At 43.0% G+C, this 117,547-nt stretch overlaps 1 protein-coding gene across 1 annotated transcript; it reads right to left on the bottom strand.

Moving 5' to 3' along the window:
- Nucleotides 1-12,547: 12,547 nt before the first annotated feature.
- On the bottom strand, nt 12,548-96,803 carry si:ch211-236l14.4 (SITS-binding protein). The gene is made up of 10 exons (XM_029668859.2): nt 95,773-96,803; nt 82,172-82,343; nt 36,732-36,939; nt 36,430-36,580; nt 29,284-29,490; nt 28,521-28,765; nt 28,294-28,430; nt 26,490-26,611; nt 16,028-16,207; nt 12,548-15,083 (listed from the first exon to the last, which is right to left on the bottom strand). The coding sequence occupies exons 1-10, from the start codon at nt 96,241-96,243 to the stop codon at nt 14,907-14,909; spliced, it is 2,070 nt and encodes a 689-aa protein (XP_029524719.1). The 5' UTR covers nt 96,244-96,803; the 3' UTR covers nt 12,548-14,906.
- Nucleotides 96,804-117,547: the final 20,744 nt, after the last annotated feature.

Genomic DNA, 117,547 nt, shown 5'->3' with positions numbered 1-117,547 from the left:
ATTTGACTGAGAAAAAAATATATATTATGCTCATCAAATGAACATCTAGCCTATATCATGAGCGACCCCTTCATTTGATTTACAAATTCAAATACATAAAGTGTGAATACACTCAATCTTTGAATAAACTCAGCTTTCCTGTTTATCCAACACAGGGTAAAACTTAATGAAGAAATTCACACACTCTATAATAAAACATTTTTTGGGAGCATCCACAAAACTTTTGCTACTTTCTGCTTTATTTATTTTTTACAAAGGTTACGATTCCGTTAGTCAGCACCTCTTCCAAAATGTTTGGGTGTCAGCTCATTGTAGTGATGATTGTATCACCTAGAGGGAGCTAAAAGATAGAGTATGATGTATGGTATGACGACTCCCCGTTTGAAGAATGTGCCATGACTGGGCCTTGACATTCTATACTATTTAATAAATGCCATTTAGAAGACACATTTATACAAAGCAACTTACAGTAGTGCATGCATTAATTTTTGTATGGGTGGCCCCAGCAGGAATTGAACCCATGACACTGACATTGCAAGTGCCATGCTCGACCAACTGAACAAAACTGAACCACATCAGGGTTGCAGAACTCATACATCCGGGGTGCAGAACACTTTTATTCAATTCTTTAAATGTTTCATCACTTTGTCAATCAACATTTTCTGAACAAATCAAAGTCATTGTTTAGTGTTTCGGTATCAATACGGACTTTGAAAATGTTCAAGTTCTTTGTGGTCATTTTGACCCCAGACAAAAACACCTACAGTAATTCCGCCTATAGTAATTTGATAGATAGGACCTTTAATTGAATCTATTTTTATCTGGAAACATAATAATGAGTTAATCATCCCACTAGAGGGTGGAGGGGACCACTATGTATCAGTGATTTTGACCAGATAGACAACTGGTTATAACTGGGTAATCACCTTAGATATTATGCTTGAGGATGTCGGATCTTAACTTAATCATTCTTTTGTTGTGGAGAATTTTCGCTTTCACTCTCTCAAACGCTAGTCCTAGGTCCTATTACTGCAACATTTAAATGAACAAAAATGTATCTAAAATGCAGCAAATACACATCAACAACTGTCATTTTATGTAGATGAATAACACAAGGTAGTGCAAAGCACCCCCACAACATGATGATGCCACCCTTGTGCTTCAGGGTTGGGATGGTGTTCTTCAGCTTGCAAGCCTCCCCCTTTTTCCTCCAAACATAAGGATGGTCATTATGGCCAAACAGTTCTATTTTTGTTTCATCAGAGCAGAGGACATTTCTCCCAAAAGTACGATCTTTGTCCCCATGTAAAGTTGAACACCGTAGTCTGGCTTTTTTGTGGCAGTTTTGGAGCAGTGGCTACTTCCTTGCTGAGCGGCATTTCAGGTTATGTCGATATAGGACCCGTTTTACTGTGGATATAGATACTTTTGTACCTGTTTCCTCCAGCATTTTCACAAGGTCCTTTACTGTTGTTCTGGAATTGATTTGCACTTTTTGCACAAAAGTACATGAATCTCTAGGAGAACGCGTCTCCTTCCTGAGTGGTATGACGGCTGCGTGGTCCCATGGTGTTTATACTTGCATACTTTTGTTTGTGCAGATGAATGTTGTACCGCCAGGCATTTGGAAATTGCTCCCAAGGATGAACCAGTCCTGTGGAGATGTACAATTTTTTCTGAGGTCTTGGCTGATTTCTTTTGATTTTCCCATGATGTCAAGCAAAGATGGACTGAGTTTGAAGGTAGGCCTTGAAGTACATCCACCGGTACACCCCCAACTGACTCAAATTATGTCAATTAGCCTATCATAAGCTTCTAAAGCCGTGACATAATTTTCTGGAATTTTCCAAGCTGTTTAAAGGCACAGTCAACTTTAGTGTATGTAAACATCTGACCCACTGGAATTGTGATAGTGAATTATAAGTAAAATTATATGTCTGAGAACAATTGTTGGTAAATTTACTTGTGTCATGCACACAGTAGATATCCTAACCGACTTGACAAAACTATAGTTTGTTAACAATAAATCTTTGGAGTGGTTGAAAAACAAGTTTTAATGACTCCAACCTAAGTGTATGTAAACTTCAGACTTCACTCATAACAGTGTATCATGGTTCCCTGCATACATTTCCCCAATGGTGGAACAAACTCCCTCACGACGCCAGGACAGCGGAGTCAATCACCACCTTCCGGAGACACCTGAAACCCCACCTCTTTCAGGAATACCTAGGATAGGATAAAGTAATCCTTCTCACCCCCCCTTAAAAGATTTAGATGCACTATTGTAAAGTGGCTGTTCCACTGGATGTCTTAAGGTGAACGCACCAATTTGTAAGTCGCTCTGGATAAGAGCGTCTGCTAAATGACTTAAATGTAAATGTAATGGTATCCATATATCCCTGATCTTTGAAATGTTTCAGTCTTTCTCGACTGTCATGTGATTTGTGGATTTAAATAACGTTTAAAAAAAAAATGTTTTATGTTTGTGTGTGTGAGAGAGAGAGAGAAAGGTAGTGAGAGTTAAACGGTGTCTGAAGCTACTTCTAAAACAAACAGGAGAGTACGTGGTCCTTAGCCTTGAACATTGTCTTGGTTGGTGTTCATCCAGACCCAAGCAAAACATAGTTGACACAACAACACCTAGACACCATTTGGTTAAGTCAGTTATTAATATATATAATATTATACAGACAAAAACCATCAAAGAATGGAGCTACCAGCTAGCATGCGTAACTAGGCCCTACATCCTTCACTTCTTCTTAGAGAACATTGAAAATCACTTGAAATGAAGACTGTAGGAAAATGGAATCCTTCCTGCTGCAAGGCAATGCAGATTTACCTTGAGGGAGCCGTCCCCTTGCAGCAGCCCACCACACAGCCAGGTGGTCGGGCTCAAATGGACCGCACAGAGGAGGCAGATCCACCTGCCGTGGTATTAATAAAACTGTCAAAGACCAGCGTTTGAGCGTTATTCCTCGGGAGCCCAAATTAAAAGGAAAACTTTTAAAGGCGCCACGAGCCGCGGGATGTCCGAGGGACATGCAGTCCCGACAGAGATCATTGCGGTGCGGTCTGCATTTATCATGCTGCGGTTGGGAGCAGGTGGTCACACAGACAACTTTGGGATGAAAACATTTGTTGTTGTCCCGCAAATAGTTTGGATACGGTAATCTTTCTGCGTTGTATTCATCAGTTAAGTAGCCTACCTCTTCGGTCCGAGTTGAGTGTGCCTGCTACCTGTATGTGTGGTCTCAATGAAAAAGGGTAGGCTACCTATGCATTGGCGGAGATATCAGCTATCTCTCCAAGGAAATGACATTAAATATGATTAGACTATAGTTTACCTCAGTGTCTGTAAATAAATATCGATCATGTAAAGAAGTGGAGGTGCAATCAAAAATTGTGATCTTCATTGAAAAGGAAAAGGCGCAACACGTGCACAGGTTTGGCTACCATGGTGAGCGAGCATTGCAACTTTATATATTGATTACCCATTTATTTGTCTTTGCCTGCAAATCTTCTTCCTAAAAGTTAGCCTATATTCCATATGCAAAACATAGCTCAAGAGAAAGTGCAAGTGTCTGCTCTCATCATTCGCTGCTTCAAGTTTAGTGGCCATATGTGCTAGATCAGGAGCACGTGTGGTCTCACTTAAATAGAGTAGGCTTGGCTATAGCCTATGCATGGGTGGAGAACAACGGGGCAGATATCTTTCCAAGGAAATGTACTTCCTAAATATGATTAGGCTATAGTTCACTACAAGGACCGCCTGGAACCAAAAATCAGCCCTGGCATTTCCTTTATGCCCCCACACCGGACAATATTTAACCTTTGAGGCCCCTACACTAGCCCACACTGGCCCATATTTTTCCTCAAGGCCCCCACACAAGCCCATTTTTTTCTTTATGGCCTCCAATATTAGCCAGATAATAGTAATTTAAAACAAAAAACCCAAGTTAGACAGGCCCACTGGGCTAAAAATAAACCAGCCCATCTGGCATTTTGGGCAAAGTCCGCCTCTGGTTTACTACATTGCCTAGAAGGGATGAATAAATCAGTCCTGCACAGACCTCTATCACGAGGTGACAGATTTCCAAGCAGGGCAGGAACAGGAAATGATTAGATGGGACACCCCCCCCCACCCTTTAAATCCCACACCTCCAGAATGGTACGCCCGCCCCTATGTCACCCAGCCCTGGGCTTCCGCTGGTGGGCTAATGTTTCAAGGCCGCATTCCTGAGGTCTACTTGCCCCTCGTCAACTCTGGGAACCTGCAGCTTGGCTGCTTGGGGGAAAAGGATCACTTTCAAAGGCAGGGCCTTTGTAAATCAACATTTCAAAACACTTTCTTTGAATACATATCTCTAAGAGATTGAGTCTGTTGCATTCATTACATCTGCTGTTACACAATATACCTTATTCTATCTGCTGAGAATGAATAACAGACTACAAGCCAGACGGGACACAGACTCATACTCCACACCAAACCACAACTCACATGCAGATACACAAATATACACACACATGCGCACAAAAATGCAAAGACACACACACATACTGACACTAGCCTTGCACTGCACAAGAGGCTCCCAACCAACTGGCCCGTGGACAAGAGGCTTTTAAATTGTATGTCTAATTGGCAAGCTGGAAAACCCATTCACTCTGGGGCAGACACTGAAACCTAAAACTTGACTTGCACTTTCTAAAAGTAGACTGAGCGAGAGGTCTCAGGCCTCTGCTTGTCACCAGTTTAATTCATCTGCCTGTCTCCCCAGTACACAACACCCTAAAAAAATAGACTGTATTGTCTGCTGTGTGTGCTGGCTGGCCAATCGTCATGTGCTTTGATCCATTAATACAGGCCAGGGGTGTCCACATTCTAAACCAAAGTGACCATTCATTCATAGTCTTTGCCGTTATGAAATGGGCAAAGAAAGAGTGAAGGACATTGTCGGTTCATGTCAGTTATGTAGATTGGATATCAAAGTTGTTCATTCGTGGCATTCTTGATTCGGGTTTGGCTGTACAATTTGTTTTTCATGCCGGGCTGGCAAGGTTGTGTTAAGCTCAAAGCTAATTGAGTAGACAGCAAATTCTCCAGTGTTATATCAACACCGAGTGTTAAATTGAACACCTGTCCAGTGTCTTTACAGGTCCACACTTTTCAGTGTTAAATTAACACACTGCTTAGTGAAAAGTTTTATTGACATATTTCCCAGAATGCCTTGCCATTCAAGTAAAATTTTGAGTTACCACCCATGACTGTATCTGTTAGTGACAGAGACATGGTTGTTGCATACATGCATTTTCAGTCCTGTGACCTTCAAGTGAGATTCTAGGCAAACATATTATAGTTCCAATAAAATTATTTAACACAATACAATGCATATTTCATAAGGTGTTATTTTCAGGGCCTAGTTTTACCCTAACACTCATCAGGCCTGTAAGACACATTATGCAGGTTTGCAAAGTGACGTGTAATTCCTATCGGAATCCAAAAAGAGTTGGGACAGCCAACATTCTGAAATTTCATTCACCTGCAACTTGCATTCAGAATGACTAAGATATGAGACTATCTAAACTGTATGTCACATCTGCTCCTGCAATGCGCTCTGGTGTTCATCCGGTGTCTTCTTGACCTGCAGTTACTCCCCCTGTACACTCTCTCCCTCTCCCTCTCTGTGTGGTTGGAGACAGGTGTGCTGAGTCAGAGCAGATCCCTACCAGCTGCAACTCGTTCCATAATCAAGACCTCTACAAATACTCAGTCCTGCCACTTCCATTTTGCCAGATTGTAATCTCTGCTCAGTCAGTTCATGATTCTAGCCATTTATGATTATTCAAGATCCTGTTACTCTGTGTGCCTGTTTCCCTGCCTGACACCGTGTATTGCAGTTACCGCTCTGGCTCCTGTCTCCTGTTCCACATCTCACCACCCAACTACCTTGCTCTGGATTTTACTCACCACCACTACCTTGGATTCCCCTCAGGACCTGTTTACCCTGTTCTACTCAGCCAACTCCAACCTCAGTCTCCACATCAGGTTTTTCTGATACTCATCCGAGCTTCCCCGGATCTGCACTCCATATCTCTCTGTGTAACAAATAGTTTGGTTCATTCATCCCTGTTTCCTCATCTGAGACTGCTCTTGGGTTCCCCTGTGTCGCTCCGCTTAACACTGTAACAACCAATTATTGGAATTTTGCCCTTCAATGCCGTCTGGGTTGTGTTCAATAGGGCACACAACAGAAAACACTTTAAAATGTTTTGCGATGGAAACGAAAATGAGCGTCTTTCCACGTCTCACTCTGTTTTCGACCATTTGGTGCCTAATGAACATGACCCAGGTCGCTCTCCAAAAATACCTCCAGAGACCTGGCTGGTATTTCACATGGCAGAATTAACCTTAACCTTACCAGTTAAAAGCTGGCAAGCTAACTCATTGATCCTGCTTTAAGAAATACCTAGTATAAAAGGGATTACATAAATCCTAAATAGGGCTGAGTAGGGTGATTTGGTGAAGGTAAGATGTCGGTGGCCTGCTGTAGCCGTCGGTCTGAAGTAAAGGAGTAGAGAGGGAAGGAGAGAGAAGCGAGAAAGGGGCCCCTGGGTGGATCCTGGCCAGGCAGGGAGCTGAAAGGTAGGTCGGGGGGGCTGCATGGGGAATGTGATTCCCCAGAGAATCTCAGCCACCACCGCATGCTCAACGCCACTATAAATAACTTTTATTAGCTTTAAGAGGAATTCGTGGAGATGTTAGTAGTCAGCATGGACGCAGATATACAGTGACAGACTGGCTGACACGGAGGGAGGAAGAGTGAGTGACGTCCATATGTAGACTGCACACACACCAATGCACAAGCAAGATAATACACACTCACAAAGCCAAGCACATGACCATGAGCATACTCTCAAGCAAGTGAGCACACGTACAACCAAGTAAAAACACATTCACAAAACTAGCCAAGCGCACACTCACAAAACCAAGATAGCACACACTTGAAAAACGAAGCACACAATCATGAATATGAGCACACAGAAATACACACGCAAGCAGGAAAAACACACACACACACGTTTGTTTTGCTATCCTTGTGGGCACCAAACAATTGATTCCCATTGAAAATGATATTTTAACCCTAACCTTAATTCTAACCCTAATTTTAACCCTAACCCCTAAGCCTAAAACAGCCTTTGTCCTTGTGGTAATCGGCAAAAATGTCCCCACTTGTCTGAATTTTCCATGTGTTATTATCCTTGTGAGGACTTCTGGTCCCCACAAGGATAGTAAAACCACACACACACACACACATGCACAAAAATATAAGGATGACTGCATCGGCACACACATACACTGACAAATAAGAAAACAAGCATGCTCAAAACACAACACACACAGCCAAGCATACAGAAACAAGGAACCACACATTATTTTCTGTCCAAAGGCATAGATGATAATACTATAATCATGCAATAACTACAGACAAGAGCTCTAACAAAGACACACATTGACCATGTACATAGTAACACAATCTTGAGATATCATGATCTGTCTTGTCATCATTTAACAAAGTCAAAAACAGCTTCTGTAAGAAAATGTAAACTTTATTGCAGTTTTGTCGATTCTATTTCTCTAATTTACAGAAGAGAAAAATAAAACATGTAATTGCACAGTCTTTGAAATATGTACATTGCTGATGTGGTTATAGTAATACCCGGTCCGTCCTCCTACTGTATAAGAGAGGGCTGACAACAAGGTACATATCATCACGTTTGCTCAGCGTGTGGTGGGAAAAGTGTCTCCAAGCTTTTCTTAGCAACTTACATCTACAGTACCATAAAACAGCATACACTGAAAAACATAAGCAGGAAAAAAAGAAAAGCTTGTCACATAAACAGTTAGTTCTACTACATTTGGGCCATAACGGTTAAGTACATGAATCTCTAATAGGGTTTAAGACGTTTAAGACACATGCCCACAATGTGCTGTGGCACTAAGACATTGTGTGATTTGATTAGCTACTAAACAGTAGACCTGAGTGTTCTTTCTGTATGAAGTAAACAAGTCAAATTAAAGTCAATCAATTCAGTTGTCAAAATGAAAGGTGTAATTAAATGACGCAGTTCAGGTCCCAGGATGACAAAACAAAACAGAGAGAATCCGTACCGAGGTTTGATTTGTTAAGCAACGGCTGTTTTTTGGTTTCTTACGAAGGAAACGTTTTGCTGAAAATTGCTGAAAACCTTTTCTTATCTTTCTGACTACAAAACTTAGAAATGCACCGTTTTCACATACACTGGTATGATGCTGGATATAATGAGGTGAAAAATCTGTCTGTGAACTGAGGGTATAGTTACAAGTAAATCAAATAATGAATTCGCTAACCAAATCACTTAGCAGGTCTGTAATGTGTGGAGAACAATTGCTCTATGTTTGGACAGCCTCTATAAAAAATCACATGCTTTCTAAACCAGATTGGCTGTCTATCTAACTGTATAGCAGGTAACTCTGACAACTCAGTCAAATGTTCATTCAAAATCTTTACAGTAGATCCGTCTTTCAATTGCTGTGTAGCCTTCAAAATATATTTGAGAATTTTTTTCATAAAACTCTACTACTGCAGTAAATTAATTAGATGCTTTGAGGAGAGGATGTAGCTAATAATTCATAGAGATCAACTCAATATTATCTTGATAAGGGCACTGATGCCAATTCATGGATCCAATGAATGGTTCCCACCAGCCCTTTATGTTAGACAAATATGCTATCATATTACGAAAGAATAATACAGAAGCATTGAATTTCTACTCTAAGCAATCAAGATGTAGCTGTGTGAACTATCACTTTAAAGGGATAGTTCTGTGAAATTACATATTTAGATATTTAGAAATTCTGACTTTGAATGACTGCAATCCACAATTTGGTTTTGTTCATATTAGCATTTTGGGACCAAATAGTATCCCCATTTCAAATGTTCTGCCAAAATCATCTGAACCATTGAGCAACACAATCCATTTAAGAGATGATTTGGATTGCAGTGTGGATTGCAGTCACTCATTGTACCTAGACTGCTTTCAAGGAAACATATCTGAATATGTAATTTCCCTGAACTAGGGTTACTGGAAAGAGAGAGAGCGCACACATTTATTTGAGACTGAATTGTTTGTAGAAGAAAGTTAAGTTTAACAGGCTGGAGTCTATTTCGTTTAATATTTTTTTGTTGTATTTGGTGCATTTACCGGGTCTATTTACCGCCTGTATAGGTCCGGAAAATCAGTTATTGTCTATTTTATTACTCTGCCTGAAATCACTATCTCTTTAGTTCCTATGTCTCTTTCCATGGATGCTTTCCCGTTCAGGGAAAAAGCGAGCATTTCTTGTGCTGCAGGAGCTGTATTTACTATGCTCTCTTCCGGGACAATGTGGACTGACCGGAGTTTCGATGCAACAATTGTTTACTTGCAGAAGACTATAGGAAAGAAGTGACTACTCTTAGTAAACAGATTAAAAACTTGCACAATCTACTGGGGAAAGTACCCACGTCTACCTTCTCCACACCACAGGCTGGACGTCGTTTCAATGTGTTGAGAGTATCACCACCATCTCAACACTCCTTAACTGAATGGCCAATGCCTTCCAGGGACCCCTCCCCAAAGAAGCCTCCCACTCCCCTGGGAAATGGAGCTGGACCGTTGCTTATGGTGGATTTCGAGGATAATACTCTCACCAATTCTGCTGCCCAACCATGGAAGTACGTCACCCGCCATAGGCCAAATGGAGGGAAGTGGCCTGTGGCAAGTGGGGTTTCTTTGGTGCTGGGAAGCCCGACCCAAATCCAGTTGTCAAACAGCTTTACCATCTTGGCTTCCCGAGACTCCAGCGCCATTGCCCCCTATCCAGACTCTTTCCGAGGGGGATTCTGCCTCGGATTCTCTAAGTTCCCAAGGGTGTACTGTCCCAGATTCCGATCCGCTACACTCCTCTTCTCACCGGACGTCGAGGGTGTCTTGACGCACCGGCTCCTAAGTCAGCCATAATGGGTTTTATGGCTGGAGGGAGGCACAAAAACCTCCGGACCTCCACTGCCATCTCACCAGCCTTTATCATCGCCAGCTTTATGGTGTGAAACATCTCCGTTCCCGGGACAAAAAACCTTGTGCTATCCTGGGGCTCGGCTTCAGGACATTACTGGGCTACATTCTACTCTTTTACGCCAGAAAACGGGGGTTGTCGCTGTAGTAGTCCATGTGGGTTCTAATGACATTAGGAAGGCAAGCTCAGAACTGCTGAAACGGAATTTCAAAGAACGGATTATTTCAGGCCCAGTGCCATCATGGAGTCATGGCAGCGAAAGATTCAGTAGGTTGCTGGCATTGTACGACTGGCTATGAGTCTATTGTAGCTCTGATAGGCGGAAACATATCTGCATTGAGCTAAATCTAACTCAGTTGATAACTGAACAAACCCACCCCATCTTTGAACACCCTGAAAAATCTACTCTTTTAGATATTATTTTGAGAAATGACCCTCATAAGTATACAGCCAATTTTATTTTTGCTAATGAGTTCAGTGACCATTGTTCCGTTGTCTGCATAAGAGATGCACAGCTACCTACACCTCGCCCTCACATTATTTCAAGATAAATTATAGGCATTTCGCATCGTTTTACTTCTTTGCTCTATTGCAGATAAGCATGCTCCATTCAAGAAACTAAGGGTAAGGGATAAAGCTAATCCCTGGTTCACGAATGAACTATCAGAAATACTTCTGGAGATAAATGTAGCTTGGGCTAAGGCTAGGATGACTGAATTTAAGTCTGACTGGCAGTCCTTCAGACGCTTGAGAAATATGTCTATGCCTGGTTAAAAAGGCAAAATCGACATACTTCTTGAACTGGTGAGAATCCAGCTGCCTTCTGGAAGGGAGTCAAATCTCTGAAACAAAACTCCATCCCCTCATTACTCCAGCATGTTATGACAGGCTCTGTTCCCATAACAGATAAGATGGACATTTGTGATGGACATTTTTAATAACCACTTTGCCCTTGATTTTATAGCTTCTGAAAACTCTGATTCCACCTCGAGCCAGGTTGCAGAGAACAATACATTCCCAGATACACATTCCTCATTTCAACCATTGGATGTCTACAGTATGTACTAGGTTCCTTATTGAAGATCGATGTAAAAAAAAAAGAAGAAAAAAAATTGCCAATTGTTTCTGGAGTTATCTGGAAAACGGCATAAGTCCTCCTCCTACACAGTCCTCCTGACTTGGATAACTACCATCCAATTTCCAAGCTATCTTGCCTTGCCAAAGTTTTAGAGTCCCTGGCCAACTCTCAGCTTGAAACTTTCTTTACTTCTCATTCTATTCTTAATGACCATAAGTCTGGTTTTAGACCCAAACATAGCCCTGTTTCAGTGGTTACACTTGTCTTAGATGATGTGCTATATTGTTTAGAACATAAAAATATGTGTACTGACCTATTTTTTGACCTATCGAAAACATTTGATATGGTTGACCATGTTTTTACTTGTTCAAAGTTTGTCTGAAATAGACCGTGATCAGGCATCTTGCAATTGGTTCAAGAACTATCTAACGGACAGGACACAATGCGTGCTTACTGACGGTATCAAATCTAGTTTTCTCAATATTACGAAGGTATGCCCCAGAGGGCGATTTTGGGCCCTGTTGTCAACTATTTATGTAAATAATATTGGTCTATCTGTTAAGACCTGTAACATTCATCTCTACGTGGATTATAATTATTTACTTCTGTGTACCTTCATTACAGCAGGCCATTCATGACATTCATTCTGGTTTTGACTCAATTCAAAAATCACTTAGTGATCTTAAATTAATGCTAAATGCTAATAAAAACAAATGTATGTTGTTCTCTAGGTCTCTTAATATTGACCCCGAGGACTTGCATATTTGCTCATTGAATGGAGCCCAAAGTTCCCCATGTAAAAATACTTGGGGATTTTTCTTTTAAAGCACACGTTGAAAAACAATGTAGATTGCTTTCTCTTATAGAAATAAATCCTTCCTCACTTTGGAAAGTAGAAGGAAGATTGTTCAAGCCACGCTTCTCCCAGTACTTGATAATGGCGATATAATCTACATGCAGCCTTTGCTTTAAACCCTTTCGAATCAGTCTGTCATTTAGCACTGCGCTTTATCAATGTTTTTTACACACCACTGCATTATCTACAGCTCTGTTGACTGGGAGCCTCTGACTACCAGAAGGGCCCAGCGGTGGCTACATGTTTTTGTATATAAAGCGGTTCTTCTAACTCAGCTCCCGTATTAACTGGAGATCCAGCCATTTTCAGACGCACTCTCTGGACTGGCTGGTTCTAGAGGTCCCGCGGGTCTCCACTGACCTGGGTAAAAATGCCTTTCGTTTGTATGTTTCTATGCCCCCAGGTCATGGAATAACCTTCAGGCCACCTTGAAATGAGACTCGCTTGTCTGAATTGGACAGTTTAGATTGAGTTTAAGGGGAGGTGATATGTGAGTTGTTTGTTTTGATGACTCTTATTGTATTGATATCATTTATTGTATGTGTCCTGTTCACCGGGCTCCCTTGCAAATGAGATCCTGGTCTCAATGGTGATCCACCCTGTATACAATTGGGGGAGGGGCTTGCATTCTTTGACAATAGTCATTCTAATCTGCATCTAAACTGTGCTGCAACGGTTGCTATGACAGCGCAAACAGTACATAGGTGTTTCCAACCATTGACATATACAGGTACTTTGGGGCACCTTATTTTTTTGGGGGGGGCAGGGTTATAATAGACCCAGGACATCCCTGTCTTATTTGAATCTCCATTAAACTGGTGTCCACCTTTAGAGCCCGACGTCTTTCTTTAGAGCTTCCTCTGGCTACCACGAAAGAGCACACCAACACAGCAGCAGTGCCAGTAAAACATGACCATACGATTAAAACATTTTTAAGACAGACAGCATATTGAGTAGGAGGTTTGAGTGGGCTAAGCTGCTATAAGCAACATCTGTTGCGTATGGTGCATGCTCTTGCTGGGACAGTGGTTTTAGGTTCAAGTTCATGTATAAAAAAGGCACTCAAATGGGTTGCTTATACCAGAATAGAGCTTGAAAAGCTACACTATGTATACGAAAGTATGTGGACACCCATTCAAATTAGTAGATTCAGCAATTTCAGCCACACCCGTTGCTGACAAGTGTAAAAAATCCAGCAGACAGCCACAGAACGGGACCACTGAGTGCTGAAGAGCGTCTGTCCTCAGTTGCAACACTCACTAACAAGTTCCAAACTGCCTCTGGAAGCAACGTCAGCACAGGAAGTGTTTGTCGGGAGCTTCACGAAATGGGTTTCCATGGCCGAGTAGCAGCACACAAGCCTAAGATCCCCATGCGCAATGCCAAGCGTCAGTTGGAGTGGTGTAAGGCTCGCCACCAATGGACTCTGGAGCAGTGGAAACGGGTTCTCTAGAGTGATGAATTACGCATCACCATCTGGCAGTCCGATGGATGTTTGGAGGATGCCAGGAGAACGCTACCTGCCTCAATACATAGTGCCAACTGTAAAGTTTGGTGGAGGAGGAGTAATGGTCTGGGGCTGTTTTTGAAAGGAAATTATAATGATACAGCATACAATGACATTCTTGACAATTGGGGAAGGCCCTTTCCTTGGGGAAGGCCCTTTCCTTGGGGAAGGCCCAATTGGGGAAGGCCCTTTCCTATTTCAGCATGACAATGCCCCCGTGCACAAAGCGAGACCCATACAGATATGGTTAGTTGAGATTGGTGTGGAAGAACTTGACTGGCCTGTACAGTTCCCTGACCTCAACCCCATCGAACACCTTTGGGATGAATTGTAACGCTGACTGCAAGCCAGCCCTAATCACCCAACATCAGTGCCCGACCTCACTAATGCTCTTGTGGTTGGATGGGAGCAACTCCCCGCAGCAATGTTCCAACATCTAGTGGAAAGCCTTCCCAGAAGAGTGGAGGCTGTTATAGCAGCAAAGGGGGGACCAACTCCATATTAATGCCCATGATTTTGGAATGAGATGTTTGACCTGCAGGTGTCCACATACTTTTGGTCAAGTAGTGTATGTTAAGGTTGTAAAGTACAATAAAGAATATTAGCATTATATTCTGCATATTGTTTGAGCATGAGTTGAAAAAATAAGTGCTTTAAAGGAAGGGGTGTCTCGAAGTCTTGAAGTGTGTAAGTGTTGATTGAGAGACTTGTTAGCGTAGTAAAGCAATGAAAAAACTGAAGTTGAGGTACATTCATCATACATCAGCTCTAAGCCTAGGTCAAGTAAAAGCTGTTCCAAAGAATGAAAGAGACATACCAAGCTGCTTCAGCCTCTTTCATATTAAGCAAACATCTCATTCATTCCTTCCAGGCTCTCCGTTAGCAGAAACCATATTCTTCTGTTTCTTTTCCTTCGTTTGGTCTTCTTTAGAAATTCATATCTTTTCTTTTTAAGCGAACGAGGGGCATGCGTTGGTACTCCATGTCTCCATGAGAACCGGCAGCAGTTAAACGTCAAAAATGAATCATATGTAAACACATAGGTTTCTTTCTTAGATACAAAAAAGCAAGAACAGCAATGATTAGAAGAAACAAAAAAGAAGTCCTGAAACAATCAGCCGAGAGGTACAGCAGATTAAAGTTTAAAAAAGGAAGAAGAGAGAAGAAAACGACGTCAATAAAATACAAATCGTTCTGAATTGTAAAGTGCAAGTATAAAAATATTCACATCTAATCTCAAGAAGAAGTCTTGAGCCTCTGTCAATTGTCTTTGTGGAAAAGTGCAACTTGAGAACAGCACGAGTAAAACATAAAATAAAAGATTCGAAACTAGTATCCGGATAGGTCACGTATAAATCACGTGACTTGAGCCTCAAGATCTCCTCCGTAAGAAAATGGCAACCTCCTCGAGGGCGACAGGGTAGTCCTCCAAGAGAGTTCCCCCGTCGAACACCTGGGCGTTGCGGCTGTCCTGCCACTGAAAGCCCCCGTCGGGCAGGTAAATATTTCTCCGTACTGTCCCCCTCTCTATTACCGGGGCAACAAGGACCTGGAAAAACATAAAAATAACAACAACACATTAAAGGAGAAGTTCAGTATTTTAAAACTTAATGTTAGATGGTTCCTCACCCTGAAAGTAGTTTATCTGCCAGGAGAAACTGTACTCCATGATTTGGTTTTCATTAAACCACTATAAACATTTTCTAACTTTAGCCACCGCCGCTAGCTAAAAATCTATGGGAGTGATAGGAGCATGCAACACATGTCTATCCCACTTCTGACATCAACTGTAATAAAGAGGCCTAGGGCCTCAGTCTTCTGGGATGGCATTGGCCACTAGTTGACGTTGGTGTTAGAAGTGGAATCCACGCAGGAGACTGTCTGAGATGAATACTGAGGCCCTAGGCCTCTTTCTTACACTTGGAAACCGGGGGGGTCTCCTTCAGTAGGCCCCAAACGGCATATTTAAAAATATGTTTTTTTATTGAACCTTTTGTTTAAACAGGAAAACCTCATTGAGACCCATGCTTCTTTTACAAAAAGTACCCTGCAATCAATCATACAAATGTACAATTCCAACGCAATAAAAACATACAATATTTACAAGCAATTTAAGAAAAGTAGCTTCATGAAACGACCATAAGAAAAATAAAAACTATTCTCAGTTTAAAGTTACCCTAGCGGTACCAAAACATCCAATTTGAGAGAGTTCTGGAGATCACTGAAAAAGTAACGTAAAAATAAAAAAACGAAATGCAGATCTACCTAACTCCCAAAAGGATCTCCAGAGTTGGCCATCTCTGGGACCGGGTCTGTAGGTTAACAATGAAGTAAGGTACGGCTGAAGTTCGTGCAAGAGGGCTTTATAAACGGAGAAGTTGTACCAGAATTTATGCAATAATAATGTTTATTATCGCTGTGCGTCCTTCAATCTTAACCAGCAGAATCAGAACAAGTATAAAACAATGCCACGTCTGAGTGTCATTCGGTCACCTCGTCTCCGATGAGGAACTGGTCATCAATGGTGAAGGTCGCGGGGTCATCAGGGCTGAGCCACCACAGGGGCCGGTAAATTGGGCTCCCCGAGGTCATCCAGTCCTCTGCATACCTCGTCACCAGTGGAACCACAAAGTCCTGGTGCCACGCGATGAGAGCCCGCGTCAAGTTCAGCACCTAGGGTGGAGGGACAATCACATAGAAATACACAGAAACAACATACTTTTGAACAATCATTGGAACTGCCAAAGCTCTAAGCAGTACTGAGGGCCAGTCTTAAACCAGATTTAGCCTTTCACACTGGGCAAAAACTGATTTGAATCAACGTTGTTTTCAAGTCATTTCAACAAAAGAAATATAATGTAATGACGTTGAAACAACGTGGGAAACTGATTGAATTTGAAAAAAGTCATTAACGTAAGGGACTTTTTTCTTCTTCCCCCATCCAACTTTGAACCTAAATCCAATGACATGGTGACATGTTCTGTTGATCTCACATGAATTCAGGTTAGTTGACAACTAAATCAAATGTAAATCAAAAATAGAAGTTGAACATGTCTGTTCTGGAGATTTTTCTTTGAGCATGTATTTTAGTCCAGAGCTTAATCTGGCTGCTGAAACTGGTCCTCAGTGTACATTAAAGACCTGTAAATGCATTTGAGTTGAGAGAGAGGTGGGCCAATTTCAGCTGTCCTTCTCAGACATGCAGGAATAAAGAACAGAGCATTGTTAACATTGTGGTCTAACAGTGTCCGTCTCCTCTCTCCGGCTCGGGCCAAACCTCTCGGACATTCCAGGAAGGGTCACACACCCGGGTTAACGTCCTCTCCAGTCTCCCGTGACGGAAACAAAACCCAACCACAACCATAAAACTATGTATTTTGACAAGGGGGGGAAAACATTTGTCGAAATGAATGTGGAAGAATCATAGCCTGGCTAAGACTGGAGCTCTAATTGAGAAAACAGGCATGCGGTTTAAACCATGGTTGTATTCCTATTTGGACTCAAAACGGTGATTGATGTAACAGTCTCTGAAGGGTGTTGCGCATGCACGCACATGCACGCGCGCACGCACGCACGCACGCACGCACGCACACACCACACACACACACACACACACACACACACACACACTATGATGGCCAATGCAAATACACCCAAACACACACGCACACTATGGAAAATAAAGGTAGTCCAAGGTATTTCTCACGACAACACAATAATAGCAGTCTGACATACCTACTGTAATTTGTCATGTGTTATATATCCAGCAGAACACCACTTAATTCAAGCTCTCTGAGACACAAATGACACCCTACTTCCCATACAGTGCACTACTTTTGACCAGAACCACATATGGAGGAAAAGGGTGTCATTTGAGATACAGCCAAGGACCGACATGGAAAAACTGCAGTCCCTCAATCACTAACTGACCAATATTTTCACATGTCCCATTTCTCCATAATTGTCATGCAAATGATGTTTCTCTCTGGATATTTTCTCCCTCTCTTCGCTTCCCAAACGTGGAAAAATGAGTTGATCTCCCTCAGCCCTGTCACACTAGTCAATTACACATGGGAACCTTAATGACGGTAATAAAGTCTTTTTCCAAGACTTGTCCTCAAATTCATTATCATTCCTGCCGAAGTGGCTCGCGTCATGGCCCGAGAGTGAGAGAGTCATAAATCTAGAGGAAGGCCCTAATGTCGACCAGATGGACTCCTAACCACAGGTGATACTGGGCCGGAGGGAGGGAGGGGGCCAACCGATTGCTCCCATTGACAGAAGGGGGGAAAACACTCTTTCACCACCATCATCACCTCACCCTCTATCCTGTCTAAAAAGATACTGTGCTTTGCTTAAGGCAAAACCTAGCCACCCAATCCAGACAATTCCACCCCTCGCTTCCACTACCACAACCCCCAAACCCCAACACTATCACCCCACCCACCATTAACCCCCGAAAAGCCACTGGGCCTAGCTGAAAACCCTTACTTGCATTCTGAATAGTAGGCTCATTGGGTATGCAAAAACAGAACGTTTTATGAGATATCATTTTTTTTAATGGAGTATGTTTTAAATGCCAGGATGTCATACTCATTTGGGCTTTCATCTAGTATGAATTCGCTGCACATTATTGAGGAAGATAATCTTCTTTTCAGATGAATGTGTGTTTCACAACAGCTAATAATCAAATAAGGGGATGTTCCAAAATGAATTAATTGCAGGGAACAACCCAATTGTGCATTATATGACAACTTCTTAGTATGGATAAGCAATAGTATGTTGAACATACCCTATTCAAAGGAATTTAAGCATTTTGTCTTGCCCATTCCCCCTCAATGGCACACATACACAATCCATCTATCAATTGTCTCAAGGCTTAAAAATATTCTTTAACCCGTCTCCTCCCCTTCATCTACACTGATTGAAGTGGATTTAACAAGTGACATCAATAAGGGATCATAGCTTTCACCTGAATTCAGCTGGTCAGTCTATATCCTGGAAAGAGCAGGTGTTCTTATTGTTCTGTATACTTTGTGTGTTTGTTCCGTTTCTACTAAACAGTATTCTGAAATATAATGAACAAAAATAAATGCAACATGCAACAATTTTACTGAGTTACAGTTCATATAAGGAAATCGGTCAATTGAAATGAATTCATTAGACCCTATGGATTTCACATGACTGGGCAGAGACGCAGCTATGGGTGGACCTGGGAGGGCATAGGCCCACCAACTTGGGAGCCAGGCCTAGCCATTCAGAATGAGTTTTTACCCACAAAAGGGCTTTATTCCAGACCGAAATACTCTTCAGTTTCATCAGCTGTCTGGGTGGCTGGTCTCAGACGATCCAACAGGTGAATAAGCCGAATGTGGAAGTCCTGGCCTGGCATGGTTACATGTGGTTTACGGTTGTGTGGCTGGTTGGACGTACTGCCAAATTCTCAAAGTAAATTATTTACGGTAGAGCAATAAACCTTAAATTTCTCTGGCAACAGCTCTGGTGGACATTCCTGCAGCCAGCATGCCAATTGCACGCTCCCTCAAAAATTGAGACATCGATGGCATTGTGCGAAAACACTGCACATTTTAGACTGGCCTTTTAATGTTCCCAGCACAAGGTGCACTTGTGTAATGATGATGCCATTTAATTAGCTTCAGGTGGATGGATTATCTTGGCAAAGGAGTAATGCTCACTAACAGGGATGTAAACAAATTTGTGCACAAAATTGGAGAGAAATACACTTTTGTGCGTATTGAAAATGTATTTAATTTCAGCTCATGAAACATAGGACCAATAAATTACAGTGGGGCACAGGTAACGAGTGGAGGACAGAGGAGCCTCTTAAAGAAGAAGTTACAGGGCTGTGAGAGCCAGAAATCCTGCTTGTTTGTAGGTGACCAAATACTTATTTTATTTATTTTATTATTTTATTTTATTTTCATAATTAGCAAATAAATTCATTAAAAATCCTACAATGTGATTTTCTGGATTTTCTTTCTCATTTTGTCTGTCATAGTTGTGTACCTATGATGAAAATTACAGGCCTCTCTCATCTTTTTAAGTGGGAGACCTTGCACAATTGGTGGCTGACTAAATACTTTTTTGCCCCACTGTACATGTTCTGTTCAGTAAAGTATGTAGTATGGTTAGTACACCGTATATAGTCGAAGTAGTATAGAATGATTTCGGCCACGGCCACTGTGCTTTGGTGAAGGGAAAACATAGCCACCTCTTACGTACAATACATGAATAAAATGGTGTGGACACCTGCTCGTCAAACATCTCATTCCAAAATCATGGGCATTAATATGGAGTTGGTCCCCCCCTTTGCTGCTATAACAGTCTCCACTCTTCTGGGAAGGCTTTCTACTACATGTTGGAACATTGCTGCGGGGACTTGCTGCCATTCAGCCACAAGAGCATTAATGAGGTCGGGCACTGATGTTGGTCGATTAGGCCTGGCTAGCAGTCAGTGTTCCAATTCATCCCAAAGGTGATTGATGGGGTTGAGGCTCTGTGAAGGCAAGTCAAGTTCTTCCACACCGATGTCAACAAACCATTTCTGTATGGACATCGCTTTGTGCATGGGGGCAATGTCATGCTGAAACAGAAAAGAGCCTTCCCCAAACTGTTGCCACAACGTTGGAAGTACAGAATCGTCTAGAGTGTCATTGTATGCTGTAGCTTTCAGATTTCCCTTCACTGGAACTAAAGGAACTAGCCTGAACCATGAAAAACATCCCCAGACCATTATTCCTCCTCCACCAAACTTTACAGTTGGCACTTTGCAACCCAGATTCGTCCATCAGACTGCCAGATGGTGAAGCATTATTCATCACTCCAGAGAACATACTTTCACTCTTCCAGAGTCCAATGGTGGCGAGCCTTACACCACTCCAGTCGACGCTTGGCCTTGCACACCGTGATCTTAGGCTTGTGTGCAGCTGCTCGGCCATGGAAACCCATTTCATGAAGCTCCCGACAAACAGTTATTGTGCTGAAGTTGCTCCCAAAGGCAGTTTGGAACTCAGTATTGAGTGTTGCAACCGAGGACAGACTATTTTTACGCTCTTCAGCATTTGGCGGTCCCGTTCTGTGAGCTTGTGTGGCCTACCACTTCAAGGCTGAGCCGTTGTTGCTCCTAGACGTTTCGACTTCACAATAACAGCACTTACAGTTGACTGGATCAGCTCTAGGAGGACAGAAATTTGACCGACTTGTTGGAAAGGTGGCATTCTATGATGGTTCCATGTGGAAAGTCACTGAGCTCTTCAGTCAGACCATTCTACTGTTAATGTTTGTCTATGGAGATTGCATGGCTGTATGCTCTATTTTATACACCTGTCACCACTAATATGAAGTGGTGTCCATATACATTTACCCATGTAGTGTATTCCCTGCAGGTTACCACTGGATTTCTTAACACACTACTAAAGGGATATTACGAGGAGCTCCGTGTCAAGCCTTCTTGATACTATACAGAGGAAATGGCATGGGAAATGGTAATTGTCTGCGTTCAAAATCCCGCCCCAGTGAAATTACATCTCTATTAGGAACAACAAAATTGAAATATGAAAAAGATCAAGTGGAAGAATTACATTTTACAACTGAAATAAAATTATTCAACCAGAAATGTAACTTGTCAATTACGATGATTTAGTGAATACATTTTTAATTGCACACCAATTTTTTGTTGTTGCAATTAAGACAAATTATGCCTACATCAAAGCTACTCTTCTGCAAAAATAAAGTTATTGAAGACTAACTTGTATTTAATTTCCACATTGTAAATGAAAGTGATATGGAATGCCGCAACGTGTGATAGACAATTTAAATATCACTATAAAACAAAGCACTTTGCAAAGCTTGATCTTGTTCATTATTTGAATCAGCTGCGTAGTGCTTAGGGCAAAAAACTAAACGTGCATCCCGTCGGGTCCCCAGAACCAATTTTGGGAAATGCAAAGTTAATATAACATCTTCCAAATAACACGAAATTACTCTCCCATACCACATTTCTTTCCAATTCAGACATTGTTTCTTCAATAAAGTACAATTTGTGCAACTTCTTGTGCAACCTAAAATCCTTAAGTGTCTATTGACGCTTAAGTGTCTATCCACTGCATCCGCCTATATTGGTCTTCCGCATCTGTGGTGGAAGGTGGCCGAGCTACAAACTTGTTTGTCAGACCATGAGACACGAAAACTAACAATTTGGCCTATTTTGCTCTACGACCCCCACTAGTGCCTTAATAACACACTTGTATGTCATCTGTTATTAATACCAATAAAATTGTTCAATTACGAGCCTAGTTGGTTGAGCCACAGAAAAAGCCAGGAACCTTCCCGTACGCCACGCTTCTGTCTATAACATGAGCGGGTGAGTATGTGTCGGTAATGTTCATGATGTCACTGCGACAATGTCACTGCGACAATTCGCTCTGGCTATCTACTCCGATTTCAGAGCACTCGTCGGAGTGTGCCAGAGCACAGAATAACTGACAAATTTACAAAAGCTCAACACCCGTTGAATATGGCCGGTGTCAGTAAACATTGGCAAAAAAATAGTAATTAAATTGTTAACAGCAGCACAGTTGCAGTCACCAACGCTCTGGATAACATAAAAACTAGTAAAATCGTCAGAGTGAGCTGTTCCCTCATTTGTGTCCGGAAGTAGCTAGCAAACTAGCCAACATTAGCCAGTTAGCTTGGGTGCTTGACTGTTGTTGTTAGGTCAGAACGCTTGGATCAACCCTACTCCTCGGCCAGAGCGTCCAGTGTTCGCTCTGAATTTACAAAAGGACAATCTGACAACTCTCTGAGTTTACGAACGCACAAAGCGCACTCTGACCACACTCTGGCACTCCAGATTGAATTTACGAAGACACCCGTAGTATAAACCAGCCTTTAGTCTTGACATATTTGGTTGTTTAGTACATGGCCTCAAGTGAATCCTTAAAGAGCTCGGTGGGGCTAAGGCTTAAGAGGGTGTGAACAATGCTGAATTGGTGTAGACAAAGAAGTGCTCTCCAGTAGGTGTACCAAAACGTTCAAGGGCCATTTTCTCAAAAGTGAGGTTACAAGTTTATCAACTTTCAAAGCAGAATTACTTTCCCATTGTTCCTCAACTGTAGTGTATGATATACCCTTTTCAAGCTCTGAGTCTCTACTTCTATCCAATATAAAAAAAACACTATTTCAAATGTTGCTACTACATAAGACTGAATCAAGACAGTCGGTCACATTTTTCCTGACCTTTCTTATATCTCCTAGATATTGGACAGACACTTCAAAACTTTTGTAAAAAAATACATCAGAAGGAATGTCTTTTTTTTGTGCCATTTATGAACGTGATATTCAATGCATTTTAAATAGCTAAATGATCCATGGTACGTCCATCTTCAAACAATTCCAGATCAGCTGGCATTTTCAACCTGTCCCTGACTGAGTCTGTAATACCAACATGTTTCAAGCAGACCGCCATAGTCCCTGTGCCCAAGAACACTAAGGTAACCTGCCTAAATGACTACCGACCTGTAGCACTCATGTCTCTAGCCATGAACTGCTTTGAAAGGCTGGTCATGGCCCACATCAACACCATTATCCCAGAAACCCTAGACCCACTCCAATATGCATACCGCCCCAACAGATCCACAGATGATGCAATCTCTATTGCACTTCATACTGCCCTTTCCCACCTGGACAAAAGGAACACCTATGTGAGAATGCTATTCACTGACTACAGCTCAGTGATAACACCATAGTGTCCTCAAAGCTCATCACTAAGCTATGGACCCTGGGACTAAACACCTCCCTCTGCAACTGGATCCTGGACTTCCTGACGGGCCGCCCCCCAGGTGTTAAGGGTAGGTAACAACACATCTGCTGCGCTGATCCTCAACACAGGGGGCCCCTCAGGGGTGCGTGCTCAGTCCGCTCCGGTACTACCTGTTCACCCACAACTGCATGGCCAGGCACAACTCCAACACTATCATCAAGTTTGCCGATGACACAACAGTGGTAGGTCTAATTACCGCTAACGATGAGACAGCCCATAAGGAGGGGGCCAGAGACCTGACCGTGTGGTGCCAGGACAACAACCTCTCCCCCTCAATGTGTTCAAGACAAAGGAGATGGCTATGGACTACAGGAAAAGGAGGACCGAGCACGCCCTCATTCTCATCGACGGGGCTGTAGGGGAGCAGGTTGAGAGCTTCAAGTTCCTTGGTGTCCACATTACCAACAAACTATCATGGTTCAAACACACTAAGACAGTTGTGAAGAGGGAACGACAAAGCCTATTCCCCCTCAAGAGACTGAAAAGATGTGGCATGGGTCCTCAGATCCTCAAAAGGCTCCACAGCTGCACCATCGAGAGCATCCTAACTGGTTGCATCACTGCCTGGTATGGGAACTGCTCGGCCTCCGACCGCAAGTGACTACAGAGGGTAGTGTGTACGGCCCAGTACATCACTGGGGCCAAGCTTCTTGCCATGACTAGCTAAGTAGCCTAGCTAATAATAGTGACACGTCTTACGTCTTCGCGGAGGAATTATACCATAGCAATGAGTGCAACATAGCGATCATAATATGACATTGAAGGCAATATGTTTCAACTAGTAAAAAATAGTAAACCTAAACTATGGACTTGCCAGCATTCGGTCATGACTCATGCCACATAAGCTAGGGAAAGTGCACATACACTGTACAGAGAAACAGGCTACAGTAACGTATCCATAATACATCCATGAACGTGACACAACACAGGTAATGACAAAGATCATTAGCGCCATTAGTACCAGCATTACAAGTTACAACTATATACAGTTCTGGGAAAAATTAAGAGACCACTCCAAATTAAGAGGCCACTCTTCATTTTTTCCAGAGCCGTATTAATGTAGCCTACTGATACACTAATGATTGTGAGTATGATAATAGAGCATTTTCTTCAAGTTCAGGGCCCAGTACAGAGAAAATAGAAAGGGACAGCGAAAGCACTGAACATCAATTTGATTACTTTGCCCGTCCTCAATCCAAGGATTTTGACTTCTTTTTTCAGTACCACCCAAAACAAACCCCTCAAAGAGTCATTCACAATGTATTCCACTTCAACGATGGCACAAACAGAAAATGGCTGACATACAAGGAAGTAACTCACTCCTTGTTCTGCTCAGTATGTCTTGCATTCGCAAAACCTTCAGTCAGTGATAGTGCATTTGTCAAAGGAGGCCTGGAAACATGCCCATCAGAAAGTGAACATAAGCCTTTTTCCTTAGAGCCAGCAAATCCGTACCCTTCTGAGTGATAAGCAAATGTCAGTTCAACGAGACCAGGTCAGAAAGAGGAGGCAGGTCATGGAACGTGTGATTGATGTAGTTAAAATTTTTGGAAAATGTGGGCTTAGCTACAGAGGACAGACACGAAGCAGCATATAACTTGGAAAACATTGCCGACAATCATGGCTAGTTTTTTGAGCTTATATTGTTACTAGTGGTAATTACTTCCTGGTTACTCTGAAGGAGCTATGTTATGACTCTTCCTTAACAGGCTGACAAGGGTGAAAGAACATTTGCTGTGAGTTAAAGCTTTTGTACAGAGGCATGTTTTTTGGACTTTCATATTCTACCTGCAGTTTTGTAGCCAATGTTCAATTTCATTGACTCAGTGTATAGATGTGTTTATTGTGTGCTGTTGGCTTTATGGGCACCAGTGAGGGAACATTGTAATCTCATTTTTTTTGTAGAGGAGTGCTTTTTCAACTTTTGTATTATACTTACTTACATTGTTGTAGCTTATGTTCACGTTCTGTGAATGTGTGTGTGTGAAGTTTTTTGATACTTTTGATATGCTTGATGCTTGAACATAAAGATAATCATTTGAACATTTGAGATAACTCTGTATATCTCATTCTCTTTTTAAAACGTGTAGGCTAATTGTTTTGTGTGTCTAGCCTTGTACATTTGTGTGTGCTATGATAGGTGTATTCCGAGTGAGTTTATGAGGGTGCACCCACAGCCGTAGCATACCTTGAAAACTCAGTGTTCAGATAGGCTACATGTTGGTCAGTCCCAAGTGTTTGTATTTTGTAATATGGAAAGCTTTCTTCCCAGATGAACATAGTGGCCAAATTTATAACTAGCTTGGAACCCGTTACATCAACAAATAGGGTTAGCCTACAAAATTAGAGGTCTGGTGGTTTGCGTGAACAGGGTGGCCTGGGATGGAGTCAAATTCCCGGCCTGAATTATTGTTTCAGTCCGCCCCTGGTGACCTGACACCCTGAGACTACCCTTGGAGCCCTAAATCCCTTGTTTTCCTTGCCCACTAGGTGAAGTGTATATTTCTGATGTCCATCAGAGAGGTAAGGACGGGGAGTGATCCAGTATCATGCTGGGAAAGAGAGAGGGGAGAGAGGAAGGGAGAGAGAGAAAGGCCTAGGTTTGGATAGACCCAGGGACAATTTGCTCAATGTACTCTAAACACTTCCACAAACACACAAAAGTGACTGACAAAAAGACAGACAGATGGACTGATGGACGAAAGCGGTGTGAAAAGCGCTGAGTGACCCAGAGGCAAAGGGAGAGGCTGCTGGATCAATAAACACACTATCAGAATATCAGGCCTCCACTGACAAGAGCACACACCGTAACCCTAAACACACTAGCTAAACGATCCTATAAGAATGAAAGAACATCTCTCCAGCACATCGAATTGGCCAAATTCACTCCCCACCTCACAACTGTGTTAGGAATGTGTGGTGGTGAGTATGTAAAAAGGTCTTCGGTCTAAAGTCCCAAATATTGTAGTCTTCCAGGAGGTCTGAACATTTTGGGTGTTTGAGTGTATGACGGTTCAGGGTTGCATTTTCGAACTAGGAGTTTTGAAAACCCTGGGAATGTTGAAACCCTATTTGGAGACTTTATGGTGTCTTGTGAGGGTGGTGTTCACTCACCCGGTCTTCTCCACAGACCCAGGGAGGTGTCTCAAAGCTGATGACGGGGAGGAAGGCCACAATCTGCAGCCACCTGATGAACAGTTCCTCGTCAGTCACCAGGTCCCCAGATAGAGAACCACCTGGAAGAAAGAAAGAAAGAAAGAGATGGGCGGGGGGTGGGGGTGGGGAGGAATATGTAGGGGAAGGGTGTGGGGGGAGAGAGAGTTAGAATTTAGCAAACCAGCTTGCTATGCCCATATACTGTAGAGGTAGACGGACATTTCACTGAAGGCGTGAAATCCAACAGTTATTAATACAGCCTTTTAGTCTGAGAGGGTGATAGAAGTTAGTGTGATTTCCAGCCCATCTATCCTTCCTCTCTCTGACACATTTCTGTTTTCTCAACATCAAAGTAAATAGTTGTCTGATATGTTCCCTAACCGGAATTCAGAGTATTTTGGGAATATGTTTTTTTTTTGCCAAAGTCCAAGGATGTTTCACCTTTGGGAATATGCAGTCGTCCAGAATATCAAAGGTGGTCCAATGGATGTTAATTTAAATAGAATCAGGTCTGACTGCAGACTTTATGGCAGAAATAGCAGTGAACCCATGACCAAACCATCTCAAAATAACTTCAAATCAAGTCATTGATCAACACAATTCATTCAAGAGATGATTTGGGCGGCCTCCTGAGTGGCGCAGCGGTGTAAGACACTGCATCGCAGTGCTTGAGGCATCACTACAGACCCGGGTTCGATCCCAGTGTGTCACAGCCGGCCCAGCATCGTCCGGGTTAGGGGAGGGTTTGGCCAACCAGGATGTCCTTGTCCCATCGCGCTCTAGCAACTACTTGTGGCACCTGCAAGCTGACTTCGGTCACCAGTTGTACAGTGTTTCCTCTGACACATTGGTGCGGCTGGCTTCCGGGTTAAGCGAGCAGTGTGTCAAGAAGCAGGGCCGTGTTACGGAGGACGCATGGCTCTCGACCGTCGCCTCTCCCTGAGTCTGTACGAGAGTTGCAGCGATGGTACAAGACCGTAACTAAACTAAAGTGTGGATTGCAGTCCCTCCTTGTCCATAGACTGCTTTCAGGGCAAGGAAACAAATATGCTAACATGTACTTTGGCTGAACTTTCCCTTTATGCAGGACTAGCCAAACAATGTAAAAGCAGTGAGCATTTGAATCAGACTTAATGTATTCTTTTTTTAAATGTTTTATTTGACCCTTTTTTTCCCCCCAATTGTGTGGTATCCAATTGTTAGTAGTTACTATCTTGTCTCATCGCTACAACTCCCGTATGGGCTCGGGAGAGACAAAGGTGGAAAGCCATGCATCCTCCGAAACACAACCCAACCAAGCCGCACTGCTTGTTAACATAGCGCGCATCCAACCCGGAAGGAAGCCAGCCGCACCAATGTGTTGGAGGAAACACCGTGCACCTGGCGACCTGGTCAGCGTGCACTGCGCCCGATGAGACAAGGATATCCCGGTAGCGGCCAACTGCGACAGAGCCTGGGCTCAAACCCGGAGTCTCTGGTGGCACAGATAGCACTGCGATGCAGTGCCTTAGACCACTGCGCCACCCGGGAGGCCCCAGACTTACTGTTTTCTATAGACTATTTCAGGGTATAACTGACTGATAGTTCTGCTTAAAGGTATGGATTGATAAATTGATTGATGAATAGAGCGAGTGAGCAAATGAATGAGTGAGTGAGTCAACATTCACTCGTTTGCTTGCTTGATCACTAGCAAGAGTGTGAGTGTCTTTGGTACAACAATCTGAACGGACGGTATAGTGATGGTGAGTAGCTGTGGTATTACCTACTGCGTCGGGAATGAGTAAGTTGTACCCCAGCAGAGTGTGGTGCAGCAAGGAGGGAATGAGGCCCTTCAGTCCAGAGGAGCTCCAGTCAGACTGCAAAGGAGGCATCCGCACAAACACAGGCTTGTGGCTCGACCTGGGGGAAGAGAGATAGATGATAGTTATGCATATTGTCAGTGTATTGTGAGTGTGAGTGTGTGTGTGTGTGTCCTCCCTCAGCCCTCACCTTGTCCCTGCATTCATGATAGCCGACTCTTCTATCCTGGCTGCCACATCTGCCAGTTGGCCAATATACTGGTCTCCCCCGCCTAGGTCCAGCGGGTTCCCCTCTGCCCCCTCCAGATGGATGGACTCCATGCCCAGGCGGGCCTGCAGCAAGCCCACCCGGTCCAGGAACCAGCTGACCGCCTCTGGGTTGCTGATGTTCAGTTTCACGCAGAACTGCCCTCGCCACTGGGTCAGCACAGGCACCTGGAAAGAGAGAGAGTAGATTGGGCGATATGTCATTGTATGGCCTTTACATACTTAAAACATTAGAACATGCCTGACTTGGACAATACCTGAAGAGGACAAGCAGGAAATAAACACCACAATAAATATCAAATGCAAGGATGACAGTTTTTCTTTTCATCTTCCAGATAACAACCACCCGCCACCCCATCACAACGGACACCTCCCTCTGGTCCAATGGATCACCCATTTACACTCATAGAAAAAACGGTGCTAAGTAGAACCATTTACATTTACATTTAAGTCATTTAGCAGACGCTCTTATCCAGAGCGACTTACAACCATATAGCGTTCTTCGACTTGTCCCGATAGGGGAACCCTTTACAAAAAAAACTTCCAAAAAGGGTTATTCAGATGAAAACGGTTCATGATAAAATCCGATCCCTTCGCAAAGAACCCTTTTGTAATCCTTTTTTTCTGAGTGTAGAGGTCCACCACTCCCCAGAGCAGGTGAAGGTTGGCTGGGCTAGGCTGCTTACCAGTCGCCCCTGTGGGGCTACGGGGAGGCTGAGCCAATAGGCCTCAGTGCCGTCCAGCAGGGACTTGTGGAACTGGGTGGTGTCCACGCTCAGGAACGGGGACAGGGTGATGGAAATGTTTAGAAGCTTGATCAGTGAGAGGTCCCTGAAGTCCCTGGTCTGTCTCTTGGATGTCCCCCTTTTCCTGCTGGTGAGGTAGTCTTGGTCCTGTAGGGAGAGAGAAAGAGATATTGGAGCAGAAGACTGGAAGAGAGACAATGCAGGATATGAACTGGGAACTGAAGAAGACGGTCCAAACACTGTGATCATATCACCTAAGCTTCATAACAAAAATTGCGTTTGGGAGCAGCAAATCAGTGAGCGGACTTTTCTTCTCTTTCTTTTTCTTTACTCTTTGAAAATTATGACCTGATTGAAAACAAGATGTTGCCGCTTTGCTTACTGACAAAGTTTCCATTTTTTTATTGAAGTTACTTGTTTAGGTAGACCTAATCTTCATCACTTCAGTAAATACATTTCAAAGTAAGACATGTTACGGAACAGCTACAGTATCAAATAACAATAATACTACTGTTGAAAAATAACCAAGAAAGGGACACTGAAGGACACCATTGGTTGAAAAGAACAGAAGTTCCACTATTCTAAATTCTACTATTGAGTAAAGTAGCTGACTCATGCTGCCTTTTGACTCTGTGGCTGCTATAACTACTAAGTAAAGATGTAACTATGGCGATATGACCTCGACTGTTTAACATCTCATTTAATAATCTGGTGATGAGACGTGAGAAAAAAAGGGCGAATGGGATTTCTGCTTATGTAATGGCATAACTAAGAAAGCCTTTTTATAAAAGTTGACCTTTTGAGCTTGACCCCATGAGGTCAACCATTACACAGTAATTATTACACTTTTTGCCTATGTAGACACTTCATAAGCAAATATAATGAAGGGTGGAAAAAGGGTTGTACCGTATTTGACAGAGCAACAGATGTAAGGACTGAGTATAGCTTGTAAATGTAGCTTGTAAATTATTTGAGAAATATCTACCGATATGTAGTGCTTATAAAGACTTTATGAATGCTCTATAAAGTCTTTAGTCCCTTATAGTATTTATCATACTAGCTAGCTGTAAGTCACTCTCTATAAGAGCCTGTGCTGAATGACTAAAATGTAAAAGTACAATTGAATAATGCTTATCTGACAAAAATGTATGATCCGATTGTATTTTGTTTGGCCAACCTTGCATTACACAGAGTTTTTTCAGCAATAAAGGCAGAAACCTGGCAGTCCTATTTATATCCCAATTCGCTCTACGCCAAGTGGTTGTTCCAACTCAAGAGTCCGTTGTATAAAGCTAATATGGAAACTAGAAAATAAAACTTGTGGCTTGACTGATAACTCATGAATACTTGTAAAAATATAACGAGAGAGAAGCATAGTCCTTGCAGCAATTCATTGTTGCCGTTCACATTCACACTTACGCTACTTTGCCAATCGTGCCAAAGTTTCCATACGCTAACTGTACCCTTGGATTATTTTACGTTATTAGCAAAGTGAACTGGGTGGCCTCAGCAACTGTAGAACGCCCTTTGATCAAGTTGAAAAAAAAACTTTAAATCCGCTTAAGAGACGCTCTTGTTCTGAATCTAAAAAATATTATCCTTCTCTTTCTCTCGCAATGTTTCTTTCTCCATTATCCTTATTTTATTTCACTTCTTGGTCTATCTCTCCGTTCCTTACTTTCTCCACCTCTGTCTCCCTCTCTCCCTCTTTCTCTCTGTTTCTGTCTTTTCCATCTCACACCCTCTATGTCCCTCTATCCGCTCCCTCTCTCTTTTCCCATCTCTCTCTCTCTCTCTCTCTCTCTACTCTCTACTCTCTATCTTCCCTCCCCATCTCCCTTCCATCTGTGGGAAAGTGACTGTGGAGATGGAACGCAAACCTGGTGTGTTATGATAGACAGTGAATTTAGAATAACAGGAGATGAACTGGCGACTCCTCTCCCATGTAGCTGAGGCAGATCACTGCACTAGCTAGGTGTCAGTTTCAACTAAACTAGTTTCTCTTGGCTCCCTGCCCCGCCTAGCCCAGCCTCAGTCAAACGTCTCGGCTGTCCGACTATCAGCCGGGGGCATAGGACTATTTTTCTTCCTACAGATGTATTTGTTTTAATGAGATGTCAAAGTATTGCAGACACCGGGGGGTAGTACCTGACCAGCACAACCCAACAACTACGCTGTTACACCAAGATATCAAATCAAATACATTTTTGTCGAATACGACCTTACTGTGAAATGCGTACTTACAAGCCCTTAACCAACAAGTGAGAAGGATTACTTTATCCTATCCTAGGTATTCCTTAAAGAGGTGGGGTTTCAGGTGTCTCCGGAAGGTGGTGATTGACTCCGCTGTCCTGGCGTCGTGAGGGAGTTTGTTCCACCATTGGGGGGCCAGAGCAGCGAACAGTTTTGACTGGGCTGAGCGGGAACTGTACTTCCTCAGTGGTAGGGAGGCGAGCAGGCCAGAGGTGGATGAACGCAGTGCCCTTGTTTGGGTGTAGGGCCTGATCAGAGCCTGGAGGTACTGAGGTGCCGTTCCCCTCACAGCTCCGTAGGCAAGCACCATGGTCTTGTAGCGGATGCGAGCTTCAACTGGAAGCCAGTGGAGAGAGCGGAGGAGCGGGGTGACGTGAGAGAACTTGGGAAGGTTGAACACCAGACGGGCTGCGGCGTTCTGGATGAGTTGTAGGGGTTTAATGGCACAGGCAGGGAGCCCAGCCAACAGCGAGTTGCAGTAATCCAGACGGGAGATGACAAGTGCCTGGATTAGGACCTGCGCCGCTTCCTGTGTGAGGCAGGGTCGTACTCTGCGGATGTTGTAGAGCATACAAGGCTTAGTAGAGGTAGGGGTAAAGTGACTATGCATAGAAAATATGAGTAGGACTGTAGGACATCTCTTATGACAAAAATAGCTTCTGGACATCAGAACTGCGATTGTTCACTTAAAACTGGATGAAGAGTTCTTCTTCAATGAGTTGGACGGCAGGGATATAATACAGACACCCGACCAGACCCAGATCTCGGTTATTCGCTGGAGAAAGAAATGCAGATTTCGTGGAAGGAGATCAGGGTGCTTTGTGAGGATCAGGCAACGAGTGGCTAATCTGCCCATGTCTTCAACCCTGCTAGCTAACGTTCAGTTGCTGGAAAATAAATGGGACGAACTGAAAACACGCTCATCCTACCAACGGGACATTAAAAACTGTAATATCTTATGTTTCACCGAGTCGTGGCTGATTGACGACATTAAGAACATGGCGGGTTATACACTCTATCAGCAGGACAGAACAGCAGCCTCTGGTAAGACACGGTGCTGGGGCCTATGCATTTATGTAAACAACATCTGGTGCACGATATCTAAGGACGTCTCGAGGTTTTGCTCGCCAGAGGTAGAGTATCTCATAAGCTGTAGACCACACCATCTACCTAGAGAGTTTTCATCTGTATTTTTCGTAGCTGTCTACATACCCCCACAGACCGATGCTGGCACTAACACCACACTCAATGAGCTGTATTCCGCCATAAGCAAACAGGAAAACACTCATCCAGAGGAGACACTCCTACTGGCCGGGGACTTTAATGCACGGAAACTTAAATCAGTTTTACCTAATTTCTATTAGCATAAATGTGCAAAAAAATGTAAAAAATTTACTCCACACACAGAGACACGTACAAAGCTCTCCCTTGCCTTCCATTTGGCAAATTTGACCACAATTCTATCCTCCTGATTCCTGCTTACAAGCAAAAATGAAAGCAGGAAGCACCAGTGACTAGATTAATAAAAAGTGGTCAGATGAAGCAGATGCTAAGCTACAGGACTGTTTTGCTCTCACAGACTGGAATATGTTCCGGGATTCCTCCGATGGCATTGAGGAGTACACCACATCAGTCATTGGCTTCATCAATAAGTGCATCGATGACGTTGTCCCCACAGTGACCGTACGTACATACACCAACCAGAAGCCATGGATTACAGGCAACTTCCGCACTGAGCTAAAGGCTGGAGCTGCCGCTTTCAAGAAGCGGGACTCTAATCTGGACGTTTATAAGAAATCCCGCTATGGCCTCCAAAGAACCATCAAACAGGCAAAGCGTCAATACAGGAATAAGATTGAATCGTACTACACCGGCTCCGACGCTTGTCGGGTGTGGCAGGGCCTGCAAACTATTACAGACTACAAAGGCAAGCACAGCCGAGAGCTGCCTAGTGACACGAGCCTACCAATAACTTCTATGCTTGCTTCGAGGCAAGTAACACTGAAACATGCATGAGAGCATTAGCTGCTCCGGCAGACTGTGCTCCGCAGGTGTTCTGAGAAAGACCTTTAACCTCTCTTGGGTAGGGGGCAGTATTTTCACGTCCGGATGAAAAGCGTGCCCAAAGTAAACTGGCTGTTACTCAGGCCAAGAAGCTAGGATTTGTATATAATTGGTCGATTTGGATAGAAATCACTCTAAAGTTTCTAAAACTATTAGAATTATGTCTGTGAGTATAACAGAACTGATATGGCAGGCAAAACCCAGAGGACAAACCATCCCAAAAAAATTAAATTCAGCCTACCACTGTTTTCAACGGCTGTCACTTTTATTTGAAGGCGAAAATCTCCCAATTTGCAGTTCCTAGAGCTTCCCCTAGATGTGAAAATTGTAGTTTTTCTAGTTGGCTCCCTTTGTGTGTAGTGTTTCCAAGTGCGTGGAAGAGTTATTTTGTATTTTTCTCCGGTAAAGACAATAACGATTCTCCGTCTTAAATGTTATCGTTTATTTACATATTAGGGTACCTAAGGTTTGATTATAAATGTTGTTTGACTTGTTTGGAAAAGTTTATTAGTAACGTTTGGGATTAATTTTGTATGCATTTTGATGGACGGAAACTGGGTGGATAATTGACTGAAGTGCCCCAGCTAAACTGAGTTTTTATGGATATAAAGAAGGACATTATCAAACAAAAGGACCACTCCTTTTGGAGTGCCAACAGAAGAAGATCATCAAAGGTAAGGCATTTATTATATCGCTATTTCTGACTTTTGTGTCGCACCTGCCTGGTTGAAATATGTTTTTCATGCTTTTGTATGTGGGGCCCTGTCCTCAGATAATCGCATGGTGTGCTTTCGCCGTAAATCCTTTTTGAAATCTGACACAGCGGCTGGAGTTACGCTTTATTTTGATGTATTACTTGTATTACACTTGTGATTTTATGAAAGTAAAAAATGTATAATTCTGTAGTTTGAATTTCGCGCCCTGCAATTTCACCGGATGTTGGCCAGGTGGGACGCTACCGTCCATTAGAAGTAAACAGGTAAAAATTCACAAGGGCACAGGGCCAGACGGATTACCAGGACGTGTACTCCGAGCATGCGCTGACCAACTGGCAAGTGTCTTCACTGACATTTTCAACCTCTCCCTGTCTGAGTCTGTAATACCAACATGTTTCAAGCAGACCACCATAGTCCCTGTGCCCAAGAACACTAAGGTAACCTGCCTAAATGACTACCGACCTGTAGCACTCACATCTGTAGCCATGAACTGCTTTGAAAGGCTGGTCATGGCGCACATCAACACCACTGCCCCAGAAACCCTAGACCCACTCCAATAAGCATACCGCACCAACAGATCCACAGATGATGCAATCTCTATTGGACTAAACACTGCCCTTTCAAACCTGGACAAAAGGAACACCTTTGTGAGAATGCTATTCACTGACTACAGCTCAGCGTTCAACACCATAGTGCCCTCAAAGGTCATCACTAAGCTAAGGAACCTGGGACTAAACACTTCCCTCTGCAACTGGATCCTGGACTTCCTGATGGGCCGCCCCCAGGTGGTAAGGGTAGGTAACAACACATCCGCTACGCCGATCCTCAACACGGGGGCCCCTCAGGGGTGCATGCTCAGTCCCCTCCTGTACTCCCTGTTCACTCATGACTGCAATGACAACAACCTCTTCCTCAACGTGATCAAGACAAAGGAGATAATTGTGAACAACAGGAAAAGGAGGACCGAGCACACCCCCATTCTCATCGGCGGGGCTGTAGTGTTCCTTGGCGTCTACATCACCAACAAACTAACATGGTCTAAGCACACCAAGACAGTCATGAAGCAGGCACGACTAAACCTATTCCCCCTCAGGAGACTGAAAATATTTGGCATGGGTTCTCAGATCGTCAAAAGGTTTTACAGCTGCACCATCGAGAGCATTCTTCATGATTAAAGTCTTATGGCTTGTGGGTAGAAGCTGTTAAGGAGCCTTTTGGACTTAGACTTAGCGCTCCTCTACCACTTACCGTGTGGTAGCAGGGAGAACAGTCTATGATTTGGGTGACTGGAGTCTTTGACAATTCTTTAGGCCTTCCTCTGGCACCACCTATTATATAGGTTCAGGATGGCAGGAAGTGTGACCCAGTGATGTACTGGGCTGTACACACTACCCTCTGTTGTGCCTCACGGTCGGATGGCGAGCAGTTGCCATACCAGGCGGTGATGCAACCGGTCAGGATGCTCTCAATGTTGCAGATGTAGAACTTTTTGAGGATCTGGGGACCCATGCCAAACATGTTCAGTCTCCTGAGGGGGAAAGGCATTGTCGTGCCCTCTTCACGACTTTCTTGGTGTGTTTGGACCATGATAGTTTGTTGGTGATGTGGACACCAAGAAACTTGAATCTCTCGACCCGCTCCACTACAGCACAATCGATGTGAGGGGCGTGTCCGGCCCTCCTTTTCTTGTAGTCCATGATCATCTCCTTTGTCTTGCTCACGTTGAGGGAGGGGTTGTTGTCCTGGCACCACAAACACACATCCGAACCTCTCAATTTGTTTGTGAGGTGCTGTTGGGCTAATAAAGTTTGCTATACTACCCCTTATTTTGAAAAACCTTTTTGGGGGTAGCCTCGAGCAGGACTCAAACCTGGGTCCAGCGACTGTCAATCAAACACCTAGGAGGGTCAAAATGAAGATGAGGGAGGAGGAGACGGTAACACTTTATTTTTCAGGCCGCTGCTTACCAGGTAGTTAATTAGAAACTGCTCGTTATAATGGTAACCATTTGGGTTTAATTCTTTGACGTAAGGAGAGGAGATAAGGGACATACCATGTCGGCGAGGAGGGCGGTGGAATGTTCGTTGAGGCTGATGGCCCCCTCTCCCAGCTGGTGTCTCCTCAGACGGTTGGAGAAGGTCCTCAACTCCCTCTCTACCTTTGGCCCTGAGTCCACACTGGCCAGAAGCTTCCAGAAAGGCAACCTGGATGGGGGACGGATGGACAGACAGATAGATATTTGGTCAAGTAGACCGAAATTCGAACTTGAGATCACATGCATACGTTTTTGACATCAATGCGTTATGCATCAATTATGCGACTGCTGAGTTAAAGCACAGGCATCTCAAGTTGTACCATAAGACGTCCATGTTGGGCAGCTCCCTGCTGGGCGATGAGAGCTGCTGCAGCGCCTCCTGGTGTACAGCCCTGATGTTGTGGCCCACACACACAGTGTACTGAAGCGGGGTGCGCTCCAGGCTGGAGGGAGTCTGCAGGCAAAAATGCTGTTGGCTCTCCATTCCCACCTGAAGAGGAACATCTGGGGACACCAGCACTGCTACACCTGGAGGAGAAAGAGAAAGAGACTCAGGTTAAGATCTATAGTAAATAAATAAGGAATGTCAAACCCTATGTCTTACCAAAGGGGGCTGTATAGGAAAAAGCACTAAAATAAGGTTGCTGCCCCTGTTATCGCCAAGCCTATCTCCAACCTTTTTAACCTGTCTCTCCTTTCTGGGGAGGTTCACATTGCTTGGAAGGCAGCCACGGTTCGTCCTTTATTTAAAGGGGGAGATAAAGCTGATCCTAACTGTTATAGGCCTATTTCTATTTTGCCCTGTTTAAAGTGTTGAAAAAACGTGTCAATAATCAACTGAATGGCTTTCTTGATGTCTATAGTATTCTCTCAGGAATGCAATCTGGTTTCCGCTCAGGTTATGGATGTGTCACTGCAAGCTTAAAGGTCCTCAATGGGATGTCACCATTTCCCTTGACTCTAAGTAACGTTGTCCTGATATTTTATTGACTTGGCCAAAGCTTTTGATACGGTAGACCATTCCATTCTTGTGGGTCAGCTAAGGAGTATTGGTGTCTCTGAGGGGTCTTTGGGCCGGTTTGTAACTACCTCTCTCAAAGAGTGCAGTGTATAATGTCAGATATTCTGCTTTCTCAGCCACTGCCTGTCACCAAGGGAGTACCCCAAGGCTCGATCCTAGGCCCCGCGCTCTTCCCAATTTCCATCAACAACATAGCTCAGGCAGTAGGAAGCTCTCACATCCATTTATATACAGATGATACAGTCTTATACTCAGCTGGCCCTTCCCCGGATTTTGTGTTAAATGCTCTACAACAAAGCTTTCTTAGTGTCCAACAAGCTTTCTCTACCCTTAACCTTGTCCTAAATACCTCCAAATCAAATGTAATGTGATTTGGTAAGAAGAATACTCCTCTTCCCACAGGTGTTATTACTACCTCGGACGGTTTAGAGCTTGAGGTAGTCACCTCATACAAGTACAGTCGTTGTCAAAAGTTTTGAGAATGACACAATTATTAATTTTAACAAGGTCTGCTGCCTCAGTTTGTATGATGGCAATTTTCATATACTCCAGAATGTTATGAAGAGTGATCAGATGAATTGCAATTAATTGCAAAATCCCTCTTTGCCATGCAAATGAACTGAATCCCCCAAAAACATTTCCACTGCATTTCAGCCCTGCCACAAAAGGACCAGCTGACATCATGTCAGTGATTCTCTCGTTAACACAGGTGTGAGTGTTGACGAGGACAAGGCTGGAGATCACTCTGTCATGCTGAGTTCGAATAACAGACTGGAAGCTTCAAAATGATGGTGGTTCTTGGAATCGTTGTTCTTCCTCTGTCAATCATGGTTAACTGCAAGGAAACACGTGCTGTCATCATTGCTTTGCACAAAAAGGGCTTCACAAAAAGGCCTTCATTGCTGCCAGTAAGATTGCACCTAAATCAACCATTTATTGGATCATCAAGAACTTCAAGGAGAGTGGTTCAATTGTTGTGAAGAAGGCTTCAGGGCGCCCAAGAAAGTCCAGCAAGCACCAGGACCATCTCCTAAAGTTGATTCAGCTGCGGGATCGGGGCACCACCAGTGCAGAGCTTGCTCAGGAATGGCAGCAGGCAGGTGAGAGTGCATCAAAGAAGGGCAGCAAAGAAGCCACTTCTCTCTAGGAAAAACATCAGGGACAGACTGATATTTTGCAAAAGGTACAGGGATTGGACTGCTGAGGACTGGGGTAAAGTAATTTTCTCTGATGAATCCCCTTCCCGATTGTTTGGGGCATCCGGAAAAAAGCTTGTCCAGAGAAGACAAGGTGAGCGCTACCATCAGTCCTGTGTCATGCCAACAGTAAAGCATCCTGAGACCATTCATGTGTGGGGTTGCTTCTCAGCCAAGGGAGTGGGCTCACTCACAATTTTGCCTAAGAACACAGCCATGAATAAAGAATGGTACCAACACATCCTCCGAGCGCAACTTCTCCCAACCATCCAGGAACAGTTTGGTGATGAACAATGCCTTTTCCAGCATGATGGAGCACCTTGCCATAAGGCAAAAGTGATCACTAAGTGTCTCGGCAAACAAAACATCGATATTCTGGGTCTATGGCCAGGAATCTCCACAGACCATAATTCCATCGAGAACTTGTGGCGAGGCGGGTGGACAAACAAAAACGCACAAATTCTGACAAACTCCAAGCATTGATTATGCAAAAATGGGCCGCCATCAGTCAGGATGTGGCCCAGAAGTTAATTGACAGCATGCCAGGGCAGATTGCAGAGGTCTTGAAAAAGAGGGTCAACACTGCAAATATTGACTCTTCGCATCAACTTCATGTAAATGTCAACAAAAAGCCTTTGACACTTATGAAATGCTTGTAAATATACATCAGTATTCCATAGTAACATCTGACAAAAATATCTAAAGACAATGAAGCAGCAAACTTTGTGGAAATTAATATATGTGTCATTCTCAACACTTTTGGCCACGACTGTACTTGGGAGTATGGCTAGACGATGCACTGTCCTTCTCTCAGCACATATCAAAGCTGCAGGCTAAAGTTAAATCTAGATTTGGATTCCTCTATCGTAATCGCTCCTCTTTCACCCCAGCTGCCAAAATAACCCTGATACAGATGACCATCCTACCTATGCAAGATTACAGAGACATAATTTATAGACCGGCAGGTAAGGGTGCACTCGAGCGACTAGATGTTCTTTACCATTCGGCCATCAGATTTTCCACCAATGCTCCTTATAGGACAAATCACTGCACTCTCTACTCCACTTTAAACGGGTCATCTCTGTATACCCATCGCAAGACCCACTGGTTGATGCTTGTTTATAAAGCCCTCTTAGGCCTCACTCCCCCCCTATCTGAGATATCCACTGCAGCCCTCATCCGCCACATACAACACCCTTTCTGCCAGTCACATTCTGTTAAAGGTCCCCAAAGCACACACATCCCTGGGTTGCTCCTCTTTTCAGTTCGCTGCAGCTAGCGACTGGAGCGAGCTGCAACAAACAGTCAAACTGGACAGTTTTATCGCTGTCTCTTCATTCAAAGACTCAATCATGTACACTCTCACTGACAGTTGTGGCTGCTTTATGTGATGTATTATTGTCTCTACCTTCTTGCCCTTTGTGCTGTTGTCTGTGCCCAATAATGTTTGTACCCTGTGCTGCTGCCATGTTGCGTTGCCACCATGTTGTTATGTTGTGTTGCTACCATGCTGTGTTGTCAAGTGTTGCTGCCTTGCTATGTTGTTGTCTTAGGTCTGTCTTTATGTAGTGTTGTGTTGTCTTTCTTGTTGTGAGTTTTGTCCTATATTTATATTGTATTTATTTATTTATTTTAATCCCAGGACCCGTCCCCACAGGGGGCCTTTTGACTTTTGGTAGGCCGTCATTGTAAATAAGAATTTGTTCTTAACTGACTTGCCTAGTTAAATAAAGGTTAAATAATAAATACAGAGAGAGAGAAGGAAATAGAGTTCTGGTTCTATGCATATGTACAACAAGCCTGAGACAGGGGTTGAATCCTTGTCTACCCTTCACTCTGCATCTCCTGCTCACCATTAGGATCTCATTTGATGATAGAGAAATAGAGAGGGAGGATGAGCCTGATCATTAAAGGGAGTGAGTCATTTTTATTTATTTAACTAGGCAAGTCAGTTAAGAACAAATTCTTAATGACAGCTTAAGAACAGTGGGTTTAACTGCCTTGTTCAGGCACAGAACGACATATTTTTTTTTTTTACCTTGTCAACTCGGGGATACCTTGCGGCTACTAGTTCTATGCTCTAACCACTTTGCTACACTGCCACCCCGGGTTAAGTGACCCACAACATATAGAGCCCTTACACACATTGTCTAAATCAGCCACAGCTAAAGTATTTGAATGTATTTGACATAATGTGTTAGATGCAGGTTTGCTGCTGACAATGCTTCTCAAATGGTGCATCGTGTTTAATTCCTATTGGGTTGTACCTGTTTTGCAACTGCCTATTCACATTTGTTTTGTTTACCTGATGGGTCACCAGAGAACTGTGAGTCACAAATCACGATGCAGGAACATTTGAGAGTCACAGGCTCGGAAATGACAGTCCGATGCCAGTGAAATGACATAGTGTGAGAGAGCGAGAGGGGTGACATAATGTGTGAGAGAGAAGGGAGAAAGGTGTTGTGGCAAGGGTGGGGTAGTGGGTGGTAGTCAGCTGATCTCAGAAGCATCTTTAGGATGATATCTAGGGGCTCAATATCAATCCAACCCCCATTGGGGTATTCAAGCTTGGTCAAATATACTAAAATACTGGTCTTGGGTACTGTGCAAAAACCTCCAACTACTACCAGTTACACTCCCCTACAGTAGGTGCCCCATCATACATCCTTTCATAGTGCTCAATTCTGCTCAACTAACCAAGCAACCACAATCTTAAACCCCCTAAATTCGATGCCACGCCATCACAGAGATCTAATTAGCATCATCACAATCTGTCAGTTTAAGCTAGAGATCTGGTTTTTTTGCATTGGATGAGTCTCAATCCACCGCATCTGCATATGTCGCACTTCTGTATTTAGAGTGAAAGGTGACAGAGCTAGAGCAGTGTTTGTCAGACCATGAGACATCCTGAAAATCGGTCTTCTCACAAAATCTTTTCCTCTATGGAAAGAAGAGACTCTCACAAACACCATGGTGTTCTGTGTTTTGCTCTATGACCCCGACAAGCGTCTTGGGACTAATCTGAAGTTCGTATAGCCGATCTGCCATCTTCTATCTGTAGCATATACTGTACATGTCAGTTGTTTTGCTCTAGGATGGCCACAGGCCTCACAAGACTCAAGACTGATCTAAAGGTCCCCCGGTACCAGTTGAAAAATTGAATGGAAGTATATATGGAGACTGTTTAGTTCCACAAATAAGGGGTTAAATACATGTGTAAAAACATATATATATATATATATATACATATATATAGTTGACTGGTTTCAGGCATATGTCACGTGTAAAAATGTGTTTTTTGGCAGAAATACCTTCTGGAACATGTAAACTTTCATGTACCTTAACCTCTCTTGGGTAGAGGGCAGTATTTTCACATCCGGATGAAAAGCGTGCCCAAAGTAAACTGCCTGTTACTCAGGCCCAGAAGCTAGGATATGCATATAATTGGTAGATTGGATAGAAAACACTCTAAAGTCTCTAAAACTGTTAAAATAATGCATAACAGAACAGAACTGATATAGCAGGCGAAACCCCGAGGACAAACCATCCCCACCCAAAATAATTCAGCCTACCACTATTTTATTATGAGCAAAGTCCTCCCAGATTGCAGGTCCTAGGGCCTCCACTAGATGTCAACAGTCTTTAGAAAGAGCTTCATGCTGGTTTTTGGAAAAATGAGCCAAAAATGGTTGTTTTTCTAGGTGGGTCCCATTTTGGCTGTAGTGTTTCCAAGCGCGTGAATGAGAGCGCATTCTTTGGTATTTTTCTCTGGTAAAGACAATAACGATTCTCCGTCTTAAATTTGTATCAATTATTTACTTATTAGGGTACCTAAGGTTTGATTATAAACGTTGTTTGTCTTGTTTGGAAAAGTTTATGAGTAACGTTTGGGATTCATATTGTATGCATTTTGATGGAGGGAAACTGGGTGGTTATTGACTGAAGCGCGCCAGCTAAACTGAGTTTTTATGGATATAAAGAAGGACATTATCGAACAAAAGGACCATTTGTGATGTTACTGGGACCTTTTGGAGTGTCAACAGAAGAAGATCATCAAAGGTAAGGCATTTTTTATATCACTATTTCTGACTTTCGTGTCGCACCTGTCTGAAATATGTTTTTCATGCTTTTGTATGTGGGGCACTGTCCTCAGATAATCGCATGGTGTGCTTTCGCCGTAAATCATTTTTGAAATCTGACACAGTGGCTGGATTAACAAGAAGTTAAGCTTTATTTTGATGTATTACACTTGTGATTTTATGAAAGTTAAATATTTATAATTCTGTAGTTTGAATTTCGCGCTCTGCAATTTCACCGGATGTTGGCCATCTGTAAATACAAATACAATTGTTAAATTACACGCCTAAATCAAATCAAATCAAATCAAATTTTATTTGTCACATACACATGGTTAGCAGATGTTAATGCGAGTGTAGCGAAATGCTTGTGCTTCTAGTTCCGACAATGCAGTGATAACCAACAAGTAATCTAACTAACAATTCCAAAACTACTGTCTTGTACACAGTGTAAGGGGATAAGGAATATGTACATAAGGATATATGAATGAGTGATGGTACAGAGCAGCATACAGTAGATGGTATCGAGTACAGTATATACATATGAGATGAGTATGTAGACAAAGTAAACAAAGTGGCATAGTTAAAGTGGCTAGTGACATAAGAATGCAGTCGATGATCTAGAGTACAGTATATACATATGCATATGAGATGAATAATGTAGGGTAAGTAACATTATATAAGGTAGCATTGTTTAAAGTGGCTAGTGATATATTTACATCATTTCCCATCAATTCCCATTATTAAAGTGGCTGGAGTTGGGTCAGTGTCAATGACAGTGTGTTGGCAGCAGCCACTCAATGTTAGTGGTGGCTGTTTAACAGTCTGATGGCCTTGAGATTGTTTTCAGTCTCTCGGCTTTGATGCACCTGTATCTCGCCTTCTGGATGATAGCAACAGGCAGTGGTTCGGGTGGTTGATGTCCTTGATGATCTTTAAACATCGGGTGGTGTAGGTGTCCTGGAGGGCAGCCTACTGGGTTTAGCCACAGAAAAAGGATGCAATCTTCCCGCTAGCCATGATTGGATGAGATATTGGCTTCTGTCTATAATGAGCTGCTCAATTGTTGTAGGTTATCTTTTCAAACTGAGATTTAAAAAAAAAGATATCTATCCACCTTCTGGAGGACCGAGTTTTAAAATCAGTGGAATGCCCGTTGGAAGCAGAGTACGATAGCTAAGGAGATGGAGAAAATTCAGGCGTTTGATTGCAAATGTGGAGGGAGTCGAAAAGAGAACACAGAAGGCTGTTGTATAAAACACCTGTCTCCGGATTACATCTTCAAACTAAAGGCAACCATGGCATCCGCGATAGAGAAGGAGAAGCCTTCATCCATGTTTAGAGGAAAAAGAGCTACATTTAGCGAAATGTTCTAAGCTATTATACGTTTCTAATTTTGCCAGAAAGTCATTTTTAATTCATGCGTACTGTTAGCTACCTAGCTAACTTTAACTGTCTGGCTCGCTAGCTAATGTTACATGTTTGATCTGTGTAGTAATATTATTTGTGTCTCAGAGCCATTTGCATTGCTAGTTATAGCCTAATTGCACCTAGTTTTCACCTAGTTTGTTAGCATTTAACATTTTAGTTTAACATTGCACCTAGTTTTTTAGCATTTAGCTACCTGTAGATTCATGCAGGGTAGTAATGTTATGAGTTTGGATTATTGTTCATTGTTTAGCTAGCTAGCTACATGTCTATACAAAAGACTCCATTATGCATGTAACCATTTCACTGTACCGTTTACACCTTCTGTATCCTGTCCATATGAGAAATAAACTTAGATTTTATTTGATATAGTGTGTGCTTACCAGAGACAGTAATGTGAAGAACAACATGACCTGCACCAAATTCAAATCAGGATATAACGTTAGGCCAACGACACGGTGTCCCATGTTCTAAAATTCTCTGTTAGAATCCCCTGCTATTATTTCTTCACACTCACAACTGTAAGCTATTTTCTTATTATCCTTGGTATAGCTTAGTAGAAACCCCCGGTTATTCAATGTGTTTGTATGGGCTAATAGCAGTAAGGCCCCATTTAAAAATATATATATATTTGTATTATTTGTTTTTATCATTCTAAATTAAAAATCAAATAGCTAAATTATCCTTGGTATGACACTCCATTTAGCGTAGTAGAACTTCCCAGCTTAGACAGGGCTTAAACTCTTATGGCTTTTAAGAGACAGTTAACTTTAGTTGAAGTTAAATCTTATTTCTAAATAAGTGTTATTTCTAAACCATTTTGAAGTTGGAAAGCAGGTTATTTTAACTCGTTTCACCAAGGCAATTCACAAAAATGACTAAATAACCAGCTAATGAACTTGGTTAGCAAAAATTGGTTTGCTGCCACCTAGGCAAATAAAAAATATAAACTTTCAGTTTTTATTAAGAAATCCACAACAAAGTACACAATTTTTCTACACAGCAAAATCAAATCTACTTAACTTCGCTATTGCTTTCTTGAGACAGTTAACCTACAGCATATCTTTCTGTACTCTCATATCCTCTCTCTCTCCCTCACTCCTGTTTGTATGTATGGTGTTCATGTGAAATGAGATTATGTGAACCAGATAATTGTGTCCACAGATGTAGCTGCCCTACCAGGAATGCCTCCTGCCTCTCAGGTTACCTCCCTCCTCACCTCACCCCCACCAACCTCCTTTCCACCATCCATGTCTCTACCAGGTCTCTCTTATGAAACTGTTCCATGCCCTGCCCCATACACCAGGACAGAGTCCTATATAGTTACCCCTATAAACACTGATCTAAGGTCAGTTTTGCATTTCCCCACCATTATGGTTTAGGTTACAATCATGAGAGGGTAGGCTAATCCTAAATCTGTGCCTAACTAAGGTCAATTTAGGCCGTGTCCGAGAGTCCCGAGAACCCTGAGAACAGAGCTCCTTAAGACTCAAACGTGAGTCTCTCTTGTTTCAATGGCTTTACTGTGATCACAACGGCAATTGATCACAATAAGATCAGATGAATAGTCCGCTGTACATGCTGTACTATATAAAGTATATTATATGCCAGGTGATCAGAAAAAAATTGCAGTGGCTCTGATTGTTGCTGTGTAACAACAAGGACTATTCTCTCTAACTCATAACATGACTATGCTGATGGATTTCTCTGTCTTTATGCGTACTCCAATGCTCCAACAACACAGTACCTTGACATATATTGTTTTACTTCATTCAAAAATTCTAATATCAAATTGCCAATAAATACATGAATTATTCGGTCCGGCACCTCATGGGAAGTGAAACGCCTCAGACCACAAACATTTTCTCAGTGTGGTCCGAAAGCACGGTACAAAATGAGTCAATACATTTTCAATAAAATAACAGTGATGGTGCGAGCATGTGTGTGCAATGGAGAATGTCAAAGGGATAGTGGTAACACTTCAGCCGCCTTTCCCAAGGTATTAAGTCACCACCCCACTCTTAATGACCAAATACATTGCATTTCTTAAGTTTTAATTGTGGATCAGCATCTAAATATAACGTCTACAGGCACACAAATTGATTATGGGTAACTATTTCAGTCCACTTTAAGCACTAATGGTACTCACGTTAACTATACTGCAATTGGGTTCATATTTTAAACTGATACTTAACGATATGACGTTGCCGGATGAAATGCTGATGAGCGATGTTACACTTGCAAAAAATATATGTGCATGGGTGCGCTTCCTACTGCTGCAAAGTGATAGCTGTGGGACCAAAACAGCAGAGAAAGTTTAGCGCTGTGATTCATATTCTTCATTGTTGTAGAAATCAGATGATATTACAATTTACTTCATGCATTGCTGATTCTACCTTGAAAACAGGTATTATTTATATTTGTCGTTGTTGCAGAAATCGGATGTTATTACTGTTCACTTCATGCATTTCTACTTTTAAAACAGGTATTATTTAAGTATCAGTACTGTGGTGGCAATACTCTGTACTGTTTAGTATGAAAAAAGTATGAACACCGTTGAAAAGTTTGAACTTGAGTCACCGACAACAAACACTGGCAATCCATAAAGGAAGGAAGAGGAAGAGGAAAGGAGAAGATGAAGTGTAAAAATATGTCACACAACTGTGTGTATGTGTGTGTGTGTGTACCCTTTGACTTATTCCACATTTTGTGTCACAGCCTGAATTCAAAATGGATTAAAAAAAATATATCACCTTTATACACACAATACCCCTTAATGACAAAGTGAAAAACAATGAAATACAGAAATATCTCATTTACATAAGTATTCACACCATTGAGTAGATAAATGTTATAATCACATTTGTAAGCGATTACAACTGAGGCTTTCTGAGTCTCTAAGAGCTTTGCACACTGGATTTTGCAATAACGGTAAAATATATATATATTTTTAAATATTTACACATGACAAGGCGACTGGTAATATGGCAGAATAGTTATAGTTATTCACTCCGCAAGGCAATCAAACAAGCTAAACGTCAGCATAGAGATAAAGTGGAGTAGCAATTCAACGGCTCAGACTCAAGACATACGGCAGGGTAGCCTAGTGGTTAGAGCATAGGATCAGTAACCGGAAGGTTGCAAGTTCAAACCCCTGAGCTAACAAGGTACAAATCTGTCATTCTGCCCCTGAACAGGCAGTTAAACCACTGTTCCTAACCCACTGGTCGTCATTGAAAATAAGAATTTGTTCTTAACTAACTTGCCTAGTTAAATAAAGGTATAAAAAAAACAAATGTGTCAGGGACTACAGACGATCACGTAAAACCCTCACAAACTTTTACAGATGCACAATTGAAACAATCCTGATGGGCTGTATCAACGCCTGGTACGGCAACTGCACTGCCCACAACCGCAAGGCTCTCCTGAGGGTGGCGCTGGTCTGCCCAACGCATTACCGGGGGCAAACTACCCACCCTTCAGGACACCCACAGCACCCAATGTCAGGAAGGCCAAAAAGATCATCAAGGACATCAACCACCCGAGCCACTGCCTGTCATCCAGAAGGTGAGGTCAGTACAGGTACATCAAAGTTGGGACAGCTGGTTTTCAGCTAACTTTAAGTCATACCACAGTCATACCACAGATTCTCCCCCCCCTTTCGGAAAAGCTGACCACGACTCCATTTTGTTGATCCCTGCCTACAGGCAGAAACTTAAACAAGAGGCTCCCACGCTGAGGTCTGTCCAACGCTGGTCAGACCAAGCTGACTCCACACTCCAAGACTGCTTCCATCACGTGGACTGGGACATGTTTCGTATTGCGTCAGATAAAAATATTGACGAATACGCTGATTCGGTGTGCGAGTTCATTAGAACGTGCGTTGAAGATGTTGTTCCCATAGCAACGATAAAAACATTCCCTAACCAGAAACCGTGGATTGATGGCAGCATTCGCGTGAAACTGAAAGCGCGAACCACTGCTTTTAATCAGGGCAAGGTGTCTGGCAACATGACCGAATACAAACAGTGCAGCTATTCCCTCCGCAAGGCTATTAAACAAGCTAAGCGTCAGTACAGAGACAAAGTAGAATCTCAATTCAACGGCTCAGGCACAAGAGGCATGTGGCAGGGTCTACAGTCAATCACGGACTACAAGAAGAAACCCAGCCCAGTCACGGACCAGGATGTCTTGCTCCCAGGCAGACTAAATAACTTTTTTGCCCGCTTTGAGGACAATACAGTGCCACTGACACGGCCTGCAACGAAAACATGCGGTCTCTCCTTCACTGCAGCCGAGGTGAGTAAGACATTTAAACGTGTTAACCCTCGCAAGGCTGCAGGCCCAGACGGCATCCCCAGCCGCGCCCTCAGAGCATGCGCAGACCAGCTAGCTGGTGTGTTTACGGACATATTCAATCAATCCCTATACCAGTCTGCTGTTCCCACATGCTTCAAGAGGGCCACCATTGTTCCTGTTCCCAAGAAAGCTAAGGTAACTGAGCTAAACGACTACCGCCCCGTAGCACTCACTTCCGTCATCATGAAGTGCTTTGAGAGACTAGTCAAGGACCATATCACCTCCACCCTACCTGACACCCTAGACCCACTCCAATTTGCTTACCGCCCAAATAGGTCCACAGACGATGCAATCTCAACCACACTGCACACTGCTCTAACCCACCTGGCCAAGAGGAATACCTATGTGAGAATGCTGTTCATCGACTACAGCTCGGCATTCAACACCATAGTACCCTCCAAGCTCGTCATCAAGCTCGAGACCCTGGGTCTCGACCCCGCCCTGTGCAACTGGGTACTGGACTTCCTGACGGGCCGCCCCAGGTGGTGAGGGTAGGCAACAACATCTCCTCCCCGCTGATCCTCAACACGGGGGCCCCACAAGGGTGCGTTCTGAGCCCTCTCCTGTACTCCCTGTTCACCCACGACTGCGTGGCCACGCACGCCTCCAACTCAATCATCAAGTTTGCGGACGACACAACAGTGGTAGGCTTGATTACCAACAACGACGAGACGGCCTACAGGGAGGAGGTGAGGGCCCTCGGAGTGTGGTGTCAGGAAAATAACCTCACACTCAACGTCAACAAAACTAAGGAGATGATTGTGGACTTCAGGAAACAGCAGAGGGAACACCCCCCTATCCACATCGATGGAACAGTAGTGGAGAGGGTAGCAAGTTTTAAGTTCCTCGGCATACACATCACAGACAAACTGAATTGGTCCACTCACACTGACAGCGTCGTGAAGAAGGCGCAGCAGCGCCTCTTCAACCTCAGGAGGCTGAAGAAATTCGGCTTGTCACACAGGAAGCAGCGCAGGTCCTAATCCAGGCACTTGTCATCTCCCGTCTGGATTACTGCAACTCGCTGTTGGCTGGGCTCCCTGCCTGTGCCATTAAACCCCTACAACTCATCCAGAACGCCGCAGCCCGTCTGGTGTTCAACCTTCCCAAGTTCTCTCACGTCACCCCGCTCCTCCGCTCTCTCCACTGGCTTCCAGTTGAAGCTCGCATCCGCTACAAGACCATGGTGCTTGCCTACGGAGCTGTGAGGGGAACGGCACCTCAGTACCTCCAGGCTCTGATCAGGCCCTACACCCAAACAAGGGCACTGCGTTCATCCACCTCTGGCCTGCTCGCCTCCCTACCACTGAGGAAGTACAGTTCCCGCGCAGCCCAGTCAAAACTGTTCGCTGCTCTGGCCCCCCAATGGTGGAACAAACTCCCTCACGACGCCAGGACAGCGGAGTCAATCACCACCTTCCGGAGACACCTGAAACCCCACCTCTTTCAGGAATACCTAGGATAGGATAAAGTAATCCTTCTCACCCCCCTTAAAAGATTTAGATGCACTATTGTAAAGTGGCTGTTCCACTGGATGTCTTAAGGTGAACGCACCAATTTGTAAGTCGCTCTGGATAAGAGCGTCTGCTAAATGACTTAAATGTAATGTAATGTAATGTAAATGTCACCAAAAGCACTCACAAACTTCTACAGATGCACAATCGAGAGCATCCTGGCGGGCTGTATCACCGCCTGGTACGGCAACTGCTCCGCCCTCAACCGTAAGGCTCTCCAGAGGGTAGTGAGGTCTGCACAACGCATCACCGGGGGCAAACTACCTGCCCTCCAGGACACCTACACCACCCGATGTTACAGGAAGGCCATAAAGATCATCAAGGACATCAACCACCCAAACCACTGCCTGTTCACCCCGCTATCATCCAGAAGGCGAGGTCAGTACAGGTGCATCAAAGCTGGGACCGAGAGACTGAAAAACAGCTTCTATCTCAAGGCCATCAGACTGTTAAACAGCCACCACTAACATTGAGTGGCTGCTGCCAACACACTGTCATTGACACTGACCCAACTCCAGCCACTTTAATAATGGGAATTGATGGGAAATGATGTAAATATATCACTAGCCACTTTAAACAATGCTACCTTATATAATGTTACTTACCCTACATTATTCATCTCATATGCATACGTATATACTGTACTCTACATCATCGACTGCATCCTTATGTAATACATGTATCACTAGCCACTTTAACTATGCCACTTTGTTTACTTTGTCTACATACTCATCTCATATGTATATACTGTACTCGATACCATCTACTGTATGCTGCTCTGTACCATCACTCATTCATATATCCTTATGTACATATTCTTTATCCCCTTATACTGTGTATAAGACAGTAGTTTTAGAATTGTTAGTTAGATTACTTGTTGGTTATCACTGCATTGTCGGAACTAGAAGCACAAGCATTTCGCTACACTCGCATTAACATCTGCTAACCATGTGTATGTGACAAATATATTTGATTTGATTTGGGCTTTGACTAGGCCATTTCAAGACATGTAAATGTTTCCCCTTAAAATATTTGAGTGTTGCTTATGCAGTATGCTTAGGGTCATTGTCCTGCTGGAAGGTGAACCTCCATCCCAGTCTCAAATCTCTGGAAGAGTGAAACAGGTTTCCCTAAAGAATTTCCCTGTATTTAGCGCCATCCATCATTCCTTCAATTCTGACCAGTTTCCCAGTCCCTGCCAATGAAAAACATCCCCACAGCATGATGCTGCCACCACCATGCTTCACTGTGGGGATGGTGTTCTCGGGGTGATGAGAGGTGCTGGGTTTGTGCCAGACATAGCGTTTTCCTTGATGGCCAAAAAGCTCAATTTTAGTCTCATCTGACCAGAGTACCTTCTTCCAGATGTTTGGGGAGTCTCCCAACCTTGATCTGTACTTCTCCACAACTTTGTCCTTGACCTGTTTGGTCTTCATGGTGCTGCTTGCTTGGTGGTGTTGTAGCCTCTAGGGCCTTTCAGAACAGGTGCATATATACTGAGATCATGTGACAGATCATGTGACACTTAGATTGCACACAGAAGGACTTTATTTAACTAATTATGTGACTTCTGAAGGTAATTGGTTGTTGCACCAGATATTATTTAGGGACTTCATAGCAAAGGGGGTGAATACATATGTAAGCACCACTTTTCCATTTAAATTTTTGTTTTTTGAAACAAGTAATTTTTTTCATTTCATTTCACCAATTTGGATTATTTTGTGTATGTCCATTACATGAAATCCAAATAAAAATCTGTTTAAATTACAAGTTGTAATGCAACAAAATAGGAAAAGCACCAAGGGGGATGAATACTTTTGCAAGGCACTGTATCTGGCATTACTCATCTCATATGTATATACTGTTTCTTATACTATTCTATTGTATCTTAGTCCGTTCAGCTCTGACATCGCTTGTCCATACAGTGGGGCAAAAAAGTATTTAGTCAGCCACCAATTGTGCAAGTTCTCCCACTTAAAAAGATGAGAGAGGCCTGTCATTTTCATCACAGGTACACTTCAACTATGAAGTCTGGGATTGGCGGATGCCAGGAAAATGCTACCTAACCCAATGCATAGAACCAACTGTAAAGTTTGGTGGAGGAGGAATAACGTTCTGGGGATGTTTTCATGGTTCGGGCTAGGCCCCTTAGTTCCAGTGAAGGGAAATCTGAACTCTAAAGCACATTCTAAACGATTCTGTGCTTCTGTGCTTTGTGGCAACAATTTGGGGCAGGCCCTTTCCTGTTTAAGCATGACAATGCCCCTGTGCACAAAGTGAGGTCCATACAGAAATGGTTTGTCGAGATCGGTGTGGAAGAACTTGACTGGCCTGCAACATCAGTGCCCGACCTCACTAATGATCTTGTGGCTGAATGGAAGCATGTCCCCGCAGCAATGTTCCAACATCTAGTGGAAAGCCTTCCAATAATAGTGTAGGCTGTTATAGCAGCAAAGGGGGGACCAACTCCAAATGAATGGCCATGATTTTGTAATAAGATGTTCGACAAGCAGGTGTCCACATACTTTTGGTCATGTAATTTAATTTATAGTTTTTTGGGGGGTCATGACATATAAAGCATACTAAAAGGGGGAAATTGACCTCGTTTTTAATTAGCAAATGCCAATATTAGATAGTGGATTGCTGTCTCCACTGGTTCATAGAATGCAGGGTCTAACATTTTGCATACATTCAAATAGCATGGACAAATTTGCTATCAATGCGTATCACTTTTATCCTGGTCCTTTATACATCTGGTCTGAGCTGCCAACTCTTATGTTTTTGTCCTGTGGCAACGAAGTTGCATAGATCTGACCTAAACTCATCACAAATCTCTGCATTCCGTGGAAAGGAATAGGAACAGTAAAATGTCACCGATTATGTTGATGTAAGTAAATAGTTTCAAGTTTTATTAGTCATATGTACAGGATACACATGGTATACACCATCCAACAAAATACTTACTTGTAAACTTCTCGTCAATGCGACAACAATAATAAATAAGAAAATATAAGAATACGAACAAAGTAAACGGCTCAGTAGAATATCATTTTTAGCACAAGTATAATACAGAAAGGCACAATTTATAGAAAAAATATTTACACGTGTTTTGTGGAAGGGGGATATAATTACACTCTTATAATTAGTGGTGACTCGAGGAACCCCTGGAGTTCCTCAAGGAACCATTGCTAGTCAATGGTTCATATTTGCACCTTCAGTTAATTGAGGGGTTCTTGGAGGAACCTTTAATGGTTCAATGTAGCATTGGGTTCCTGGAGGAACCTTGGAGTGAATGCGTGGCTTAGTAGGGGCGTGACTTTAAGATATTTTTTAAAATAAATGTCATTCCTGTTCATCTGTTTTGTTCTGTTGTATTGTCATCACGTTAGGGTTGAACACTGACAGTTTTGTAGCCTCAATGAGGCTAACAGAGGCGTATGAGTTTCTCAAGAGCCTATCCAAATCCCAAAGTTGGAATAGTTACCACTTAAGAGCTATATGTGATTAGCAATGTTAATATTCTTCATATTATATTAGAATATGTAATATGAATACATATTTTTTTGCAATGTACAACCTTAACATGATGAACAGGAATTACATTTACACTGAAGGGTGGCCCAAAATAACTATCTCAAAGCCACACCTCCAATAAGCCACGCCTCTGATAGGCTGCCACCTCTACAATATATTATTAAAAAAGTTCGAAATGTAACCTCTCCCATTACAAAAAGGTTCCAGTTCAAACCTTTATACAGGGGTTCCTCAAAAACCCTTTTCAGAGGGGTTCCTCTAAGAACTGGAAAGGTTCTGCCGATGTGGCAACACAAAAGGTTCTTCCAGGCATATTTAATTCTAAGAGTGTACTGAATATGTACTCTATAGGGCAGGACTAAATCTAAACATGTCACCAGGTTTTCAGGTCAGGTCTAAATACAGGCTTGCACTAAATACAGACTAAAGACATGCACAACAGAGCTGTTTGAAGGAATATGAAGTTAATCTGGCTTTTCTGTCCACACAGCAAATAACGTGTTCATGGTGAAATAGAAACAGATTTCTTTTTACCTCACCCCAAATTGTTTTCATACCCCTTGCTGGAAAATCTTGTCTGCGTTTTGGATTGAACAGTGGCCTATGATGCCTGTAACAGACAGGAATCCAACCAATAAGAGAATCATTAACTGTAATTTGTTGAAATGTACGAGTTTTAGGGTTTGAGTTACATCCAAGGTGGCTTCCTCAGGAGTTTAATGGTATATTGGAGGGCACTCAGGGGTGCCTCTTATTTTTAGAACAATTCCCTAAATACTACCAGGTTCCATGAAATATTTTCCACTAGCTCTTAAAAGAAAAATTGAATGTCAGACTGACCGTATCCTTTTACCTTCAAAGCCGGCAGACGCATAGAAGTAAAAATAAAAAATAAAGTGAATGAATTTTATTGAGCAGACGTGAATGATATGGCACTCACACATGTATCGGTTTTACAGCTGTTGAGCTGGAACATAAATCAAACACCATCTCTCTGTCTCTCACAACGATTCACTCATTGCACACATGTACACACACATGCGCACAAACACACACACTCTAATGCTCTCCCAGTGTTTGAATACAGATTTTTATAACCCTTGTTCACAGGTAAAAGACTGCAGCCCATCTGGTCCACAGCAGCAGCAGGGAGTCAGGCCGGAGCATTCGCCCCCAATTCCCCCATTCATCGGTGGCTAGCCACCACTGTAAAACCCACCTAATCCTTCACAATGAGCACAGGGTCACTTCAAATGTCACCTTTTAACTTTGACCTTTCACTACAGAGGGACAGGAAGTGAGGAGTGAAGCACATTTACTTTTTAAGAAGCCTTTCTTGTTTTTCTTGGATGGCTTTGGCATCCTGTTAAAATGTGTGTTTGTGTGTGTGTCTGCATGCACTCTCAAATTTACAGTGCAATCGGAAAGTATTCAGACCCCTTGACTTTTTCCACATTTTGTTACTCTACAGCTTTATTCTAAAATGGATGAAATCGTTTTTTTCTCCTCGTCAATCTACACACAATACCCCACAATGACAAAGAAAAAACTGTTTTTACCAAAAAATAAATAAAATGACTGAAATATCACAATTACAGTGGAGATATTAGCATGTAAATCTTGGTGGAGCAAAAAAATAACAATTGATTTCATGCATGCCAGCAAAGCCACCACACAAAACTATAACAGTGACAAACGGTGCCCGCAAACTGTTAGGGCCTACATAAAGCTGTCCCAACAGCAGAGTCCCAACAGCTGTCCCAACACCTTACCACTACGACAACTGGCTATCAGCGGAGCCTTGTCTGGCAGCGAAACAGTTCATTCAGCCTCATTTACTGCCTTTAAAAAAAAGATAGCTGATATGGCTGATTTGTTTAAATAAATGTGGTTTCTACTGACAATGGAGATGTACAAACTATGCCATAAGGGAACGATGAGCGGATATAAGGCAATCCATAATTTTGATTAAGACATTAATGAGCGAGCTAGGATGGACGTTGTCAATATAACTTTGTTCAGCACTTATGACATGTACAGAGACAGAATTCAAAACGTGGGTCATTCTTACAGTATTCTCCCTGTACACCAAGTCAGAACCGTATGATAAATAACGGGGGCATATAAGCAGACAATGAAAGGTCTTACAATATTCAATGATTACATTTCTCTAAAACAGGCTATAGGCTACATGTGCACCGCAAAGTCAGAACAGAAGGCAAAATTAAGAGGGGAAAAGGGACCAAACTATTAGCATGAGGCACATGGGCTACTAACAGCTTACTACACAACATACACCTAGTATTACTTTCTTAGCTACAGTACACATATTACATAATTTATGCAGCAGCATACAATACATTTTTGGACTCATCTTGTTGTGCTGTGCTCACTTTCTTCCAAACCACTCATTGTTGAATTTGCGATTTCCAACTTGCTGTGTAATGTTTATGTTCAATGGCCAATGTGCACCGACACATTTTATCTACAATTTCTCTTCATTATTTATCTTCATATGACACGGATTGAAAAGGATTTGCCAGTAGATTGTCTACTTGATTCATGATGATGACTGCTAGCTAAGATTTTGAAAGTATGATGTTGACATGATCAGTCCAATTAAAGCTACTGTGCATATAACGTGATTTGACGTCATTTTATCTGTGGCCAATGACCTTGAGCCTTCTTGGATAGGCACTTCTAATGTAACTCTATGTCAGCACCCAAAGGGCTAGAATTTTTGAAGTCACAGAATCACTGACAGAATCACTGAGCCAATCATGGTGCAACGCTCCATATTATCTGCTGGCTTGTCCCACCACCACAGAAAGCACTGAGCTTGGCTGAAACACCTACATTTTGAATATTTAGTTTCTAACTAATGTCTTGAGTCTTTAAAGGAAATTAAGTTCATGTATATATAATTTGATATACAGAAGAATATACATAACTGTCTTATGATTTATATTATCTTGTTTGATATTGTATATCAAGAAATCAAGAAAACAAAAAAGAGATCATGATTGTATGAGGCTTTATTAGCCCAATGATACATATATATTTTTTACATTGTTTGCAAACTGATATGTGACATGGATTAATGCCAAAATTTAAAATGTAACATTGTTTTACATTTAAATGTGGGGCTCAAAACAAGTGGGGCTCTGCCCCAACTGCCCTGAAAGACGTGTCGCCACTGCACATTTACATAAGTTTTCAAAGCCTTTACTCAGTACTTTGCTGAAGCACTTTTGGCAGTGATTACAGCCTCGAGTCTTCTTTGGTATGACGCTACAAGCTTGGCACACCTTCTCTGCAGATCCTCTCAAGTTCTGTCAGGTTGGATGGGGAGCGTTGCTGCACAGCTATTTTCAAGTCTTTCCAGAGTTGTTCAATCTGGTTTAAGTCCGGGCTCTGGCTGGGCCACTCAAGGATATTCAGAGACTTGTCCCGAAGCCACTGCTGCATTGTCTTGGCTGTGTGCTTAGGGTCGTTGTCCTGTTGGAAGGTGATCCTTTGCCCCAGTCTGAGGTGCTGAGCGCTCTAGAGCAGGTTTTCATCAAGGATGTCTCCGTACTTTGCTCTGTTCGTCTTTCCCTCGATCCTGACGAGTTTCCCAGTCCCAGCCGCTGAAAAACATCCCCACATCATGCCACCATCATGCTTCACCGGAGGGATGGTGCCAGGTTTCCTCCAGACATGATGCTTGACATTCAGGTAAAAGAGTTTAATCTATGTTTCATCAGACCAGAGAGTCTTGTTTCTCATGGTCTGAGAGTTTTAGGTGCTTTTTGGTAAACTCCAAGCGGGCTGTGATGTGCCTTTTACGGAGGATTGGCTTCCATCTGGTACACAGAAAATACCCGAGCTCTGAAGCAAGCTTCCAGAAAATTGGAACGGAAATGGCGCCACACCAAACTGGAAGTCTTCCGACTAGCTTGGAAAGACAGTACCGTGCAGTACCGAAGAGCCCTTACTGCTGCTCGATCATCCTATTTTTCTAACTTAATTGAGGAAAATAAGAACAATCCAAAATTCCTTTTTGATATTGTCGCAAAGCTAACTAAAAAGCAGCATTCCCCAAGAGAGGATGGCTTTCACTTTAGCAGTGATAAATTCATGAACTTCTTTGAGGAAAAGATCATGATTATTAGAAAACAAATTACGGACTCCTCTTTAAATCTGCGTATTCCTTCAAAGCTCAGTTGTCCTGAGTCTGCACAACTCTGCCAGGACCTAAGATCAAGAGAGACGCTCAAGTGTTTTAGTACTATATCTCTTGACACAATGATGAAAATAATCATGGCTTCTAAACCTTCAAGCTGCATACTGGACCCTATTCCAACTAAACTACTGAAAGAGCTGATTCCTGTGCTTGGCCCTCCTATGTTGAACATAATAAACGGCTCTCTATCCACCGGATGTGTACCAAACTCACTAAAAGTGGCAGTAATAAAGCCTCTCTTGAAAAGGCCAAACCTTAACCCAGAAAATATAAAAGACTATCGGCCTATATCGAATCTTCCATTCCTCTCAAAATGTTTAGGAAAGGCTGTTGCGCAACAACTCACTGCCTTCCTGAAGACAAACAATGTATACAAAATGCTTCAGTCTGGTTTTAGACCCCATCATAGCACTGAGACTGCACTTGTGAAGGTGGCAAATGACCTTTTAATGGCATCAGACCGAGGCTCTGCATCTGTCCTCGTGCTCCTAGACCTTAGTGCTGCTTTTGATACCATCACCGATCACCACATTCTTTTGGAGAGATTGGAAACCCAAATTGGTCTACACGGACAAGTTCTGGCCTGGTTTAGATCTTATCTGTCGGAAAGATATCAGTTTGTCTCTGTGAATGGTTTGTCCTCTGACAAATCAACTGTAAATTTCGGTGTTCCTCAAGGCTCCGTTTTAGGACCATTATTGTTTTCACTATATATTTGACCTCTTGGGGATGTCATTCGAAAACATAATGTTAACTTTCACTGCTATGCGGATGACACACAGCTGTACATTTCAATGAAACATGGTGAAGCCCCAAAATTACCCTCGCTAGAAGCATGTGTTTCAGACATAAGAAAGTGGATGGCTGCAAACGTTCTACTTTTAAACTCGGACAAAACAGAGATGCTTGTTCTAGGTCCCAAGAAACAAAGAGATCTTCTGTTGAATCTGTCAATTAATCTTAATGGTTGTACAGTCGTCTCAAATAAAACTGTGAAGGACCTCGGCGTTACTCTGGACCCTGATCTCTCTTTTGAAGAACATATCAAGACCATTTCAAGGTCAGATCTTTTTCCATCTACGTAACATTGAAAAATCAGAAACCTTCTGTCCAAAAATGATGCAGAAAAATGTATCCATGCTTTTGTCACTTCTAGGTTACACTACTGCAATGCTCTACTTACCGGCTACCCGGATAAAGCACTAAATAAACTTCAGTTAGTGCTAAATACGGCTGCTAGAATCCTGACTAGAACCCAAAAAATGGATCATATTACTCCAGTGCTAGCCTCCCTACACTGGCTTCCTGTCAAAGCAAGGGCTGATTTCAAGGTTTTACTGCTAACCTACAAAGCATTACATGGGCTTGCTGTGAATTTAAGTGTGCTCTCTCTTAATTCTCTCTTTCTTTCTCTCTCTCGAAGGACCTGAGCCCTAGGACCATGCCTCAGGACTACCTGACATGATGACTCCTTGCTGTCCCCAGTCCACCTGGTCGTGCTGCTGCTCCAGTTTCAACTGTTCTGCCTTGTTATTATTGGACCATGCTGGTCATTTATGAACATTTGAACATCTTGGCCATGTTCTGTTATAATCTCCACCCGGCACAGCCAGAAGATGACTGGCCACCCCACATAGCCTGGTTCCTCTCTAGGTTTCTTCCTAGGTTTTGGCCTTTCTAGGGAGTTTTTCCTAGCCACCGAGCTTCTACACCTGCATTGCTTGCTGTTTGGGGTTTTAGGCTGGGTTTCTGTACAGCACTTTGAGATATCAGCTGATGTACGAAGGACTATATAAATACATTTGATTTGATTTGATTCCATCTGGCCACTCTACCATAAATGCCTGATTGGTGGAGTGCTGCAGAGATGGTTGTCCTTCTGGAAGATTCTCCCATCTCAACAGAGGAACTCTGGAGCTCTTTCAGAGTGACCATCGGGTTCTTGGTCACCTCCCTGACCAAGAACCTACTGCCCCGATTGCTCAGTTTGGCTGGGCGGCCAGCTCTAGAAAAAGTCTTGGTGGTTCCAAACTTCTTCCATTTAAGAATGATGGAGACCCCGGTGTCCTTAGGGACCTGCAATGCTGCAGAAACGTTTTAGTACCCTTCCCCAGAGCTGTGCCTGAACACAATCCTGTCTCTGAGCTCTATGGACAATTCCTTCAACCTCATGGCTTGGTATTTGCTCTGACATGCACCATCAACTATAGGACCTTATATAGACTAGTGGGTGCCTTTCCAAATCAAGTCCAATCAATTGAATTTACCACAGGTGGACTTCAATCAAGTTGTAGAAACATCTCAAGGATGATCTATGGAAACAGGATGCACCTGAGCTCATTTTCGAGTCTCATGCAAAGGTTCTGGATGCTTATGTAAATAAGGTATTTCTGTTCTTTATTTTTAATAAATTAGCAAACATTTCTAAAAACCTGTTTTCACTAAATGATGAGCCTATCATTGTATTCATGAATAAACTAAATGTTCTCATGGTATTTCACAGAAAACTTTAATTGGTTTGGTGGCTATTGAACACAACCCTGGTTTCCAGTGGTTTAGATTGGGGTACCCTAGAGCAGTGTTTCCCAACTCCAGTCCTCGAGTACCCACAACAGTTTGTCCGGGGCTATAACACACGTGTGCTGTTGGGGGTACTCGAGGACTGGAGTTGGGAAACACTGCCCTAGAGGTAAACCTGCTTCTGAAAGACATTTGAGACCACTTCTATGTATGACCACTCTGTCCTCACTGTCTCTGAGCTGTGCTTGGCAAGGTCTTCTAGAAAAACAACTAAAGAAGGATTGTCTCTCTTTCTCGAGGATCAACAGATGGAAAGATATAGTTTGAGAGACAGAGAGTGAAAGAAAAAGAGATGGAGAGAAAGAAAAAGAGATGAGAGAGATGGAGAGAGAGGTATAGAGAAAGAGGGACAGAGAGCAGGGAATAGAAAGAAAGAGGAGAGCAGGGAGAAGTGGAAAAGTCTCACAGAGTTGATCTGAGGTCTTGTTCATTGTCTAGAATTAATTTCAAACGCTAATCCATGATAGCAACTTCTTTAAAGAGGGAGAAGGAGGGAATGGAGGAAAAAATAACAGATATCAGAAGACAGCCGAATGAATTACTTTTATTGGTTCCAGACTGATTCTAAGACAGGTGATCTCTTTGGAGGAGCTATCAGGCCATCATTTAAAAGAGTCTGCTAGGAAAACAACAAAGGACAGGATCTTTTCTGGGCCTTATTTGTAATGATGGGTTGTGGAAACTTTGAGGAGAGCCAAGCGATCTGTCTTATTTAGGTATGTCAGCATAAGGGGATTTGAAGAGAAACCCTTTGTCTGTGAATTATGGACCTCCAGAAAAAAAGAGAATGGAAAATAGGCTAATTATATTTGAGTGGAAAATAGTATGCTATGATATTATGTCTCCTAAATGTACGATGTTCAAGTCAAAGCTAGTAAAATAAATGCAAACACACGCATGCGTACACACACACACACACACACATTACTTTGCTTATCATCTGACAAACATTAACATTTACTGTACAATCATTGTCACACTTCAGAGTTTCAAACACATAAAATATGAAATATACAAGATTAACCAAATATCTAATTGCTCTCAGACAAAACACTTTACTTGGCAAAACATTCATTTTTCCATTCAATAATACTCTTTTCAATAATATTTTGTTTTCCCAGGTATAGTCCATCTGTGAAAGTTTACCTTACCAATCAGAGATGGATTTGAACTTAACTAACAATCTGAGGGGCGTTATAGAGCAGTGCACTATACAGCCGACAATGCACCTTTTTAAGGCAATGTTCCCGATGTTCACAGAGATCACATTCACAGTTAATGCTGCAAATGTCAGCTAAATCGCAAACACACACCTTTAATGTCAAGCGCTCTACATCACAATGCGCCTTGGATTTAATCCCAGCCTTAGTGAGACCAAGTTCATGAATCACATATGAGTAGTGAATCACTAATGAATCACTAATATGAGTAGTGAATCACTAATGAATCACTAATATGAATAGGTGACAATGTTTACGTATCATCAACTGTTATAAACCGGTAGTATATCACCTATCCTATAGTATACTTTACACCAATAATGCTTACGTCTTGGTTGTGGTAACCCCCTGTAACGTGTATCTACATTACTTAATGATGTAAATATAGGAATAAGCCTTTGGGCTTTAGAAGGCTCGCATGATAGCTCCAAAAAAAAAAGGTATCTTGCATCTCAGCGATATCTAATCTGCACTCCAGTACTTCCAGTTGTTCTGTACAGTTTAAGACAGGTGGGCATAGGACAAGCTCCCCCAGTTGGCAACTAGCTCAAATGTCACTTTCCTGCTCTCTCTCTTTCCTGCAGTCTCTTCCCCCTGTACTCTCCATTACCCTCTTTTTTTTAATCTCTCCCGTCTCTGTCTCTTCCCCGTGTGCTCTTTCTCTCCTGTGCTCTCTTTAGGACTTTCTCGATCTCTCCCATTTTCTCTCTTCTCTCTCTGTTGCTCTCTCTCTCAGAACTCAGTAGGAAGCATTACCTACCAAAGTGTCTCAAGGCCAAAGCCAAGCCTGGTTTGGACCAAAGAGGATACTAGGCCACAGTTGACAGGTCCCAGGTTAGACAACTCAGAAACAACAATAGCCCACTGCAACAAACAAAAAAACACACCCCTCGACTGTCCCAATGTCTTAATATGCATGGGGTACCGCTGCAAGAGTTAAAAAGGTTACCACTGGGTCGAGGGAAGCTCATTTTACCAGCCAAGACAAAGACATGGTATTCAGCTGCTGCTGGACAGACGGACGAACAGACAGACAGAAGTATAGACATAGAATTAGGAATTAAAATACTAGAATGGACATGAACCTTCTTATGACGGTCCAAAGGTCAGCCATGTTGGTCAACCATGGTTTGCCAGTGCTGTGATAAGATATTGTGTGAAACAATGAATGTTTAGAATGTTTCTGCACTGTATGTGTATTATCTAGATGGCCAGACAGTTTTAAAGGAATGATTGCATACATTTGTTCAAATTAACTGCCAAAATTCCATTCAAACAATAGAGAGCTTGCAGTTGCATCACAAATCACCTAGCAACCGAACCAGGTGCCATGTCCGAAGACCAATCGTCCACATGGGTGGATGCGTTTTGCTATCACCGGAAACTTCAGGAAGATTGCCCATTATTTCGTTTTTCTAAGGATCTAGAAAGTGGAGGCATTTATAGAACCTATTCAAGTAAGTAAATTTAATTTTGAAAATGATAGCTACAGGAACTTTGTGTGCAAGCTAATTCAAAAGGGCTGCTAACGTGATATTAGCTAGCTAGCTAACTTTACATACTGTATAGCTAGCCAAGTGAATTAAATATCACCAGCTAGCTAACTTCATATAAGCTAGTTAGCTACCTATCTTGATGTATTTATTGTTGTAACTCTAAATGCATTTGTAGCTAGCTAATAGCCACGAAAGAGGGTGAAAGGATTAGCTAGCAGTTCCAGCTGTCATAGAAGGGAGAGTAGGCTATTCTAGATAGAGCAGTTACCTTTGTGAGAGGACATTATGAAAAGATTATCCAGTTCCAGTCCCTAGCGAGAAAAACTATGAGGACAGAGCGATTGAGCAACATAATATTTAGTGCTGTCTAATTTGAGTATGATACAGCCTGTTTCTTTGAGATGTTTTCTGTCCTCAGATAAAGAGAGCCATGAAACCCTATAAGAGGTCCCAATAAATGTGTAACGGCTTTCTAATGGTGAAGGAGAGTCGGACCAAACTGCAGCGTGTCTATTGCGATTCATCTTTAATAAATAAACGTAACACACAACAAAACACTAACACTACAAAACGAAAACCGAAAACAGCCTATACAAGTGTCTACTAACCTCTAACCAGGACATCAAGACACACAGGACAATCACCCACAATACAACCAAAGAATATGGCTGCCTAAATATGGTTCCCAATCAGAGACAACGGTAAACACCTGCCTCTGATTGAGAACCACTTCAGACAGCCATAGACTCTCCTAGAACACCCCACTAAGCTACAATCCCACTATACACACATACCAAAATCCCAAGACAAAACACACCACAATACAAAAACTCTATGCCACACCCTGGCCTGACCCAATACATGAAGAAAACACAAAATACTTAGACCAGGGCGTGACAGAACCCCCCCCCCTAAGGTGCGGACTCCCGAACGCACCTCAAAACAAATAGGGAGGGTCCGGGTGGGAGTCTGTCCATGGTGGCGGTTCCGGCGCGGGACGTGGACCCCACTCAATTAATGTCTTAGTCCCCTCTCCTCGCGTCCCTGGATAGTCCACCCTCGCCGCCGACCATGGCCTAGTAGTCCTCACCCAGAAACCCACTGGATTGAGGAGCAGATCGGGACTGAGGGGCAGCTCGGGACTGAGGCAGCTCGGGACTGAGGGGAAGCTCGGGAGTGAGAGGAAGCTCGGGAGTGAGAGGAAGCTCGGGAGTGAGAGGAAGCTCGGGAGTGAGAGGAAGCTCGGGAGTGAGAGGAAGCTCGGGAGTGAGAGGAAGCTCAGGCAGGTTGATGGATCTACCAGATCCTGGCTGGCTGGTGGTTCCTGGCTGACTAGCGGATCCTGGCTGACTAGCGGTTCTGGCAGATCCTGGCCGACTGGCGGATCCTGGCTGACTAGCGGATCTGGCAGATCCTGGCTGACTGGCACTTCTGGCGGATCCTGGCAGACTGGCGGATCCTTGCTGACTGGCGGATCCTGGCACACTGGCGGATCCTGGCTGAATGGCGGATCTAACTGATCCTGGCAGACTGGCGGCACTGGTGGCGCTGGGCAGACTGGCGGCGCTGGGCAGACTGGCGGCACTGGCGGCGCTGGGCAGACTGGCGGCGCTGGGCAGACTGGCGGCTCAGGCGGCGCTGGGCAGACTGGCGGCTCAGGCGGCGCTGGGCAGACGGGCGGCTCAGACGGCGCTGGGCAGACGGGCGGCTCAGACGGCGCTGGGCAGACGGGCGGCTCAGACGGCGCTGGGCAGACGGGCGGCTCAGACGGCGCTGGGCAGACGGGCGGCTCAGACGGCGCTGGGCAGACGGGTGGCTCAGACGGCGCTGGGCAGACGGGTGGCTCAGACGGCGCTGGGCAGACGGGTAGCTCAGACGGCGCTGGGCAGACGGGTAGCTCAGACGGCGCTGGGCAGACTGACAGCTCTGGATGCTTCATGCAGGCTGACAGCTCTGGCTGCGCTGAACAGAGGAGTACTGGTGCCTCTGGAATGAGGGGCTCTGGCGCCTCTGGCATGAGGGGCGGTAGCTCTGACAGCGCCGGACAGGCGGGAGGCTCCGGCAGCGGCGCCGGACAGGCGGGACGCTCCGGAAGCGGCGCCGGACAGGCGGGAGGCGCCGGACAGGCGGGAGGCTCCGGCGCCGGACAGGCGGGACACACTGTAGGCCTGATGCGTGGTGCTGGCACTGGTGGTAATGAACCGAGGACACGCACAGGAAGCCTGGTGCGGGGAGCTGCTACCGGAGGGCTGGGGTGTGGAGGTGGTACTGGATAGACCGGACCGTGCAGGCGCACTGAAGCTCTTGAGCACCGAGCCTGCCCAACCTTACCTGGCTCGATGCCCACTCTAGCCCGGCCGATACGAGGAGCTGGAATATACCGCACCGGCCTATGCACCCGCACTGGGGACACCGTGCGCACCACTGCATAACAAGGTGCCTGCCCGGTCTCTCTAGCCCCCCGGTAACCACAGGAAGTTAGCGTAGGTCTCCTACTCTGGATAAGAGCGTCTGCTAAATGACTTAAATGTAAATGTACCTAGCGTAGCCATACTCCCTGTGAGCCCCCCCCCAAGACATTTTTGGGGCTGACTCTCAGGCTTCCATCCGCTCTGCCGTGCTAGCTCCTCATAATGCCGCCTCTCTGCTTTTGCTGCCTTCAGCTCGGCTTTGGGGCGACAATAATCTCCAGGCTGATCCCAGGGTCCTTTACCGTCCAGTACCTCCTCCCATGTCCATTTCTCCAGGTAGTGCAATCTCTCCCACTGTAGCTGCTGCTGCTGCTGCTGCCTCTGTTGCTTCTCCTGTGGCTCCTGCCTGTTGACACGCTGCTTGGTCCTGTGGTGGGTGATTCTGTAACGGCTTTCTAATGGTGAAGGAGAGTCGGACCAAACTGCAGCGTGTCTATTGCGATTCATCTTTAATAAATAAACGTAACACACAACAAAACACTAACACTACAAAACGAAAACAGCCTATACAAGTGTCTCCTAACCTCTAACCAGGACATCAAGACACACAGAACAATCACCCACAATACAACCAAAGAATATGGCTGCCTAAATATGGTTCCCAATCAGAGACAACGGTAAACACCTGCCTCTGATTGAGAACCACTTCAGACAGCCATAGACTCTCCTAGAACACCCCACTAAGCTACAATCCCACTATACACACATACCAAAATCCCAAGACAAAACACACCACAATACAAAAACTCTATGCCACACCCTGGCCTGACCCAATACATGAAGAAAACACAAAATACTTAGACCAGGGCGTGACAAAATGTCCCAAGAGAATAAGGGTAAATCCTTGTATACCATGGATTATATGTGTACCTTGGGCTGTTACGGTGACCGTATTACTGTCACACCGGCGGTCACAAGTCATGATGTCAGTCAAATTCCATGTGACTGTTTAGTCACGTAATTAGGCTTCTCCAAGTTCTGTTGCTGCTGATGGTCATTAGTATCCTACCAAACTTGCTAACTGCCTGGTATTCCAAACTCTATTGTCCCTCTTATAACTCTGACATTAATGCAAAATCTAATGCAAAATCTAATCAAACACTTCATGAGAGTCCATGAGCTCTCAATGTTGCGCAACATTTCATTAGGCTATGCAATTGTGTGAGAAAACAGAGCCTCTATTAAAAAAAGGAGGATCCCATCAGCGTTGTGTATGCTAGGCCTACTATATTTATTTCTCAACCTTCCTCCTTCCTAAACAGGAGTATAGCTTACCTGGCTGGCATGAAAATGAACCACAGGAAAAACATCCTCTATTCGGTATTTAAGTGCATAGAATACATGTATTATTTTACGCTGCCCCTGATTCGAGACAGGTGCATGATAATGGTCCATTCTAAATCAAAACAAATTTCACACATATATTATTTAGTATATGTAAAGACATTATTAAATCAAGAATAGTGTGATGGGTGACAATATTAGCCTATCACTTATGAATGACATTATCACCAGCTTAAGGCAAATAGAGCAGGCTTTTCTTTGGAACTTTCAAATCATAGTCGCACACCTCATGTAGCCTAGCCCATAGGCATATATGTTTTGATAAGGTTTGTATCACAACTAAAGTGGCCAAATAACTTCTTAAAATTAAGCATATTAATCTGCTTTACAATGGGTGTAGAGCCTAACTGGCATAAATGCAGTGCCTTCAGAAAGTATTCAGACCCTTTGACTTTTCCCACATTTTGTTACGTTACAGCTATATTTTAAAATGGATTGCATTTAAAAAAAAATCCTCAGCAATCTAAACACAATACCCCATAATTACAAAGTGAAAACAGCTTTACATTTTTTTTATTCAAATGTATTAAATATAAACCTTACTTACATAAGTATTCAGACTCGAGGTCGACCGATTAATCGAAATGGCCGATTAATTAGGGCAGATTTCAAGTTTTCATAACAATCGGAAATCGGTATTTTTGGGCACCGATTTTGCCTATTTTATTATTATTATTTTTTTTACACCTTTATTTAACTAGGAACGTCAGTTAAGAACACATTCTTATTTTCACGGCCTAGGAACAAGGCAGAACGACAGATTTTTACCTTGTCAGCTCGGGGGATCCAATTTTGCAACCTTACAGTTAACTAGTCCAACGCTCTAACCACCAGCCTCACGAGGAGCCCGCCTGTTACGCGAATGCAGTAAGCCAAGGTAAGTTGCTAGCTAGCATTAAACTTATCTTACAAAAAACAATCAATCAACGACTGTCGTTGCACCAATGTGTACTTAACCATAAAATCAATGCCTTTCTTAAAATCAAAACACAAGTATATATTTTTAAACCTGCATATTTAGCTAAAATAAATCCAGGTTAGCAGGCAATATTAACCAGGTGAAATTGTGTCACTTCTCTTGCGTTCATTGCATGCAGAGTCAGGGTATATGCAACAGTTTGGGCAACCTGGCTCTTTGCGAACTAATTTGCCAGAATTTTACGTAATTATGACATAACATTGAAGGTTGTGCAATGTAACAGGAATATTTAGACTCATGGATGCCACCCATAAAATATGGAGCGGAATAAACATTTTGTTTTCGAGGTGAGAGTTTCCGGATTTGACCTAAGGCTCGTATTTCTGTGTGTTTATTATAGTAAGTCTGTGATTTGATATTTGATAGAGCAGTCTGACTGAGGGGTGGTAGGCAGCAGCAGGCTCGTAATAGTCAAAGGTATATGGTTTTGAGAGAAATAGTCGACACGTTATAATTCCTGTAATAACTTGCGGCTGAACTTGAAAGGGGTTCCTTCGTTATTTTACCGTTCATGTCTTCCATACAGAATGTCTTGATCTACTTCAAATAAGGTCTGTGTTTCGTGCTTAAACCGCCTCAGCTTTTTGATACTTGTGTAAATCTCACTAGGATAAAGTAACGTTTGTCAAAATATTTTCATAAATCAACTCTTCAAATAAAAAAGATCTTTGCTTATATTTAGCCAATATTGATCAGAGTTACCTTGTCCTATGGATATCGACACAGTTATAAAATTGGCAATGTGGTGTAAGCCTACACGAAACACAGACCTTATTTTAAGTGAATCTAAAAATATCCTATGGAATAAATGAATGAAGGAACCGCTTTTCAGATTTTGCAATAAGGTGTCATGGGAATTATGACTCGTACTTTGGTAGTCAATTCTTACCATGTCCATTATTAAAATAGGATTTCCTGCATATAGAAATTACAGTTTTTGTTTTCAACATTCATCACAGGTAACTTAAACTCTATTTTTATTCAAACAGTTGAGAGTATTTGTCTCCTAAGCAGACTCTTCAGTATCATTGTCACTTCAGAGCTGTGTGTGTGTTTTACAGATGGCAGAGAAAAGCAGAGCACCAGTGTGGGACAATGACATCGGTATCGGCTTTTTTTTGTCCTCCAATAATCGTTATCGTTATCGCCGTTGAAAAATCATAATCAGTCAACATCTAATTCAGACCCTATGCGACTCGAAATTGAGCTCAGGTGCATCCTGTTTCCATTGATCACCCCTGAAATGTTTCTACAACGTGATTGGAGTCCACCTGTAGCAAATTCGAATTGACTGGACATGATTTGGAAAGGCACACACCTGTCTATATAAGGTCCCACAGTTGGGAGTGCATATCAGTGCAAAAACCAAGCCATGTGGTCGAAGGAATTAAACGTAGAGCTCCGAGATAGGATTGCGTCGATGCAGAGATCTGAGGAAGGGTACCAAAGCATTGAAGGTTCCCAAGAACACAGTGGCCTCCATCATTCTTAAATGGAAGAAGTTTGGAACCACCAAGACTTTTCCTTGAGTCCACTTGGAGTTTGCCAAAAGGCACCCAAAGACTCTCAGACCATGAGAAGCAAGATTCTCTGGTCTGATGAAACCAAGATTGAACTCTTTGACCTGAATGCCAAGCATCACTTCTGGAGGAAACCTGGCACCATCCATATGGTGAAGCATGGTGGTGGCAGCATCATGCTGTAGGGATGTTTTTCAGCGGCAGGGAGTGGGAGACTAGTCAGAATCGTGAGAAAGAACTGATCATGTGACTGAGAGCCATGTAAGTGAGAGGTGCTTCGGCACCCAGCGGGGAAAAGGGAATTATAATTATTACATTCAGCCAAAGGGAACAACGGCCACTGGCCGCAAAAGGCATGGATTATTTTAGGGGGATTATAGCCACACAAAGAGGATGCAGCCAGGAAATTTGAGGCCTTATCAAGTGCTTGTCAAATTGTAAACGAGAGACTGATGAAGTGTGTCCAGCCTGCACAAAAACCAAGCAGAACTCATGCCTTTCATGTGATTTTTTTTCAAATCATCATTAGAGTTGCATCATGCAGCCTTACAATGTATTAAAAATCAAAACATATAACTCAACATTTTTATCACAACTAAAGTTACATAAATAACTCTAAGTTAAGCATAGAAGAGTACCTGTTTTTTTGTTAACCGCTCAACACAGAACAGCCACATGTGCACACTCCCTCAAATCGTTTGGAGAAAATGTCCTTTCTATTTTATTCAGTTATGTTCAATTGTATTCTTCATACTATAAAATTATATAAAATAATGCCACAGAATTCTAAGCAAATCTTGTCTGCTAAATGAACTAGTGTAACCCACAGCCAAATGGCATTGCCAGATCAGGGCCTAACATACACTCTAAGAATTAGGGGTTCAACAAGGGTTCTTCTAAGTTCCTCAAAGTTCTTCGAAGAACCTTAGGGTTCATGGTACTGAAAATTGCCGCCAAAAGGTTCTTCCAAGAACCCCATAGTAGGTGGGGTTCATCGAGGAACCTCTTAGTTGGTGGTGGTTCTTGTAGGAACCTAACTGCCCAACTGAAACATTTGGATTTGAATATGAAAGGACAGCAGGTGGAGGTACTTAACTGAAAAATGTGAAGTTCTCCTCAATTTAAGGTAAGGTTTATCCCTTGTATGATCTGAACTGATTTTGTTTTATGAAGATACCATCTATTTTTTCATATTTGTGCAAATCTTTCTAAAATCAGAAAATGGACACAATTCAATGGATATCAATCAACAGAGGTAAGAATATGTACTGTATGCTATAAAAATATGGCTAGCTGTATTGGGTGCAGATGACTGAACTGCTCACATTTGTGTCTGTGTCTGCAGGTAGCGTTCTCCTGACATCTGCCAAACCCAGAGTTGTCTGTCAGACTGCCAGATGGTGAAGGGTGATTCATCACTCCATAGAACGCGTTTCCACTGCTCCAGAGCCCAATAGCTTTACACCACTCCAACCGAAGCTTGGCATTAATCATGGTGATCTTAGGCTTGTGTGTGCCTGCTTGGCCATGGAAAACCATTGAAGCTCATGATGAACAGTTCTTGTGCTGACGTTGCTTCCAGATGCAGTTTGGAACTCAGTCGTGAGTGTTGCAACCAACGACAGATGATTTTTACGCACTAAGCGGTTCAGCACTAGGCGGTCCCATTCTGTGAGCTTGTGTGGCCTACCACTTCGCGGCTGAGCCATTGTTGCTCCTAGATGTTTCCATTTCACAATAACAGTACTTACAGTTGACCGGGGAAGCTTTAGTAGGGCGAAATTTGACGAACTGACTTGTTGGAAAGGTGGCATCCTATAACAATGCCACGTTGAAAGTCAATGAGTCCTTCAGTAAGGCCATTCTCCTGCCAATGTTTGTGTATGGAGATTGCATGGCAGTGTGCTTGATTTTATACATCTGTCAGCAACGGCTGTTGCTGAAATAGTCGAATCTACTAATTTGAAGGGGTGTCCACATTCTTTTGTATATATAGTGTACTAATCATTATACTAGAACTTGATGTTACCTTGTGCTGACAAGGAATTGTTTAGTGCAAATCCAACCCTTGTAATCTAGCTGGTGAAATGTCTGGAAGCAGGAAGTGATGGGATCCTTATCTTTAAAATCTCTAAGGATTAGCCCCTTTAAAAAAAGAAAATCACCTAAAATTACATACCCAAATCCAACTGCCTGTAGCTCAGACCCTGCAGCAAGGATAGGCATATTCTTGATACCATTTGAAAGGAAACAGTTTGAAGTTTGTGGAAATGTGAAATTAATGTAGGAGAATGTAATACATTAGATCTGGTAAAAGATCATACAAAGGAAAAAACATGTTTATTTTTTTGTACCATCATCTTTGAAATGCAAGAGAAAGGACATACTGTATTATTCCAGCCCAGGTACAATTTACATTTTGGCCACTAGTTGGCAGCAATGTATGTGCAACGTTTTAGACTGATCCAATGAACCATTGCATTTCTGTTCGAAATGTTGTATTAAGACTGCCCAAATGTGCCAAATTGGTTTATTAATACATTTTCAAGTTCATAACTGCACTCTTCTTAAACAATGGCATGGTATTATTTCACTGTAATAGCTATGGTAAATTGGACAGTGCAGTTAGATTAAAAATAATTTAAGCTTTCTGCCAATATCAGATATGTTTATGTCCTGGGAAAGTTTCTTGTTACTTACAACCTCATGATAATAGCATTAGCCTACGTTAGCTAAACCTGTGGATCGACTGATCCTGTAGAGGTTTAAAACATTCACACTACTACTACCAAGTTCAATTCCAGATACTTTTCAACCAGAATGTCTGAGTGGCACTTGGAAGTGCCACTGTGATAATAGTTTGCCTAAGACTACCACAACAATTATAATATCTATGCTAAATGTGTTAACATTTTAGGCTATATTAAATATATTAAGAGATGACAAACAAAATACTTTTAATTTCACCCATACAACAATATAGCCTATTATTAAAGTACAGTGAGCTTACAATATCATTAACAAGTCTTTTACATGTTGTTCCAAATGACATTTTATATATTTATATGGTTTATTTGGTCATGAAGACAAGGTGAAGGTGCTCTACTCATTTTGCACAACAGAATCATTCAGATTAACCAAAGCACAGCATATAACAACCATCTCGTATAATTGAGGGATGTCTCCTTTCATATCTGGAAAAGGACAACGTAGTAAAAGTAGAAACTGATGCTGCTGCAGAATACCTCATCTTCACAGGGGGAATCCAGTTGACATTGGTGTCTTGATAAAGGTCAGCTGGTGAACAGAACATAAACAAATAAAAATCACACCTGATGTTAGAATATCACTTCTTTAGGTCACCTAAACCATCAGGGCTCTTGTTTGGTTGTGTTTAATTACAGCAGGTGTTTTAGTGTCATATATAGATTACATCTATTGTTGGGCTGGAACAATGGGATAAGTTGTCTTATCCTATTGCGGCATTTTTCCTATGCTGTAATGTCTATACAATTCCCCTCCTCTTACTAATAAAGTTCTCAACAAATGATTGAGTGGTTCAGTGTCACTGGAGTTGTTTTGGATAATAATGTCCTCCTCCAGGCTATATGGACCTAATATTGCACAATTTGTGTCTCCCCTTTTCATGGTCATGGCTAGAAGGGATCCATCTTTTGTCAAATTAACGTAATTTACGCTGCAGACTAGGATAATTAATGTAGCAGGTTAGGATAATTAGGTTAATATAAGGAAAAGAGTTAGGGTTAATGTACTTTTGACATTAATTTGACAAAAGCTAGATCCATTCTAGCCATGACCCTTTTTCATAGGCCTAGACTACATGGTTACATTCAAGACATAGTCATTTTTATTGATCTGTTGTCAGTGTCAGCAGAATAGGCCTAGGCTACCATCAAATAAAAAAATATTCTGCTAATGTCTTCAGTCATATAAAGTGTAGTAAAAGTCTGACATTTTTATCAAAGGCCACGTTTCCTGTACAAAGGAAAGAAAAGTCTCTGGTATAGCCTTTAGGTCTTTGCCAATAAGCGCTTGTTAATAGCCTAAATTATGACTATCCAATCTACTCATAACATTAGGAATAGTAGGCATACAATTAGTCTGCAAATGTGATGATAGACGCATGCGATCCATTGGTATAAAGGTGCATTTTTATGGTGAAAAAATTGCTTCCCCAAAACTTGAGACTCTTGGGACACATACTAATAGCTAGCTATCTAGCTAGCTAATTGTAGCTAAATTACTGTTGTTGTTAACACCTGCTTAGCATAACAGCTAAACTACAGACTTGACATACCAGTGATGAAATTATCGTAGCAGACCTTGTACTGACAGCTGTCTGGTTTCAGGTCTTCACGGGCAAAATGTTTTTTTTTCTCGCATTTCTGACAGTTCCTGAGACTTATCTTCTTGATGTCACCAATGGTGTTTCATGATTGCGGGGAATCTGTAAACATGTGTTTTTCATATTTTCTTTCCTGCCTTGTTAGAGCAGCCAAATACTGCACAGAAAATGATCGTGGTAATGGATCAACTAGTTTAAGGCACTGTTATCATGCAGTTTGGGGTAGCCACTTGATTAACTGTTGTTGCCGGAATAATTAATGCGGTGGTCTTCCAACATGGCCGCCAGGAGGCATCATACGTCAACTGCAAGCCCTCTATGCAGTCAATCCACATGCATACACTGGCTCAAATCAGTTGATGATAGGACGTAGACAAGTAGCAAATGCAACAAGTACTGAGGTTGTATCATATAATAGCACTTTCCTGAGACATTTAAGGTCTGTTTACATATATTTTAAAGGCTTTTTATACAGAAAATGTGTATAAAACCTGTATAAACTGCATTAATAATTATATTACAATATTTTAAGTTGACTCTAATTCCATTACACCATTTATGATACATCACATGCCTTACTTTTATTATCTTGCATAAGTAAAAGCAGGAAATGCATCACCTATGCCTCTATTGCCATTCATTCCAATTAGACTGGTTTTGGATTTCCATTCTGGAACTTTGAGTATTTATGACATAGCCTCTCCATATCTTTAACATGCATTCTGACTTCCCAGCTGGCAAACCCCATGGCACATGCACTGTAAAACCTAACAGTATATCTTGCTAAAAGAATTAAGTACAATTTACTAAAAGGTTACTAAAAGTAAAATTTACTCACATTCACTCAGTAGTTATTTCTCAATTATTAGTTATTATAGATTGCACTCAATAAGATTGAGTGTATTTGATAGAACAAATTAGTTAGATGCAAGCTCTTTCAAGTGTGACCTTGATTACGTCTGACGTCATGCACGTTGACGTTCCAAAGGCACATTTGTCAAGTTCCGAAAAATGACTTCCAACATTCACTGTCCTAATAATTACGGACGACACTGTATTACTGTATATTATTTAAGATTGAAAATCTCTCAGATATATCTCATAAACCCACAAATTTGCAAACTTCACATATCGTCAACAACTCTGGCATGTACTCTATTCATTTTCCTACGGCATTCAAACTTAAAATATTCCCGATTCCTTAAATCGGTATTATCTCCATAGCAAGCTGTTATCAACTATTGCCGGCAACAGTGGATACTTTCTCAATGGTATAAAGTTTTTAATTGTTCATTTGAACCATGTGTGTTAATTTGTAAAATTTCAAAGCATAATCTGTCAAGCTAGTAATCAGGCTGCTAACTGGCATGCCAGGGCTAACGTTACGTCGTAATAGCTAACATGACGTCATCAGATCCTCTCTCCTTTTCAAAACTCAATGGACGAGAGGTAAGAGTTCCCTCCCTTCTGACCTTCTCACCCAATGGGTTTTGAGATGGAAACAAAGAGAGAGGAAATGCAATTGAGATTCTCCCCATGACACTCAGACCTTCAAGAAGACATTGACAAACAGAATCCAGTACATGATGGACTATTCTTATCATCTCAAGTATAGCCTTGATGCAGATCACATTTGCCCTGTGACGTCACCTACAGCCCACCTGTAAGGGAGTTCCTTTACAGGTGGAAGGTAGTCGAAGGTAAAATTCCACAGCTGTTTTTTTACACAAATATAACAATTGTTTTGCTGTGCCAAACTTGTAATAATATTGCTAAAAACTGTTCTTTGCCGTCTGTCATTTCCAAATGTAGGTGTATGCAGTTTCTGCAAATAACGTACCAGGACATGCCGAACACCTTCGATTCTGCGCTCGACCGCCACACCCCTTGTTTTATGACATTGTACTGACAGAGGGCATCAAAGAATGGAAGGATGGCTGACGCTTTGGTTGACATTCTGAGGTGTCATGATCTAGGCTACAGGCAAGACGGAGGACTCGGATCTTTAGGGCACTGCATATAAAGCTGGAATCAGATCTGGTTCAAAGATCAACTACTTGTTACACCTTGAAAGTATAATAATAGTATTTGAAAGGTAGCAAAGAGTTTGACTTTTTGTAAATGTTCAATTAAACCAAGGCAAATTAAACCAAGCCCAGCACTTATCACAAGTGATTTTAGGCAAAATATACAAATGTTTCTCTGGTGGATATTTTGTCAATTATTACCAATGATATACTGTTGATGTACCAGGTTATATTAGTAAGCATATGTCATTGTTTCCCAACTCCAGTCCCTAAGTACCCACAATCAGCTGTGCTTTTTGTACCCCCTATCCGGAGGACAAAAGTAACTTTGTTTTACAAGTTTTTTACAGATATTTTGTTTCATATACATTAATTTAATAGGTTTAAGGCAATCGGTTTCCTTAAACCATTTAAGTAGCAGGTTTTCACGTTCAAGTGACCGTAACTCAATTGTGTTTACGTCAACTTCACTGACAAGGGTTACATGTCAATAACATAGTATATTTAAGTAAAGTCAACAACACAATTTAAGTTAGCTTCAATCAATAGTGTTATGTTACATTTACGTTGTTTATTCAAGTACAGCTAACAGGAACACTTTGCTTACATTTTGCTTAGTACATTGCTTACTCAAACATTGACAGTACAGTATAATCAAATGATTCATTTGCCAACTCAAATGGCTCAAGGCAATCGGTTTCCTCAAAACCATTTGATCAATTTACCTGATCAGGATTTGGTGTGACATCTTAATGAGGTCATTGTCTGATTGTAAACATCTTACACCATATTACAACCCTCTGGTCTTAACAATGTAACCGATGGTATTTTTAATGACAAGATCAAGACATTATGGGAATGACGTCATATTCTGGTTGTTATTTGTAGCAAAACATCTCTATACAACCAGTATGTACTCTGACCATGATGTCATCTTTATACAACCAGTATGTAATCTGACCATGATGTCATCTTTATACAACCAGTATGTAATCTGACCATGATGTCATTGTTACCAGTTTTGCCAGCTGGAGATGATAGACCACTGATCTGTAAGTGAGTGGATAGGTAAAAACATGGTTTCCACCCTTTTGCTTTCACCAATATTACAGTGACAGATCACTGATTTTCCCAAGACAGTCTGCGTTTCAGCTTGATCAGCTGCTGCTATTATCACGTTCAGTAGATACAGTAGAACAATGAAACCTGAGCTCATTGTTACCGTGGATTCACTCTACAAAATCACAAATTTTCAATGGAGGGCAGAGACAAAGGAGCCAAAGAAATGGATACAATGCATTTAATGTAAAACAAATAGAATAGAGAACCACGTGGGCTCTATACGTTATGGTACGTTTTCCTAGCCCTGGACTAAAAAGAAAAATGGTGCCGACAGACATGACAGCTCTGCTCCTAGCTCCTAAGCAACTTTGCAATATTTAGTTTTTTGTGTGTTATTTCTTACACTATTAGCCCAGAACGTTTTTTGTGTTATTACATACAGCTGGATATAACTTTTGGATATCAGAGCGGCGGTGACTTACCAGCACTACGACCAGGAATACGACTTTCCTGAATTGGATCCTTTGTTCGGCCCCCCAGGGCAATTGAACTTATCCCAGAGGCTGCTCCAAAACGCAGCCGGCGAAGAAGAGGTATTCGGAGTGGACTTCTAGTCTGACTCAGGAGGCGGGCACACCATCCACCGCTTCCAAGTATATTACTCGCTAATGTTCAGTCTCCTGATAATAATGTAGATGAGCTCAAGGCAGGGACTGTAACATACTCTGTTTCACGGAATCATGGCTCTCTCCGGATATAGTGTCCTTGTCCATACAGCCAGCTGGGTTCTCAGTACATCGCACAGACAAGAATAAAGATCTCTCCGGGAAGAAGAAGGGCGGTAGTGTATGTTTCATGATTAACCAATCATGGTGTAATTGTGATAACATACAGAAACTCAAGTCCTTTTTTTCACCCGGCCTAGAATACCTCACAATCAAATGCCGACCGTATTACCTCCCAAGAGAATTATCTTTGGTTATAGTCACAGCCGTGTATATTGCCCCTCAAGCCGATACCACGACGGCCCTCAAGGACCTACACTGGACTTTATGCAAACTGGAAACCACATATCCTGAAGCCGCATTTATTGTTGCTTGGGATTTTAACACAGCAAATTAGAGGAAAATGATACCGAAGTCCTTTAAACACACGGACTCTATTCTCTCTTCTGGGATGCCTACAAGGTCCTTCGCCCTCCCTTCAGCAAATCAGATAATGTCTGCATTTTTCTCCACCCTTCCTATAGGCAGAAACTAAAACAGGAAGTACCCATGCAAAGGTCTATTCAATGCTGGTCTGACCAATTGGAATCCATGCTTCAAGATTGTTTTGATCACGTGGACTGGGATATGTTCCGTGTAGCCTTGGATAATATCATTGATGTATACAATGACACAGTGACTGAGTTCATCAGGAAGTGTATAGGGGATATCGTTCCCACTGTGACTATTAAAACCGACCAAAACCAGAAACCGTAGATAAATGGCGGCATTTGCGCTAAACTGAAAGCGCGAAGCACTGCATTTAACCATGGCAAGGTGACTGGGAATACGGTTGAATACAAACAGTGTAGTTATTCCCTCCATAAGGCAATCAAACAGGCAAAACCTCAGTACAGAGACAAAGTGGAGTCGCAATTCAACAGCTCAGACACAAGACATGTAACAGGGTCTACAGACAATCACGGATTACAAAGAGAAAACTAACCACATTGCGGACACCAACGTCTTGCTCCCAGACAAGCTAAACACCTTCTTCGCCCGATTTAGGGATAACACAGTGCCATCAACGCGGACTGCTCCCAATGACTGGCTCTCCTTCCCAAGGCTCTCCTTCTCCTTGGCCTACGTGAGGAAGATATTTAAGCATGTTAACCCTCACAAAGCTGCCAGCCCAGAAGACATCCTTGGCGGCGTCCTCAAACCAGCTGGCTAGAGTGTTTAAGGGCATATTCAATCACTCCCTATCCCAGTCTGCTGTCCCCACTTGCTTCAAGATGTCCACCATTGTTCCTGTACCCAAGTAAGCAAAGGTAACTGAACTAAATGACTATTACCCCATAGCACTCACATCTGTCATCATGAAGAACTTTGAGAGGCTAGTTAAGGATCATATCACTTCTACCTTAACTGACACCCTAGACCCACTTCAATTTGCTTACCGCCCCTATTTGCTTATGATGCAATCGCCATTGCACTGTACACCGCCAAATCCCATCTGGACAAGAGGAATACCTATGTAAGGATGCTGTTCATTGACTATAGCTCAGCCTTCAACACCATAGTACTCTCCAAGCTCATCATCAAGCTCGAGTCCCTGGGTCTGAACTCCGCCCTGTGCAACTGGGTCCTGGACTTTCTGACGGGCTGCCCCCAGGTGGTGAAGGTAGGAAACAACACCTCCACTTCATTGATCCTCAACACAGGGGCCCCACAAGGGTGCATACACAGCCCCCTCCTGTACTCCCTGTTCACCCATGACTGCGTGACTACATACGCCTCCAACTCAATCATGAAGTTTGCAGACGACACAACAGAAGTGGGCTTGATTACCGACAATGACGAGACAGCCTACAGGGAGGAGGTGAGGTCCCTGGCGAAGTGGTGCCAGGGAAAATAACCTCTCCCTCAACGTCAACAAAACGAAGGACCTGATAGTGGACTTCAGGAAAAAGCCGAAGGAGCACGCCCCATCCACATTGACAGGACCACAGTGGAGAAGGTGGAAAGCTTCAAGTTCCTCGGCATACACATCACTGACAATCTGAAATGGTCCACTCACACAGACAGTGTGGTGAAGAAGGCACAATAGCGCCTCTTCAACCTCAGGAGGCTGAAGAAATTTGTCTTGGCCCCTAAGACCCTCACAAAATTATACAGATTCACAATTGAGAGCATCCTGTCGGGCGGTATCCTCGCCTGGTACAGCAACTTCACTGACTGAAACCGCAGGGCTCTCCAGAGGGTGGTGCGGTCTACCTAACGCATCACCGGGGGCACACTGCCTGCCCTCCATGACACCTACAGCACCCGATGTCAGAAGCAGGCCAAAAATATCATCAAGGACATCAACCACCTGAGCCACGGCCTGTTCACTCCGCTATCATCCAGAAGGCGAGGTCAGTACAAGTGCATCAAAGCTGGAACAAGAGACTGAAAAACAGCTTCTATCTCAAGGCCATCAGACTGTTAAACAGCCATCACTAGCCAGCTACCATCCGGTTACTCAACCCTGCACCTTAGAGGCTGCTGACCTATATACAGTACATAGTCATGGAATCACTGGTGACTTGAATAATGGAACACTAGTCACTTTAATAATGTTTACATACTGCTTTACTAATTTCATATGTATATACTGTATTCTGTAAGAACCAACGCTGGAGATGAGAAGCAGGTACAGAGAGTGAACATTTAATTTACACAGACATGGAAGAGGACAGGAACAGCATCAGAACCGGGTAAAACAGAGACATACGACAATCAATGCGGAAGCGGGGAGCAGAGCTGGGGGACAGACAAATATAGGGAAGGAAATAATACAGGTGATTGAGTCCAGGTGAGTCCAAATGGTCGCTGATGCGCGTGACGAGTTAAGCAGGTGTGTGTGATGATGGTGTCAGGAGTGAGTAATGCAGGGCAGCCTGTTGCACTCGAGTGCCAGGGAGGGAGAGAGGAAGCAGGTGTGACTGTAATTCTATTCTACTGTATTTTAGTCAATGCCACTCCGACATTGCTCATCCTAATATTTGTATATTTCTTAATTCCATTATTTGCTTCTAGATTTGTGTGTAATTGTTGTGAATTGTTATATATTACTGCACTGTTGGAGCTAGGAACACAAGCATTTCACTACACCCACAATCAATCACATCTGCTAAATATGTGTATGTGACCAATACAATTTGATTTGAAAAGCGCTTTCAGTGGAGCTTTTTAATCCAGGACTAGGCTTAATCTGTGTCTGGGAAACTGGCACTACATTTTTGAATAAGGAAATATTACCTGCAAAATGTTAGCATTAGTATCACATTAGCATGTCTGGCATGGTTGGGGATCAGCTTTGCTATGCCCAGAGATAGCGGCAGTAGCTTCAGCCCAGAGCACTTTTGTTATTTGTCTTCAAAGCACAGTGATAGATAGTGGGTTAAAAGGTCCTGGACATTACTGCTGCCCTCTCAGAAGGTGGAGAAGAGATTTAAGTCATGTGACAGTTAAGCCCCTGCTACTGTGTTATATAAGACTGTGTGTGTGTGTGTTTGTGTGTGTGTGTGTGTGTGAGTGGGGAAACAATGGTGTGATGAATCACAAAGGGCTTTTGTTTGTATCACATGATGATAATTATGGCTTTTAGTTGATGCATTGCCCCATGCTCTGATCTGGACTGGCAAAGCTGTCTGGGACAAAGATTAGCATGTTTTAGCTCCAACAAACACACACAGTCATGGTACACTCTCTCACTCACACATGTGTACACACACACACACACACACGCGTGAGCACGTACACACACATACACACAAACTCAGACACACACGTACACAAACAAACCTTGACTCACAGACACTGCATTAAGATGTCTTTGTATTTTGTACCCTATTCTCATTGTGTGTGTGTTTATGTGTGTGTGTGTGTGTGTGTGTGTGTGTGTTTGTGTGTGTTTGTTTGTATTTACATATGGCTCACTTTAAGCAGAGACTGGGTTTGGAGCTCAGAAGCCCTGTCACACATGCCACACATAGCAGGCGTGGTAGTCCATAGTCCCCGGGGGTCATTGCAATACCCCTCATCACACACACACATTTACATCCGGCTGGGACCACTAGCATGGCATTCCCCATACTCCTATCCCGATAAAACCAACACCCCCCCCAAAATAACCTTTCCAATAAAGTAATCTGTTGCTTCTAATAATAGAAATAAAAGGCAATTAGTGCTGCATCCCTAGGAGTTCATGTAAATGTGGTGGTTTTCCTGCCTTTTGTAGTATAATCTCTCAATGAATAAACCCAGGGACAACCTGTATTGTGTTACACTCTATTTACAGAGCATGTGTCCCGTAGGCCTGTAAGTGATACAGTAAGTCAACAAAAGAACAACGACAGGGCTTTCCCCTGTCCCTGTGACTATCAAGTCACCAATAACCACAGATGTAGAATCAGATATCTCTTCCCCTGTCCTAACCATAACCATTAGGGGATGGAAAACATATCTAACCCTGTATAAGTGAATAGGGGCAACTTGTAGCTAAATCAATCTGGCTCAACATTCTCATTCTGCACCCGTTATTAAGCCGACGGACCAGATATTGCGCTCGTTGTCAAGGCGAAGACCCCTTACCTGACGAGCCCAGGAAGTAGCGTTCGAGGACTGAGCCAAAGCCAGACGGGTTGTCCCTGAGGTTGCTAACAGTGAACGGCTGCATGGTGACATTCTGCTCGTTGATTGGCCAGCTCTGGTTCTGGACGCTGGCGCCACCGTACCACGACATGTTAGCCATGGAGAAGCAGTCCTGGGGAAGGGGGAGACACACACACACACACACACACACACACACACACACACACACACACACACACACACACACACACACACACAGAGAAGATACAGTTAAAGAGTGAGTGAAATAGGAGGAGGAGAGAGAGAAGTAGATGGTTGGAAAAGACAGAGGAGAGAGGAGATTAATACAATGACAGCAAGAGGGAGTGAGAGATGGACAAAGAAAAAAGAGACTGGGCTTGTGACAGTGGAAGGCGGGAGGAAGAGAGAATGTTCCTCTAAAGAAACAGAACAGGGAGAGAAAGGTGAATTGGAACAGGGTAAAGAAGGAGGGAGATGATAACGAATACACCGTGGAAGAAAACAGAGATTGAGACAGAGTTGGAAAATCTAAAGGGGTTGATCTGAGGTCTTTAGTGTCATCTAGAATCAGTCTCACACACTAATAGATATATTCATAAAAAATAAAGGAGGAGGGGGAGGAGAAGGAGAAGGGGGAAGAGGAGGATAAGGAAGAAGAAAAAGGAGGAGCAATGTAAGAGCGGACGAGCGTTGAAGATCTAACTTAAAAAGTCTACAAAAATAATGAGCTGGTTGTGACTGAGGGCAGCAGACTTTTCTACCAAGAGCTGTGATTTAAATAAATATATTAATAATAATCACAAGTAGCTCTTTTTGATTTCATACGGCCAAGAGAGGTGCTGCAGAAATTCTCAACAAATTATCCAGATAAATCTGCCATGTCTGGAAAACACTTTTTAAATTTTTTTATTTCACCTTTATTCAACCAGGTAGGCTAGTTGAGAACAAGTTATCATTTACAACTGCGACCTGGCCAAGATAAAGCATAGCAGTGTGAACAGACAACACATGGAGTAAACAACAAACAAGTCAATAACACAGTAGCAAAAATGTTTAAAAAAGAGTCTATATACAGTACATTGTGTGCAAAAGGCATGAGCAGGTAGGCGAATAATTACAATTTAGCAGATTAACACTGGAGTGATAAATTATCAGATGGTCATGTGCAGGAAGATATACTGGTGTGCAAAAGAGCAGAAAAGTACATAAATAAAAACAGTATGGGGATGAGGTAGGTAAATTGGGTGGGCTATTTACCGATAGACTATGTACAGCTGCAGCGATCGGTTAGCTGCTCAGATAGCAGATGTTTAAAGTTGGTGAGGGAGATAAAAGACTCCAACTTCAACGATTTTTGCAATTCGTTCCAGTCACAGGCAGCAGAGAACTGGAAGGAAAGGCGGCCAAATGAGGTGTTGGCTTTAGGGATGATCAGTGAGATACACCTGCTGGAGCGCGTGCTACGGGTGGGTGTTGCCATCGTGACAAATGAACTGAGATAAGGCGGAGCTTTACCTAGCATGGACTTGTAGATGACCTGGAGCCAGTGGGTCTGGCGACGAATATGTAGCGAGGACCAGCCGACTGGAGCATACAGGTCGCAGTGGTGGGTGGTATAAGGTGCTTTAGTAACAAAACGGATGGCACTGTGATAAACTGCATCCAGTTTGCTGAGTAGAGTATTGGAAGCTATTTTGTAGATGACATCGCCGAAGTCGAGGATCGGTAGGATAGTCAGTTTACTAGGGTAAGTTTAGAAAGCCGACTCTAGATTTGATTTTAGATTGGAGATGTTTGATATGAGACTGGAAGGAGAGTTTACAGTCTAGCCAGACACCTAGGTACTTATAGATGTCCACATATTCTAGGTCGGAACCATCCAGAGTGGTGATGCTAGTCGGGCGTGCGGGTGCAGGCAGCGAACGGTTGAAAAGCATTCATTTGGTTTTACTAGCGTTTAAGAGCAGTTGGAGGCCACAGAAGGAGTGTTGTATGGCATTGAAGCTCGTTTGGAGATTAGATAGCACAGTGTCCAAGGAAGGGCCAGAAGTATACAGAATGTTGTCGTCTGTGTAGAGGTGAATCAGGGAATCGCCCGCAGCAAGAGCAACATCATTGATATATACAGAGAAAAGAGTCGGCCCGGGAATTGAACCCTGTGGCACCCCCATAGAGATTGCCAGAGGACTGGGCAACATGCCCTCCGATTTGACACACTGAACTCTGTCTGCAAAGTAGTTGGTGAACCAGGCAAGGCAGTCATTAGAAAAACCGAGGCTACTGAGTCTGACGATAAGAATATGGTGTTTGACAAAAGTTGAAAGCCTTGGCCAGGTCGATGAAGACGGCTGCACAGTACTGTCTTTTATCGATGGCGGTTATGATATCGTTTAGTACCTTGAGCGTGGCTGAGGTGCACCCGTGGCCGCCTCGGAAACCAGATTGCACAGCGGAGAAGGTATGGTGGGATTCAAGATGGTCAGTGATCTGTTTGTTGACTAGGCTTTCGAAGACCTTAGATAGGCAGGGCAGGATGGATATAGGTCCGTAACAGTTTGGGTCCAGGGTGTCTTCCCCTTTGAAGAGGGGGATGACTGCGGCAGCTTTCCAATCCTTGGGGATCTCAGACGATATGAAAGAGAGGTTGAACAGGCTGGTAATAGTGGTTGCGACAATGGCGGCGGATAGTTTCAGAAATAGAGGGTCCAGATTGTCAAGCCCAGCTGATTTGTACGGGTCCAGGTTTTGCAGCTCTTTCAGAACATCTGCTATCTGGATTTGGGTAAAGGAGAAGCTGGGGAGGCTTGGGCGAGTAGCTGCGCGGGGGGGTTGGAGTAGCCAGGAGGAAGGCATGGCCAGCCGTTGAGAAATGCTTGTTGAAGTTTTCGATTATCATGGATTTATCAGTGGTGACCGTGTTACCTAGCCTGAGTGCAGTGGGCAGCTGGGAGGAGGTGCTCTTGTTCTCCATGGACTTTACAGTGTCCCAGAACTTTTTGGAGTTAGAGCTATAGGATGCAAATTTCTGCTTGAAAAAGCTGGCCTTTGCTTTCCTGACTGACTGCGTGTATTGGCTCCTGACTTCTCTGAACAGCTGCATATCGCGGGGACTATTCGATGCTATTGCAGTCCGCCACAGGATGTTTTTGTGCTGGTCGAGGGCAGTCAGGTCTGGAGTGAACCAAGGGCTATATCTGTTCTTAGTTCTGCATTTTTTTAACGGAGCATGCTTATCTAAGATGGTGAGGAAGTTACTTTTAAAGAATGACCAGGCATCCTCAACTGACGGGATGAGGTCAATATCCTTCCAGGACACCTGGGCCAGGTCGATTAGAAAGGCCTGCTCGCAGAAGTGTTTTAGGGAGCGTTTGACAGTGATGAGGGGTGGTCGTTTGACTGTGGGCCCGTAGCGGATACAGGCAATGAGGCAGTGATCGCTGAGATTCTGATTGAAGACAGCGGAGGTGAATTTGGAGGGCCAGTTGGTCAAGATACACTTAGGTGTAACCTGTCAGAACAATTTTACAACAAATGTATCCAATGAAATCTTAATTATAGTGATCGCTATATCCACTTGACTTAACTGTACGCTGTGACGTAAAACTGTCATTTATAGAGTAATTTGGTGTATCATCAACAGTAAAATACTGTGAAACATTTTACAGCTGATGAAACTAACACTGTAAAAGTGTGAACAAATGTGATCAGTGTTATGTCCTTTGGATGATAGACCATTCTTGATACGGGAAATTGCTGAGCGTGAAAACCACAGCAGCATTGTAGTTCTTGACACACTCAAACTGGTGCGCCTGGCACCTACTACCATACCCCGTTCAAAGGCATTTAAATATGTTGTCTTGTCAATTCACCCTCTGGATACCACACATACACAATCCATGTCTCAAGGCTTAAAAGTTCTTCATTAACCTGTTTCCTCCCCTTCATCTACACTGATTGAAGTGGATTTAACAGCTGACATCAATAAGGGATCATAGCTTTCACCTGCAATCACCTGGTCAGTCTTTGTCATGGAAAGAGCAGGTGTTCCTAATGTTAAGTACACTCAGTGTATATAATCAGCATGTTTTGAATGGGTGGGGTTTCGGCTTCTAAAATAGATAATAAACCAATAACAAAGAGAGAAAAAGTTGTTGCTAAAAAGCTATTTATGATTATTTTTTTACCTTTTGAATGTAAAACTATTACAGTAATCTACTTCATTCTTACACAGAAATGACTTAAAATGTATATAAAAATGGCTGCATTGGGCCTTTAAGCCTTAAATGGTTGAACATTTTGCCATTTCTTTTTGGTCTGTTTTGCCCTGTAGTCTCTGCCATTTTGGAAGCCTTTGTTAAGGCCTCTAGTAGTGCAAGTAATATAAAACACCAAATATTCATAAACGCATTACCTAGCAGCCAACCTGCTTACACCAATCCTATGTAATTACAGTAAAATATTGTGAAATACAAACCCCTCCCCTCAATGAATTTCATTCATTCATTTATCCATTCATTCACTCATTCATTATGATTACAGTAGCATTTAATTTTTTACAGTATAATACATGCAATTGTTTGGTATCGTACGGTGTGTAATTACACAGTACTTGCTTTGATAATGTATTTAGATTACAGTAGATTTACTGCAATATAAAATGCAGTAACTTACTTGCCACTTTTCTTCCTGTAAGTTACTGTCAAATTCATGGCATCCTCTTTACAGTGTAACTGGCAAAATATTGCACTTCACATACTCATTATATACTCTAATCCAATTGTGATAAGTACTGTAGTGCTGTAAGCGACTGTGTTTTGTAATTTTTGAGCATCAAAATTAGGTTAAATTAAAAATATATATATAGCTGATCAATATTCCACTTATAGTAAAGTTGGTGAATTATATGGAATAATAATGGCATGTGACATTGAAAAATGACAGGCCTACAATATTACATAACGTTTCCTTCAAATGTGCAGAGAACATGGTCTGCTGGCCGGCAATATGATTCCACATGAATTCAAATGTGGCACTTGAATCTATCTCCACTTCACTGCTTTACTGTAGCCTAAAGAAGAAAATATGTCCACGTAAACCCCATCACGCCACATTTGTAGTCTTTCACCCTAGCCTCTATGATGTTCATTCTGCTTTTCCTCCAAAGTATTTTCCGTTCCGTGCCAGGAATTTATACAAGTGCCAGGCGGTCACCTGAGACACGTGTGACAGTTACTTTCTTTACTATCAAAGGAGGAGAGACAAACTTATCACACAAGTCAGAGTTATACTTAAGTGAAAAAAGCTTTAGTTTATTAATAAGGGAGCAGATCAAGACAACACACACATATAAAGTGAATCGATTGAGTGCTCTAGATGAGTGTTCTAACAACCCCTTATTCTGTTGCATAAAACAACCATTTGATGCAATAACAGCATTATAACATAATCTTGTAATTTCTCTCACACACGTGATAGGATTTGGGACATCTTTTAGGATATGAAGCCACTGGAATCCCCAAATGACACGGGACAACAGACTTATGCCAGGGAATGTACCAATACAAGGATTAAACTTTCAAAACATCCGAATTGTTAAGCGTTTAATCAGTAGGCAGAAAGAGGGATAGAAGGAAAGTAATTCTGTGGTCTTAGAACCCAGTGCCATGACGAAGCAGACTGGACGTTCAAGATCCTGCTTCCCTTCCACAGCCATGTCTGTGCATCGTACGTGCACTGGACATCTGATTAAAATGTTCTCAAGTTCAACCAAATAATATAAATGTCTAGTATAAATGTGACCAACTGGCTCAAATTGGTCTTATGTAGCAACATTTGAAATGGTGTTTTTTACATTGGATAAAAAAAGAGAAATGGTATATCATACAATGCATTTTTTTTAGGAACAATGGGAAAGTAACTCTGCTTTGAAAGTTGATAAACTTGTAAATTCACTTTTGAGAAAATGGCCTTTGAAAGTTTTGGTACCTAGTGAAGAGCTCTTCTTTGTCTACAACCATTCAGCATCATTCACACCCTCTTAAGCTTTAGCCCCACCCATCTCGTTTCGCTGTCGGAGCGTTCGGAACGCAGACTTGACGCTCTGGCCGATGATTTGTTTACCTCTGGATAACATGAAAACAGCCTAACCAGCTCTGCTGGCAACAATTGATTACGCTTTTTTTGCCGACGTTTACTGACACTGGCCATATTCAATGGATGTTACGCATTCATAAATTCATCAGTTTTTAGGGGCGTCTGGCATACTCAGAATGAATTTTCAAACTAACCTGAAATGGTTTGTTGCATAGTGGAGTCTTTTGTTAAGACATGTAGCTAGCTAGCTAGCTAGGTAAACAATGAACCTAGCTAGGTAAATAAAGTGTAAGATCATACACATCACGTAGCGTTAGCTAGCGTGCCAGCCAGCTAACGTTAGCTAGTTAAACAACAATGAACATAGAGCCAAATAATGTTGTTACTACCCTGCATGAATCAGATGGAAGATAACCAACTAGATTCAATGTTAGTTAGCTAACATTAGGCTAACAAGTAAAGCAAATGGCTCTGAGAAACAAATAATAACATCATATACGTAATGTTAGCTAGCGAGCCAGCCAGGCAGCTAGCTAACATTAGGCTCTAACTAGCCAAGCAAATGGCTCTGGGATACGAATAATAATATCATACACGTAATGTTAGCTAGCGAGCCAGCCAGCTAACATCAGCTAGATGGCTAACAGTACAATTTAGCTTGAAATGAAACCACTTTCTGTCAAAATTAGAAATGTGTAATATCTGAAAATGTAGCTAGCGAGACTATCTTACCTGTATACAGTGGGGCAAAAAAGTATTTAGTCAGCCACCAATTGTGCAAGTTCTCCCACTTAAAAAGATGAGAGAGGCCTGTAATTTTCATCATAGGTACACTTCAACTATGACAGACAAAATGAGAAAAAAAATCCAGAAAATCACATTGTAGGATTTTTAATGAATTTATTTGGAAATTGTGGTGGAAAATAAGTATTTGGTCAATAACAAAAGTTTATCTCAATACTTTGTTATATACCCTTTGTTGGCAATGACAGAGATCAAACGTTTTCTGTAAGTCTTCACAAGGTTTTCACACACTGTTGCTGGTAGTTTGGCCCATAGTTTGGCCCACTCTAGATCTCCTCTAGAGTAGTGACCCGCGACATGCTGAAACAAGTCACAAATGAAACTGTTTCCAGGGTATATTTTAACAATCAATTAACTAATGTGTCAGTCCCCCAAAACTTCTACAAACAATAGGCTACAAACAGTAGGCCTAGTGCACACAATCCAAAAAGCTTCAGTTATTTATGAAAAATAGGCACAATATTAAAGTATAGAGGAGACTGGGGTTATTTGTCTCAGGAGTTGGTTGTCACAGTGCTAATTACTCCCAATCAAAATGGCACTGTGTGTTATTTTTTAAGGTTCGAATATGTGAACTCTTTGAAAGAACACATCCACCTGGTTAATTTATGTCAGCATGATATAAATGTTTTTCATACACTCCCATTCAAAAGTTTGGGGTCACTTAGAAATGTCCTTGTTATCCATGAAAACATACATGAAATGAGTTGCAAAATGAATAGGAAATATAGTCAAGACGTTGACAATGTTATAAATAATGATTTTTAATTGAAATAATAATTGTGCCCTTTGCTTTCATCAAAGATTCCTCCATTTGCAGCAATTACAGCCTTGCAGATCTTTGGCATTCTAGTTGTCAATTTGTTGAGGGAATCTGAAGAGATTTCACCCCATGCTTCCTGAAGCACCTCCCACAAGTTGGATTGGCTTGATGGGCACTTCTTACATACCATAAGGTCAAGCTGCTCCCACAACAGCTCAATAGGGTTGAGATCCGGTGACTGTGCGGGCCACTCCATTATAGACACAATACCAGCTGACTGCTTCTTCCCTAAATAGTTCTTGCATAGTTTGGAGCTGTGCTTTGGGTAATTGTCCTGTTGTAGGAGGAAATTGGCTCTAATTAAGCGCCGGCCACAGGGTATGGCATGGCGTTGCAAAATTGAGTGATAGCCTTCCTTCTTCAAGATCCCTTTTACCCTGTACAAATCTCCCACTTTCCCACCACCAAAGCACCCCCAGACCATCACATTCCCTCCACCATGCTTCACAGATTGTGTCAAGCACCCCTTCAGCATTTTTTCATTTTTTTTCTGCGTCTCATGAATGTTGTTCTTTCTTCTTGTAATCCGAACACCTCAAACTTAGATTTGTCTTAGATTTGTCTTTTTTCCAATCTTCCTTGGTCCAGGCACTGTGTTATTTTTCCTATCTTAATCTTTTCTTTTTATTGGCCAGTCTGAGATATGGCTTTTTCTGTGCAAATCTGCCTATAAGTCCAGCATCCCGGAGTCGGCTCTTCACTGTTGACGTTGAGACTGGTGTTTTGCAGGTACTACTTAATGAAGCTGCCAGTTGAGGACTTGTGAGGCATCTGTTTCTCAAACTAGACACTCTAATGTACTTGTCCTCTTGCTCAGTTGTGCACCGGGGCGTCACACTCATCTTTCTATTCTGGTTAGAGACAGTTTGCGCTGTTCTGTGAAGGGAGTAGTACACAGTGTTGTACGAGATCTTCAGTTTCTTGGCAATTTCTCACACGGGATAGCCTTCATTTCTCAAAACAAGAATAGACTTACGAGTTTCAGAAGAAAGTCCTTTGTTTCGGGCCATTTTGAGCCTGTAATCGAACCCACAAATGCTGATGCTCCAGATACTCAACTAGTCTAAAGAAGGACAGTTTTATTGCTTCTTTAACTAGTACAACAGTTTCAGCTGTGCTAACATAATTGCAAAATAGTTTTCTAATGATCAATTAGTATTTTAAAATGATAAACATCGATTAGCTAACACGTGCCATTGGAACACAGGAGTGATGGTTGCTGATAATGGGCCTTTGTACGCCTATGTAGATATTCCATTAAAAATCATCCGTGTCCAGCTACAATAGTCATTTACAACAATATCCATGTCTACACTGTATTTCTGATCAATTTGATTATATTTTAATGGACAAAAACAACAAAATTAGACACAAACTTTTGAACAGTAGCGTAGGTGACAGTGAAAGAAAATGTGGGTATCAAATCAAATCCAATTGTATTTGTCACATGCGCCGAATACAACAGGTGTAGACCTTACAGTGAAATGCTTACTTACAAGCCCTTAACCAACCATGCTTTAAGTTAAGAAAAACATTTAAATAAGTATTAAGTAAAAAATAGAAAATCAAAGTAACAAATGATTAAACAGCAGCAGTAAAATAACAAGCGAGGCAATATACCAGGGGTACCGGTAGAGTCAATGTGGAGGCAATATACCAGGGGTACCGGTAGAGTCAATGTGGAGGCAATATACCAGGGGTACCGGTAGAGTCAATGTGGAGGCAATATACCAATGTGGAGGCAATATACCAGTCCAATATACCAGGTAGGTAATTGGGGTAATATATACATGTAGGTAGAGGTAAATTGACTATGCATAAATAATAAACAGAGCGTAAAAGAGGGGGGGGGGGGGACAGTGCAAACAGTCGGGGTAGCCCTTTGAGTAGCTGTTCAGGAGTCTTATGGCTTGGGGGTAGAAGCTGTTAAGAAGCCTTTTGGACCTCGACTTGGTGTCCGGTACCGCTTGCCGTGCGGAAGCAGAGAGAACAGTCTATGACTAGGGTGGCTGGAGTCTTTGACAATTTTATGGCCTTCCTCTGACACTGCCTAATATATAGGTCCTAGATGGCAGGAAGCTTGGCCCCAGTGATGTACTGGGTCGTACGCACTACCCTCTGTAGTGCCTTGCGGTCGGAGGCCGAGCAGTTGCCATTCCAGGCAGTGATGCTCTCGATGGTGCAGCTGTAGATGGTGCAGCTGTAGCCATGAACAATTATGTTCGTTGAAAAGAGGAAAGGGAGAGATATATTTCAAACCTATTTCTGAGTTCCTAGGTCAAGTCATGTGGTAACTAGCATCTTAATTAGCATTGGGTGGGTGGTTGTCATAATCAACTCCATTATAAAAACAAATTGGTGTTGATTGTGGGCAATTCTATGGTAACATAATGATGGTAACTGCAATGGCTCTCGTCCTCCTCTTCTGAGGAGGAGTAGTGAGAAGGATCGGAGGACCAATTTGCAGTGTGGTAAGTGTTCATGATGTAATATTTAATGAATCAAACTGAACACTGAAATACAAAAAACAATAAAGTGAATGAACGAAAACCGAAACAGTCCTGTCTGGCGACATACACAAAGACAGAAAACAAACACCCACGAAACACAGGTGGAAAAAGGCTACCGAAGTATGATTCTCAATCAGAGACAACTAACGACACCTGCCTCTGATTGAGAACCATACTAGGCGGAACACAGAAACCAACATAGAGAAGCAAAAATAGACTGCCCACCCCAACTCACGCCCTGACCATACTAAAACAAAGACAAAACAAAGGAACTAAGGTCAGAACGTGACAGTACCCCCCCCAAAGGTGCGGCCGCAAAACCTGAACCTATAGGGGAGGGTCTGGGTGGGCGTCTGTCCACGGTGGCGGCTCTGGCGCGGGACGTAGACCCCACTTCACCATAGTTTTCTCCGCCTCTTTATCCGCCTCTGTGGCCTCTTCAAAACGGCGACCCTCGCCGCCGACCTCGGACTGGGGACCCAAGCCATGGGTCCCGAATGGATGGGAGATTCCGGCAGCGCCGGACGGACGGGAGATTCCGGCAGCGCCGGACAGGCGGGAGACTCCGGCAGCGCCGGACAGGAGGGAGCACCTGTAGGGAGGAGACAGAGAGACAGCCTGGTGGGTGGGGCTTCCACAGGGCCCACCAGGCTGGGGAGACCAACAGGAGGCCTGGTGCATGGAGGAGGCACTGGATGGACCGGGCTGTGGGGGAGCACTGGAGCTCTGGTGCGCAGCCTTGGCACCACTCCTCCAGGCTGGATGCCCACTTTAGCCCGGACCCTCCTGAGTGCAGGCACAGGTTGAACCGGGCTGTGGGTAAGCACTGGAGCTCTGGTGCATACCACTCGCACCTCTCCCTTCGGCTCAATACCCACATTCTCCCGGCACGGGCGGCGCGCAGGCATAGAACGCACTGCACCCTCCCAGCGCCTTGGAGACACAGCACGTAGCGCCGGCGCAGGATACCATGGACCAAAACGGCGTACTGGAGACCAAACACGCTGGGCTGGCACAACACGCCCTGGCTGGATGCCTACTCTCGCATGGCACTTGCGAGGGGCTGGCCTATAGCCCACCGGGCTATGAGCGCGTACTGGCGACACAGTGCGTTTGACTGCATAATACGGTGCCTGACCAGTACTGCGCTTCTTCCGATAAGCACGAGGAGTGGGCTCAGGTTTCCAACCTGACTCGCCCCCCCCACCCCCTCCCCCCCAAAAAATGGGGGGCTGCCTCTTGTGCCTGTCGCGCTGCCGTGCTGCCTCCTCATATCGCCGCCGCTCAGCTTTCGCTGCCTCCAGCTCTGCCTTGGGGCGGCAATATTCCCCAGCCTGTGCCCAGGGTCCCTTGCCGTCAAGTATCTCCTCCCATGTCCAGGAGTCCGGAGATCGCTGCTGCCCGATACCACGCTGCTTGGTCCTTGGTTGGTGGGTGTTTTTGTAACTGCTCTCGTCCTCCTCTTCTGAGGAGGAGTAGCGAGAAGGATCGGAGGACCAATTTGCAGTGTGGTAAGTGTTCATGATGTAATATTTAATGAATCAAACTGAACACTGAAATACAAAAAACAATAAAGTGAACGAACGAAAACCGAAACAGTCCTGTCTGGCGACATACACAAAGACAGAAAATAATCACCCACGAAACACAGGTGGAAAAAGGCTACCTAAGTATGATTCTCAATCAGAGACAACTAACGACACCTGCCTCTGATTGAGAACCATACTAGGCCGAACACAGAAACCAACATAGAAAAACAAACATAGACTGCCCATCCCAACTCACGCCCTGACCATACTAAAACAAAGACAAAACAAAAGAACTAAGGTCAGAACGTGACAGTAACAGAATGACATCATTGGTCCCTGATCTGTACAATACAGAAATGCATAATAATGAATGGTAAAAATGTAGAATCTTCATGGTAAAAATGTAGAATTGTCCTTTGTATGCGTGGTTATTATTCTATATACTGGCTATTATTCTAATGAGCTTCACCTCCAAACAAGACCAAAATTGGTTTAGCCCGGACTGGACCAAATCTGTACCAATCATAGACATCTATGTTTCACAGGGTTGGACATCACAGAACAGCACAGTAGAGAACAGTACAGCACAGTTTAGTACAGTACAAAAGAGTACAGTACAGTATAGTACAATACAGTAAATTATACTGTACTCTACGCTAGTGTGCTCAAATGTACTGTACTGTACTGAACTCTATTCTATTGTACTGAACTCTAGTCTACTGTACTGTATTGTACTGAACTATACTCTACTGTTTTCTAAGACCCCACTTCCATATGTTGTTTTACCAGAAATCATTAGGATGACAACATACCAAAAACATTAATATTTAAATTAAAATATCCTTGGAATGTTGTCCTAACATTCCCTAAAATGTAACAACCACAAAATAACATTCCCCGAACCCAAACGTTCTCATTAGGTTTCCAGGTAATGTAATAGCACAATATACCAGTAATGTTTTTTGGACCGGGTTATTATTATTAACATACTGCTGCAACAAAATGTGAGAACAACATTCTGGGAACATTCTTGCAACATCAGGAAAATGTTTTTTGACAGTTTTTGTGTTATTAGAACATTTGCCACAACCTAACGAATGTTCTGGGAACTTTCACAGAACCAATTTTGGTTTGCTGGGCATATTGTTCAGGGACATTACAATAAATCCTAAAATCTTTTTTGCTAGTACTATAGAGAGCTCACTTCCTTGCCTCCCTCTCACACACATATTTTTTAGAACAAAAATATGACAGCACTCTTAAATTGACATTCACACGCACAAATTTACTCAATATGTCATGTTATTATCAAGGGATAAAATGCGGAATGTTGTTAGGAATATTGTTAAATCATATGCTATATGCTATATTGCTTAATTTCCTGTTACAAAAGGAATAAGCTTCTAGCAAACATTGTGACAACCAACCCCACAATGGGGCTGGTTGTCACAAGTGGACAGAGGGTTTGATGGCTTATAACTAACTCCATGTTGGAATAAGATATGCAGGATAAAACGGGACCCCATTTCAACCAAATACCTTGGTCTTTCTCATAATATTGAAAAGACTCTTGTAAAATATACAGGTGCTGACAAATACACACAAGAATAAAAAGTGTGACAACCATCATAAAAGCCACTTATGTATGTAAATTGATTGATTTGGAAACGACCATTTTGGAAAATATATCCTGATGGGTTTATGTGAATAAAACGCCTCTGAATAGTCTGATATCTGTCTGACAGGCTGAACCGGTTGTGTGTATGCCACACACTCAGAGAGAGAGAGAGATAGAGAGAGAGAGAGAAACTGTTCCCGTACCTTCAGCTCCACATGACAGTGCACCGGCGACCATGTCATGCTATAACACTCCGTCTCCGTCGCCTCATTCACCTCCAAAGAGATTTTAACGTCCGCCACCGAATCCCATGTGTAGCAGAACTCCGTCTTATTGAGCCAGCACAGGTTCCTGACAAACGGCACTTCAATATCGGGGTTCCCCACGTTGCCCACGTCAATCTCCACGTAGGTCTTGTCTTCTGTCAGTGTCTGTATGACCAGAGAGTGAGTCCGTCTCTCCCAGATAAGCCCGCTATAACTCCCCTTTAGGATCCAGTTCTTGTTAGGCTGATCCACCACTTGCCAGTATATGATCCCAATGGTCATGACGAAAAAGACTGCCACCCCGAGACAGGCAATAGCTCCCTTCCAAGTTTCGTTCATCTCCTTCAATCCCGTATCCCATGTTACCTCAGGGATGGGGCTAGGGTTCCTATTTCGAGCATGAGGCATGTTTGTTTTTGAAATGATCAAGAATCAAATTTAAAAAATGAAGAAAAAATCTCTGCAAGTGGTTGTTGAAAAGCTTGGGTGCCTCATCATCATGTCATGTAGGTTTCAAAGTGGCTGAACGTTTGTTAGTCTACTTTTGAACAATCTCCAACACGCGGTGTTACCGCAGTTTTTGCGCAATTATGCCAGCTAGAGACAACTGGTCAAAGTGTCATGTGAGTGAAAACGGTAAAAAAAAAATCCCGAAGGCTGGAAAAACGAATCAGAGAAAAATTGACTTACCACATGCTGCCGCGGTTTAAAAGTGTTCCTTTTTAATGACATTGAACGCTGTGCTGTGAGTGAGCAGCATTAACTCGGGTTTGGCAGCAATGCCTAGCTCCTTAGACTCCGACTTGCTTGCCCTGCGGTTTTTGCCCGGGTCTGACGTAACGCCAGGCTGTTTCTTCAGAAAGGTAGAGTAGAGAAGATATAGTGATAAGGGAACCGGTAGACGCGAGGAGCTTGGCTTGACAGGCAGTCCCAGAGCAGCCGGTTGGGGCGAGCAGGCCATTGGCGGTGGGGAGTGACCGGTGCTCGCTCCCCTTGCATGCGCTCCAACTGGCAGGCTCGCCATTGCACGTTTTTACAACACTGCGCTTAAGTTAATATCAGCCGAATAAATATTAATTTGGAGAGGGGTAAAATGGTGTAGCTTAACAATTTTTGGAACTCAATGTCTTTAGGTTACAATTGACTTGACTTTCTATGGAGTAGGCCTAGGCCTATAGTGGGCAAAACATCAACAAGTAGGTTACATTTGGCCAGTTGCAATTAAATTTGACCTTAAAAGCCGATATTCACAGAAAGCTATCTGGATGCAATTTATGTTGCTTGCAATAAAGTTGCATCTGGGTTGGGTCAGTGTCTCAACCTCCAAAAATTGCCTGCAATTTAATTGAATTGCATCACAAGAAATATAAATCAATCATAGAGCAATAGCCTAATGGTCACTTTTTGTAGGCACTAACCCTGCCATGGCTCGTTGGTCAAAGCCTATTGGGAAATGAATGGGTTTTTCTGTAGGGTTTTTGGATAAAAGCTGAAAATAAGGTATGTGATTAAAACTGGTGTAGGAGATCTTATACATTTTGTTCTATGACAATCTTCTTCAGCTAACATAACCTTTTGTGAATTTTGAAGCATTTATGTAATCAAAACAAGCATAAAGGCTTCATAATTCATATAGGTCATGTTAACTGACTGATATTATATCATAGAATAAAATGTGTAAGATGTACTAAGTCTGTGTTAACCTCAGACCTTATTTTTGGCATTTATCATAAAACCCCATTCTTTTCCCACTTATGTCCCCCATACAGTATGAATGGCTGAACGAACCATTTCCGTTTTTTAGGACCACAAGCTGGTCAGCTCTATACCATTCTGTTAGGAACCCATTTGTCATGTCAACACAACTGTTACTGCTGCTTCAAACCACAACAAAATTATTCAAATTCTAGACCCCATGGTTAGTCAAGGATTATGTACATGGTCTAGCTGTCGATAAATGTAATTTTAAAAGTGAACCCAGACTTTTCTCGTTCCAGTTTCAACTGAAATTGTCCAACGTGAACTGCGCTAGCTAGATATCTAGCTTAGCTCATCACTAGCCTGGTTAGCTAGCTAGCTTGGTAAAACATGGTTGAAAACAGGCAACCTTTTGGCAAGATCGATGCTTTTACAATTACCAAATGTTTGGATAAAAAAATTATACATGAAATTGTAATAACACATGGAACTCTTTATGCCTTGGAAGAAGTGGCTCTTTATAAACTGTGTGATTTATTACTGAACCGGAGCATGGCGTAACAGACAGGCAGTCACAGCTTCACTAACAACGTGTGTCTTGGGTGTGTCACAATTAGGTGGTGAGCCATAGCAAGCTATCTGCTTTAGTTTGGGAGATGATTGATCTCTGTTGAGGGAGAAGCTGGTTTTTACATGACTGGTTTTCAAAATGCGTTTTTTGACAGAAATACCTTCTGGAACATGTGAACTTTCAAGTGCCTTAGTAGCAAACGTGTATGCCATCTGTAAATACGAATACAATTGTTAAATTACAAGCCTAGTTGATTTAGCAATGGAAAAAGCCAGGAACCTTCCCGCTAGCCATGATCGGATGAGATAATGGATGGGTTGGACATGCCGAGAGATGAGTTAGGATTGGTTTGTCATCTAGCACGCTTCTGTCTATAATGAGCTGCTCAGTTGTTGTAGGTAAATCCTTTCTAACTGGGATTTATTTTAAAGATATCTATCCACTTTCCGGAGGACCAAATTTTGAAGTCAGTGGAATGCCCGGTGGAAGCAGAGTATGATAGCTAAGGAGATGGAGAAACTTTAGGCGTTTGATTGCAAATGTGGAGGGAGTCGAAAAGAGAACACAGAAGGCTGTTGTATAAAACACCTCTCTGGATCACATCCTCAAACTAAAGGCAACCATGGCATCCATGACAGAAAAGGAGAAGCCTTCATTCATGTTTACAGGTGAAAGAGTCTTGCTAGCTACATTTTCAAATATTATAATTTTCTACTTTTGTCAGAGAGTTGTTTTTCATTGCAAGTTAAAGCGTACTGATAGCTAACATTAACTGGCTTGCTAGCTAACATTACTGTTACGCCCGGGGTGTAGTGGGGGAAGAAGTCAGGCGCAGGAAGCAGAGAGTTCAGGATAGCGCTGCTTTATTTGCACCACAACGGTGAAAACGACGCCAACTTAAACAGTCCAGCAAAATACAAAATACACGGACAACCATGACCTACAGCCGTGTACAACAACCTACATGGGACGTACCTCGACCACTCCCTGGGCCTGTCCTGGCAATACGACCGCAGAAACCTACCCACCTCCTGGTTCACTCTCTCCACCTGCCCATTACTCTCGGGGTGATAACCGGAGGTCAGGCTGACCGAGACCCCCAGACGCTCCATGAATGCTCTCCATACCCGGGACGTGAACTGGGGACCCCGGTCAAAACCGATGTCCTCCTGCACCCCGTAGTGCCGGAAGACGTGGGTAAATAACGCCTCCGCAGTCTGTAGGGCTACTGATCCACAACCACCAAGGTGGGCCACCAATACTTCCCCCGGAGGCCCCGCACTGTCCTCACCACCCCAGGATGACCCGAGGAGGGTAGGGTGTGAGACCACCGAATCAGTTGGTCCCGAACACCAAGCAGCACATACGTACGCCCAGCCGGCGCAGGCTCCGCCCATAACGCCCGCTCGATGTCCGAGTCCACATCCCATACCACTGGTGCCATCAGCCTCGATGCTGAAAGGATGGGAGTAGGCTCGGTGGACCGATCCTCGGTGTCATAGAGACGGGACAGCGCGTCAGCCTTTCTGTTCATGGAACCTGGTCTATAAGACAGAGTGAACCTAAATCGGGTGAAGAACATGGCCCACCGTGCCTGACGCAGATTCAGTCTCCTAGCTGCCCAAATATACTCCAGATTCTGGTGGTCGGTCCAGATGAGAAAGGGGTGCTTAGCCCCCTCAAGCCAGTGTCTCCACACTCTCAGGGCCTTGACCACTGCTAACAACTCCCAGTCCCCCACATCATAGTTACACTCCGCCGTATTGAGCTTTCCTTGAAAAGAAAGTGCAGGGGCAGAGTTTTGGTGGTGTACCCGAACGCTGTGATAGCACGGCACCCACCCCAGCCTCGGACACATCCGCCTCCACTATGAATGCTAGAGAGGGTTCCGGGTGTGCCAACACGGGTGCATCTGTGAACAGCGCCTTCAACCTATTGAAGGCTCTGTCAGCGAGGACACTCACCCTCTCCACTCCCGAGGAAGTGGGCCTCACGGTTGCCAGGTACAGTTTCAGTTGAAGCAGGAACCCCTGGCACCCTGCCGCCGCTCCATCATAGTCCCTCGGGAGCGCAAGACAGACAGCACTGGAGCCAGAGGGGTAGGGAGGAGAAGGGGAATCCAGAGCTGGAGTAACCGAATGTGGAGAGAGAAGACAACTCCTCTCCCATCGGTCCATTCTCTCCATCATCTGGTCCATCGTGAATCCTATCCGATGGAGGATGGTGGCACCGGACAGGCGGGAGACTCCGGCAGCTCTGGAGTGAAGGGCGATTCCGGCAGCACCCGAGTAACGGACGGCTCTGGCAGCTCCTGACTGAAAGGCGGCTCTGACAGCTCCTGACTGACCGGCGGCTCTGGCAGCTCCTGACTGGCAGGTGGCTCTGGCAGCTCCTGACTGGCGGGCGGCTCTGGCAGCTCCTGACTGGCGGGCGGCTCTGGCCGCTCTGGCAGCTCCTGACAGACGGGAGACACTGTAGGGAGGAGACGGAGAGACAGCCTGGTGTGGGGGGCTGCCACCGGAGGCCTGGTGTGTGGAGGAGGCACCGGATAGACCGGACCATGGAGGCGCACTGGAGGTCTCGAGCACCGAGCCTGTCCAACCCTACCTGGCTGGATACTCCCCGTAGCCAGGCCAGTGCGGCAAGGTGGAATCGACCGCACTGGGTTGTGCTGGCGAACCAGGGACACCAGGCGCAGGGCTGGTGCTATGTACCCCGGCCCGAGGAGACGCACTGGAGACCAGATGCGCTGAGCCGGCTTCATGGCACCTGGCTCGATGCCCACTCTAGCCTGGCCGAAACGAGGCGTTGCTATGTAACGCACCGGGCTATGCCTGCGCCCCGGGGACACTGTGTGCCTCACAGCATAACACGGTGCCTGCCCTGTCCACCTCTCTCCACGGTAAGCACGGGGAGTTGGCTCAGGTCTCCTACCTGACTTAGCCACAATCCCCCTGTGCCTCCCCAAGACATTTTTGGGGCTGCCTCTCGTCCCAGCCGCGCTGCCGTGCTAGCTCCTCATAATGCCGCCTCTCGGCTTTCGCTGCCTCCAGCTCTGCCTTGGGGCGGCGATATTCTCCCGGCTGTACCCAGCATCCCTTGCCATCCAAGATCTCCTCCCAAGTCCAGGAGTCTTGAACCCTCTGCTCCTGGGTACCACGCTGCTTGGTCCGGTTGTGGTGGGTGATTCTGTAACGCTTGTCTTCGTCCTCCTCAGACGAGGAGTAAGAAATGTCAGACCAATGCGCAGCGTGGTCAGTGTCCATGTTGTATTTAATACGAATACTGAACACTTGAACAAAAAACTATAAAAAGAACAAAGAAATCGGACAGTCCTGAATGTTGAAGCAAAACACAGAACAGAAAATAATCACCCACAACTCAACGGTGAAACCAGGCTACCTAAGTGACAGCTGCCTCTGATTGAGAACCATACAAGGCCAAACACAGAAATCCCAAATTATAGAAAAAAGAACATAGACTGCCCACCCCAACTCACGCCCTGACCAATCCTAAAACAAAGACAAAACAAAGGAACTAAGGTCAGAACTTGACATAGTAGTTCGGTGACGACGACCGCCGAGCGCCACCCGAACAGGAGGGGGAGCCACCTTCGGTAGGAGTCGTGACAATTACATGTATGAACTATGCAGTACTATTATTAGCGTCTCAGAGCAAATTGCATTTCTAGTTATAGCCTAATGTTAGCTAGCTAGCTAACATTGAACCTAGTTTGTTAGCGTTTAGCTGCCTGTAGATTCATGCAGGGTAGTATTGTTATGAGTTGAGATTATAGTTAATTGGTTAGCTAGCTAGCTACATGTCTAAACAAAAGACTCCACTATGCAACTAACCATTTCACTGTACCGTTTACACCTTCTGTATCCTGTCCATGTGAGAAAGAAACTTTTTAAAATTGTTATATAGTGTGTGTTTACCAGAGACAGTAATGTAAAGAACAACATTACCCCCACCAAAGTCAAATCAGGATATAACGTTAGGCCAACGAGACAGAGTCCATGTTCTAAAATTCTTCCAGTAGAATGCTCTGCTTTTATTTCTTCACACTCACAAATGTAAGCTATTTTCTTTAATATTCTGTAACTTGTAAATAATGATCTTGTTGTGAGTTTATTTTCTTGTAATATTGAACTGTATACAGACATGTCGATAGATGTAGTATAAACCAGCCTTTTGTCTTGAAATCTTTGGTTGTTTAGTACACGAATGTACTCACTGTTTAGCACATGGCCTCACATGTGAATCCTTAAAGAGATGAGTGGGGGTATGTATATAGATTCAGAACTTTTGTGAAATAGCACAGTTACAAATAGAAATCTAACTGGATGGACATCAGAAATAGAGGAAGGACTAAAAACAAACAAAATATAACTATTGTAAAATAGATTGTGTCTGTAAAATGTGTATAAGATATGTAAACTGAAGCTAGAAGCCTTAGTGTTTCTTGGTTTACTCTAATTGGGGGAAGGGTGGTAGGGTTTGCGGGGAATAATAAAGGTATATTCTAAAAAAAAGTCTGTATGTCTATATAGGTATGTATATATGTGTATATATGGATATATATATATTGGATATATAGATTGGAAATGATGCAGACAATTACATTGATGGAAGCAACATTCTTTACTCAATATTAAGCTGATCCACCCCTTAAAATTAAAATAAATAAATAAATAAAAGAGATGTGTGGGGGTAGGGCTTACGAGGGTGTGATTGATGCTGAATGTGTGTAGACAAAGAAGAGCTCTCCAGTAGGTGTACGAAAAAATTCAATTGACATTTTCTCAAAAGTGGGGTTACAAGTTTATCAACTTTCAAAGCATAATTACTTTCCCATTGTTTCTTCAACTGTTGTGTATGATATACAATTTTCTAGCACAGTCTCTATTTTTATTCAATGTTAAGAACACAATTTCAAACTTTGCTACATAAGACCGAATCGAGCCAGTTGGTCACATATTGTGTATACAGTGCCTTCGGAAAGTATTCAGACCCCTTAACTTTTTCCACATTTTGTTAAGTTACAGCCTCATTCTAAAATTAATTTGTTTTTAAGTTCTCAGCAATCTACACACAATACCCCATATTGACACAGTGAAAACAGGTTTTTAGAAATGTTTGCAAATCTATTAAAATCTATTAGTATTCAGACCCTTTGCTATGAGGCTCGAAATTTAGCTCAGGTGCATCCTGTTTCCATTGATCATCCTTGAGATGTTTCTACAACTTGATTAGAGTCCATCTGTGGTAAATTCAATTGATTGGACATGATTTGGAAAGGCACACACCTTTCTATATAAGGTCCCGCAGTTGACAATGCATGTCAGAGCAAAAACCAAGCCATGAGGTCGAATGAATAGTCCGTAGAGCTCCAAGAAAGGATTGTGTCGAAGCACAGATCTGGGGAAGGGTACCAAAAAATGTCTTTAGCATTGAAGGTCTCCAAGAACACAGTGGCCTCCGTAATTCTTGAATGAAAAGGGTTTAGAACCACCAAGACTCGTACTAGAGCTGGCCAGCCGGCCAAACGGAGCGATCGGGGGAGAAGTGCCTTGGTCAGAGAGGTGACCAATAACACGGTGGTCCTCTGACAGAGCTCTAGAGTTCTTCTGTGGAGATGGGAGAAACTTCCAGAAGGACAACCATCTCTGCAGCACTCCACCAATCAGGCATTTATGGTAGAATGGCCAGGCGGAAGCCACTCCTCAGTAAAAGACACATGACAACCCGCTTGGAGTTCACCAAAAGGCACTTGAAGACTCAGATGATGAGAAACAAGATTCTCTGGTCTGATGAAACCAAGATTGAACACGTTGGCCTGAATGCCAAGCATCACATCTGGAGGAAACCTGGCACCATCCCTAAGGCGAAGCATTGTGGTGGCAGCATCATGCTGTGGGAATGTTTTTCAGCGGCAGGGACTGGGAGACTAGTCAGGATCAAGGCAGGGATGAATAGAGCAAAGTACAGAGAGATCGTTGATAAAAACCTGTCCAGAGCGCTCCGGACCTCGGACCTCAGAGCTTGGACTTGAATCGGACATCTCTAGAGAGACCTGAAAATAGCTGTGCAGCAACACTCCCCATCCAACCTGATTAATAAAATATATTATAAACATATCATGTGTAATTTCCATTTTTGTATGTTGTTGAATCAAACAAGCTGGCCATCACGGTCTAGCCGGTGTTGGTGAGGGAAAGTGTCTGGCAGAGAGATTCACAGTCAAAGTGCGTCTCTATATACTAGTGTCATGAATATATTTAATTTCAAAGCTTTTTTTTGTACAAACAAAATTAGCACATTTTCAATAAGGATCTGCAGAGAATAATGAATCTCCCCAAATAGAGGTGTGCCAAGCTTGTAGCGTCATACCCAAGAAGAGTCTATGCTGTAATTGCTGCCTAAGGTGTTTCAACAAAGTACTGAGTAAAGGGTCTGAATACTTACAGTTGAAGTCAGAAGTTTACATACACCTTAGTCAAATACATTTAAACTCAGTTTTTCACAATTCCTGACATTTAATCCTAGTAAAAATTCCCTGTTTTAGGTCAGTTAGAATCACAACTTTATTTTATGAATGTGAAATGTCAGAATAATGGTAGAGAGAATGAGCTTTTATTTCTTTCATTACATTCTCAGTATGTCAGAAGTTTACATACACTCAATTAGTATTTGGTAGCATTGCCTTTAAATTGTTTAACTTTGGTCAAATGTTTCTGGTAGACTTCCACAAGCTTCCCACAATAAGTTGGGTGAATTTTGACCCATTCCTCCTGACAGAGCTGGTGTAACTGAGTCAGGTTTGTAGGCCTCCTTGCTCGCACACACGTTTTCAGTTCTGCCCACATATTTTCTATAGGATTGAGGTCAGGACTTTGTGATGGCCACTCCAATACCTTGACTTTGTTGTCCTTAAGCCATTTTGCAACAACTTTGGAACTATGCTTGGGGTTATTGACCATTTGGAAGACCCATTTGCGACCAAGCTTTAACTTCCTGACTGATTTCTTGAGATTTTGCCTCAGTGTATCCACATCATTTTCTTTCCTTGTGATGCCATCAATTTTGTGAAGTGCACTGGTCCCTCCTGCAGCAAAGCACCCCCACCACATGATGCTGTCACCCCCGTGCTTCACGGTTGATATGGTGTTCTTCGGTTTGCAAGCCTCCCCTTTTTTCCTCCAAACATAAGGATGGTCATTATGGCCAAACAGTTCTAAGTTTGTTTCATGAGACCAGAGGACATTTCTCAAAAAAGTACAATCTTTGTCCCCAAATTTGTGGAGTGATTGAAAAACGAGTTGTAATGACTCCAACCTAAGTGTATGTAAACTTCCTCCTTCAACTGTATGTAAATGTAATATTTTTAATTTTTTTGTAAATTTGCCAAGATTCTAAAAATCTGTTTTTGCTTTGTCATTATGGGATATTGTGTGTAGACTGATGAGGGAAAAAACGATTTAATCAATTTTAGAATAAGGCTGTAACTTAACGCAAAAGGTGGAGAAAGTCAAGGGGTCTGAATACTTTCCGAAGGCACTGGATTTGTTTCATCTGAACACATTTCCATGTGTTGGCAATGTCATTTCTTGCACAATTTTGTAAAATACTTTTGTAAAATATTTTTATGTTTGCTAGCTGGACAGGCAAACGCTGCCTAGTACTAAACTGTAAACCAATCAAAACGTGTGTTCTATCCATGGTGCGATCTCTGCTGATCACGTCTGCTAATCACTTTATCCATACCTAAGGTGGTAGACAGCTGTTGACAGCCAGAGTTCTGTATATAATTATGGGATGCTCATGTTTCCACCCTAACAGTGGGAGTCATTGTCCCAAAGGCGGGAAGGAGGTGACAAGCTTAGGTCCAAAATAAGCACATAGAAATCACTACTGTGGTCTGGGGACATACACATTACCACACACATGTCCTGTTGAAGCACACCCATAGAGCTATTAGCACACATACCGGTACTCACATTACCATGGTAGTCTACTTATACACCATCATCGGTGTATAAGTATTGAATTCCCTGTGGCAGGTATTGGCCAACAAGGTGGAGGATGGCAGCAATGAAGATTGCAAACAGGGTGGGCATAATGATGCAGCCCTGTTTGACCTCTGTCTCTACATTGAAGGGCTCTGACTGAGCCACTGTTGCTGAGCACTGTGGCAGACGTCATCATGAAGCAGTCTTAGTATTCTGACAAGCTTGTCACGGAAGCCGTATTTTGAGAGTATCTGCCAGAGAGCGTGGCGGTCAACTATGTTGAAGGTTTTTGTAAGATCTATGAAGGCCATGTACAGTGGGGAGAACAAGTATTTGATACACTCACGATTTTGCAGGTTTTCCTACTTACAAAGCATGTAGAGGTCTGTAATTTGTATCATAGGTACACTTCAACTGTGAGAAATGGAATCTAAAACAAAAATCCAGAAAATCACATTGTATGATTTTTAAGTAATTAATTTGCATATCATCTTCTCAGAGTATCGCCACCTTGCCTTGGTAGAGAAGCTTACACAGTTCCAATGATCCCGAGAGCGATGCCGTCTGGAGCTAAGCTAGTTCCTGGTAGGTTCACCCATGGTGGTAAGGTCAAGGGGGAGGTGGTTCATCACCAGATGGTTCTGCAAAGTATTGGCAAAGTAGGATTGCCATTGTTATCCACGTTTAATCGGAGGTGGAGCCGGGGAGCGGAGCCGGTCTGCATGTCTGGCTACAGTCAAATCAAATCAAATCAAATCAAATGTTATTTGTCACATACACATGGTTAGCAGATGTTAATGCGAGTGTAGCGAAATGCTTGTGCTTCTAGTTCCGACAATGCAGTGATAACCAACAAGTAATCTAACTAACAATTCCAAAACTACTGTCTTATACACCGTGTAAGGGGATAAGGAATATGTACATAAGGATATATGAATGAGTGATGGTACAGAGCAGCATACAGTAGATGGTATCAGTCATCACTTTGTGTGTGCCGGGTGCCCACTGCTGAACAGGACTGCGTTGCATATCTGAGCTGCTAATATTAATTGTGGTTATCACTGGAAAGCTCTCAATATCTCCATAAACTCTTGTCCAGTCCACTTAGTAGTCAGATTTTAGTCAGAGATAATTTTGTCTCATTTTAGTCAACAGAAAGTTTAGTTATAGTTTTTTTCTGTTTGCTCAGTTATAGTCTCGTCAATTGCCACTGAAAAATCGGTGTTTTTTATTAATATTTTAGTCACTCTTTTTGTTGATGAAATTAACACTGATCTTGAAGCTCCTAGTCACTAGCTGGCACATCAAGCGGTGGGTGTTAGATTCAATTGCTGGGCTCTTGGACTGAAGCAGAGCCCTTCGGCAGCTGCGCCCATGACTGAGCAGCCCTCTTTAGGATCCACTGCTCACCCCAGTAGGGGAAGGGGCTAGAAAAGGTGCCCTAAAAATAGCCTGCCTCAAAAAAATCCTGATTGGATCACCATGTCCAGAGGGATCACCTACATGCGGTCAGAAACAAAGGAAACTATATTTTGGAGCCTGGAATGTGTGCACCCTAATGGATAGTGCAACCAGTGATCGACCCGAGAGGAGAACTGCGATCATAGCCAGAGAACTTAGTTCATGCCAGATTGACCTAGCTGCCCTCTCTGAAACCCGGCTGGCAGATGGAGGGCAAATAAAGGAGGAGAAGGTTGTGTACACCTTCTTCTGGAAAGGGAAAGCCGCTGATGAGTCCAGGATCCATGGCGTTGGATTCGCTATCAAGAACCAGCTCATCAGCCACCTCTCTGAATTTCCCATTGGGATCAGTGAGCATCTCATGAACATCCATATTGTTCTTGCTAACAATGAGATGGCAACAGTTTTGAGTACCTATGCTCCAACTCTGGACTCACAGCAGGAAGTAAAGGAGACTTTATACGACAGATTAGACACAACACTGTCAAGCATCCCAAATTAGGATAAGATAATTATTCTTGGGGATCTCAATGCCAGGGTCGGCCGGGGTCACAACATTTGGACAGGAACGGAAGGCATTCCCTTGAACTCAACTAGTAAACATGATGTTTGGCCGACCTTGCGGTTCTCCATTACAAAGTGTAGATCAACAATTTCCCATAATAATAGTCCAATATTGTAGTATCTCTGGACTCTCAGAGCCATATGGCACATCCTTGGGTGGCATATGCCACGTTTTGGTCAATACTGGGCAAGATTGAAATCCACCGGAAATCTAGATCCACCAAACCGTGACTATGTTGGAGAGACACTCTTATTCCAATCAATTGGATTAGTACAGCTGATGTTTACTCATTCATTGCACTGCCTAACTGGAGAGATGTCATACTTGCTTTCAAGGAAGAACCTCCATTATGCCTCTTCTTAGAAGTCCAGTCAGCCCAAGAGACAGCTGCAAAGTGGAAGGACTGGACAATGGAATCTTCCATTAAGCTGGACGTTAAGATGGTCTTTGTAAAGTTCTGGACGGAAAGAGTTCCAGATCACAACGATTAAGTGTTTCTAAACAGGTACTAAACTATTTTGCAACCTGCAGTGAAACCTGTGGATACGTTTGGGATATGGTAGATATGGTATGGAGGTGGCAAGTACAAAGTGCTCTTGCGCAAAACCACCAGTGGGCAGTAAACAACAATCCCTAACTAAATCACCATGGGCCTGTACAATGGGAAGTCCTACCCTGGACAGATCCCTCTGTGTTACATCTGCCAGGGGCCGCCAACAGGTCAAGGATTTCCCACATATGAAGTATGAGATACGGAGTTGCGGAGAACTTGGACACAAATCCAGGTACTGTGATACTCCAAGCAAGTGGACCCTGTGTGCAAAAGAGGACCACGACTTCTTCAAGTGTCCCCAGTCGTATGCTTACAAAGCGAGGGCTGGTCCCCCATCTAGCCCAGAGGAAGAGATGAAAGATGCGAGAGAGAGAGAGAGAGAGAGAGAGTGGCAGAGCCACTGACCCAGAGAGGGAGTTCCATCCCACGTGTCACAGCCGAGCTGGTGGTCACCACGACAGGTCCGAGTGCAGCTGAAAGTCAGGTGCCAGTGAATGAGAAAGGGAGCTGAATCCAAATGTGAGTGTGACCAGCTCTCAGACGAAGGTGTCGATGAGGTTATCAAATCCTTCAGGTCCGGAGTGAGAATGAGGAAGAAGTGTCCTTTGAGGACATGAGCAAATCAGACTTCAGCACTAATTCCCCAACCCCCGAAAGAGAGAGAGATGACAATGATTCCCTTCCCCCAATGCCCCCTCCCCTCTGCTCCCTTCCCTGCCAGAGTTAGTTCCCACCACCACCACTCCAAAGCCATGTTAAAAAGAAAGGTGAGAAACAAAGTCTCCAGCAGAAGTTATGTAACTAAAAGAGCTTAGAATAACAGACTTTGCAGACATCGATCATTCAATATCGTACTGCTTCTTCAGAGGAACAAAATGAAGAGGGATACATGTATATGGGCCAACAGCACCAGATGCAAATAAGAGAACTAAGGGGTTATTTACAGTGCATTTTGTTACGTTACAGCCTTATTCCAAAATGGATTAAATACATTTTTGCAAGTGTATTAAAATAAAAAACAGAAATGTTTACGTGCTGCCTATGTTTGTCTATGGAGATTGCATGACTGTGTGCTCGATTTTATACCCCTGTCAGCAACGAGTGTGCCTGAAATAGCTGAATCCAGTCATTTGAAGCGGTGTCCACAAACGTTTGTATATGTAGTGTATGTATAAATCCCAAGTCTGTCTTTCACGATGTCTTCGATACTCACATGGTTGACATTACTAAAGAATTATTGTGGACAATAAAATTGGTAAGACAAGATGCATTAAGACTACAAAGATGCATTAAGACTACATTAAGACTAGAAAAGAAGGCATTGGCAACATCAACTCCAATGGAGTACGACCTTACCATCACAAACACTTTCTTCCGCCAGAAAAATGTACTCATAGCATCTTGGAGGCACCCCACTACAAACGGTGGCATCTCATTGATTATGTAATTGTTCAAGCTTTCATTGCATTTGACTCACCTTCTCCCCCGCCCTGACTCATTCTCTCTGACTCTCTCTTTCTGCCTCCCCCCTCTCTACTGTCTCTTTCTCCCATGCATTCCGAGTATGTTTTAGTGGAGGTGTGTTGTTTCGTGCATACTGTGCATGGGCTAGTATAAAATGTATTTACTCTAACTCTAACTCATAGATAGCCTACATATACGTTTATGAGCAACTAAGAATGGGCAAACAAATCTTTTATCTTGTAAGTCATCATCAGTTTACTGTGTATATCGCTGATGTTTTGTGCATGGACAAGAGAACGTCATTAAATGTCATAAATTGATATCTGGGTGTTGTAATTTAATGTCTGTTAGGTTTGGAGCTGTCGTGGTGCGGTGCTGATGCAGTGCGGCGTGTAGCCAGTGAGTGTCGGCTCAAATGCATTAAAAATCAGTGTCCCCTGGCCCTGTTGGTGCATGTCAGGCTTCCTGATCCACCACATACTGTATCTCTGGCAGGTTCACAGTCAATGGATAAGGCTGTGGGAACCTCACCCTCTGTGAGCTCCCTACTTTATCATCCCAACCGTCAGTGAGAGAGAGAGAGAGAGAGAGAGAGAGAGAGAATGTGTCTGTGTATAAAAGTGTACACGAGTACATAAGTATAATGTGCTGTATCTTTACCGTGTATTTGTGTTGTACACATGCATGTATCCATCTCTGTATGAGTGTGTATCTCTCTCTTTCCCCTGAAATTCAAGTTCCACGTCAGCCGTGTGGCTGCCCAGCTCCCGGGTTAAAGGTCAATGTGATGACATCAACGGAACCCCCCAAATCGCCCCAGACTAAATATAGGCGGGAAGCTGCCGTGTGGCATGCATACACTCGCTCCCTCTCTGAGTGTTGTGACATGCCACACGGCTCTAGCACCTTTATACTTTATATATGGGCTAAAAGAAGAATAAGCCAGACGTAACAATTTATTGTGACAATGAATTTAGAAAACGACATTTGATACATCATGCCTGTACTAGTTACAAACTCTCACTGTTAGACAGCTCACACTGTCAGACAGCTCGCACAGCTCTCACTGTCAGACAGCTCACACAGCTCGCACAGCTCTCACTGTCAGACAGGTCACACGGCTCACACTGTCAGACAGCTCGCACAGCTCTCACTGTCAGACAGCTCGCACAGCTCTCACTGTCAGACAGCTCGCACAGCTCTCACTGTCAGACAGCTCACACAGCTCTCACTGTCACACAGCTCGCACAGCTCTCACTGTCAGACAGCTCTCACTGTCAGACAGCTCACACAGCTCTCACTGTCACACAGCTCACACAGCTCACACAGCTCTCACTGTCAGACAGCTCGCACAGCTCTCACTGTCAGACAGCTCACACAGCTCGCACAGCTCTCACTGTCAGACAACTCACACAGCTCTTCACTGTCAGACAGCTCACACAGCTCACATTGTCAGGCACAACATCACAAGGCAATACATATTATAGGATACTTGACAACACCACATGTTTACCTGTCAGTTATAGTTATTAACGTGTTACTAATGTATTAATAAGCTTACAATGAAGTTAAAGCTCATTGTCACAAACTCACAAACCATTGGCCCCAGTAAAACCCTTAGTGCAGTGCCTAGCTGGTGGCTGTGGCTGGTTCAGGTCAGATTCCTCTGTTTTTTAGCCAATATATAAAGTATAAAGGTGCTAGAGCACTTTATACTAGATAATATAATCCGATTTATTTAATATATCTAATTTAATGTAGTCTGATGAGATTGGTTTAATATAATATCTTATTCTCAAGCCACTGTTTCCAAACTGCCCCTACTGTCTCTGACTGTCCCTACCCCACAGCCTACTGTCTCTGACTGTCCCTACCCCACATCCTACTGTCTCTGACTGTCCCTACCCCACATCCTACTGTCTCTGACTGTCCCTACCCCACAGCCTACTGTCTCTGACTGTCCCTACCCCACATCCTACTGTCTCTGACTGTCCCTACCCCACATCCTACTGTCTCTGACTGTCCCTACCCCACATCCTACTGTCTCTGACTGTCCCTACCCCACATCCTACTGTCTCTGACTGTCCCTACCCCACATCCTACTGTCTCTGACTGTCCCTACCCCACAGCCTACTGTCTCTGACTGTCCCTACCCCACATCCTACTGTCTCTGACTGTCCCTACCCCACAGCCTACTGTCTCTGACTGTCCCTACCCCACAGCCTACTGTCTCTGACTGTCCCTACCCCACATCCTACTGTCTCTGACTGTCCCTACCCCACATCCTACTGTCTCTGACTGTCCCTACCCCACATCCTACTGTCTCTGACTGTCCCTACCCCACATCCTACTGTCTCTGACTGTCCCTACCCCACAGCCTACTGTCTCCGACTGTCCCTACCCCAAATTCTACACTGTAAAAATAGAAAGACTCAAAACACTATGATTGTGTAATGAAACCATGAAAAGTAGTACATCTAACCTGAAATCTGGTGTTGGGAGGGTGTTTGAATGTAAATGTAAGTGTTATGATACGCAAAAAAAGTGTTTTCAAACAGAAGAGACACTCTGAAACATTCAAAAGAGTTTATTCAAAGTGGTTCTTCAAACTGAATATTGGTGTTTTTAAGACAGTGTTGTGAAACACTTTTGGGGGTTTTCAGTGGATGAAAAGGGCAGCATCTAAACACACAAAATATATATTTTTCTCATAGAATCAAATGATTAACAAATGCAAATGGTGTGAAGTCTAAATATTTATTCACGATAAGTGCCTATGGAGTGAAAGTGGGACAGGCGGAAGTGGGAATTGGACCATGGATTTCTGGGGCAGTAAGATTTAATTGGAATTTCATTGCAATTTTACCTAATTTTTTTAATGAAGCTGCCACTTGAGGACTTGTGAGGTGTGTGTTTCTCAAACTAGACACTCTAATGTATTGTCCTCTTGCTCAGTTGTGCACCGGGGCCTCCCACTCCTCTTTCTATTCTGGTTAGAGACAGTTTGCGCTGTTCTGTGTAGGGAGTAGTTGTACGAGATCTTCAGTTTCTTGGCAATTTCTCGCATGGAATAGCCTTCGTTTCTCAGAACAAGAATAGACTGATGAGTTTCAGAAGAAAGTCCTTTTTTTCTGACCATTTTGAGCCTGTAATCGAACCCACAAATGCTGATGCTCCAGATACTCAACTAGTCTAAAGCAGGCCAGTTTTATTGCTTCTTTAATTAGCACAACAGTTTTCAGCTGTGCTAACATAATTGCAAAAGGGTTTTCTAATGATCAATTAGAATTTTAAAATGATCAACTTGGGTTAGCTAACACAACGTGCCATTGGAACACAGGAGTGATGGTTGCTGATAATGGGCCTCTGTACGCCTATGTAGATATTCCATTATAAATCAGCCGTTTCCAGCTACAATAGTCATTTACAACATTAACAATGTCTACACTGTATTTCTGATCAATTTGATGTTATTTTAATGGACAAAAATGTGACTTTCTTTTAAAAACAAGGACATTTCCAAGTGAACCCAAGCTTTTGAACGGTAGTGTACGTATATATATATATATTTCCCCTCCACTTCTAATACCAAAGTTGACCCCCTGTGTCAATGTGTAGTTCATACATGCATAATCTATGATCAGAATTACTGTCATCTCAGTTATGCCCGAAATCCCTAGTTTGAAAATGACTATTTTCTTGCAATGCCATTTCTTCTACAGTTACCCCCACGTGGGCTAGCCCTCTAGCAATTTGAGTTCTAGCCAATGAGCTGACAGCTAGCAAGAGGCTTGCCCAGCATTATCCAATGAGGTTGCAGGGCAGGCCCAACGGCTCAGTGGACACAGCAGAGAGTGAGAAAGAGACAGAGAAAGAGCAATGACTTGGTGCACGTACACTGCCTTCAGAAAGTATACCCCTTAACTTATTCCACATTTTGTTGGTTTACCTCCCTGAATTCAAAATGGTTTAAATACATATATATATTTTTTTATCTTTCACCCATCTACACACAATACCCCATAATGATACGAAAAATCATGTTATTATAAATGTTTGCTAATTTATTGAAACTGAAACAAAGAAGTATCACATTTACATAAGAATTCACACACCTGAGTCAATACAAGTCGGATGTTTACATAGACTTAGGTCGGAGTCATTAAAACGTGTTTTTCAATCACTCCACAAATTTCTTGTTAACAAACTATATTTATTTATCCGTTATTTTACCAGGTAAATTGACTGAGAATACGTTCTCATTTGCAGCAACAACCTGGGGAATAGTTACAGGGGAGAGGAGGGGGATTAATGAGCCAATTGTAAACTGGGGATTATTAGGTGACCGTGATGGTTTGAGGGCCAGATTGGGAATTTAGCCAGGACACTGGGGTTAACACCCCTACTCTTACGATGAGAGTCAGGACACCCGTTTAACGTCCCATCCGAAAGACGGCACCCTACACAGGGCAGTGTCCCCAATCACTGCCCTGGGGCATTGGGATATTTTTTTAGACCAGAGGAAAGAGTGCCTCCTACTGGCCCTCAAACACCACTTCCAGCAGCATCTGGTCTCCTATCCAGGAACTGACCAGGACCAACCCTGCTTTGCTTCAGAAGCAAGCCAGCAGTGGTATGCAGGGTGGTATGCTGCTGGCAAGTCGTTAGTAGTTTTGGCAAGTCAGTTGGGACATCTATTTTATGCATGACACAAGTCATTTTTCCAACAATTGTTTACAGACAGATTATTTCACTTATAATTCACTGTATTACAATTCCAGTGGGTCAGAAGTTTACATACACTAAGTTGACTGTGCCTTTAAACAGCTTGGAAAATTTCAGAAAATGATGTCATGGCTTTAGAAGCTTCTGATAGGCTAATTGACATAATTTGAGTCAATTGGAGGTGTACCTGTGTATGTATTTCAAGGCCTACTGTCACGCCCTGACCTTAGAGAGCCTTTTTATGTCTTTATTTGGTTTGGTCAGGGTGTGATTTGAGGTGGGCATTCTAAGCTTTTGTTTTCTATGATTTTATATTTCTATGTTTTGGCCGGGTATGGTTCTCAATCAGGAACAGCTGTCTATCGTTGTCTCTGATTGGGAACCATACTTAGGTAGCCCTTTCCCTCCTTTCAGGTTGGGAAGTTAACTTTGTTGAAGGTAGCTTCACGGTTGTGCTGTATTGTTTATTGTTTTTGTCAGCGTTATTTCTAAATAAAAGGAATATGTACGCTCACGACGCTGCGCTTTGGTCTACTTCATTCGACGGCCGTGATGCCTACCTTCAAACTCGGTGCCTCTTTGCTTGACATCATGGGAAAATCAATATAAATCAGCCAAGACCTCAGCATTTTTTTTAGACCTCCACAAGTATGGTTCATCCTTGAGAGCAATTTAAAAACGCCTGAGGGTACCACGTTCATCTGCACAAACAATGGTACACAAGTATAAACACCATTGGACCACACAGCGGTCATACCGCTCAGGAAGGAGACGCGTTCCGTCTCTTGGAGATGAACGTTCTTTGGTGCGAAAAGTGCAAATCAATCCAAGAACAACAGCAACAGCATCATGTTGTGGGGGTGCTTTGCTGCATGAGGGACCAGTGCACTTCACAAAATAGATGGCTTCATGAGAAGGAAAATTATGTGGAGATATTGAAGCAACATCTCAAGACATCAGTCAGGAAGCTTGACCTTGACCATCAGCCAGGAAGCCCTGACCTCAATTCTATAGAAAATTTGTGGGCAGAACTGAAAAAGCGTGTGCGAGCAAGGGGGCATACAAACCTGACTCAGTTACACCAGCTCTGTCAGGAGGAATGGGCCAAAATTCACCCAACTTATTGTGGGAATCTTGTGGAAGCAAGCTTAAATAAACAATTTGAAGGCAATGCTACCAAATACTAATTGAGTGTATGTAAACTTCTGACCCACTGGGAATGTGATGAAAGAACTGAAAGCTGAAATAAATAATTCTCTCTACTATTATTCTGACATTTCACATTCATAAATTAAAGTGGTGATCCTAACCGACCTAAGACAGAGAATCTTTACTAAGTGTAAATGTCAGGAATCGTGAAAAACGGAGTTTAAATGTATTTTGCTAAGGTGTATGTAAACATCTGACTTCACCTGTACATATTAGAATCACCTTTGGCAGTGATTACAGCTGTGAGTCTTTCTGGGTAAGTCTCTAAGAGCTTTGCACACCTGGATTGTACATTATTTGAATATTAGGATTTTTCAAATTCTGTCATGTTGTTTGTTGATTATTGCCAGACAGCCATTTTCAAGACGATTTAAGTCAAAACTGTAACTAGGCCACTCAGGAACATTTAATGTAATCTTGGTAAACATCTCCGGTGTAGATTTGGTCTTGTTTTTTTAGGTTATTGTCCTGCTGAAAGGTGAATTTGTCTCCCAGTGTCTTTTGGAAAGCTGACCGAACCAGGTTTTCCTCTAGGTTTTTGCCTATGCTTAGCTCTATTACATTTATTTTTTATCCTAAACAACTCTCTATTCCTTGCCGATGCCAAGCATACCAATAACATGATGCAGCCACCACCATGCTTGAAATAGTGGTGAAGAAGAGTGGTGCTCAGTGATGAGTTGTCTTGGATTTGCCCCAAATGTAACACTTTGTATTCAGGGCATAAAGTACATTTCTTTACCACATTTCTTTGCAGTATTACTTGGTATTTAATTGCAAACATGATGCATGCTTTGGAATATTTTTATTCTTTACAGGCTTCTTTCTTTTCACTCTGTCATTTAGGTTAGTATTATGGAGTAACTACAATATTGTTGATCCATCCTCAGTTTTCTCTTATCACAGCCATTAAACTCTGTAACTGTTTTAAAGTCACCATTGGCCTCATGGTGAAATCCTTGAGAGGTTTCCTTCCACTCCAGCAACTATCTTTGTAGTGACTGGGTCTATTGATACACCATCCAATGAGTAATTAATCACTTCACCATGCTCAAATGGATATTGAATGTATGCTTTTTTATTTTTACCCCTCTCCCAACAGGCACTCTTCTTTGCGAAAGCATTGGAATTCATCCCTGGTCTTTGTGGTTGAATCTGTGTTTGAAATGCACCACTCGACTGAGATAATTCTATGTGAGCGTTACAGAGATGAGGTAGTCATTCGAAAGTAATGTTTAATACGATTATTGCACACAGAGTGAATCCATGCAACTTATTAGGCAACTATTTAAAAAGCACATTTTTACCTCTGAACGTATTTAGGCTTACCATGGCAAATGGGTTGAATACTTATTGACTCAATACATTTCAGATTTTCATTTTTTATTAATGAGTAAAAAAAATCTAAAAACATAATTCCACTTTGAAATTATGGGGTATTGTGTGTAGGCCAG

Source organism: Oncorhynchus nerka, linkage group LG9a, assembly GCF_034236695.1.
Source record: "Oncorhynchus nerka isolate Pitt River linkage group LG9a, Oner_Uvic_2.0, whole genome shotgun sequence".
Taxonomy (NCBI): domain Eukaryota; kingdom Metazoa; phylum Chordata; class Actinopteri; order Salmoniformes; family Salmonidae; genus Oncorhynchus; species Oncorhynchus nerka.
Note: the sequence above shows the minus strand (reverse complement) of the source record. Positions and strands in the feature narration are given on the sequence as shown.

Bases quoted from the DNA above. Each gene is read 5' to 3' on its own strand.
- si:ch211-236l14.4 (XM_029668859.2), bottom strand. From the start codon at position 96,243: ATGCCTCATGCTCGAAATAGGAACCCTAGCCCCATCCCTGAGGTAACA. The intron at 28,431-28,520 runs GTGAGGGCTGAG...CTCTTCCCCCAG, and splicing joins ATCATGAATGCAGGGACAAG to GTCGAGCCACAAGCCTGTGT. The intron at 15,084-16,027 runs GTGACCGAATGA...ATGTTTTTCCAG, and splicing joins AGTTCCTCATCGGAGACGAG to GTCCTTGTTGCCCCGGTAAT.